A 144,179-nucleotide genomic window follows, 5' to 3' on the forward strand; every position below is an offset into this window, starting at 1 on the left:
GTTAAGAAGTTGAAGAAGGGAAAGTTTGGCAAGGCCAAGAAGAAAGACATATCCAAAGCGCAATTTTTTGGATGTAACAAATTTGGACACTCTAGGAGGGACTTTCAAAACTAGCATAACAATAAGATAAAGGAAAGGAATGAAGCTCATGTGGCCGAAGCAATGGGAGAACCTGAGAAGAAGGCAAAGAAGGAAGAAGTGAAGGATCTTTACTACTAAAGAAGGTTCACTGACTGTCCGGCTCTCTGTGAAGTTTAATATTTATTCTAGGATAATATGTTTTGCTTAACATCTTAGAAAGAAGCATATGATAGTAGCATGTATAGAATTTACATGATTAAGTTTCTTTGTAGAGATCATCTAGATAGATGGATAGATAAACCATTTTGCATATTGACCATCCAAGCATTATCTAACATTATATTAGAAGATATCATCCTGCTTAGTTGAATCATCATGATTCAGGAAAGACCATTATTTTTTGAAGGTCTTTGGAAAAATCATCATGGCAAGGTTAAGTAGACATTCCATGTAATGTGGAACCAATACTAGTAAAGGGATGAAAGAGTGCAATGGTCAGGATGTAGGCTCTTTCCGAGATATATGAATATCTAAATGATTGGATGAAAGCATAGGAATGCATGTTGGATCTAAAACTCTAGATAAGATTCTTGTGTATAGAATCTTGTGAAAGAAAGTTGGTCATAAAATATGCTTATGTATATGGATATATGATGCTTGAAAGGAATATGATTTGGCTTACTTAAGGATGTGTAAATAATTTAAGACTTTCTCTAAAATATATGTATAACGATGATTAACATCTAGTCTAGTCCCTAGAAGAAAAATTGTAACTTGGTAATAAAGTTCGATCCTTCGGCACTTTGATGCATGAAGGAAGATTCATATGGAGATGGATCATGAGGATGTTGATGGAATGAGAAGGTCATCATAACGAGGCAAGTCTAATTTTCATTATTGTTGGTTATTTGGTTAACATATTATTTTTCTACCTGGAAGAATGTCGCAGGAATATATGATGGTAGTTGAGGCAAGTGAAATTGTATGGATGAAGAATATTGAGGGAAGCTCAATATTTGGTACTCGAAAGTTGTAAGTTCAAGAAATGTTAATTTGGAAAGGGATGGTAGAAGTATGATAAGATAACCTGAAGGTTAAAGAATATCACATTTATAAGGAAGCCATGATCAAGCTTCAAGTTTGGGAAAGCTCAATGCAATGCCTTCATGTTGAATATGAAAGTGATAAGCAAGAAAGGTACCCTGAAACTTGTCACAAGATTGAAGAGAGAAGGTGGCTCCATGATATCTTGAAAGAAAGAAAGCTCGATGATGTAGAGGAAAGAGGGAACCAGAAAACTATGAAGAACTGGTAGCTAATACTCTTATGAAGGCAAATTGTAAGGTTTGTGATGATGACTTCTCAAATAAAAGGGAAGTCTAGATCTCCTCTATTTTTTAGAGGGGGTTATTCTCAAGATTAAAGGAGAATAGGGATGTTGTCTTTGGTTGAGAGGGAGTGATGTGGGACATCACTTGTACATTATCCTCTTCAAGTGATGAAGAGAGAATGGCAGAGAATTGGATAAGAATTTGCGGTTTCCTTGATGATATTACATTCAAGAAAGGAAAGGGACCAACACTATTTGAGGATGTGATAAGTATCCAAGTGAAGAGTGGTCGAAGAGGACTGATATTCTTTGAGGACTCAAGATTCGAGATCCAAGATAAGAATAGTCCTAATAGGACATATCTTATAGACATCCAGATGGGGTATGTGCCTTGTAGAGGTAGTGCGGTATCACACATAAAGCCTCCCAACATAATGCTCTTGATTAAAGAAGAGATTGTCTAGTTAGGCCTAAGAGACAATGCTGGTCATGATGATGATGCTTACAATATGGCTTATCAATCCGACTCTTTTTGTGATAACTCTTCAATTTGAGATATGATGTTGTACTAAGTGTACAATTATGAATACCTCCCTAATTAAGAGGGATTATTGAAAATGTAACTAGTTTCGGTCTTCATAATTGTTGTACTCATTTCAATATGTATCCTATGTAACAAACAAGAAAAGAAAAGAAAATATATTATTATTAAAGCATGGGTTTCATGCTCATTATTGATTGTGTTTTAGGTAAAGCATGTTCTTCATGCTTATAGGGTTTGTTAGGTCTTAGGATTTACTGTCTTGAGTCAAAGGAGTCAACATCATGTTTATAAGACCCTTATTGGAAAAAATATATTTGTAAAAATAATTATTTTTGAGTTTAGAAAATCCTGGAAGCTCCTAAAGTACAAGTCGACCCTGGGAAAATCAAGTCGGCCTAAAGGAGAGAATTCGACCCCTTGAGAAGGATATAAAAGGAAGCAATTCAACCTCATTTGGAAAAACTCACTCAACAAGTTCAATCTACAAGAAAGAGTTCGATCTATAGCTGGGAAGAGCAGGAAAAGAAGATTGAAGGCCAAGAAAGCACAAGGACATAAATATTTTGTTTTGGGCTCTATCTCTCTCACACGTTCGAAATTCTAGGGTTTCTGGGCTGCAGGAAGAAGTGAAGTTACAGGTCTGAGTTGTAGGAAGATGAAGTGCAACATCTTGTAACTAGAAGGAAGGATACTTGATCTAGAACTCATAAGGAGTTGTCTTGCTATTAGGAAGGTCCCAAGAGGAGGCTTCTCTAGGGTTTCCTTGGAAGCTTTAAGGTCGAAATTGCAGGGTCGAAGTTGCAGGTTGGGTAGCAGTATTGAAGCTGGCAGGTCAAAGTTGCAGTGTCTAACATTTTGGTGTAGAATCAAGGAAGGATTTAAGGAAGGGATGACTTGGTACTAGGAGAAGGATTGGTCTAGGGTTTGGGTCTTTGTATATCATTTGAAGCATATTTTAAGAAGAAAGCCAATATATGTGTCTATTGTTGTTATTATTGTTCTTGACATTGTTTGATGAATAGATCTAACTAAAGAACACAAAGAAGATAAATAAGATTCACAAGCAAATATCAAGTTAAAGGAAAATAAGTACAATAAGCTGCCATTATCGATTTTCTAACAATTTCATCCTGGACTTCTCGTGGGAAGGCGGGGGTAGTTGCATTGAAGAGGTAAACAACAATTAGGGCTTGCAACTAAGCACAAGGTTTGCCAAAAGGGCCTTAACCATCAGAGCCACGTCTCGACCACATCCATTGTTGAGGCACGGTGATAATGAGGCGAGTGAACCTAATTGGTGAAGTCTCGAAAGACAAAAGGATTTTAGGGGATTGAAAACCAAAGTGAGGCCAATGCACAATGTACAAAATGAAGGATTTTAGGGATAAAGGTGGAAGGTAAACCAAAGGCTAAAGGAGTTGCAAAGGAATGGTAAAACCAAGACACAACGTGAGGAAGATTGTCGTAGGCAGGAGGAGGACAAGGCTACCTCACCCCTAGATAACACATTGAACCTTCCCCAAAGAATCCTAAACCAAGCAAACCAAAGTAATATAAATGTAGCTGACCCAGTGGAAAAAATTAAGAGCAAAGACAATACTAGTATACTTGTTGGAGTTGAGCTGCCATAAACCTAGAAGAGTTTAAGTGTAGGTACTCCCACCAGTGGGTATGCGGGCCACATGCAACCTTGCCAATACTTGGAAAATGTAGATAGTCTAGCTCATGAAATGGAGTGAAGGATGGAAGGCCAAACCAACATGGAAGAACAACTTGGACCTTCCACGTTGCTTAAGGAACTACTATAGAAGCCGCAGAGGAAATATCCCATAGATAACCCGACAACACGACATTGACACCAAATATCATCAATTTGACCCCAACAATTGTAGGAAATTGAGGAAGTTTCAAAGATTTCCAAATTAAAACAATGCATTATCATTAAATGTGGGTGACACTATCCCTCTCTTTAATGTTTGGGGTGACAACGGAATAACAAATCCGCTCAGTAACCTAACACACATCTCAACACCCCATCAAATTTTTATTTATTTTTATATAATTTATTATTATATTTAAATTTTTAATCCCCTATCCTTATCACTAATGTAAGTAATTCATAAGAGAGTATCAATAATCATATTAATCCATAAGAGATAAGATATCCCTGCAAGAACTTAAGATTACCGCCTCGCTTGCCCGGATGGTCACATAAAGAGTGGCCCTGTCCCCACAAACCAAGAAACTCCTCAAAAACAACATAATTTCCCCACCCCACACTAACGTCTTTCAAGGGAAATGGCAAAAGTTGAAAAGCTACTTAAGGCGGTGCAAATATTTTGAAATAAAGAGAAGAGTATCCCCACCTTCGAATGCCTATAATACTAGATCAGTGAGTGCTGCGATCCGATGTAGTGTAGGGTTTAGTGGTTCTGCATGAGGGTTCAGGAAGATTCAAGGGGTTTATCTCGGGATTTAAGCCTCTGACCGGATCAGTAGAGAGACTGTAAAATTGAGGTGCAATGGTTGTGTCTTCTTCACCTTCGACAGATTTCTCTTTCAAAGCCCAAGAATTAAGTTCGCTGTTATTGAATGCTTCCTCATCATCGTCTGATATTTTGAATTCATGTCGGCTCGTGGAATCCTTCATCGATAGGCACAGCTGGGATCAGACCAGGCATTTTTACATAACATGCTTCCCCGTTCTGCTCCGCAAGATCTTCAGCTTCGAGGAGGTCTTACAGCCGTCCGGCATTGGCAGATGGATCGCGCAGACCTCTCAGCATTCCGCGAATGCGGTCGTAAATCTTCTCTTGCCGTCTGGAGCTTTGTTTTCGTCAATCTTTGCCGCAAATGAGGAAAATGTGGTTCGCTATGTGTTTCCATCCGAGCGCCTTCCGGCGTGGATTCGTCACATGCTTCAGTCAGAGAGGGGTTTGTATATCTTATCTGAAGTCTGCCCTGCTTTATTTAAAGACCGATTGAAGGAGGACGGCCATGGAGGAGGATTTCAGGTGCAGTTGAATGCATTTGAGTATTTTATGTTTTGGTTTGCTTATTACGCTGTATGCAAAGATAATGATATTATGCATCGTTCGGATTCGGATGAAATGAAATTGGGGTTTAAGAAGGCTTCCCGGTCTCGTTTCGAGAAATGGCCGTCTTCTCTGCATAGTTTGCACGGTAGCCATGACAATGGAAGGCCTGTGAAGTTCAATTCTAGCCCTTATTTGCATCTTCTGAATTTATAACTACACAAATTTGTTCCTATATCTGATTTTTGTGCTCCCAGTGTGTCTGTACATCATTTTTTCGAGGAGAATCCATCGATATTTTCTCGCGCCGAGTTTGTTGTTCATACCTTTGTACAGTTTTGGTTAGTGAATGACGATTTTTCGCCCTTACCTTCACGGGTTTGCCAGTCTTTTGGTATTTTGTTACCTGTTAATAATCGATATCATAGGTATGGTCTCCCTAGTGTAGAAATCACAGAGGCTGTGAAAATACTGGTCAATTATGTAAGCAGTACTTTGTGTTGTCCTCAAGAAGAGTTGAATTCTGGATGGAGAGCTGCATCACAAATGGATACCTTGAGATTGAGGTCATTTTCCTTGCCACGGAGTAGTTTGGTTGTGCCTGCTACATGGTCCCTTCTGTTACAGAGGCCTTTGTACAGGTTTATATTACGAGCTTTCAGTTATTGGCCAGTAGGTGCTTGTCTGAAGAAGGCTACACACATTATTGATCTATGGTTGGATTATTTACAGCCTTGGAATATTGGTGAAGAAGGCGAAATGATGCCCGCTCTCGAAGAGGATCATTATTTGGAGGCAGAGAATAAGATGCTTAGGGATAGGGATCAACGATTGTCTCCACTTTCAGGTAGCTTGCTTCAAAAGCAAAAGACTGGTACTGATTCTGTGTGATCATTAGTAAAAAGAAGCACGAAAGAAAGTTGTTATGGATATAATGATCATTGGCAAAACTATGTTCTGGCTAATTATCCTTTTTATAGCTCTCTTGTTGTTCAGTTTCTTGTATTTGCCCACAAGTTCGTGCACATCAATACCAAGGCGGTTCTTTAGATGACTCACAAGGTGCATTGCTCTTTCCTTTATTCCATTATGTCTTATTGATAATAGCAAGGAATAGATGAATAAACTTTGACACTTCAAGCAAGACCCCATGTTTATTTAAAGCAAGATCCAATGGTGGATTAAAGGTACTTATTTCAAGGTAGGATCAACAATTAGGATTATTATACCTAGGTTTTGTATCTAGAAAATTCAGACATGAGGAATTTACTTTTGGAAGTGTGAAAATCAATTAGTTGGAACTTCCTCTTGCATGGGAATAATCACATAGCAGGAAAGGAGAAAAAGTGTTGTCCAGATCCGAATGTAGATTGCTGCCTTTTAAATATTGAATTTGCCTTGCTGTCAGTGCTATATTAACAGAAAAATTCAACATTAACAACAAATGATCCATTCCTGATAGATTAAGTTATGAGCAGTCTTCATGCATGTAAATGTAGGCTTGAATTTGATATAATTGTTTATTAGTTTAACAGACAAAAAATGTCCTTGGTTTATTTTATAGGCGTTTAAACTATCTTTCTTATTTTTCACTCAAATGCTTTGTATGTGAAAATTACGTCGTGTTATTGAAACTTAATTTGGTTGTTAATTCAACAAACAAATAATTGTCTGTGGTTTAAATTAGAGACATTTAGATTAGCGTCTATTTTTTGGATCTCAAATGCTTTGTGTCTGAAAAATACCTATCCAACTTATTATTTTATGCTGACAAATTCATTGTAGTTTAAATAGTTGTAGACAAGATTTCCAATCAAATAGCTAAGCACACCATCTATTTATAGTCTTTTGTGGAGGGTCATTTCCATAAATTATCATGTCTATTGCTCGAGAAACAATGGGTAAATTCAGCCTGATGTCATTGCACTGAAGTTACTTCTATTTGATAATTCAGCCAGCAATTTATATGCTTCATGTTTTGGACGAGTTCTGCAAAGAAGGATTGAGTTTTGCATTTTACATCTGATAGGTACTTTGCTAACTTTGTATAATGGACATAGATATTGAATGGATATGGACAAACTTGTGATCCCAACCCAAACCTGGTTTGACTATGCAATTTTGAAGAAAATGTTTTTTGGTATATTCTTATGCACTGTCAAGGGTTCTCAACACAAATTGGGAGTGATCATGTTTGCTGTCTTTATAGTATAATTGGGCTAGGAGGCTCATTTTATAGCCCAGTGTGAACGTGATGTGTAAGTATGTCCGTGCTCAACTTGGACTCTAGAGTTGACATGTGTCCCTCTTAAAATAAAAATAAAATATTCTCTAAATAGAAAAGTAATGTTGGCTATAATAAAAAAGAAAAAAAGAATATGCTATACATGTTTAATTAGTTATCCATTTGACCTATAATATAATTTCATGTAAAGTAATTAGAAGTAAAAAAAATTATGCGAGTAAGATGTTTAAACCTTATACTTTTCAAAAAATAAGTTAACACTTTATATAAATAAATTACTTGAAGATCTATATTAATAAATTGTGTGAATATCAACTTATGTGAATCCGTGCTTAAGATGGATCCATGCTGGTAAATCATAATGCTTTTCTGACCAAAAAATGTCCTGAATGTGTGTAGTAAGACTTGAAGATCTATATCAATAACTTATGTGAATATCAACTTATGTGAATCCGTGCTTAAGATGGATCCATGCTGGTAAATCATAATGATTTTCTGACCAAAAAATGTCCTGAATGTGTGTAGTAAGTCTGTTGCTTTCAAAGAAAATTGAAGTCCTAAGTTTCTCAAATCTTTCCCTATAACTGTCTGGATATTGTTGATATGCCAATAGTCGGCATTCGTAATCCATTCTCAAGTCACATAAGAAGTGAGTGCAACTCAATGTTACTTAGGTGGATCATGGTTGGGTGGGCAGTGTTCTTGCCTGAAACCTTGCGTTTCCTGCCAAGTTTGATGATTGTTTTTTAATGTCTTATTGAATATGTTCCTGGATTTCAATATTTCACTGTTTTAGCTTGATCTTCTAACAAGTTCACTTCTTTGATAATGGTAGCAGTTGGTGGTTATTATTTCTAATTTGTTTCTTTTATCCAGATAGAAACAATACTTGAAATCCAATTTACATTCGTGCATTTTCGTTGTATATTCATGATCACTTTAATTTTCAACAGGTTTGGTATTTGGCTGAGATTTATGTCAGTTTATACTGGAGTTCATAGTACATGTATAATTTTGTTTGTTAATGTATTTTCTGACAAGTATATCAAATGGGATTCAAAAGGGTGGACTGTGGTTATTCACAGTTGAATTTCCATGCGTATTTCATTGTATCATTAGAACTGAGATATGTAATGGCAATAACATCTTTTTCTGAACGTGTCCTTTGCAGTGTTACCTCTATTCTTTTCTTTTCCAGAAAACCGGTTTTATAATTTGTTAAAGTCTGTTGTATTCTAATGTAATATTTTGTTTTCATCTGTAGGTATTAAGTGTTTTGGTATCTTCAAAAGAGCTACTGTGTCTTATTCGAAGCATAGATTCGACATACAATGATGTGAAGTCGGGAAGTGCGCCATGCTGTTTTGAAAGTTTGCATAAGGTTGTGCCTGCCATCCGAGAGCAGCTACAGGTCTTCCCTCTATGACCTATACAATGTTCTGACGTAGGCTACCTTATCCACTGCACCATTTTTAAAAAGGTTTTGTTTGGAAAATGCCTCATTATATTAAGATGTTTCTTTGTGACTACTACAGGACTGGGAGGGTGATTTATCAAATTTTGAGAAAGGCAGTGAAATTACTCACTCTCCTTCGCAAAAAGAAACACCGATGTTGCAACTTTTCAGCACCAGTGATAGTGGAGGCCATCAAATGCTAAAGGTAAGTTTTGTGAATAGTTTCTCTTTATCTCTTTCTTTTTGCAAGACTCATTTGGTTGATGGATAGGTTTATAATTTATTCTGCCTGTACATCAAAATTGGAACCTTACAAAGATAATTCCTTACAAACATTAATTCAACAAAATTTTTATTTATGCCATTATAAGGAGGTAACTGCATCAGTAATTGTTTATATTAATTTTCCCAGAGAAAGATGTTCCCTTAACTTGCCCACATATTAACTGTTCCAAGTGAGGAAGTTGGTACATTGTCAGAGTGATGGAATCCCCCTTTCTCCCTCATTTCCCTGTATTTTTTTTTCTGGGTGAGGAATGGAATTGACTTCTAGTTGAAATACCAGCTGGTAACTGGACAGAACTACTTGGGAATAGATCCTGTAACCTCCCTGGGTATTATGCCTTCTGTAGAAAGGGTGGGGCAAACTAAGCTATACTATTGTGCTAAGTGTTCATTACATATGTACAAACATCAAAATCAATCACTATCTTTATTGGGATTTTCTATAACTAAAATGGAAATGAATTCTATAAATCTTCCATACAAAAGGTTAGAATGACTTTAAAGCTCAGGTAGCTGGACATTATTTTATTCCAGAGGAGAGCTGTGTTGGAGTAGATTATTCCTCAATTTTTTGACCACACTGCAGAGCTCCTCTTCAGGGTATAATTGAAGTTTGATTAAATTTGGGCTTGATAAGAACATACTTTTAAAAAATTGATTTCTGATTAATCTTAGCTGGATAATAACCTAGTTGTGATTTAATTTTTCTAGTTGGAAAATAATCTGCCATGGTCTGGATCTTCAACTTGTCGTGACGATGAACCACACTTGTTGGTTTGGAACGCGTCGACAAATGATTTATGATGTGATTTATGCCGAAAAATCTTCTCAATAATTGAGTTTATAAACTTTATAGATGATTTTTATTTTTTATTTTTGGGAGGGGGTGGGGAGGTAATTTAAAGGCCTTTTATTAACTGTTGATGATCACATATGATCCAACCTTCTGTATGCCTCTGGTCTGCCACTAGGGAAACCGGACCATTGGCAATACAGGAGGTCTGCTGTCCAAAAATATACGTTTTAAAAAAATATACTGAGTTCTAAAAAAGCCTACAGTGCCTTGGCTTAACAGCCACAAAATATAACACATAATCCTACTATAATAGTAAAGATAGAAAACATAAATTTTCATGAGGAGACTAGGAGGTGGAAACCTCCACATCTATGGGTGCTTGATCACCTGGACTGTCTAGATGAGTTGGGCCTTTGCCATGCAGTAAGACTGCTTTTATCCTTGTCAAATGCTTGTCCATGGCTTTAAATTCCAACTGCATCATGTTCATCATCATCAGAATTTTGTTTTTAGTATCATTTTTGGAAAGGAGTACCCTTCCCTGCAGCTGTCTAGTTGTAATGGGACTGGTACATCTACTCTTGATAGATGACCTTTCAGTAATGAAGCAGTGATACCTCTCAAATTTCCATTGCCATTTTCCCACCCTCAAATGCTAGTTCCAACTCACACGGCAATTGATGAGCTTTCGGGGTTATGTATGCCCTGAGGAGGCCCTGCTGCAGATAGAATCCACCTCAGAAGTGCGTGCCCCGACCAACTGAGGAGTAAGGACTTGACGAGAGGAAGAAAATAAAGAGACCTGAGTAGGAGCTGATCCCAAGAGGAGGGTAGCCCAAGATGGTCTGGTCCCTCTCTCACACCACACCTCGACAAAGCCTCACACCACCATAAACAAAACCAGAAAAACCATAAAGCAGCAAGGAATAACACAGGATGCCCTGGATTCAGCATAATCAGATAGAAATTTCCATTCATGAATAACATTTACCATCATGAAACAACACAATGTGCCTTTGCAAAGCTTCCCAAATCTGAACTGAGACCTTGCAAAGATTGCTTTTCTCATGCGAGGAGTTTGGTGGAGAGTAAAAGCATCATCTGAGATAATGAAGGGACGTGCAACTGTGTACACATTCTCATGAAGTGGTGTGGTGGGCACATCTACCTTGCTGGGGTTAGATGAAGTTAATTTGATGTAAAGCATCAAAGAGGAAACATGACATCAATGACTAGTTAAATGTGTTGTTTAGAAATTAGACAAGGTTAGAGAAGGTTATATTGAAATTTCACATTGGGTTGGCCTATACTTCTACCCCTTTTTTGGTTTCTTCTCTTTTTTCAGCTTTTATTTGTTTACACAGAGGAGAATTTGCATGTTTGCAAAATGATGCTTTCAGAAACATCTTCATCCATCTGACAAATCTATAATTTCTCCATAAGTATACAAAAATGGTGAGGAGTGCAGAGTTCCTAAACCACTGGTCTGTCTGATCTTCTACTGTTAAAACTTAAAGTTAGCTCTAAGAGTCTAAACAAAACAATTTGTTAGTTAATTTTGTATGAATTGAAACTTCTGTGTCTACCTTAGATAAAATTTTACTTTGAAGCACATCGTTGTAGATTATACAACCTTTAGGCATACATATTTTCTTGATTATCTCTTCTATTTTTTGCCTCACACCAGATACTTCTAATTGATTTATTCCAAAGTGTGTTTCCATCAATAGTATCAATAGATTTTCGTATAGGGGACCTTGCTAAAAAGATCTTGCATTCTATCCCTCGTACCTTATTTAAGAAATGCCACCCATTTCCAATGGAGTAGAGGCCACTTGTTTTCATTTTTATCTCTCCAAAGGATGTTTCTAATGATGCTCTCTAGATATTGTATAATTGTAGCAGGGGCCATTAGAATGTTGCTTTGATAGAGGGATATCTGATAGGATTGGCCAGTGTCCAGTCTCTTGCCGTATGTTTCAAACTTGTCAGGTAAATAGGATAGGCCAATGGGATTGCTAACTTCATCAGTGTTGATGAGGTAGGGATGTAAAGATTTCCCTATCTCTTCTATTTAAGAAAAGCCCCATCTCTTGTCCGTCATGCCCATGGGGGAAGTTCAGTTTAGGTTTCAGCTTATTGTATAATACCAGTGTCCAGTCACTTGCCTTATGCTTCAAACTTGACAGATAAATAGGATGGGCCAATGGGATTGCTAACTTCGTCAGTGTTGATATAAGGTAGAGGCGTGAAGGTTGCCCCTGATAGAGGATATTACAAGTAGAGGAAGGTTCTCAACATGTCATTACTAAGTGATTGCATCCATCTAGAATTTGAAGAATTATATATTTTTGCTTGTCTCTGCATTAGATATGCCTACTAAATGCTTCCAGTTAATGGGGCATTGATTTGAGCATTCAATATATTTTTTTTCTTTATCAAAGTATTCTTTTGTTGTATTTGTATTTTTCAATTTATGCCTTACGACGTTTCCTTTGCAACATCTGGTGCAAATGCTAGTATATCTTACCTCATTTTATGGTTAACATTGTATAACAAAAACATGCGTTGTGTTATGTAATTAATACTAACATGTAATATTGATTTTTTTTGTCAGAATGCTATAGGTAATGATTGCCAAGACGATGATCCAAATTATGTTCAACATATATCAGGAGATGATGAGGATGAGGATGAGGATGATGGTGGTGAAGGAGGAGATGATGGTGATAGTTGCGGTGTTGGTGATGATGTGGATCAGAGTAATGAGGATGGTCAAGATGATCATGAGGATGATCTTGGTGGTGGTAGCTAGGCATGCACATGCATTATTTTTTATGAAGAAATTATTGTGTAGAATGACATTGTTATGTTTAGATGGGTGTTGTGAATTTACCCTATATCAATGAGACATTTTGATTTTGTAATCATACGATGAGTTTGATTTATGTATGTTGTTAATTTATCGTAGAATAACGATATTCATGAAATATTTTGATTTGTTAATCATATTTGAATTTTACTTGTTTTGATTAAAAATAATACTGATTTTATTAGTATTATGTTTCTATTTTATACATGTTTTGAAAATTGTTAATGACACATTGTTATTTTTTTGGATGGATGTTGTCAATTTCTCTTAAATTTCTTTACAAATGATTTTGAATTGTGATATCTGCTTTAATGATATTTAGAAACTATCATATATTTCACTATGAATCTATAAAGGGGGTCATATACGTAAAGAAAAATATACTCTATATAAGAAGTCAAATGCGGATGTAACCATGGATGCAAAATTGAAAGTAAAATTGGATGTTAAACTAGGAATTAATACAAAATGCAAACAATTGACATACAAAGTGTTTTAAATTAGAAGTGAAAAATTGTGCAATAGTTGACACAAAGAAGGGAACAAAACATGGCATACAAAAGGATATCAAATTGGGCAATAACAAGGACACATAAATGGGCACCAAATTAGATGCAAAAAAAGACAACAACTAGATGTAAAATAAGATGCAAAGTTGAGCGTTAAAAAGAAGAAAAAAACGTTACAAATTAATATGCCAAATGATGATGCAAATAATGGTGTAAATTTGGGATGCAAACTTGGGTGCAAAAAAGGAAAAAAAAAAAAGATGTAAGAAAGACATAAAACAAGATGCAAAATGGGGCTGAAAAAAGGTGAAACCAAGGATACCATATTGGATGTAAAAAATGATTCCTAATCACATGCAAATTTAGGCTCGAACTCAGACACAAAATTATATGCAAATGTGGACACAAAATGAGGCAAAAAAAGATGCAAATTTGGATGGTGAAAACGATGTAAAACTAGACACCAAAAAAATGCAAAATTGGATGAAAAAGTCAGTGTAAATAATGGTGCAACATTGGACACAAGTAGACACAAAAAATGGTGCAAAAAGGGGCATAAAATAGCTTAAAATTGGATGCAAAACTTGGTGCAAAAACAAATACAAAAGTAGACGTAAAAAATGGCTCTAAATTGAATGTACCATTAGACACAAAATAAGATGCAAAGGTGGACACAACACATGACTCAACATAAGATGCAAATATAAATGGAAATTTGGATGCTCAAAATGATGTAACATTAGATGCAAGAGATGGTGTTAAAAATGATGCAAAATTGGATGAAACAAATGATGCAAAATATGGTGCAAAATGAGATGGGAAAAATGGAGACAAATCAAACGTAAATGTGGATGTAAAAAATGGTCCAAAAAAAGATGCACAAATGGGCACAAAAATGGATGCAAAATTTGGTGCTAAATCAAATTCAACACATGGTGCAAAGATAGGGACCAAAGCTAGTGCAAAAATAGAAGCAAAAACTAGTGTAAGACTAGATACAAAACCTGGTGTAAGACTAGATGCAAAAACTGACACAAAATGGATGCATAAAAAGACGTTAAATTGGATTCAAAATACAGTGTAAACTTGATGCAAATGATGGTGCAAAAATGGAAGCAAAGAATGACACAAAATAGGAAGCAAAAGAGAATGAAAAATAGATGCAAAAAATGACACAAAACTAGAAGCAAAACCTGTCATAAAATAAGATGCAAATCTTGGTTCAAAACTTGACGCAAAAAATGATGCATAGTTTGGTGTAAAAAATGATGCAAAATCTAGCGTGAAAAAGGATGCAAAATCAGGTGCAAAAAAGGACGCTTTAAAAATTGTACAATAGAGCCAGATTTAGCGCCAGGTTGCTCATCACAATTACAAAAAAAATGCACTAAAATCTGGCGCTAAATCTGGCGCAAATCGCTGGTTTTGTTGTAGTGATAGAAGGGCTTTTCAAGATGCATCCCACCTACTGTGTGTATTTAGGTGGGATGCAGCGCACTTTGACCACGGAGTAGGTGAGATGGTCCAGTTTTGACCAGTTCTGAACAGTTTCTCATGGAGAACTTCTGGGAGAAGATGTCATCAGTTGACCTTGTTCTTTTAGAGATTGGAACAACACTTTTAGGGACTTAAGATCCCTTGGTTTATGAACATTGATGATTGGGGTTGCAGTGCCCAAAAATGTCTATAACACCAAGTAACTGACCAATTGGGGTAAACATGTGATGAGAGGCTACTATGATTGGATTCAACCTCCTAGGTGACCTTTAGGAAATGAAATCAATAGAAACACATCATAAAAAACTTGCACATCATCAACAAGACTTCTAAGAACCATCCCAACCTTTCTTGTAATCAACCCCTTGGTCCCATTAAGGTTTTATACCACTTTACTAATGGACGCTCCCATGATATGGGCTTGACAGTGCCTAGGATGATCTGGGTGATCTCATAACAAGGCATGCCAACATCTAGGGACCATTTTTCTCATTGTTGTGCCAGCGTCCCCGGGATTTGAGCCACGTTTCTGGCCTAGAGACCAGGTCAACACCTAGAATTGAAATATACCTTCAGAAAAGAAAGATAACAAGGAAATGATGATGCAAATGCATATGCTTGAACAAGCCCTTAACTGGACCCCTACTAGCGACAATAGGCATTTCATCAAACATGTCACAAATATGTAATCTACATGTCTAAACAACATATTTAAGAATAAGGTTCTCATACTTATCTGATGATCGCTAAGAAGTAGTGTTCCCTTATATCATTTCTTGCATTATCATCTATTAGGTCATCGATACATTTTTCGTTCGTTTACAAGTAAAATCACGATGAGATCCATAGATAGACATTGTCATAAAACATACACATAACCAACATTATAGCAATAGAAGTACTAAGGAAATCACAGCCATATGATCCACATACAAACCAATATAATACTCATAGAAACACAAGGATAAATAACCTCATATTGATGATGAAAAATCCAAACCTGGGATGGAACTATCACGTTCCACCTGACCATAGAATACCTGAACCAAATCTCTCTTCGTCCATTCACCCCTGTGCATTATTCCAATCATGAATGTGGGACTCAAACCAAAAGAACCAAGCAAGGAATCCTGAGGCCAAACCTCCTCACCCTGATTAATAAAAACCATGCTTTATCGTAATCCATCCTAGATCAATAGGCCAATACAATGAACATGTAATAATAGGCTTTACCATGATCTCCACTAGATCACTAGGCCAAAAAAACATGGATTCCACAGGGTTTTTCCACCTACACCATGAGGAATTTTCTTGTCTCCTAGCCTCTCAAGCTTTATCGCAATCCACATCAGATCATTAGGCCCTAAATCGAGACCCACTCTCCAGGATTTACTGCATATCCTAACCCAGGGTTACTACACCCAATGGAGAGAAATCCACCTCTTGGCTTTATCGTACATCCCTCCATTCACCAGCTACAACTCCTAGTCCCACCGAGGTAACACAACATTAGGCTTCACAACAACCCACATTCCAGTTCAGGGGTTACTAGGCCATGTGTTCTATCATTTGGATATCCACCTCACTTGACTTAAAATCCATCCAACAATCTAACTCAACTAAAACATGAGAACCCCATCACACCATGGCTATCTGTAAATGGCAAGGATAGGTCGAAAACATTGTCACACTAGGAAAAAACCATGCCATAACAGAAAAACGACCACATGCAATACCATGCATGCCAAATCTAATAAAGAAAACACACATGGAAATCGATATCTACAAAGAATATTGTTGTAGCTGCTTGATCCTGCTCTTCCTTGCTTGTTCCTTCCTTCCTCTTACCTTCTTTTCCTTTCTTGATCTAATGCCAAAGTGCTCCAAGAAAAGTCTAAGTCTTTAAGAGTGAGATAGAGAAAGAGAATAATGAGAGAGCTCCAAATTTGAACTGAGAAAAGGTACCAATTGATTCTCAAAATCCTTTTTATCAATTAGGCTATTGGGAACGAGTCCCATAGGGTTAATTTGGGGTTAAAGGCCAAACTTTTGGGGCGGAAAGACCAAGTTTTTTAGAAGAAGTGTAAATTCTCCGCATTTTGTGGTTGTAGAGCGCGAAGATGTAAAGAGTCCTAAAGGGTTTCTGCCCTTTGTTTAATGTAAGTCATGTCAGCTTTAGGAGTTCTACCCATGGTACACAAACCATGGGATTGTATAAAAAGAAGTCTTAGAAGAGTCTTCGAGTAGTTCAGTTTAGATATGATGTTGAAGAGTCATTGATGTAATGGGTTTGTAAGAGCTAAGAGAAAAGAGTCCTAGCGTAGGAAAGAGGCTTTGCAGCTATGTGCGCAGAGGCATACGCTAGAAGTCCGTAGCTGAGTGCGTCGACCCCTGCCACTATGTGCGTAGGGTAGTTAGAGTCTGTAAAGAAGATCTGAACATCAATAAAGAGAATTATTCTGGAATTACCTATGTATGAGCTATTTTACTTCTATTATGAATGCATGCGATTATGTTATGTTGAATACTGGGTTTATGATTTAATGTTGTATTGATGTGCAAATCTATGTGCTTTACTTTGTTATATGAACGCAAGTAAGAATATCTGTTTACGCGAAGATAATCATAATTCATGTTGAAGTTATCCACTACTTAAGCTAATCTGGGTAAATACAACAGTAAGAGTAATTACAAAGGCACGTAAGTGTCTAAATCGCCTATTTAGGGTACGCGAAAGATAGTCGTAGACCTTCACGAAGGTCTAGAGGAGGACTAGGGGAAGTATATCGATAAGCCCTAAAAGGATTATCGATCTACCCAAAGGAAGGGTTAGGGTATAGAGCCATGTCACTGCCATCTCAGGGTGTGAAAACTTGGTTCCTGCATTCCCCCATATTGTCTTAGGTGAGACTTCAGTCCACGCTCCGTGGATTGATGCTGAAAGGGACAATAGTGTAGGGATTTTCTTGTCTAATTAGTGGTGAACTTGGGTCAGGGCCTATCAGGCCAACAAATGGTTCCATTGCCGGGACCGAGATCTGCATAAAGAGATGTGTGATGTCGTATCAATGGAATCCAAATAAGAAGGAGATAAAATACTGGTTGGATAGAAAGATCCATGAATTCATGACATAAGAGAACAAGAATCCGTGATTGAAGAAAGAACAGTGGTTGGAAAGATATATGTACATAAATATACACGAGATCTTCTTATGTTCGTTCCCGGTTGAATTATACGAGTGGATTGTGAAATTGTCAGATGGAAAAGGAAGGTGGAGGCTTGATGGTCCAATAGTCTAGACCCCAGAGTTAGTGTGAGATTAGAAGCCTCTGAAGATTAGATCACATGTGTTGTCGATCATTGGCTCCATCATATCATAGGAGGGTTCGTGATAGATTTCGTTGTCGATACCTCAGTAAGTTACAGCGAAGTAGAGCACCGCTTCTTCAAGGGGTTGCGAGGTAAGTATTTAATGTCTTTAAATACTTGGATTAAGATGCTCATGTGAAAAGTGGGTTATGCAGCTACCTTGATGTTTGGGGCTACGCAACGTCGAAATACCATTAGGAACAGAGGGAAAATAGGCCCTGAATATAGCCTGCTGATTGAACCTCCTATGAGTGACGATGAGGAAGGAGCACATGCTTCTCCATAGAGAATTGTTCAGTTGATAAAGAAAGGGCTTCCGCGAATAACCCATCCACCCACATGCCTTCATATTCACCTCCACCGCATACACCTTCGCCTATACCACCGTCACCTATGCCACCATTCGGTATGGCAAGCTTAGTAAAGCTACCTATGTTCAAGGGCTTGCGAAATGAGGATCCGGACTAGTTTTGGTTCATCGTGAAGGTTATATGGGAAGCTCAGGGTATCAAAGATGATCAAATGAAGAAAGCAACGTTGGCTAGTGCTTCTCAGGAATGTGCACTAACATGGTACATTAAGTACTACAATCATAACCTCACATTTGTGTTGGCAGATATTTAGACCACGCTGAATAAGGAATTCAATAGACCTAAGTCTAAAGCACAATCAATTGTTGGATCCAAAGAGATCATGATGAATCCTAGTGAGACACCATGGGATCTAGATCAGATATTGAAGTGTACAATCCGTGAATCTAACATGAATCTGACAGATGGGCAGCACTGCAAATGGTTTGTGGCTTCGCTCCTGCCTCATCTAAGGGTTGCGCTATCACAACAAAAGATTGGGACCTAGGTGTAAGCTCTAGAAATTGCGATGAGATTGCATAAGAAACCGATGCACGATGCTAATTTAGGGGTTCAGTAGATTCATGCATAGTTGCAGAACCTTTTCCTAGAAATTCAGAGTCTAAAGAATTATAGAATAGTTCGACTAGAGGTGCATGAAGAAGTTTGGTTCCTGAAATGAAAAATCCAGTGGCATGAAAAATATCACTACACAGTCTTCACGAATTATGTTGCAGCAGAAGGACCAATGCCTTTGAGGCTAGAGGCTCAAGTAGGGCCAAGTGAAGGGCCCACGCTATGGTGTGCTATCTATCAGGTAGCTAGAAAACATGTGACAGACAATTGTCATTTGATGTAGAAATTTGTACAGACACCAGAACAACTCTTCCGCAACTTTTGTCAATCGGTGGGTCATGATGAGTGCAATTGCCATAGTTATGAGCTAATGATGGGTAGAACACCCGCATATAGGGTGCAGGAAGAAACCCATCCTCTAGACCAAGGTGTTGGGGGAGCGCGAGGAAAATATCAGTGGCGTGGATGAGGCCGAGGTGGAGGAGGACCTAGTAGAGGTCGGGGACAGGTCATTTGTTACAACTATGGAGGACCAAGACACTATGCGCGAGACTGGATAAATCTGATGCATCTGTCATGTAGATATTGTACTCAATTTGACCACACAACTAAAGATTGGACGATATTTCTAGCCAAGATACGTGAAAAGGAGGTGCAGCCTCCGTAGCCGACTCAAAACCTCCGTATGATGAAGGATGAGCCTCGCGAAGAGGATCCCAAGGTAAATATTGTGCTAGGGAGTGGGATGATGACTGGAAAAGACAAGGGGAAGCAGCCTAAAGGAATTGAATGGGTCTGAAAAGCTCTAGAAAAGGAGGTCATTTTTGATTTGAAGCATGCATGGGAAACATTTATGGAAGCAATGAAAATTTTCGCAGAGGCCTCTATCTTAGCAAGTCAGGATAAGCCAGCTGAAGAGATGGACCCATCCATGTTTACTACTTTCTTGAAGATCTGTATGAAGCTGATGCACGACATCAAGGAAGTGAAAGGACTACAGGAACTGATAAATAAGTGTGTCAGGAAAGAAAATGTCCTGATGGATTGTGTGTAGTTAGGAAGATTGGTAAGCATAAGGCATGAACGGGGCGCGAGATGAGGCTCACTATGTAGATAGAAGAATATGAGATGGATCAATTAATTCTATATCTGGGGTCAGATATGAATGTTCCACCTAAATAGACATGGGAAAGTATGTGGAGACTTGCGCTGTAGTGGTCCTTGATTCAGTTAATGATGGAAAATCAATAGAAAATTATCCCCATGGGAAAATTGCAGGTAGTGATAGTGGATATTGAGGGCATGAGTGCATTGGATAACTTCAAAGTGATAGAGATTGTGGATGGCAACAATCCCTACCCTGCACACCTTGGGATCGATTGGGCCACTGACATGAATGAGGTAATCAATTTGAAGAAGAGAACGATGATATTTGAGAAGAAATCACTTCGCGTAGTAGTGCCCATGGACCCTGCAAAAGCACCACGCTATACTGAACCCATTTTTTATTATGAAAGCGACGATGACTTGGACCAGATTTATAATATAAGGGCGCAAGATCAGGATTGGGTGAATCTGGCAGTGGATGGATGTATTGCATGGGACCACGAAAGCTCCTGCACTTTAGATTCAGATGAGCAATTGGAACACTGGTAGAATCGACTGCATGAATTATCCATGCTGCACTGTAATATGATGACCATGTTGTTATGTTGTCTACCATCAGAGGTAAGGAATATGCTTTATTATGATGTTTTAACTGACGTTAATAAATTTTTGGATACATTTGAGAGGGGAGTGCTAGAGAAGCATCACTTCCAGGCCTTGGATTGGGCAGTGTGCACTACGCCTGCGAGATGGTGGGGTATGCACAAAGATAGTTTTGATGATTGGTGTGTGTACAGAAAGATGACAAGAGTGCGTTTTCGTTACACACAAGTGCGGCTAACAAATAAATATGATGGAAGGGATGATCTGCACGATCATAGGGCCAAATAGACTAAGGTCTATGTATCGAAGCCTCAGCTTGAATGGGTGCATCTGTTTTGTCATACTTTGGATGTAACACCGATGAACTGGTACTTAGAAATGGAGCTCTATCATGGCACTGAAAAATGGGATGTTTTGAAACAAGGGTTCTTGATGAAGTTTAGTTTTGAGGAGAGATTTGAATGTATTTTTGAGGCATTGCAGGAAGTCAAGGTAGCGATCTTCAAAATACCATAGGATCCCTTGGACTTAATTCAACCAGATTGGACTACCGAGCTGCATCACATGCTGGAGTGCTATAATGTGACTACTGAGGAAGAGGATGAAGACCCGAGGAACATTAATATCCAAAAGACTGAAGGTCACTGCAAAGTTGAAGGACTACAAATTGAGAATCTAGATATCACCATGCCATTGAGAACAAGATAAGTGAACATTGGGATAGAAGCAGACCCAAAATTTGCAGAAATTAGGGACTACTAGGATGATGCAACAATAGATAAGGTTGTTGAATTTCTCCACAAATATCAGGACTTGTTCCCTATGAAGTTTTCAAATTTGAAAGGGATAATAGGGGACCTGGGATTCATGAAAATCACATAGAAACTAGACATGAAGCCGATTAAGAAAAGGCCTTATCGCCTCATTTCCAAGTATAAAGAGAAGGTCTGCTTAGAGTTGGATAAAATGCTTGCCGCAGGTATTATTGAACCGGTCGAAGAATCTAATTGGGTGATATCAATAGTGGTTCGGGAAAAGAATCAAAATGATGAAAGAAGGATATTTGTAGGCCTTAGGAAGTTGAATGATGCATGTAAACATGATCCCTTTCCCACTCTGTTTACCAATGAAGTATTGTATAATGTTTGCGATCAGGAAGCGTATTCATTCACTGATGGGTTCTTTGGGTGCCATCAGATCAAGATTGTGAGAGAGGATAGAAGTAAGATGAATTTCACGACTGGATGGGGATGCTTTTAGTATACTATGATTCGATTTGGACTAAATAATGCGCCAGCAATCTTTTCACGTGTAGTCATTGCAGCGTTCAAGGACTTCATTCACATGTTTTTGGAGGTATACTTCGATGATTAGATGGTGTTTGGATTGGGAAAGCACCACGTATCTAGTCTAAGCTTTATTTTTGATACATGTCGGAGGTACCAGATGGCACTCAATTTGAAGAAATGCTTGTTCTATGTCCCCTTTGGGATCTTGCTGGGTCACATGGTATGCAGACATGGCTTGATGGTAGACCGTGCTAAGATCATGGTTATAATTAATTTGGGGGCACCAAGAAGTGTGAAACAATTGTACGCAATGTTGGGGCATATAAGATACTTTATAATGTTAATCAAAAGCTATGCCCAGATTATCATGCAGATGGAGAAGCTTCTAAAGAAGGATTCTATGTTCTATTGGAATGAGTGTCAGTAAAGCTTAGATGTGTTAAAGGAAAAGATGGTCTCCGTGTCGATCCTAGTCTTCCAGGATTGGAAGAAGGAATTTCATGTGCATGTGGATGCATCATGTATTGCGCTCGGGGCAGTAGTGACATAGGCCGGTGAGGGAGAGCTGGATCGCCCTATAGCATTTGCGAGTAGAAAATTGTCTAAAGTTGAGAAGAACTATTCAACGACAGAGCATAAAGGATTGGCTATGGTGTACACACTTCAGAAGTTCTAACATTACTTATTAGGTAGACACTTCAAGATGTATACATACCATTATGTATTGAAGTACTTGGTTAACAAGCCTGTGTTGGGGGGGAAGATATGTAGATGGTTGTTGCTGTTTCAGGAATATGACTTCAAAGTTATTGTAAAGCTAGGACAACTGAATTCAGGACCAGATCATTTGTCGCACATTGAAACAAGAGAGTAGCCTACTAATTTGGAGGAAGGACTGCCTCACGCGCAGCTCTTTACAGTATGTGTTGCAGACAATCACTTTGTAGATATCATACACTTCTTGACTATGGGGATGGCTCCAGAAGGGTATACTAGTCAACAAAAGAAGGGTCTGGTGGTGTGCATGACAGAATTTTCTGTCATTGTAGGGAATTTATAGAAAATGGGCTCGGGTGAAATTCTGTGACGTTGTGTACCGAACTTTGAATGAAACAACATCCTTGTTGAAGCTCATGGAGGAGCCGCTAGAGAACATTACGCATGGAAAGCTACAATGCAGAAGATTTTACAGGCTAGGCTATGGTGAACGATGCTTCATAAGGATTACAAGGCTTATTGTAAGGCATGTGATGCATGTCAAAGGATGGGTAGGCCATCACGGAGGGATGAGCTGCCTCTAAATCTAGAGATGTCATTACAGTCATTCGAAAAATGGGCGACTGACTCTGTAGGACCAATTTAGCCTCCAAGAAAGAAGACGGGTGCACGATACATCATCACCGTGACTGAGTATTTGACTAGATGGGCAAAGACACAGCCTATGAAGGACTATATAGGGGAAACAATAACAAATTTCATCTTTGAGTATGTAATGACTAGATTTGGTTTCCCGAAGATTTTGACGAGTGATCATGGTATGCATTTCCTTAATGAGATGATCAGTGGGCTGATGAAGGAGTTCCAGGTTTATCATTAGAAGAGTACGTCATATCACCCGTAGGCTAATGGGACAATGGAAGTGTTTAATAAGATATTGGAGAATGCATTGACGAAGGTCAGCAATGTACAAAGGAATGACTGGGATATTTTTGTACCCGTGGTGCTATGGGCTTACAGAACAACTTGTAAAATGTTGACTGGACAAACGCCTTTCAGGCTGGTTTATGGCATAGAAGTGCTATCGGGAAAACTAATGTCCACTCAGAGCTGCTAGTCCCACTAAGACGGGTAGCTATCTTAGAAACAAACAAATTAAATTTACTTGCATTTTCCTTTATGAGAGATAGATGAGAGAGAAACAAAGAGTACCAACCTCAGTCTTTCGCTTGGCTCCTTGCTTGTTTCCTCTCTCCTTTGACAAAGTTTCACCACTTCTTCCTTACTTGTCCCGCTTCAAAGAACACTTGTAGAGTCAAAGCAACATAATACCATCAAAGCATAGAGATCTATAACCATAAACAACATAGGATCAGATGTATATTAACCATACAAATACATATATCAATAGAAGGTTGAAAAATATACAAGAAAATGGAGGAAAAATCAAATAGCTTTATTGATAGAAGTAGTAGAAGAGAGGATTACAACCCATTGGTCTGACCCAGTGCCATCCTCCTAGCATGAAAGCCCTCTTCACCTCATGAAAAGCTTAGATCACCCAACAATACAGTGTTGCACAAAGAAACCAACAACACTTCCTTAAAAAATACAAAATTCCAGCCTTTGGTTCTCTAGGATGAGGGATCCATATATAGATGTTTGCAGGTGGGTGAGTCAGCTTTTGGGATTTTGATTAGTGTCCTCTCTCTGATAGTTCTTGGTTCCACTTGGAGATTCATGATCTCTTACTCATCCCTGGGTGAATTCAGAGAGGCAAGAGTCAAATGGGCAGTTTCTAGAAGATTCTGTGGGTTTCCACCTAGCCAACTGTCTTTGCCATTTGTCTGATCTCACTCATCGCACGCTACAGAAGGGATTTTAGTATGCATCACACTTTCATGTGGCAGGTGAGATGCATTGCACCCTTAGCACTAAGCAGTCTATATGGTCCAGTTTTGACCATTTCTGAGTAGTTTTTCAGGGAGAACTTCTGGGAGATGATGTAGTTAGCTGACCTTGCTCCTTTAGGGTATGAAACAACACTTTTAGGGACTTAGAAGCCCTTGGTTTATGGACATATGTGATTGGGGTTGCAGTGCCCAAATATGTCTATAACAGTTGCCCCCTAAAGCATGAGGTCATAAATCATCAGATGTTAGGTGAAATGCTTTACCATGAGGATATGAGGTTTTTCGAACTGGAAGGTGACCTGTAATAAGATACAATACAATACATTATCTTCATAATATTTACACGATCTAGCTGAGGCAGGCATTCCCATGCTCAGCTTTATAAATTCATTCTCATGTACATAGGACAGACAATCGTCTGTGTGGCAGACTGATGATTCTGGTAGAGCCATCATCCTTTAGCTTGGATGATTATCTATGCAGTAATGATGTACATTTGATGTTTTTATTTTCCTAAATATATCGCAGCCCGGATGGATGAAACTAGATCTAGGGTCTTCAAAACTCATTCAATATTCACCTGAAGTATAAGATGATCCATGTGAAAAGATGTTGTGGCGTCGAACATGGAAAGACATCGCCTAATTACCAGCTAATGATGTAAGCTGTTAACAGGTGCAAGAGGAATCACTGATAATGATAATGAACCTCAAGGTACTGCAGTACAATTCACGTGGTGTGAATACATGAGTTGATGTCAAACACCATGAAAAATCTTTCGGTCGAAGGCCATTAATGTAAACCTGTCGCCAGAAGTGAGAAACTTTCCATTGAGGCATGCAAGATTCAAAGTATTGAAAGGGTTGTTCCTAGGTCGACTTCTTGGATAATGAGCTAATGTCGACAAGAAGTGACCCATCGTAGGAGGGCATTAATGAATCCTGCATCTACGACATGGAATGGAGCAAATGATTTTGTGGAGGTGAAAACGATCTGATGATACAAGGTTCAGGGTGGCGGTCATGAAAGAATGAAGCGTGAAGGTATTGCAGTGGATGAGACACAAGTTGGGTTGGTGAATTCTCTAAGCGACTTCTCTTGAACATATCGGTGACACTGAAATGGATTGGTAGTGTTAACCCCAAAAGATGGATGCTACGGTGGACTGATGGTAATATGATTGGTGAATGGAATAACCCAACCTGACTCAATCATAGTGATGGAGTGAAAGTGTCATGTTCAAGAGCGACCTGCTACCAATAAAGTTTCTTCAAGTTTTCTTCCCAATTTTTCCCCACTCATTCTTGACCAGTACCCCTTTATTTTTGTCAATCTTGAAGAGGATAACATATGCTTGTTCTATAATTTTCCCTTCAGGAAAACCTGTCGCTATGTTTTAATGAGCCTAGCGACAATGAAACTCGCCTTTGCTTGCATGGACAATTTTGTCGCTATTGTTTTAACGAGTTTAATGACAAAGATAACTCGGTCCTTTTCACTTTTAGAGAGTCTGAAAAAGGATGGAAAGGAAACTCCAGTATTCCTTTGTCGTAATGTAATCCCTTAAGTTCGAAAAAGTGTAAAATAATATGAAAGGGATGAATTTTCAATAGTTTTAAAGAGCCAAACAGGACAAGCACTCGATATTTTTGTGTAATGATCCCTCAGGTCCAAAATTATTAAAATTGAGAGGAGGGATCGCACTTCCGATCGATTTAACTAGCTGGAGAGGCCAATTTCTCAGCAGTCTTTTCATATTTTACGAGTTATATGAAAAGAGCTTAAAGGAGACTCGTCTTTTGAGGAACGAGTGATGTTTTCGGATAACAACTGGTTCTAGGTAAGGTTTGGAACTTTTTCAATCATGGCAGTGTAAAGAAGGTGGCTAATAGGATCACTCATCGCAGCTATTCCTCAAAAGGGGTAAACAATGAAATGGAGGCATATGATTGGCTAAAGAAGAGTGGAGGTGATGGTAAGAACATGACCAAGGCTCAAAAGCTGATAATAATGTGATCGCAATGGTTATTAATCGGAGATGGGTTCATTTTTTAATGAGGTTAAACTCTGGTGGAACATATTCTCATTGCTAGATTTATTTTTTAACGATATTGAACTTCGCGTAAAACTGCTCGTGCCAGTCATATAATAAGGATGTCTCATCGATAGGTTCATTTTTTTGGGAGCTTTCCCCATTTGAAACTTTGCTCAAGAGCCTTTTCTTATGCAAGCTATGAACAACCAATCCTACGAGTTTAATGGGTTAAGATCCTACAAACTAAGCAAATAAAGGGTCGCTTTTCACTTGCATGCAAAAAGGTTTGCATGCCCCTAGGTATAACGAAGTAGAGTTTCTAGGTTAACATTCAATTTGCAGAAAAAACACTTCCTTGGCTCTATCAGGAAATGCCTACCTTCTCACGAAGGAATCTTATTCCAGTCTAATCCTATTTTTCCTAAACGGACGGGTGTGTCAGACTAGTCATATTCTTACATGGAAACCTACCTTATAACTAGGGTTTTCCTGCTGAAGCAGACCAGGGCGCATGCCTCCTGGGTTTCAATCATAATCACTGGATGACTTCTGCTCATTAGGTGGACAGACTAGAGATTGATGAGACATTCCTTTCGCAAAAAGACCAGTTAGGGATGGCATTTGACTATTAGCTATGTGTGAGCCGGGGAATGAAAGCTGGTCTATGAGCTGGACCACTCTGGCTTCATGTGGAAAACACATCACTCGAAAGAGTGAGGAAACAATAGCTCTGAAACTATAAGTTTAGTCACACCCAAGGAGTATATTGTAATCTAAAGGTCCTTGGACTACCATTACGCTCAGGTAGACAATTTTCCTTCTCAAAGTTATAGGCAAACTTGGAAGGATCCCTAATGGTTAATTGGCTCCTTTGTCAAAGCCTGTCAGATTTCGCATCTCAGGTAGAAGCGATGGAAAACCAAGCGATTTCCAAGCATTTGAGGAAAGGATACTCACAGAAGCCCCTTCATCTATGATAGTACCAACCATGATCATTTTGTAAGCTTATACTATGATTCAGAATGGTACATTAGATGGTAGACGGGGTGTGCCTAGTAGATTCCAATCGAAGGAAACGACTAGATTTCTTGGAGGTGGTACCGAATAAATGGCCGGATAAATCTCTGATGAACTTCCTTCCTACAGTAAAGGAACGGGTCGATTGCCCCCATGTTCATCGGAGTTTGTGTTTACGAAAAGAATTTGAACGGTGTTGTTCTCATTCTCTTGGGTGACTGTATCATGTAAAGGCGGATCCTCTGAAGACAAGATTGGTTCGACTGTCGTCTCGACCTGTTGACTTTGGTCCACGGTGGACTCAGAGGGTTTACCTTGAATGATAGGTTCTTTGACTGACAACAAATGTGTGTAAGTTGGATTTTCAACTAGTGATGGACTCGGCAAGAGTTTCTTGTATCCAGGAGGAAGCTATAGCGGTGAAGCAGGACAGTTATCCAAGACTTTTTTAGCTTCATCTAGGAAGGGATAATGGTGGATGGCATGATCGCCTTCGCAAAGTCTACAAGGAATTTTAGATCTTCCTTTTTGTCTAGTGACTTCATTTTTACTAGTTGATGGTTTACTTTCAAAATGATCGTCAGAGGTCGAGGACACCGTAATGTGCAAGCCGGGAGACCAGTCCCTTAAGGTCCGCGGGATGCAAGGACAATCTTGATGATAGTGGTCCCCTTTTCAAATGGCACATGGAGATTTAGGTTTGGATGGTGCAGCGTGTGGATTTTCACTAGATGATGCTTGCTTGCGCACTTTTGCCATTGGCTTCTTCTTCTTCTTCTCCTTCTCTTTCTTCTTCTTCTCAATTACTTGGTTTTTAGTTTTACCAGCTTCACCAAGCGAAGAGGAAGAAGGAGAGGGAGAAACAAACAAAGTAGAAGGTTGGTGGGTAACTCTAGTATCATCTAGTTGCTGATTTGATTACTCAGGAATCACGGTGCTTTGAACGACAGAGGTGGACAAGAGCCATACTAGCAGGCCAATTGTCAGTCCTGGAAGGGACAATGTGGCCATATGAGGTGCACCAACATCTCCCCAAGAGGAGAAAGGACTAGGATTTCCCCCAAGGGGAAATCCTTGGTTGGTGGACTCCATTTTCTCAACCTAAGAGCAATGAGGGAACAACGGTGTTATTCTCATTAAAATAAATTTTATGACGCTTTGACACAATTTTCTTTTTCAATTTTTAAGAATCGAGAAAAAGCTAAATATGACTCTAGTTTCCTTTGGTTTTTAATGAGCCTGAAGTGACAAGTGCTCAGACGGACCTTTTCTTTTAAGGAGTCTGAGAAGGAATGAAAGAGACTACTCTGAAAATCTAGACAGAGGGATTACCAAACCAATCGCAAAACTGTAGCATACTTTTTACGGTATGGCAGTTAATCTTCCCAAATGTTGTGTTCAATGCATTGCAATCGATAGGGTGGCAAACACAGCTTCCTAAGGGTAAAGGATATAGCCTATTGTGGTCTCCCAATATATACTCGATGGTACGTGGGAGCACAAGTATGTACTGGCACTTGTCATCTCAAAGAGGAGGAATCACCCAGCCTACGATGAAAGTGATAGTTACCAAGATTTACGATGTCGGAATATGTCTCTAGCCTAGACTTATAAATGTTGTGCGTTAGGTTCCAAAGAATTTTTATGTTCATTGAATTTATTTTACAGTTGATATTTCTTAAGAAGTTTTCCTTTAAGGTTCACCACGTGATGTAGATATACAATTCCTAAATATGCAATCTAAGATGATAAACAGTCGTTTACTCTTCCTTTTGCAACGAAAATCCTAGCTACTAAGGAAGGAGAAGCAAAATTCTTTCAACATAGAGCAGAGAGCACACACTAGATGTACTATCCTAAATCAAATTCAACAAGCAGTTTAAATGCAAATTCACATGCATGTATTTTTTTTCTGGTTTCTTAATGTGTGAGTGACAAAAATAATGCTAAATACAAAGCTGAACTATCTTTTCTCTCAAAGCAGCAGTACTGAAAATTTTCTCTTCAAGAGAAGAAAGGAAGATGAAAACGACAATTTGAGATTTCAAATTCAAACAAATGAAAGGAAGACTAAGATTATACTTTGCGATGTCGAATTCAAAAAACAAAAGGAAGACTTCTTTGTGATTTCGAATTCAAAAAACGAAAGGAAGGCTAAGACGACACTTTATGATTTGGAATTTAAAAACGAAAGGAAGGCTAAGACGACACTTTATGATTTGGAATTTAAAAACGAAAGGAAGGCTAAGATGACACTTTCAAATTCAATTTGAAAACTGCTTTCAACACTTGAAATACTATTAATTCAAATCAAATACAAGCGTAACGGTGTAATCGACAATAAAAAAGGGTAGGATTCTTTTCTTTGACTAAAAACGACACTTGCGACACTTCCAAATCAAAAGACAATAGTTCGATTAAGCTACGTTTTGTAAAGGAGAACTGTAAATGGAAAAAAATGCATAAAAAAATTAACAGTTCTTTGTACAGTGGAGGTTGAATAATGCAAAGGAAGGGAGTTTCAACAGTGGTGTACTGATCACAGACAACAAAACTCCTGAATAAAGTTGAAGACAATGAAGAAAAAACCAAAATCTAGAGGCAGAAACAATCTTATCTGATCATCGCACCTGTAACATAAGGAACATGGATGCATCTCACCTACAACACACGGGAGGTGCGATGCATCTAGATTGTTAAAAGCAGACAGTGCGATGGTCTAGGGACGAGACTGGGCTTGGTTTTTTGCTCACAGTTTGCAGATTAGTTCAGGGATTTAAGTTGAGCTAATGATAGTTAGTAAATACAAAGTATAGGGGCTGATCTAATGAGGTTACTTGAGCTACCACTAGGGCACTTAGGATGTTTGCAAGTTGGTTGTTTAGTTTATAAACAAAACTTAGAGATGGGCTGAAGCAGCATTGATCTACTTTGCACTTGCATAGCAAATGCAGTTCAAAGGCTAGCTGGCTTAGCTTCAGGCTCCGTCTGTAGTTTATAAAACAAACAAATATAAACAAGCAAACAAGTTATTCACTCCCCAGCGGAGTCGCCATTTTGTTATCGGGAAAACTAGTGTCCACTAAGATCTGCTAGTCCCATTAAGAAGGGTAGCTATCTTAGAAACAAAAAAATTAAAGTTACTTGTGTTTTCCTTTATGAGAGATAGATGAGAGAGAAACAGAGAGTACCAACCTTAGTCTTTTTCTTGGCTCCTTGCTTGTTTCCTCTCTCCTTTGACAGAGTTTTGCCACTCCTTCCTTACTTGTCCCACTTCAAAGAACACCTGTAGAGTCAAAGCAGCATAATACCATCAAAGCATAGAGATCTATAACCATAAAAAATATAGGATCAGATGTATATTAACCATACAAATGCATATATCAATACAAGATTAAAAAATATACAAGAATATGGAGGAAAACTCAAATAGCTTTATTGATAGAAGTAGTAGAAAAGAGGATTACAGCCCATTGGTTTGACCCAGCGCCATCCTCCCAGCATGAAAACCTTCTTCACCACATGAAAAGCTCAGATCACCCAACAATACAATTTTGCACAGAGAAACCAACAACACTTCCTTACAAAATACAAAATTCCAGCCTTTGGATCTCTAGGATGAGGGATCCATATATAGATGTTTGCATGTGGGTGAGTTAGCTTCTGGGTTTTTGATTAGTGTCCTCTCTATGATAGTTCTTGGTTCCACTTGGAGATTCATGATCTCTTACTCATCCCTGGGCGAGTTCAGAGAGGCAAGTGTCAAATGGGCAGTTTCTACAAGATTCTATGGGTTTCCACCTAGCCAACTGCCTCTGCCATTTTTTTGCTCTCGTTCATTGCACCCTACAGAAGGGCTTTTCAGTATGCATCACACTTTTTGCATGTGGCAGGTGAGATGCATCGTACCCCTTAGCACTGAGCAGTCTATACAGTCCAGTTCTGAGTAGTTTCTCAAGGAGAACTTCTGGGACATGATGTAATCAGCTGACCTTGCTCCTTTAGGGTATGAAATAACACTTTTTGGGAGTTAGAAGCCCTTGGTTTATGGACATATGTGATTGGGGTTGCAGTGCCCAAATATGTCTATAACAAGAAGTTGTGATGCCGATGGAGTACAATGTACCTAGTCTACACATAGAGACATTCACAGGAAGGTGGATTGTGAAGCCCTAGAAGAAAGGCTCGCACAGCTAGTAGAGTTGGAAGAGGATAGATTTTCGGATGGATTCCATCAGCAAGTTCAAAAGGAATGCGAAATGACATGGCACAATCAACACATCAAATTATGCACCTTCAAGGTAAATGATTTAATATTATTATATGATAGCAAGTTTGATAAATTTATAGGAAGACTTTGGATGCATTGGCTAGGGCCCTATGTCATCAAGGAGATTACCGATGGTGGAGCAGTTCAGCTAGTGAAGTTGAATGGAGTGCCATTTCCAAGGAAGGTATATGGCTGCTGATTGAAACCATACACCGGGGATCTAACCAGATGACTATATGGTGGAGGCAGAGTCTTAGCACTCCAGGTAGCTGGAAGGAGACGCGGGACTGTAAACTACATTTCCTGGGTTGTAGAGCTACACGACTGGGGGACTACATGGAAGGGAGGAATGTCATAGTATCGACAGAAGCATGAAGGGAGTTGCACTATAGAAGGAGAGACCACGCAGGGTAGCCAGAAAGTGATTGTTGTGGTCATTGTTCATGAGTTGACAGTGGGAAAATGACTAAGTGTAGCGGGGGGGGGGGGGCAGCATTTAATTCAAAATTTAAGAGTGCGATCTTTGAAAATCTTCTAGCAATATAGCATTTATGAGAGGATTTTGGGGGAATGGTCGGATTCAAATTTGAATCCGCCTATAAAATACAAATGTCTGCTCAACAAAAAAGACTTTGCATTCTGAGAATTGAGGTGTTGAGCTATTAGGTGCGCATGAACCTTGAGAATTTCGAGGCTTTGGTGGCTAGTTCAATGTTTGACAAGTTGCCTAAAGCAACCCAAGAGCTTCTTACTAAACTCATGTTGGTGCCTGTGGAAACCTTTCACTGTTCTTGGTTACTGTTATCAATTGTGTTGGTTGCATGGGAATTACCGGAGGACAACCAGTTTCCTCTAGTTGCATTAGATCTACCAGAAGAAGTGAAGTTCACTTTACTCTGGGCCACCAAGGATGTTGTGAGGCTCAAGGATGCTAAAATATTTTGGATGTTGATGGAGGCAAGCATCCGCTCCACAATAAACCACAAGCCGAGGTTATCCCCAACTGTCTTTGAGTAGTTTTTAGGATATGTGGAGTTCAAAGCGAACTGCCACTGTGTTTCCATCTGGGCGCAGAAGGAGCCTGAGCAAAAATGGTATCGTCTTCCATACCTAGAAATGAATGATGCAATCACAACAGTCCTAGAGAGTTGGCCATTAGAGTGGCACATGGCCTCAGACTTGTCTGCTAGGTCTAGTAAGTCTGTAGCGAAGCAGAAGAAGGAAGAGGCCCGACTCAAGATGCAGCAATTGGCCGTTAGAAGGGAAAAGGAGGCTGAAGACAAAGCTAAAGCAGAGCACCATGCTAAGAAGCAGGCAGAGAAGGAATAAGAAGAGGAAGAGTGTGACTCTAACAAAAGTCATAAGTCTCCTTCTCCATGGACGGAGGAAAGAAGAGCAGTAATCAGGATAGGGAGGTGCAGATACAGAGACTACTCCATTCTGGGTTAGGCACACTAGGGAGTAGGAAAATGTAGGGTCATGGAAGAAGTCCAAGACCAGCAAATCATCCCTTGACCCAATCACTTTAACTAAAGGTGATCTGAATGATATTGGGGACACAACTGCAAGATTGTTGTAGTAGTTTGCGAAGCAACAGAAGCAAGCCTTGGTCGCCATTCAGACTGGTCTGCGCAAGATGTAGATCCAGACCACTCAAGTGCAAACCAGTGTGGGACAATGTAGTGCGGTGTCAACTAGATTGGTTCTTGGGACCTTAGAAGTAGTGAAGTTGGTCAGCTCCTTTGATCCTCAGATCGTGATTCTACCGGATGGAGCATTGACTACAGAAGTGGAAGTTGACAAGGCCACCATCAACGCTCTCAAGAAGGTTGGGTTGAACTTGGCCACGCTGCCAAGTGATGCCCTTCACACCCTGCAAGACGGTGTGATTATGGAACTTCAGGCCAGAGAGAAGTGCACGCTGAATGTGATCAGCGAGCAGAAGATCAACAATGCCCAGATGTTCGTAGAAAATACTTTTGTGATTGATCTCATTAAGAAGATCATAGAGAAGAATGAGCACACCACAGCTGTGGTAGATGAGGCCTACAGAACTATTCAAGAGCTAAATATCCTAGAAGATGTGCCAATCGATGCCATAATTTGGAAGCTAGCTGTAGGCATGAAAGACACAAGGATAGAGCTGTCTAAGGATCTATTTGAGCTGAACCTTAAGATCACAGAGATCGAGTTGAGGTCCCAGCTTTTGGCTCCACCAAAAGTCAGAGAGCAGCGCGAGGCAGCTGTCAAGGATGTAGTTGCCATAGTGGATGTCGCAATGAAGGATTTCACTTTAGTCTTCGAGTAGTTGCTCAAATTAGTTACCATCCTAGGGGAAGATACCAATGTGCAGCAGGTATAAACAAAGGCAAGGGAACTTTAGCAAAAGTATGATGAGGTCAAAGCGATGATGCGCATCGTCGCCATCACATTGAGGTTGGTGAAGCTGCAGGAAGCGAAGGCACTAAGGGAACAGGTGGATGCAGTACAATGCAAGGAGGCAGTATTGAGGCTAGATCAGGGCCTTGGCTAGATGAAGCCTATGTGCTCATGGCCACCATTGAAGGAAAATTGGCTAGTCTGGAGGAAACACAACAGAAAATACAGGCAGATAGCACAGGACTAGAGACAGAGCAGCTCGTCAAGCAGGTTAAGCAAGCGGTGACGCAGTGTACAGCCAAGGTTACAATAGTACAGGTCGAACTGGGGGGTTTTTGCAATAAGATCTCCACTCCAGCAGAGTGACTCAAGGGCGAGTCACCATATTTGCGTTGGGGTCCTGTTGCGAATAGGTACCCTAGGGTAAATTTTGGGGTTAAAGGCCCAAGTTTTGGGGTAGAAAGCCCAAGTTTTGTATAAGAAGTGTAAATTTTCCACATTTTGTGGTCACAGAGTGAGAAGATGTAAAGAGTCATAAAGGGTTTCCACCCTTTGTTTAATGTAAGTCATGTTGGCTTTAGGAGATCTACCCATGATCTGTAGACCATGGGATTGTATAAAAAGAAGTCTTAGAAGATTCTTCTAGTAGTTCAGTTTAAATATGATGTTGAGGATCCATTAATGTAATGGGTTTGTAAGAGATAAGATCGAAGAGTCTTAGAATAGGAAAGAGGCTATGTAGCTATGTGCGTAGAGGCCTAGGGTAGAATTCCACAGTTGAGTGCGCAGACCCCTGTAGTTGTGTGTGTAGGATAGTTAGAGTCTGTAAAGGAGATCTGAACATCAATAAAGAGAATTATTCTGGAATTACCTACGTATGAGCTATTTTAATTCTTTTATCAATGCATGTAATTATGTTATGTTAAATATCGACTTTATTATTTAATGTTGTATTGATGTGTGAATCTATGTGTTTTACTTTGTTATATGAACGCAAGTAAGAATATCTGTTTACACGAAGATAATCATAATGCATGTTGAAGCTATCCACTACTTAAGCTAATTTGGGTAAATATAGTAGTAAGAGTAATTACAAAGGCACGTAAGTGTTTGAATCACCTATTTATGGTACGCGAAAGACAGTCATAGACCTTCACGGAGGCCTAGAGGATGACTAAGGGAAGTATATCGATAAGCCCTAAAAGGCTTATCGATCTGCGCAAAGGAAGGGTTAGGGTATGAAGCGACATCACTTCCATCTCAGGGTGCAGAAATTTGGTTCCTGCATCCCCCCATACTGCTTCGGGTGAGACTTTAGTAGGCTCTTCACGGATTGATGTTGAAAGGGCCAATAGTGTAGGGATTTGCTTGGCTAATTAACGTTGAACCTGGCTCAAGGTCCATCAAGCCAACATAGGCATATATTTTCTTTATTTTCCATTATTTTCCTTCAATTTCCTCCTCACATGCAACATGTGACCTTTCACCTTACTTTTATCCTAATTTCCATTATTTTCATAAATAAATGTGCCAAAAATTCCATTTTGTCTTTCCAAATCCTTAGCCATTGCAAATTTCCGTAGCCATAATAAACTAAATGAACACCCACACTAGGATTTTTTTCCCAACATTCACTTTGGAATAAGTGTCCCATCAACCGTGGTTATTATTTCTGCCATTATTAACTTTTATTACATGAAATTTTCACTAGGGTTGTTACATATGCTCCTATTCCTAGGGTTAGTTTTTTGGATTTTTAGGGTTTCTCATTGTTTCTAAATGATAGAAAGGCCACCAAGCCTTATTGTTACACAGTTCATAGGCATGTAGATGCCACATCTCTTCTCATTGATAAGCTACCATCACCTGAGCTAGTTTATTTACATTTTTCATTTAAGCATATTTTAGTTCTTTGATATTAATGAAATGAAGATTTATTTTTGTTACACCTCAGTGTTTATGTTTGTATCTATATTCTACTAAATTCCTGTATAAATATGGATCAAAGGAAATCAATATTAAAGGTTCGAAAAAAAAATGAGAGGTTCTAAATTTTGTGTTTAAGGGTTTTGAATTCTGTTTTCAGAGGAGGTTCCAATTTTGGTTCTATTTTCCTGTTCCAAGTACCGTATTTGTTTTGTGGATTTCACATGTTTAGGCCTGTAGCAGCTATTTCACTTTTAAAGATGAATGAAGAAATTTTCTGGTGATTCGAAGCATTGGGATATGTAGTATGTGTTCTACCTTTGTGTGTCATTTCAAATGTGTATTTTCTTCTCCATAAATTGTGTAGTTATAGTTGTTAGATTCACTATTAAGTCACATATTTACTTATATTATGTAATAGCTAGCAGTACATGTGAGATTGTAGAGTTATCTACTTTATGTAATAACAAACGGTACCTATGAGATTGCATATTTACCTGTTTTATGATATAGCAGAGAGTATCTGTGAGACATTAGTTTGAAATACTTAAAATGTGCTCCATAATCTTTGCACTTAAGTCCTTTTATCTTGTCATGATTCTATTGGGATTTGTTACAGAGGATTATGTTTTTATCCAGCCCTTTGCACCAGGTTCCTCTCTTATATTTCTCCTTTCCATCTCCATTGCAATGAAAAAGTTAAGTTTCATTCTCTATATGTCAACCACTAGACCTAAATATTTATTCTTGGAAATGATATTTTATTTATGTGCATACTAAATCTGCATCTAAGAAAGGTAATTGAACCAAAATACAAACCATTTCACATTTATGTCTTGATTTTCACTGATTTATCTTCAAGAGTTACTGATATGTCCTAGGCACTGACCTCTCCTCAACCTAGGGGTTGTCTCTAGGAGCTACAACAATCATCATCGTCACTTTTTTCTCATTACTCACAAGCTCTCCACATTGAGTTCAAACAATTTTCTTATTTGCCCATTTGCAAATAGGAAGAGAGAAAGAGCAACCACTTGGAGCATAGGGACACAAAAGGAACCTCCCATGGAGGAGGACATTAAAGACCTGAGGCTATGTCTACTCCAATAGGTGTTATCATTAATAAAAATCAAGTTATTTCCATTGGGTTTCTTTTTATGATTTTTCGTTTGAATTTTCAATAATTGTAAGCTCTTTTTGTAGGGTTTTTCTAACATTTTTCTTGTAGATCTAAAATTCTTTCTGAATATTATAGGGGTTTGCAAAATATTTCTTCTTTTTTTCTTTGTTGTTATTTGGGATTGTCACCAACCATAAAAATTTATTAGTGACACCTTTTCTCCTAAATTTACACCTAACAAATGGCGATTCCACTCATCTTCTATCATCAAAAGATGGTGACTCCACCAGTTTAATTATTCAGATCCTTGGTGAATGCATTTATACTCTTGTGTTCTTTCTCTTTCTCATTTTTCTTTCTATTTTTGTCTATTAGATGTACCTTTAGGAAAAAACTTTCATTTTATATTTTCTCCTATGTTTCGCAAGCCATAGGTTTGAGCTGCATATGAGACTGCAATATCTGACAAAACCTAGCAGGGGGATCTCGAGATCATCCAAGGCATGTTCTGGGGAAAAACATGTAGTGGCCAATGTTGTCATTTGAGATAAATATAGTTTATTTAATTCTGCCATAGCATCTAAAATATTTTGTTTGTTTTAAAAAAAAAAATTATGACCAATGTAATGAGTGGGTTAAGGCAAGTGTTCAAACCTTATTAGTACTGCATACTATGAAAGGGTTGATTCTTTACCTCCGAACAGTAATTTGATTTATAGTGTATGGAAAAGTAGAATTATAAGAAGCTATGATTTCTTAAATATCCAGACTGGATTTTTAGTTCATCAAATGGAAGTATGCAAGTATACAATGTTTATAGCCCAACAAAATATATTTAACCTTATGAAGATGCTTGATAATTTATGAATGTAGAAGAGCCTGCAAAGACAAACAATCCAATAAACTATTCCCTAAAATAGATTATAACTTCATGGGGCTTTAAGATAGATTGATATTCAATTTTCTCTTACCCAATTATCTTCACAAAACTTGAATACATGTAGAATAACAAAAATGAAGTGAAAGCATTAAGACAAACTCACAAAGAAACAAGTTGTTTGAAGAAAATCGAAAATCCTTTCATTAATTTGAAGTGAATTTAGTCTGATATAATTCTTCTTTAGAAAAACTCATGCAAGGGTTCAACCCTTAATACATCGAATTACTATTTATTTATACAATAATATAAGACTCCAGCAACATCTAAACTAATTTACAAAAATAGTACAAAAATATAGAATTTCATAAACCATTGAGATGATGACACAATCTTCGAGGAAGTTGTTGATGACTTGGCCCCCAAAATGTTGTATTGTTGTTTGTCCATTGGAGATAAAACGTTTTTACTCGATGGTATCACATAACTCATCCCATCTTTCATTAGTTGGTAAATAAATATTTATTGGCTTTCTATTTACCTCATCTACCTCAGTATACTTCTCGAAAGTGGGCATGTTGATGAAGATATGCTTGATTTCATGTTTGATGGTTAAATCAAACTCTAATTCTTCAATAAATGCTTTCTTTGTGACATGCCCCTTAATACTTGCAAATTTTGATGTATCTATGGCAATGTTGTAAAGCTTCTCACAGTAATCTTCTAAGCTGATAAGTTTTTCATTAGGTGCTACTAGCCTTGGATGTCCTCTTTGATTTAGTAAATTGAATTTAGTGTGAAATTTTTGACATAATTTTCTAGAGCTTGAGACTTGGTCTCCAATTGGGTCACTAAATTCCTTTTTCTGTAACACCTTTTTGATCTCTAGAATGGTCTCTATTCTGTTTTCAATCTGAATCTGTTCCAAATTTGACTTCAAGATTCTAATCATGGAAGTGGTCTTTTTTGGATTTTGTCCCAATGTTGTTCTGACTTGCTCAATGGTTGTTCTCCATCTATCGATTAACTATTCTTTCTCAAATATAATCTGGATAGTTGATCACACCTCAATAATGGCATGATTGATATCGACACAGATCCTTTCCTTGGCTTGGGCCAAGGTGTGACCCATTAGTGACTGATTTTCCAATTGGTCAATCTTCTTGGCCAGTTGGTGAGATTTCTACATCTCTTCCACCAAAAGAGAATCATTTTTAATCTTTTGAGCTTCTACATGTTTGAGCTTTTACTGGAGCATGTCATTTTCCTGTCTCAAAATAGATAAATCATGCACACCTTTATTTAAATATTCAGGTGTTGATGTTGAATCTCTTATTGCATCTACAACTGTGATGGGTATGGTTATCACTAGATTTGTAATTAGTTGTGTAGCCTCTTCTTTTTCTTTGAGGAGTTTCTCAATCTATTCATCCATCTCCTTCATCTGTATATTTTTCTCAAAGATTAGTTTGAGCATGTCTTCCTTATCCTTTTCACTTCCTTCAATCTCCTTTGCTAATGGATCTTATTTAGAGGGAAATTTCAGTTGTTTTCCAAGTGCTTCAATATCTTCATTATTCTTGTTGATGATCTCCTCCACTTCTTTGACATCATCAGCATCATATCCTAGCTTAATCACCAAATCTTCCAATGTTTTAATTCTGGTGTCCATTGCTAATGAAGAAATCTTCTCCAATTTCAACTGAATTCGGACATTTGAGAGAGATGTTCTTAACTTTGAAAATTCTATGACAATATTTGTCATGGTGGAGAAAATCATTTTTCTAGACTATTTATGCATATCCATTTGATCAATATGATGTATTAATTTTGTATCAAATGAGAAAATTGTTTTCTTATAATCTATAGACGTTTTTGGAGATGTCACTTGATCCTGTAAGAATGCCATTTGAATTCTTTCTTTTTCACTATCAAATGTTGTTAACAACCTGTGCTAGGAGGTAGAAGTCTACTTCCAAAAATGAGCATACATGTTGGCCTTTACGATTTCATTCTTTTGCTTAATCTGCAAAAACTTGCTGAAGATATTGGGGTCATCTAGTTTAGCCAATTTTGTTGACTGTGACTTGTGTGTAGGATTCTATGAGGCTGAAGAGGATGGAGTATTAGGGAGGTGTTCTTCTACCCCTGTAGAAAACTGCAAACCAATCATAATAATAGTCTTTTCCTCTTCCTCATTTTGAACGATCGCATATGGGAGTTGTGTCTTCTACTTCTTCTCCTGAATAATAAACTCTTGAGCACTTATTTCAGTACATGTTGGAGATAAGGGTTCTCCTCTTTTCATTTTCCCCTGTTTGTCTTGAGGTACAGGGGTGTGAAGGGTAGCTGTAGACAAAGCCTTCCCTTCTACTTCTTGAAGTGTATTCTCCTCCCATTGTTATTGATTCATAAATTTCTCAATTTCTGGCATGGGGGTATGATTATAAGGTGTATTTTTAAGATGCACCCTTAGATTAGAAATAATATTGAATGGATCATATGACCATGTGAAACTAGGCTGAAATTTGAATTACTTGAGGGTCGAATCTTATTCATCACTTGTTGTTCTAGTATTGCATATGAATGGTCCTACTTGAGTTTTGATCCTAAATTGTGATTTCCTTTTCCTTGAAACAAAATGGATTTCATCCATATTTATAATCTGTCTTATATATTCCATAGAGAAATTTATCATTGGAACATAGTTTGGCAACTTTTATGGAGCCAAATCACATCCATATACTCTTATTTCTATGTAATTCTGGTATAAATACCAGTCTCTAGCCTTCATCTTCTTAGTTAAGTGTAAAACCGTTTTGATTTATGCATTAATATTAGGTTCATCCTCATTGCTATGAAGCCCTACAACTGCATGAACAAAATTGTCAATGAATTCTACAAACTTAAACTCAATTGAGTTTCTTCTGTCTAACGAGGTCCACTGTGTCACTTCTTGATTGATGCCCTGATCATCTTGCATATGTAGGTTTATTGGAAACTTGTCTCCCTGCTGAAAGAGAAACATGTAGACTAGTATAGATGCATAATTGAATATGCCTTCAGTAGTAATTTTCATCATCTGTTCATGCATAATATCAGTGAAAAATTGGCTAAAATTATACATGAATTTTGGCTTGTGCTCAATGGAGAAAATGGGTAGCAAGCCTAAGATAGGCCATCTATCCACCGGTCTGATGGATACCCTAAAAGCATGGAAAATTTTAGGGGCTAATTTTTTCCCTTGGGCTAAATTAAGGGGTTTTATATCTTTATTGGGCGAATATTTTGTATCACAGTACATTGTTACAAATCACCTCAAATTTATTTTATAAAAAAAATAGGTATGGAGGTTAGCCCACCTTATTTTAAGGGGGAGGGTAAAAAAAGTAAATTTAGCCCTTGAAATTAGGAGTTACACTCTTCCATTCACCCTCGTTTTCAATAAAATGTATTTATGATAGTTATAAATAAAAATATAAATACAATGGAGGTATGGTAAATAAACAAAAGTTCTTTTTATACTTACTCCAAAGGTATGGTAAATAAATAAAAAGGCAAATAAACTAGAGGTATGGTAAATAAATAAAATCTCTTTTATATTTAGTCCATAACCCTCTTTCTATTTAAGAAGGCTCAAAAACGAGGTTTCATTTAAGTGAATCCTATGGGCCAAATACCATATTTATAAAAGAGGTATGGTAAATTAATAAAAATATAAATAAAGGAGAGGTATGGTAAATAAATAAAACCTCTTTCTATATTTACTCCGTAATGCTCTTTCTATTTAAGAAGGCTCAGAAAAGAGGTTTTATTTAATTGAATCCTATGGGCCAAATACCATATTTATAAAAAAAGGTATGGTAAAGTAATAAAATTATAATAAACGAGAGGTATGATAAATAAATAAAACATTTTTTATATTTACTCCATAAGACATCCTATATTTATGAACACTCAAAAATTATGTTATATTTAGGTGAAGCCTATCGGACAAATACCATGGGCCAAATTATTATTAATACCATGCAAAAAAACATTATTAACCCTAATATTAGTGTCACACGGAATGAGTCATTCTTGCGGACAAGATCGACCTCCCTAGTATCTAATGATATCTAGTGACAAGCAAGCCAATCAAAAACTATCTTTCTCTAAATATGCAATTTATAAACAAAGGAAAACAAGTGTTTTAGGCCTACCTTGGGTCCAATGCAAGTTTGTGGAAGCCTCACTCCTTTGATCCAAATCAGCTCCCTTGTAGTGATTCTGCAAACACAAACAAGCACACAAATTAAATAGCAACTGAAAAGCCAATATCATAAAGCATACTTATCATGATGATCAAGGAATTCATAAAACAAATCACATAAGACAATTTGCTGAGAAAAATGAATCTGATTGTATTAATTCAAATCAAAGAAGAACTTTACAGACTATGCTTTGATGCTGTACAAGCTCCTCCCAGGGTCCAACAAGAAGTCTCCTCTACTTTGACAAGTTTCATTCTCTTCCCAATGAAGCCAAAAGGTATTTGATCTCTCCTCTCAAGCTTAATTAGGAAGTCTCAATTCCACCAGCATTTACCCTAAAAAATGTTCAGCTTCTAACCTCTCTAGCAACCAGCCCAATGCCTTAATTTATAGTGCAATGGAGGGAAGTTACTAGGTCCACCTTCAAAGGGATAAAGCCCTCCTTCAAAGGGATAGCTCCTCTCATCAAGGGATTAGCTCCTTCTCTTTTGGGATGCATGAACCACCTAAGAGCGAACCATCCACGTCAAAATTCCTTCTAGAATCATCTAGAATTAACCAAAGGTGAGTTTTTTAGAATAAACTTGCGCCTTTTTGGCTTTCACAGGGGTCCGCACCCACTCCTTTAGAGACAGAGCGGGCAGGTCCGCAGGTAATATGAACAGGGGGTGTGGGACCATAGGCAACAATGAGAGAAAGTGCGGAACCATAACTTTATTGATTTTTAAAGGTCTTTCTCTCATGTTCAAAGCTTGACATGAAGAGCTGAGGTCTGAGACTTGCTTAGGAGGACAATATAAGTGCTAATAGACCCATACTGACTGCAAATAGTCATGGTGACAATATTTTGTGTAACAATTAGTATTAATAAAAATAAATATGGCACATGGTATTCACATGGAATGCAGCCTATTTAAAAGGGGGAATTAAACTAGCATAGATCCATCTTTACTCTGGATCAAATATCATGATATGCAAACTAACATAGACTGAAAAAATATATGATCCCTCTCGGGGGCTTGGTAGATCAAGAGTAAAAATGGATCTTGTAATTTAATGTCACTTAAACATTTTAACTTGGTTAAAATAAAAAAATAAAATAAAAATCAATTATTAATTTTCTTAAGTTTTATAAATTACTAATAGTACTTTTTAAGCTCCAGGTTTATGATAACCGATGGTATTGACCCATGGTAATACCATGGTATTCATGTGAGCATAGACTATTTAAAGCAGAAATTATATCAACTTATATCCATCTTAATTCCAGGTCTACCAAGTGCTGGGAGGGATAAATAGATTTCATCCCTCTAAGAGTGGTAGATGTGGAGAAGATGGATATAGGTTGTTTTTTATGATAATGAAGATATTAAATAGACTTAGGAAATTATATTGTAAAAGAAATCTTAAGGTGAATGGTTAAAGCCACATTTAGTCACTTCACAAAATTTAGTAAAAAATACCGATATCTCCATTAATATTGGTTTTTTCTGATTTAATAAAAAATAAATCAAAACAATGAAATCTTAACTCTTTCTGCATCACCATCGCAGAAGAGAGATAGTCGCTGCCTAGATTTCCCACCATTTTTCAAACATTCTCAATATGATATCTTCATGAAAAAGTTAAGGTACTGATCTTGGATTAGTTGTTTGAAAATATGCTAGTTTGTACAACCCTTCATCTTATCTGCTATTCTTATTTTGTCGTAATGATCTGTAGGGTTTGGTTCATTTCACCATATTGTCCTAAGAGGCAGAGATTGTGCACCAAAAAGGAAATTAATCCACATGTTACAATGCTATTTAAAATGGTATGAAGGTAGTGAATTATACTAATAAGAAATTTAGATTGGGAGAGACGTAATTAATTTTTATTATTTAATTATTTAATTGAAGATTTCCAATTAAAACAATAATAAATCTACATTTATATATTGATTGGAAGGCTTCTGATAATGGTCACTTCTTTCCATTAGATCCCCTTCAGGCCTTTGGGATACCTACTACTTGATTATATTATATAGTTGGGGCTTGCTTTTTGTTGGCGTGTTGGGCTAAACAAACTTGATGTGTTTTTTTTTAAATCTCGCAGTTGGAGTCTATGGAATAAGAAAGAAATTTGATAGCTTGGCAAAAGTGGTAGCTTGACAAAAGTGGTAGAGAAAACATTAATCTCTCCTACCATGACAAACATGGCCACCAAAACTTGCAACACTGTTTGTAGTAAGTGAAAATTATGTTTTTTTTTCCAAACATGTATGTTAGTATATTATAGTTTAATGAATATGTTTTATTATTATCATATATGGTTTCATACTTTAACAAAACATTCACCAATACTTCACAATGTTTTATTATTCAGTGAAAGATTCACCATGACCTTACAAGATAATATAATGTGGTGAGAGATTCACCAAAAAATATATATATACATATTATATTAGTGATAAAATTTCCTCCCATTTTTCCTATGTATCATGGGGATTCGCCAATTTATTAGACATATAAATTTAGGGTGGTTCTTAAAATTTTCCCTGCCTAAAAGGCAAGAAACTAGGGAAATTATAAGTTTGGCTTTTTTCAGGGAACATGGAAGCTAGGTAAGGGGGATTTTTCTTAGGAATCTGAGAGTCTTCTGGGAGAAAAATCTAAAAAATTTGAGCTCGTTTAGGAAAGGTCAACTTATAATGTATGTTCATTAGGACAACTGCAGAAAAATGGCTAAGGGAGTCATTCTGAGTAATCAACATCATTTGGTTTATGGTTTTTAGTGTAATGGAGATAAGAATGTCTCCATTTTGAGTCATAGTTGTCCTTTGTAGGAGATTATACCTGGATTGACACCACATGACTTGATGATAGAAATAATGGGTCTGAGGAAAGATAAACATAAGCAATAATGATTCCCAAAGGTTAATGTCATCCTACTGATTGAGATACTTTTTATTTAACCAACGATGTAATTTCAACAAGTTGAATTCACACTCAATGTCAACAATCTTAAAGTATTTTTCAAATAATGGCATATGGTCTAGGTCTACGGTAGCAAAAGTCTTCGGGTTTTCATCAGTTTTAGATTTACTGCTAGAAGACTATGCCTTTCCCTTTGCTGCCATGACTGAGCATTTCTAAAGAGAAATAATATCAGAGGACAAAATTTGGCTTTAACAGGTACCTAAATAAACAAATAAGTCTATGTCAAGGGTATCTAGGCTCTGAATTGTCGAAATCTAATAGGTGCTGACAGTAAGAGAGCGGAAACTCTGAACATTACCTGCAATTTAGAACAGTGATGAAAGTAGCCAGGGGAGCCACGCTAAATGTGTCAAAGTGTTTTTATAGGCCTCAATCGATTACCATTGGAATGGAACCATTACCAAATGGTATTTATGAGCATTAATGGATAATGGGATCATGGTAACGGAAAAGTGTGTAACGATAAAATAATAAATGAAATGTAGTAACAGATATGGATGAGTGGAAGAACATGATAGGTGGAGAAAAATGCATTGGAGGTGATGTCTAACTGTTGGCAGGAGTGGAGGAGCGATAGCGGATTTTGGAGCGGGGGCGGGCGATGTTAAGTGGTTAAGAATGAGTGGGTGCGAACTCACGAGAGAATTCCACGTCGCGTGGGGCCTGTGAAAATAAATACCACTTTTTGAACCCCCCTCCTTAACATTAACATGAAATAGGACGGGGGGTGCGAATTGGTTTCTCCATTGTTGATTGGGCGGGGAAAATCATGGTCGTTGATAAGAGCACCTTGGATATCCCAAAATGATAAGACATCAAATCATTTCCCAACAAAAAATAAAAGCCAAGTTTAAATCTTATTACATGGCGCTACTCATGTTTAATGACATCATTAGTTTATTTTTAACTAAAATAAATCTATCAGAGCATAATTCTAATTCTAATTCTAAAGGTGCATTTGATCAGTCGTGCCTTTTATTTCCTAAAGGAACTCCTAACCCTATTCTATTACAAATATACAATTGACCAATATTAAATGCTTAGGTCACTTTCTCCTCTAATCTATGATATCTTCTAAATCAAGATTAAAGATTTTGGTTGAATTATTTTCTAATTCTAAACATAAATTCAAACATGTTTGATATTGATTTTACTGTATGATTCAAACAAAATTTATTTCAAGTGGCATTTGAGCTTTCCCACTTGTACACTTATTTTTGTTTTGATGGGGTTTCTTTTCATTTTCTTCAACTAATTTCTTATTTTCATTCTTTTATTCTATTTTTTGTTTTTCATTTTTTTTACACCCTATTTTATAAATATCTAATTTATCAGAAGTATTTATGTTACAATATCGACTCCAATTGGGGATTGCTTCCGCCTGCAAGATGTAGAGAACTTGCAGATCCATGTGCCTTCTCCTCAGTGTAATGGGGTCTTTGTTGAAAACAATTACACGCTGCATGTAAAGATAAAAAAGAATATGGTGATATATAAATGACGAATGAATGAAGGAATCTCAATATTGAGTATAATGCTTCAAATATTTCCCATTGAAAGGTAATGAGGAATATTATCCTTCCAAGTTCTGCAAGATAAAATGATTATTGCCTTTAACCTCTGCAATTCTAAAAGGTCCAAACCAGAGATGATCAAACTTTCGCCGTTTTCCTTTATCTTTCCTTCTTGTATCCCATCTTAATACTAAATCTGCTTCTTTAAAATCTCTTTCTCTAGCCTTTTTGTCAGACAAAATTTTCATTTTGTTTTGATATTTCTGAAGCTTTTAATGAACTTCATCTTTGTTGTCATTAAGTTCTATAATTTGATTGATTCTCCTAGAAAAATCATCAGGTACTTCATTTGATTCTTGTAAAAACATCATGACAAGAAAAGCTAGATGTGTAGGAAATATGGCTTCCCTACCATAAACAAGCTAAAAATTAGATTTACCTATCGACCTCTTTGGAGAGATTATGTTTGCTAAAACTACACAATGAGATGGTTGTCCCAACTCCTTTTATGGTCTTCCAATGTTTTCTTAATGACTTTAACCAGGCTCTTATTTGAGGACTCTATGAGTCCATTTCCTTGTGGATAGTAAGGGATAGAATGATGCAACAAAATTTGGTATTTCTGACAAAATTCAATCATCTTGACACTGCTGAATGTTGTTGCATTGTTTGTAACTATCTGTGGGGGGAATCAACACCTAGATAGTATATTCTCTTCAATAAATTTAATAACTACAATGCCAGTTGCATTTCTAACTGGAATTGCCTCTACCCAATTGGTAAAATAATCTGTGGAAGTCAATATCCATCTGTGTTGGCTACTTGATGGTGGATGAATTTCCCTAATGAAATCCAATCCCCATTGTAGTAAAGGTGCTTGAACTAATACTGGAACTAGAGGAAGTGTTGCTAATATTTTCTTACCATCAAATATTTGGCATTGGGTACAACTTCTAACCTTTTCTCCTACTTGTGCAAATAATGTGGGCCAATAAAATCCTGCCCTTAAAATCATATGTCTTGTAGCTCTCCAAGCATAGTGTCCTCCACAGATATCTCCATGAAATTGATCAATCATTCCTTCTGTCTCACTTTCTGTCAAGCTAAGTAAGAGGATGTTGAGGGGATCCTTCCAATACAGATTTGAATTGATAATATAGTATTTTATGTACTTAAACTTCAGTGTTTTACATTTATTCCTTGAAAATTGAAATGGACACTGAAAATATATAAGAAAATGCACAATTTTAGTGTACCATTAAGATAACAAAAATTTCTCATCGATATGAATAGGAGTTGATTGGATTGAAGATGAAGGTTCTTGTGGATTCTTCTCTGCTGAAAATTGAGAAGGTTCTTGTGGATTCTTCTCTGCTGAAGATTGAGAAGGTTCTTGTGGATTCTTCTCTGCTGAAATTTCAAAAATAGAATTTATTCCCAAGACTTTACAATTTGACTCAGCTAAGAGTTTAGCCAAGCCTTGACCCTTTACTAACTTTGTAGTTTTGATGATGAGATCAAATTCCAATATCTTAGTAATCCATCTTCCTCTTCTTCCATCAGTATCAGGTTGAGTTAACACAGTTTTAACAACACTATTGGGAACATAGGCAATAATGGAAGAGTGAAGGACATAGACTCTAAAACCTTTTGTGCTTGAACTAAGGAATAAGCATTTTTTTCAATAATATCATATTTTAGTTCAGCATCTCTCATAACATTACTGAAAAAGGCAATTGGTTGGTCATCTCCATCCTCATGCTTTTGCAAAGGAACATCAGGTAAGGTAGTTTCAGAGGCAAAGGAAAAGATGCTAAATGGTTGGTAATAGGTTAGACTAGCCAACATTGGGCCTTTTGAAATGGATTTTTTAATCTGGTCAAAAGCATATCTTACTAGAATTGTCCATTTAAATTCATGATCTTTCCTCAACATATCAGTGATATCCTTAACTATTTCGACATAATTATAAATCTTCTTAAAAATTTGATTTTGCCAAGAAAAGGCTGAATTCCCTTCTTATTCCTTGGTAATCAAAGTGCTTGGATAGATGAAACTCTTTTAGGATCAATGACAACTCCTTCCTTGGAAATAGTATGGCCAAGCAATTTTCCTTCTTTGAATGCAAACAAAGACTTTTTGGGATTAAAAGAAATCCCAAACTTCCTACACCTGTCAAAAAATTTCCTCAAGTGCTTTAAATGTTTTTTATTGGAATTAGAGAAAGCATTCAAATAATCAAGATAAATGACAACAAATTTATTTTTATTACCCACAAATGCTAAATCCATAGCTCTTTTAAAGGTATCTCTAGCATTGGTCAATCCAAAAGACATCCTTGCATAGATAAATGTGCCCCAAGGAGTTGTGAATATTTTATTTTCTTTATCTTTTGGGCTCACCATGATCTGATTCTATCCAGAAAAACTATCTAACATAGAAATTCTATTAGCACCTGAAATTTTTTGAAGCAATTGGTCCATCTTGGGTAATGGATAATTATCATTCAAAGATGATTTATTCAAGCTCCTGAAATCTACACATAATTTGATTTCATCATTTTTCTTTCTTACTAGAACTAAATTAGCTACCTAATCAGAATATCACATTGGAACTATGATCTTGGCATCAAGTAGCTTTTTAAGATCTTTTTCAATGGTAGGAAGAAGAACATGATTAATTCTCCATAATTTTTTCTTAAAAGATTTAGTGTCTGCTTTTAAAGTTATTTTATGCTCAATGAGAGTTGTATCATATGTATTAAACTCACTATAAGAGCAAGAAAAAACATATTTATAAGATTTAAGGAGAGCTAAAAAAATTTCTCACTTCCATTAGCAAGGATGCAGAGATTTTAATTTTTTTGATTTCTTCTAAAGTTCCAATATTACATTCTTTTATATCTTCTTCAACTGAATTTGATAATGGATTTTTAGGAACATCGCTATAGTCAAACAACTTTTCAAAAGGGACCAGGTCCTTGGGAATGAAATTGTTAGATAAATGAATGATACCATGATCACCAATTCTTGAGTCAAATGCTGAAGTTTTATTTTCCTTATTCGACTCATTATTATCGAGTTGTTATTCTTCGAATTGTAAGGCTGAAAATTCATCAATTACTTACAAAAAGGACTTCAACTTCTCATCATCATCAAATGTTTTCCAATTTGTAAGATTGTCAGGAATTGATGGTCTATACTTAACTTGAATTTGATATTGAACCATAATTTGATCAGGAATTTCAAAAGAACTAGCTGAAACAACTAAAGAGTCTGCATGAATATTTTCATCCCTTGGAATGGCAGTGATGTTAAATCTTTGAAAGAAACTATCCACTGAATCCCATAGCTCATTTCTATATGATCTAAGTCTAGGATGCTTTGTTTGACAAAGATTCCTTACTTGTTTGACAATGAGTTATGAGTCAGTGAATACACTTATATTTTTCACTTTAAGGCTTTTGGCTAATTCCAATCCTAGAAGGAAGGCTTCATACTCTGCTACATTATTTGTCACATCAAATTCAAGCTTAAAGGATTGAGTTATATTCTCTTTGTCTAGAGAAACTAATACAATACCAGCTCTAGCTCCTTCCTTTGAGCAACAACCTTCAAAGTATCATCTCCAAATATCATTCTTAATGGTCTTTGGTTTCTCTACAATTTCTTCAATCCTGAAATGAGTGTTTTGTAAGTTATTTGATGACAATTAAAAACATCCAAAGCCTTGATCTACTCCATAAATGGGAATATTTCTTGCTTGATATGATTTTCAAACAATATTCATGAATCTTACTTCTCTGTATAATCTCAGATGGTTACCCCCATATACAAGAATGGTAGCATAGGACATGTCCATTTGAAGAATTCCTCCTAATTTGGCACAACAAGATCTTGATAATAACATGCCAAATTTAGGAGGGACATCAATGACTACAATGTCTAATACCACACTCTTAATAGGGATTTGATCTAAGGTGACTACTAGATCCTTTATAAGTTGAAAACAAGGTACTTTCTTGGATTCAAAAGTATATAGATAATGATAAGTTTGGGTAACCTCTAATTGAAGTTGGTTCATGATTACCTTTGGAATCAGATTATGGGAGGCTCCAGAATCTAACATGAAGTTGTATAATAAGAAATCATGAACTTTTAGACTTACATAGAAAGTTGGTACATTTTCATCGATCATAACTGAGCTGCAACCAAAAACTACTGAAGGTTTTTCATCTTGTAAGCTTATAATATCTCCTTCAACATCAACACTAGATGATTGGATCCATTTAGAAACTTGGTTTTTATATCCTGGATTCTTTGAAATTTCATATAAAGTGTTATAGACAATTTTGTGCCTTACAGCAACAGACATGAATTGTCAATAATCCAAGGGATCCAAAGTTCCCTAAACATGATGTTCCTACCCCTAGAGGAACAAGGTCAGCAAACCAACAGCTCTCAGATCAGTTCTCCACCTGAAAATACTCAAAAACAAGTAATCCTGAAATCAAAGCAGGTGCTCCACTAGGTTTCTGCGCTGAAACTCAGTTGCTCCATGGTGTACCTGCGTTGCAAACCAAGTGGGACAAAGGCCACCTGCGCTGAGCGAGATGGGACAAGTGGCACACTGAGTCATTGCTCTGGAATCTTCCAAAAATGACACTTGGATCAGGTATTTCGCCTTGTGATGAGTCAGAGGCTCTGTTTCTCCAAGTGGAAGCAAGGTTCTCCAAGTGGACTCAAGAACTGAAGATCAACTAAAGATTAACTGAAGAGAGAGAGGACACAAGGCAGCTACACATCAGTTGCAAGCTGACTCATCCTTTCTCAATTCATCTATATATTGAGCTCTCTCCTATGAGCTCAGGAGGCTGGAATTTGGTGCAAAGTAATGATATGCTGTTGGTTTCACTATAGAGCTATTGGGTGATTGTTTGAGAGAGGTGAAGAGGAGAAATTCTTTCTGCTGGGAGGTGTTGCTAGATTGGAGCCTTCAATGGTTGTAATACTCTCAGAACCTTTACTTCTTCATTAATAAAAGTTATTGAGGTTCTTCTATGTGCTCTTGTTTCAATAATATATTGTGATAATTGCATGTTTGGTTTACACTAATCCTTGAACCAGTTATGATTGCATGCTTCTTGTAGTTTCCTTCTTTGTTATTTTGCAGGATCTCATTGTAGCTGGGCCAGCAAAAGAGCAAGGAGCTGGGAGCAAGCAGCCAAAGAGAAGAGTTTGGATTCGACATTAAGCGCAAGGCAACGGTTAGTGCATTTCTCCATTCTCTTTTGCTTTCATAAAGAAGTAAACCTTAAGTAGTTTGTTTTACAGTTGTTGCTGAGGTACTATCACCCTTAGAGTGGGATAGGGTCATCCGAGTCGGATACTTTTCCCTACAACAAACTGGCGACTCCGCTGGGGACCGTATCCGTTTGATTGTGTTTGTAGTATTTTGCTATTCATTTCCTGAACAAACGAGTACCAAATCGAAAAGCTTTTGACTATATCAAAAGCGAAGTAGAGGGCAGCTACTCTAGCTCATTTCTGAGCAAGTTCATGATTTGAAGAGCTGATCTACAAGGATCATTGTAAGCTCTTAGTGATAGCTTTTCACCTTCCTAATCATCCCTTTGAGTGTGCTTGACTGATTGTTTCTGATTTGAGAAAAAACTGTGCATTTTTGAGAAAATTATGACCCGAAAACTGTGAAAACGCAATTCTCGTTTTCCAAAGCAGGTAGTACACAGGCTACCTGCTTTGCAACGCAGGTCCCGAAGGGGCTACCTGCGCTGAGAGCCAGACTGGCTGTGCAGCACCTGCATTGGCCCAATTTTGCCTAGTGCTGTTGGGGTTTCCTCCTTTTCTCTTGCCTGTTTTCACCATTGATTTGGCTGCCAGTTACCAGTCTTGCACCTGTTCTGAAACCAATATTGCTTGCCATCATTCTGCCTCTGTTATATAACGAAATTGTACTTGTTCTTTGTATTTCTTACTCATTTACAATTTCCCATAACGAAGAGTAAACTAGTCTTGCTTTTGGCCTCTTAGATCTGAACCTGTGTTAGGTATTTTGTTGGTCTAAAGAGTTAGCTTGTTTGCTGTCCATAGCTGATTAGTCATTTTACTTTCGTCATTATGGTTTGATTTCATGCATTTCCAGTGATTAAGCAAGTAAATCTTAAGGTGTCTTTTGATTTTGGACAAGCTTGTTTACTTTCGCTTTAAATCGAAATCAAAGTTATATAACGACTTTCTTTTTGTAACCCATCCACATTAAGAAAGGGAAAAGAAAATACATGCATTGTGCATTTTGCATTTGACTGTTTGCTTGACGATTTAGAAAAAAATTTCATTTAGTGTCTGCTCTATGATCTGTGAGAAAAGATTTGCCTTTCTCTTCCCTCAGTAGTTAAGGTTTTCAAAGTTGAAAGATTGAAAAGTTTGCTTCTCATCTTAGACTGCATTCAGGAATTTGTTATATACATCTCGTGGTGATCCTTAAAGGCAAACTGCTAAGCAAGATCAACATTAAAATAAATCCAGTTTACATAACAACGCTTTGTAACATAACACAAACACATAGAGGTCTAGGTAGAGACGTGTTCTGGCGTCGTTAAGCATAGTGACTGTCGATCTCTACAAAGGTGGGTGATTCCTCCTGAGAGTCGGTGGCACTAATACGGACTTGTGCTCCCACGTACCGTCGAGTATATATTGGGAGACCCCTATAGGCAATTATCCTTTATCCATAGGAAGCCGTGTCGGCCACCCTACTGATCGCGATGCAGTGAACACAGCATTCACGAAGATCGACCACCCGTACCGTAAAACATATTCTGTGGTTTCGCGAAAAGTTTGGCACACCCTCTGCCTAGAACTCCAGAGAAGTTTCTTTTGGCCTTTTTCAAACTCTATAACTGAAAAAGTCCATCCGAGCATTTGTCACTTCGGGCTCGTTAAAACATCGAAGGCGACTAGAGTCATCTTTAGCTTTTTCTCGACTCTTAAAACATGAAAAAGCAAGTTTGTGTCTAAAAGTGTCGTTAATAAAATTTATTTTAAACGGAACATAATCACCTGTTATTCCCACGTTGATCTTTCAATTGAAAAGTATGGAGCCCACCAACCAAGGAGGTAACCTTGGCGGAAGTCCAAATCCCTTCTCCTCTTGGGGAGATGTTGGTGCGCCTCATATGGCCACATTGTCACTTCCAGGATTGACAATCGGCCTACCTGTATGGCTCTTTTCAACTAATGTAGTCCAGATGGCCACTAATCCTGAGTAGTCGAATCAACAGTCAGAACAGTCTAGAGTTACCCACCAGCCTTCCACTTCTTATAATTCTTCCTCTGATCCTTCATCTTCACAAGGTAGAGCCGGCAAAAGTCAGCCTCCCATGGAGAAGAAGGAAAAGAAGAAAAGAGAAAAGAAGCAGAAGGGGCCTATGGCGAAGGCGACTGGGGGAAAGCAAAAGACAACTGACAAAAACCCACACACTGCACCGACCGGGCCTAAATCGCCATGTGTCATTTGCAAAGGGACCCACTTCCATCGTGATTGTCCTTGTATTCCCCGGATACTAAGGGACTGGTCCCCAAGGTTGCACAATCCGGTAGCATCAACCTCTGGTAGTCATGTTGATTGCAGTCCGTCAACTAGCGAGAGTGGAGGACAAAGAGGGAGACCAAGATCACCCTGTATGTTGTGTGAAGGCGATCATGCCATCCACCGATGTCCATTCTTAGATGAGACAAAGAGAGTTTTGGAAGATCGTCCGGTTTCACCGTTACGACTTCCTCCTGGATACCAAAAACTCGCGCCTAATCCCTCGATAGTTGAAAATCCAGCTGACCCGCTCAAGTGGTCAGCTGAAGTGTCGGTCATTGAGAATGAACCTACTGAATCCAGACCAGACGAAAGTCTAAAGGTCGAAACGGCAGTTGACCCGGTTCTTCCTTCAGAGGTTTCATCCTCCAATGACTCCGTCATTGAAGACCCATCTTCAAATGACACCCTAACTGAAGAGGATAAGGATGACACCGTCCATATTCTTTTCATCAACATAGACTCTGATGAGCATCAAGGAAATGCGCCCATTCCTTTATCGCAGGAAGGAACATCGTCAAGGTCGTATCCGGCCGTATATTCGGTCCCACCACCAAGCAAACTAGTCGTATCCTTTGATTGGAATCAGCTAGGCAGACCCCGGTTACTAGCCAGTATCCCATTCAGAATCATAGTCCAAATCTACAGAATGGTGATGGTTGGAACTATCATTGATGAAGGGGCATCTGTGAGTATCCTTTCCTCTATTGCTTGGAAAGCACTGGGTTGCCCGGCGCTTTTACCTGAGATGAGAAATCTATCAGGTTTTGATAAAGGAACCAGTCACCCGTTAGGGATTCTCCCCAATGTTCCAGTTACATTGAAAGGGAAGACAGTTCATATGAACATCATGGTCGTCCAGGGACCCTTGGTTTATAACTTACTCCTTGGACGAGACTATATATATTGCATGGAGGCAATAGTGTCCTCGCTCTTTAGAGTCATGTGTTTTCCACACGAAGGAAGAATGGTCAAGCTCGTAGACCAACTTTCATTTCTAGGATCACGCATCGCAAATAGTCAAATACCATCCCTTAACGGTTTATTCACTCAAGGAATGCCACCACCCCCGGTTCTACTTCCCGATGAATGCGAGTAATTCGGAAAGAAAGAACTAGGACCCAGGGGGCATGCACCCTGGCCTGCCTTGGGCAGAGAAAACCTTGGGTATAAAGTTAATTTCCGCAGAAGAATGGACTAGTCCGTACCCCGTCCGAGAAAGGAAGAGAGGGTTGTTCTAGGATAAAATTCTTTTGTCAAAGTTATGTGAAGCGGAAGGATCGCTCCCTTTGTCTAAAAAAGTAGGCTCTCCTAAGGAGGAGATCCACTTGTAGCAGCAAGTAGGCACCATCTTTGAATGTCAAGCCTCACCCATTAAAACAATATGTTTTGAAAGAGAGTAGGGGCAGTCTTCAAAGAAAGAGAGGAAATTGCTACAACAAGTAGTCACCATCCTTAGCAACCTAATGATAGACATCGCCGAAAAGAGAGTTTAGTTTGCGGCAGCAAACAAAACCATTTTTCGGATAATAAGTAAGAGGACAGAATCTCGAAATTATACTTTATACCTGGGGGCATGCAAACCTTTTGGAGTGCAAGCGCGGGACGACTATTTATTTTTTAAATTTTTAGGTCCTCCCTTTAAACCCGTAGGTCTAACCCGTTAAACTCGTAGGATTAGTCGTTTCCAGCTTGCATAAAGAAAGGATGAAAGGCAAAAGTTAAAACCTGCCAAATTGGAGTAATTAGTGAGGTATCGCTCCTTAAATAAGATTACCTCACCTAAAGCATTCCTTGTATTAAGACTGGTATAAATTGAGCAGTTTTAGCAATGTTCATGCTCGTTAAAAAATAAACGCAAGAATTGAGCAGTTTTAGCAGAGTTCATGCTCGTTAAAAAATAAACATAAATTGTGAGCAATCTTTCCCTAGCAGTTCAAGCTCACTCAGAAAAAATGAACCGGTAAATAACCATTGAGAAAAGTAACCTTTGAAAGCCATATTAAAAGCCCTTGGTCGTGTTTATATGCCATCACCTCCATCCGTTCATTTTGGCCAATCGTTCATCTCCATATGTGTGTTTACCCATTTTGAGGAACAGTTGCGAAGAGTGATTTCACTTAGCCATCCTTGTGACACTGCCATGATTGGAAAATTCCAACCTGTACCTGGAATCTGCTGCTATCCCTGTTTATCACTCGTTCCTCAAAAGACGAGTCTTCTTTGAGCTCTTTTCACTGACTCGTAAAATATGAAAAGTTTGCCGAGTTTTGGCCTTCCAGCTCGTTAAAAGGACCAGAAGAGCTATCCCTCCTCTAGATTTTAATCTTTTTGGACCTGAGGGATTATTGCACAAAAAGATCGAGCGCTTGTTTTGTTCGGCTCGTTAAAGAAATCGAAAATTCATCCCTTCTGTATGGTTTTATACTTTTTCGGACTTAAGGGATTAGAAGACGAAAAAGGAATTTTGGAGTTAACTTTCCGTACCTTTTCAGACTCTCTAAAAATTAAAAGGACCGAGTTTTCCTTGTCGTTAGACTCGTTAAAATGATTAAATAGCGACAAACTTGTCTTTAGACGAGAACGAGTTTCCCTATCGCTAGGCTCGTTAAAACATAGCGATGGGCTTGCCCGAAGGGCAGGTTATAGAACAAGCATATGTTATCCTCCTCAAGCTTGACAAAAATAAAGAGGTACTGGTCAGCAATGACTGGGGAAAAATTGGGAGAACCTCACAACATTAATGGTAGCAAGTCGCTCTTGAACATGACACTTTGTCCTCCGTATCACATCGGGTTGGGTTGTTTCATTCACCGGTCTCATAACCATGGTCCTCGCCACACCATCCACAATTGGGGTAATGCTACCAATCCATCACATCAGTGTCGTTATATGTTCAAGAGATGTGGTTCTGCAAAGAGTCAACCGTGTCCCATCCACTGCCATACATTATCCTTCATCCACTTCATGACAGCCACCCTGAATCATACATCACAGTTTGTTTTCACCTCATCACAATCACTAGCTCCGTTCCGTGTCACTGATGTGGGATTCATTAAGGCCCTCCTTTGACGGATCGCTCCTTGTCGACATCAGCTCATTATCCAAGGAGTTGATCTAGGAACACCCCCTTCAGTACTTTGAAGCTTGCATGCCTCAATGGCAAGTTTCTCACTTCCGGCGACAGGTATACATCAATGACCTTCGACCAGAAGATTTTGCATGGTGGTCGACGCCAAGTCCTTTATTCCCACCATGTGGATTGTACTGCCGTACCTTGAGGGTCATCATCCTTATCGGTGATTCCTCTCGCGCTTGTTAACGGTTTACATCATTGACCGGTAATCAAGCGATGTCTTTCCATGTTCGACTTCAAGAAATTCTCACATGGATCGACTTGTACATCGAGTAAGGATCGGAAGAGATTGAAGACCCCGGATCTAGTTTCATCCATCCGGGCTGCGATATATATTCAGGACATAAAGACATTTGATATGTACATCATTACAGTAGATGATCATCCTTCTCAAAGGATGATAATTTCAGCAGAGAATTATCAGTCTACAATCAGACGATCGTCTGTTCTATGTACCAAAATGTATTTATAAAGCTGAGCATGGGAATGCCCGCCTCAGCTAGATCATGAAAATGTATGAAAAATAATGTATTGTATTGTATCTTATTACAGGACACTTCTTAGCAGATTGAATGAACTTCAGATCCTCTCAATAAAGCATTTCACCCGATAAACGACCTCATACTTTAGGGGGCATCTGTTATAGACAATTTTGTGCCTTACAGCAACAGACATGAATTGTCAATAATCCAAGGGATCCAAAGTTCCCTAAACATGATGTTCCTACCCCTAGAGGAACAAGGTCAGCAAACCAACAGCTCTCAGATCAGTTCTCCACCTGAAAATACTCAAAAACAAGTAATCCTGAAATCAAAGCAGGTGCTCCACTAGGTTTCTGCGCTGAAACTCAGTTGCTCCATGGTGTACCTGCGTTGCAAAGCAAGTGGGACAAAGGCCACCTGCGCTGAGCGAGATGGGACAAGTGGCACACTGAGTCATTGCTCTGGAATCTTCCAAAAATGACACTTGGATCAGGTATTTCGCCTTGTGATGAGTCAGAGGCTCTGTTTCTCCAAGTGGAAGCAAGGTTCTCCAAGTGGACTCAAGAACTGAAGATCAACTAAAGATTAACTAAAGAGAGAGAGGACACAAGGCAGCTACACATCAGTTGCAAGCTGACTCATCCTTTCTCAATTCATCTGTATATTGAGCTCTCTCCTATGAGCTCAGGAGGCTGGAATTTGGTGCAAAGTAATGATATGCTGTTGGTTTCACTATAGAGCTATTGGGTGATTGTTTGAGAGAGGTGAAGAGGAGAAATTCTTTCTACTGGGAGGTGTTGCTGGATTGGAGCATTCAATGGTTGTAATACTCTCAGAACCTTTACTTCTTCATTAATAAAAGCTATTGAGGTTCTTCTACGTGCTCTTGTTTCAATAATATATTGTGATAATTGCATGTTTGGTTTACACTAATCCTTGAACCAGTTATGATTGCATGCTTCTTGTAGTTTCCTTCTTTGTTATTTTGCAGGATCTCATTGTAGCTGGGCCAGCAAAAGAGCAAGGAGCTGGGAGCAAGCAGCCAAAGAGAAGAGTTTGGATTCGACATTAAGCGCAAGGCAACGGTTAGTGCATTTCTCCATTCTCTTTTGCTTTCATAAAGAAGTAAACCTTAAGTAGTTTGTTTTACAGTTGTTGCTGAGGTACTATCACCCTTAGAGTGGGATAGGGTCATCTGAGTCGGATACTTTTCCCTACAACATAAAGGAATGGGTATTTTGACTCTTTCTAATTACTTTTTGTCATTGAAAGTGGTTAAAGTAGCTTTATCGATTGAAGTTGTCTCATTTGACTGATTCAGTGGTTGGATTGTTGTTGTTTGAGATTTGGTGGATTTTATTTGTGGTTCATTTACAATGGGATTCTTGGGAGGTCTATTAGGCGCTGACCTAGGTCTTAAGTCATACTTCATATTCAGTTATGTGAGTAAAAACTCAAAAAAGGCTTGATACTTTGAAACTTGTGAGTCTTCTTGATCTTGTTGAGAATAATTATTTAAAGAGAGACATTAACATTTTGTACAGATGAAGGATAAAGATTATTAATATCCTCAATAATCAAAGGAATAGTGTCTTCAGGTTGCTGCTCATCAATCATCAATGGAGGTTGAATTTGTTGTTCAGTATTTGGTCTTTGTAAGATTTGGGTTTGGGGAGCTATCCTAAATTGCGTTTGAGGTCTAGAAACATGTTGTTGAATTGTTCTAGGTTGAGTTTCTATTTTCAAAATTCTATTTGAGAGGTTTCTAAGTAATGAAGTGATTTCATCTATCTTTTGATCTTCATTTTCAGTTTTTGAGGAAGAACCTTCTTCCTTGGATTTCATTTTCCTCTCAGCTTTTTCTGCCTTAGCTTTGAGTTTAGCTTATGCTGGCCTATTGGCTTCAACTTCTATAGCATTTGTTTGCATGTCTTATAGGGTATGAGATTTCCTCTCCCTAAGAATGACTGCAAAATAATCTTCAAATGCTTTAGAAAATCTAACTTTGGCTTTTGTTACTAGTGGTTTACAGTCAAGTGGCATCTTATGATAAAGTTTATTGAATCTTTTTATGAAATTTGACACTAAGTCACCATGATTTCTTCTGAGTTATTCAAATTTTGTGAGAAAGTAAATAGGATCCTTCTTAACCCCCCACTGATTCTTAAATATTGTAGTTAATTCATTCCAAGATTGAATAGAATCAACTCTTAATTGTCTAAACAAAATTCTAACATTCCCTTCTAGAGATTGAACAAAAATTCTCCTGTATACATCTTCATGTTCTATGTTCATGTTATCAGCAAAATCCAAGAAGGAAGCTAACTTATCTTCAACAGACAAACCAGTTTCTCCATTAAACCTTGGTAGGTGTTTTAAATACCCATCAGGAAAATTATTGAGTATATCAGGAAGTTGTAAAGCAGCATACCTAGCTTGAAGAATAGGTCGAAAAGAAGCCATATTTGAAGATGAATATGAATCATTAGAAGATGTGGTAGATGATGATGAAGTTATAGGTGAATATGGAGGTGTAAAAGTAGGTGAAGGAGGAAAAGAGGGGGGAGGATCTCTTAAATTATTAAAATGTGTTTTGGTAACTAACTTCTCGACCTCTGTTTCAACTTCTTTGTTTTCAAACAAATGATTTGAATATACAAAAAAGTTTCCTCAGGTTGGGCAGAGCTAGATGGAAAAGTATAATGAGTGGGAGACATAAAATCAGTAAGTTTTAACTCAGGTAAATGTACATCCAATTCTTCTTCTGACTTGGGTGAATATGAAAATATTTCAGGAATTTTATATGATTCCAACGAATGGACTAAAAGAGTTGATTGTAGATCAATTCCTTTGGATAGTAGTTATAAAACCCTAGGTTTTATATTAGCCAAATCTAATGGAGATGGTATAGACCTAAAGGGATCAGAGGCTAAAATATCCTCAGGTTGTAAAGGTACAGGAAAAGAGGAAGAATCCTTAAGTCTCCTTCTTAAGGACACTTCTCTTACCAGTCTCTCTAAATCAAATAATGGAAAAACAATTTCAGAGTCAGAATGAGACTTAGTATGTCTTGAAGGAGCTAGTTTGGGCTTCTGAAGTTGCTAGGTAAAATATTTTAACCTACTATTCCTTTATTCACCTTAAAGGAAATTGTTTTTTTCAATGTCCCAGGGAAAAATAATTCAATTTTCATTTCCATCTCAACAATGCCAATCTGATGTTGTCCTCTAAGATAATTGTAGGTTAATTAATTATGCCAGAGAATTTAAAATATTTTGTTTGTTTTAAATTTTTTTTGGATGACCAATGTGATTAGCAGGTTAAGGAAGGTGCTTAAACCTTATTAGTACTGCATACTATGAAAGGGATGATTCTTTACCTCTGAATAATTTGATTTATAGTGATTGGAAAAGAAGAATTATAAGAATCTATGATTTCCTAAATATCCAGATTGAATTTTTAGTTAATCATATGGAAGTATGCAAGTAAACAGTGCTTACGACCCAACAAAATATATTTAACCTTATGAAGACGGCTGACAATTTCTAAATGTAGAGGGTCATATAAAGACAAACAGTCCAATAAACTATTCCCTAAAATATATTATAACTTCATGAGGCTTTAAGATAGACTGATATTCAATTTTCTCTTACCCAATTATCTTCACAAAACTTAAATACGTGTATAATAAAAAAATTAAGTGAAAACATTAAGACAATCTCACAAAGAAACAAGTTGTTGGAAGCAAATCTAGAATCCTTTCATTATTGTGAACGAAATCCAGTCTAATACAGTTCTACTTTAGAAAAACTCATGCAAGGGCTCAACCCTTAAAACATTGAGTTACTATTTATTTATACAATAATATAAGACTCTAGAAAAATCTTAACTAATTTACAAAAATAGTACAAAAGTATAGAACTGCTTATACTGTTGAGATGCCAACACTATATTTGAGGAAGTTGTTGATGACTTGGCCCCCAAAATGTTGTCTTGTTGTTTGTCTATTGGAGATAAAACTTTTTTACTCGATTGTATCACATAACTCATCCCATCTTTCATCAGTTGGTATAAAAAGATTTATTAGCTTTCTATATATGTCATCAGCCTCAGTATACTTCTCGAAAATGGGTTTGTTGATGAAGATATTTTTTATTTCATGTTCGTTTGTTAAATAAAACTCTAATGCTTTAATAAATTCTTTCACTACGACATGCCGCTTAATACCTGCAAACTTTGATGTATCTATGGAAATTTTGTAAAGCTTCTCAAAGTAATCTTCCAAGCTAATAAGTCTATCATTTGGTGCTACTAGCCCTCATAATCCTCTTTGATTTAGCAAATTGAATTTAGTGTGAAATTTATGGACATCATTTTCCAAAGCTTAAGACTTGGTCTCCAATTGTTCATTGAATTCCTTTTCTGTAAGACCTTTTTGATCTCTATAATGGTATCTCTTCTTCCTGCAATTTGAATCTGTTCCAACTTTGACCTGGTCTTTGAATTCAATATTTTGATCATGGAAATGGCCTCTGCTTGATTTTGTCTCAATGTTGTTCTGACCTACTCAATAGTTGTTATACATCTATCGATTAACTCTTCTTGCTCAAATATAATCTGGATAGATGGCCACACCTCAGTTATGGCATGATTGATATCTACCCAAGTCCTTTCCTTGGCTTGGGCCAAGGTGTAAGCCATTAGTGGCTGATTTTCCAATTGGTCAATATTCTTGGCCAGTTGACGAGATTTCTTCATCTCTTCCACCAAAAGAGAATAATTTTTAACCTTTTGAGCTTCTACATGTTTGAGATTTCGTTGGATTCTATAATTTTCCTATCTTTGAAGAGATAAGTCCTACACAACTTTATTTAAATCTTTAGGTGTTGATGTTGAATATCCTATTGTATCTGCAACTGTGATGGGTATGGTTGTCATTGGAGTTGTAATTAACTATGCAGCCTCTTCTTTTTCTTTAAGGAGTTTCTCAATATGTTCCTCCATCTAGTCCATCTATATATTTTTCTCAATGATTAGTTTGAGCATGTCTTCCTTATGTTGTTCACTTTCTTCAATATCATTTGCCAATGGATATTCTGTAGAAGGAAATTTCAGTTGCTTTCTAAGTGATGTAATATATGCATTCTTCTTCTTGATGATCTCCTCCACTGCTTTGACATCAACGAGATCATATCCCAGCTTAATCACCAAATATTCTGATGTTTTAATTCTTGTGTCCTTTGTTAATGAAGAAACCTTCTGCAATATCAACTCAGTTTGGGAATTTGAGAGAGATGTCCTTAACTTTGAAAGCTGTATGGAAATATTTTTCATGGTGGAGAAAATCATTTCTCTAGAATATCAATGCATATCCATTTGATCAATAGGATGTATTTATTTTCTATCAAATGATAAAATGGTTTTCTTATAATCTGCAGAAGTTTTTGGAGATGGAACTCGAGCCTATAAGAATGTCATTTGAATTCTTCCTTTTTCACTATCAAATTTTATTAAAAACCTGTGCGGGAAGGTAGAATTCTACTTCCAGAACTGATCATAGGTGTTGGAATTGAAGGTTTCATTCTTCTGCTTAATCTGCAAAAACTTGTTGAAAATATTAGGGTCATCTAGGTCAGCCAATTATGTCGAATGTGATTTGTCTATAGGATTCTACGAGGGCAAAGATGATGGGGTATCAGAGAGGTGTTCTTCCAACCCTATAGGAAACAACAAACCACTCATAACAATAATCTATTGCACTTCCTCATTTTGAATGGTCACATCTAGGAGTTGTGTCTTCTGCTTCTTCTGCTGAATAATAAACTTTTGAGCACTTATTTATATATAGGATGGAGATGAGGGTTCTTCTCTTTTCCTTCTCCCCTGTTTGTCTTGAGGTATAGGAGTCTAAAGGGTAGCTATAGACAGAGTTTTCTCTTCTGCTTCTTGAAGTGTATTCTCCTCCCATTGGTCTTGATTCATAAATTTCTCAATTTCTGGCTTGGGGGTATGATTATAAGGTGTAGTTTTAAGCTCCACCCTTAGATTAGAAATAATACTGAATGGATCATATGACCAGGTGAAACTAGGCTGAAATTTGAACTGCTTGAGGATCGAATCTGCTTCATCACCTGTTGTTCTAGTATTGCATATGAATGGTCCTACTTGAGTTTTGATCCTAAATTTTGATTTCCTTTTCCCTGAAACAAAATGGATTTCATCCATATTTATCATCTATCTTATATATTCTAGAGAGAAAATTCTCATTGGAACATACTTTGGTAACTTATATGGAGCCAACTCACATCCATATACTCTTATTTCTATATAATTTCGGTATAAATACCAGTCTTGAGTCATTGTATTCTCACTTAATTGTAAAAACCTTTTGATTTCTACATTAATCCTAGGCTCATCGTCACTGCTAAGAAGCCCCATAACGGTATGAACAAAATTGTCAATGAACTATGCAAACTTAAAATCAGTTGATTTTCTTCTGACTAATGAGGTCCATTGTCTCACTACTTGAGTGATGCCTTGATCATCTTGCCTATGTAGGTTTATTGGAAACTTGTCTCCTTACTGAAATAGAAACATGTAGACTAGTCTAGATTCATAATTGAATATGCCTTCAGTAATAATTTTCATCATCTTTTCATGAATATTATCAGCCAAAATTTGGCTAAAATTATGCATGAATGTTGGCTTGTGCTCAATGGAAAAAATTAATAGAAATCCTAAGATAGGCTTATCTACCCACTGGTTTGATGGATACCTTAAAAGGAAAGAAACTAGGGCAATTATCTTTTTGGCTTTTTCAGGGAACATGAAAGCTGGGTAAGGGGGATTTTTCTTAGGAAGCTAAGAGTCTTCTAGGAGAAAATTAAAAAAAATTGAGGTCTTTGAGGAAAGGTTAACTTATGATATAGGTCCATTAGGACAACTGCATAAAAATGGCTAAGGGAGTCATTCTAAGGAATCAACATCATCTGGTGTATGGTTTGTAGTGTAATGGAGATCAAAATGTCTCCATTTTGAGCCACAATGGTCCTTTGCAGTGGATTATACCTGGCTTGACACCACATGACCAGATCAGGGAAATAATGAGTCTGAAGAAAGATAAACATAGGAAATAATGATTCACAAAGGTTAATGTCATGCTACTAATCAAGATAATTTTTATTTAACCAGTGACGTAAGTCGAACAAGTCAAGTTCACACTCGGTGCCATCAATCTTAAAGTATTGGTCAGCTAATGGCATATGATCTAGGTCTAGGGTAGCAGAAGTCTTAGGGTTGTCATGAGTTTTAGATTTACTGTTAGAATATTGGGCCTTTCCCTTTGGTGCCATGATTGAGGATGTTGAAAGAGAAAGAATATCATAGGACATAATTTGGTTTTAATAGGTACCTAAATAAACAAATAAGTCTATGTCGAGGGTATTTGGGCTCTGAATTGCCGAAATCAGATAGGTCCTAACAGTAAGAGTTCAGAAACTCTGAACAGTACCTGCAATATGCAACATTGATCAAAGTAGCTAGGGGATCCGCACTAAATGTATCAAAGTGTTTTTATAGGCCTCAATCAATTACTGTTGGGATGGAATCATTACCAAACGAGATTTAGGAGCATTAATGGATAACGAGAGCATGGTAATGAACATGTGTGTAACAAGAAAACAATAATGGGAATGCAGTAACATATATGGATAAGTGGCAAAACATTATAGGTGGAGAGAAATGCATTGGAGGTGATGTACTAACCATTGGCGGGAGAAGAGGAGCGATAGCGGATTTTGGGGGGGGGGGAGATGGTAAGTGGTTTAGGAAGAGGGGGGTGTGAACTCATGAGAGAATGCCACGTTGAGTGGGGCCCGTGAAAAGAAATATTTATTTTCAGACCCCCCTTGACATTAACGTGAAATAGGACGGGGGGGTATGAATTGGTTTCCCCACCGTTGATCTGGGTGGGGAAATCATGGTCATTGATAAGTGCTCTTTGGAGATCACAAAACAACAAGACATCAAATCATTTCCTGATGAAAAATAAAACACAAGTTTAAAGCTAATTACATGGCGCTAATCATGTTTAATGACATGATTAGTTTATTTTTAACTAAAATAGATCTATAAAAGCATAATTATAATTCTAAATGTGCATTTGATCAAAAATGTCTTTTATTTCCTAAAGGAACTCCTAACCATATTCTATTACAAATATACAATTGACCAAGATTAAATGCTTAGGTCACCTTTTCCTCTAATCTATACTATCTTCTAATTTCAACCAAGATTAAATAGTTTGGTTGAATTATTTTCTAATCCTAAACATAAATTTAAGCACATTTGATCATGATTTTACTGTATGATTCAAGCATAATTTATTTCAAGTGGCATTTGAGCTTGCTCACTTGTGCACTTATTTTTCTTTTAATGGGGTTTATTTTCTTTTTTCTTTTTTCAATTAATTTCATATTTTCATTCTTTTATGCTATTTTTTTTTTTCATTTTTTTATGCCCTCTTTTATAAATATCTAATTTATTAGAACTATTTATGTTCCAACAGTAAACGTAGGAAATAAGCCACAACCTATGTAATAACACAAGGACAAGTCAAAAACCTATGTTACCTTCCTTTTTTGCATTTTTTCTATTTTTGTTGAAAGTTCGGTTATGTTTTTCTATTAGGATGGTTTTTCCACACCCCGACATAGAACTGTAGGCATTAATCTCTCTATATTATATCCTTTCCATAGGAAATAAAAAATCCTTTTAGGGCTTCTAGTAATCCTATACGACTTTTTAAGGGATTTGGTTGAGTTGGTAGTATATTATTTCAAAGTTATATACCAATGATTTTTCATCATCTTATACCTTTTGTTCCAACCTCTTTTGAGACTTTGAAGCTACAATTGATCCCCTATTTGGCCTTTTATTCCCCTTCCCTCAAAGTCTTGTTTAGGTGTCTTTTCATTAGTCAGTGGTTAGTTTCCCTTTCAGCCTAGAATTCAGTCTTTCACTACATATTTTTTGTTGCATAAAGTAGGCCTTTTCTACCATAGATCTCAACCCCTTGGACCCTTGATCTTTTGATCTCCATTTTGTTTCCTTCTTTTTATTTTCTTGTGATGTTCTTAAGCCTCCTTAGGTAGGAAGTAGAATGTGTTGGAAATTGTTTACTTTTTTTTCATTTCAGTTAAGTTTTCATTTATGCAATCTAATTCTAGTAGTACAGATTATGTTACATGCAAAACCAGTGACACTTCACACATTTTCACACACCTTACACACAAAGAAAATTAGCACTTTTTTAGCACCTCCAAGCCAATACTTTCAAATAAAACCACCTTATCTGCACACACACATATTTAAACCCACTTGAGCACCTACGAAAAATAATATTTTAGCTAGGTTAGGGTTTGTGGGGTGAGAATCCCAGTAACGCCCACCAATCCTTTTAAACTGAGACATAGTGGTTTTCCAGTTAGGGAGATTTAAAATACTCCATAATCCAATGGCTAAAAATGGTGTTTGAGATAGAAACTTGTTAGAGCGGATAAGGCCTAGGTTGAGGATAATATTGGTTCTCCTTGGAGCTTCGCACTTCATGGTAAGGAATATAGATCCAAAGTTAACACCCAAAAGCTAATATTTTTTCACCCCCATTGGACAAAAATAACCTTAGTTTCCATTCCTAGGATCAAAAACACCCTATTGGGGTGGTTGTGGGAAGAAACCATCCCTCTTATGTTACCTTTCACTCGACAGCTTTGTTTACAGATAATAGGTCCCACAAGTAAAAATTTATTTAGAAGGCCATAAAAAACATAGTACTACGATTTATTTAAGGTGTCATTAACCTTTTGGATAGGAGTCACTTTAATCTCTATAGGAGGAGATTTGTTGAATTATAATAGCAGTACATAGTACTTAGCTTGCACTTTGCACCACTACATGTAGTGTTTTCTTCCTCTATGTTGTTCTTTTTCTTCATACTTTTTCTCTAGCCTTTAGTGTTCTCTTTGTCCTTACATTATTATGCCCCCTAGTCATTTTTCGAAGAGAATCCATGGTATTCACCCTCATTTCCTGTTTAGACATTGCTTAACACATGCTCGACAAGTCAGGGTCCTCCTCCCTAGTCCATCATCAGTGTCTAGTCCTTTTATTTTATCTAATTCATCCTTTGATTCTGAGTCCTCTCAGCCTCAAGCTGCTACCATGTGAGGTGTCAATATTGGTGGTAATTCTAGTCCCAACATAGGCACCAATAACATAGGAAATTTTTACAGTAATTCCAGTAATACTTAGGGTCTCGTTCCTGGAGGTAACATTGGAACCTGATAAGGAATGACTGTCAATAAACCATTTCTTTCCTATATGGTTAGTTTAAGTCATCCTAATTTGAACTATCTTATTAAGTATCCTCTTCACCGTGATCCAAATTCGTCACATATGCCAACCAAGCTCCCATCTGATAAACCCAAATTTCAAGGGAACTCTGGAGAGGATCCCACTAACCATGTTTTCTAATTTCACATGTTGTGGTCCTCTATCTTTATTACAAAGGACTCCATACATCTATGCCTTTTTCAACACACCCTTATTGATGTTTCCACAAAGTGGTATGTAGACCAAACTCATGCATCTCATTTGATGTTTTTGACCCCTCCCATTGCCTTCTTATCTTATTTCTAATTACCTACCTACTATGATCCTAGTATCGAACTTTTGACCTCATTCTGTCAAACTTCTACCATGCGCTTTTTTGACCATGTCTAGGAATGGAAAGAAGGCACAACTTATGCAAAGCTTTGGTATTTAAAGACCACATTTACATGCATTATTTCTTGTGATACCTCCTTGCTCCCATCAGCAAAGATGTCACATATCGTTTCCCTTAAACTGAATAAGAAGCCATATAGATGGCTTTGAAATTTTATCTGATCTTTGCCCAATTAGGTTATGTCTATACCATCCTCCCTAACCTCCCTAGGCCTAATGCTTCTTCTTCACAGGGGGCATCTCATGCAACTGACGGTCTTATTGGGCTAGTATATTACCCTAAAGCTTCCCCATATCTACAAGGATCCATGGGTTATGCCCAACCTCAAGGGGGGCCCAATTCCACCTATGTTTATCCTCCTCTTGATCCTTCGTGAGTTAACTCTTACCGAGGCTTGAAAATGTCTTTTCCATTTTCCATCCACATAAGTTGATATCGATGCTAGCTACTACTCAACCGAGTTATCTAAAAGTTGTTGTGAACCCATATTATCCTTATGTTCCACCTAGTGGTCCAACTCCAATTGCACCAACACCCCAACCTCCCAAGCCTCAACCTCCTATTCGGTAGCAACCACCACCTCCATAAGGGAAGGTATATGCTCAAAAAACTGTTTCCCCTCCACATAACTGCAAGAGAAATAATGAGGGGAAAGGTAAACAAAACTTTTATGAAACTAGGTCACAAAAGGATAGAAAAGATAGATCAACGCCTTAGAAATAATCCTCTTCGATGGGGAAACCTCCTTTACATTACACAATTGAACAATTCTTAGATGATACAAATGACAAGACCTCCTTTCTATATATAGGAGTCTAAAGGGTCATAACATAATCAGATCTGACATAACAATAATAATGTAAGGGCACAATAATAACAATAGTGGGCTTCTATGGGGCACAATAATAGCAATATGGGGACTACATGGGCACAACAATATAATAAGGGGGTCGTACTAATAACAATAAGGGATTACACTAATGGTATAGGGACCTAACATGCCCCTATCCTTCAAAACGTGTTGTGCTCAACGCTTGAGTAGTTCTTGATGCTTCTGCATACAATTCTTATCCTCCCAGGTGGAATATTCAATGGGTGAGTTCTTCCACTTGATGAGATACTCTAAAATTGATCAATTTTGTAGTTGTTGGGTTCTTGCTTCTGTGACTTCTCCAGGCACCAATATAATTTTTCCTTCCTCGTCAAGTTTTATCAATATTGTTTGAACCAGGATCTTTTGCAACTTTTGAATGAGTGGCCCCACTTCTTTGTCCTTCTTCCAATATTGTCGGATAATAGAAGTAGCACAAAACAATGCTTCCACATCCTCATCCTTTCTTGAGAGTGCATCTGCAACAACATTTTTCTTCCCTTTTTTGTATATGATTTCAAAGTCATAACCCAACATATTTGTGACCCATTTTTTCTGTTCTTCTAAAGATAATCTTTGTTATAAAAAGTATTTAAGACTATCATGATCCATTTTTCCTTGAAGTGTCTTCCCATTAAGTAAGGTTTCATTTTCTTAAGTGAATATAGTATTTCCAAAATTTCCTTCTCATAAATAGCATGCTTGAGATGTAGCCATAAAAATACCCAATTGCCTACATCAAAACTTCTTTCACTGCGATGTTGATATGCACGTTGTTTCATTCGTTTCTGCACCAAAGTGGCGTTATCCTTTAAAAGTTGAAGAACTTGTTGTTGATGCTCGATGTGATCTTTCACTACTTGAATCTTTTTCTTCTTGAGATGTCCTTCTATCTTGAGAGTTTGAGGAGTCATAATTTATTCCAATGCATTAAAAGATATGGTTGGACTCATTTCTTGCTACTCGATGTGATCTTTCACTTCTTGAAGATTTTTCTACTTGATATGTCCTTCTATATTGATAGTTTGAGGAGCGGTAATTCCATCCAATGCATTATAGGATATGGTCGGATTCATTTCTTCTTTCCCAATTTTATCTCTCACTTCTTGAACATTTTTCTTCTTGATATGTCCTTCTATCTTGCGAGTTTGAGGTGTGGTAATTCTTGCCAATTCTTTACAAGATATGGTCGGATTCATTTATTCTTTCTCTAGGGTTGGTTCTTGGTGTATATCCTCTTCTTTTGATGTTTCTTGATCCTTTTCTTCCTCCTCTTCATAATCTATGTAAAATAATTTCTTCTCAGCACACTTATGACCTTTAGTGTATTTGCTATCACAATTGTAACAAAGCCCTTTTTCTCCTTTTTCTTCTAATTGTTGTCATGTAAACCTTGTAGATTGTGGAAGTATAGGAGAAAAAACAGTTCCATAACTATAGTCATGAGTGGTGGGATTCCTTGTTTCCATAATTTCTCTTTCGATTTTTTTCGCCCACCTGAATGCCTTCTCCTATGAATCAGGTTCCCAAAGACGAACCTCATGTTGAATGTTATCGTTTGAAGTCCCTATGAAGACATCAATCCTTTGCTTCTCTAGAATATCATTTACCCTTATATTGAATTTTTAAAAGTCCAGAATGTGCTCTACCATTGAACCCTTTTGTTTGCTATTTATCAACTGGCTAAAGAAGGTGCTTCTCTTTGTATCCTCATAATGTGCTATCATTTCCTCTGTGAAAATTTTCCATGTGACAAATGGTTTACAAGAACATAGCTCTTTATACAATAAAAATTGATTTGGATCTAAATAATTAGATGCAATATGTACCTTTTGTAACAATGGTACACCATGTAGATCAAAATATTTCTCTATTTGTAGTACCCAATTTACCAGATCCTTGCCATCAAACGTCCTCATGTCACTTTTTCTTGATTTTAGGAGCTCGATCTTGAAACGAATGTAAATCTATACTTTTAGATCTTTATGTTTTGAAATTTTGGTCTGTAATAGCCCTCTAAGTACTCTTTTTAACTCCTCAAGTCTGATCAATTGGATTCCTTAAGAAAGATTTATTCCCAATCTCCCATGATGACCTAATTACAGACTAATTCCGTAGAGTGAAATTGTATGACGTTCCACGTGTCATTTTTTCAACTTTTGGTTCTAAAAAAGTATACAAACAGTATGTCCTCTTTTTGTGGCCTTTTACGAAATTTCAATCTGATGCTCAGAGAGAAAGTTATGACGACTTTACCAAGGTCACTTGTTTAGGAGGTAATTCGGGAGTCTGCGCAAACCCTAAATTCCACAGATCATATATCCAAAAATATTTGCAAGAAAAGATCTAAAATTCAGACCCAAGGTTCAAACCAATTTCTTCTCAAATGGGTTTTTCTTTTAGGTTCTGAAACTTTGTAGCGATACAATTATAGTGAAAGTTCCATGATGACCTATTTTAGATGAAATTATGGAGCTGGAAAAAATGCCAACTTCCTTAGATCATATATCCTAAAATATAGCAATACAAGATCTAAAATTTGGACCTGAGTTTCAGCGAGATGTCCTATGAAATGGGTTTTGTTTTTAGCTTCTAAAATGTCGCAGAAAAATAGTTATAGCGAAAATTCCACGATGACCTGTTTGGAGCAGAGAAACCCTAGAATCTAAAGCTTTGATACCAAATGTTATGAAACCAGCTCATGAGAAGATGGAAAAGATAGATCAATGCCTTAGAAATAAGCCTCTTCAAGGGGGTAACCTCCTTTACATTACACAAATGAACAACTCTTAGATGATACAAATGAAAAGGCCTCCTTTTTATATATAGGAGTCTAAAGGGTCATAATATAACCGGAGCCAACATAACAATAATAATGTAAGGGCACAATAATAACAATAGTGGGCTTCTATGGGGCACAATAATAACAATATGGGGACTACATGGGCACAACAATATAATAAGGGGGTTGTACTAATAACAATAAGGGGTTACACTAGTAGTATCAGGACCTAGCAAAAACCATCTATCTTAGGTAAACCAAGAAAATCAAGGTCATCATCCTAATCCCAATAAGGGTGAATAGTCTATTACTGCAACCCAACAATAGGGTAGAAAACCCCAACAGAATAAGGCCCTTCGATCAAGAAAAAAAAATCTTGTTATGGTACCTATGGAAATTATACTCATGACTCATCCCCTTCTCCCTCAGATGCGCAAAGCATGGGAAGACCAAGAAGCTAGCTCTAGAGGGAAGAAACCTATGGTTCCATCTATTCCTCCTTCTATACATTTGGCAGTGATCAAGAACCCCTTCCCTCACCAAGGATATCTAGCCACCCAAGATGACCAGAATTCTCTAATTCCCCCCTCTCATCAACCAATGAATGGGTCTTACCAGATTCATATGATGAACACTAAAGAAGTTAACCTCAAACTCGGTCATGCCAATATGATTCACGTGTTGAGAATTCATACATATATGTGCAACCAAAATTATATGTAGAGCCTCTTTCGTCACCCAAGAATACCTTACAGATATCTCCACCTAAGGTAGAGATTCCTTCAAAGATCACCAAAGTTTTGTTACATCGAAATGTTGTTAATTACTAAGACGCCCACACTTACAACATAGCAGATGACTTAGCACATTCTCTTGTAGATATGTCAATGTTGGAAGTTCTCCAAAATTTCCCATCTCAAAGAAAATATCTACTATCTACCTTAGGCATTGTGGACCCTTCATATGATCATATGATTGTCTTCGACATGGACAGATCATATCATCCTTGTCTTCCTCCCTCTGTTTCCTTACATATACTTGTCTCCACTAAGAACGTCATTGTCCAGTGGTGTATAATCGATGAAGGAACATCCTCATATGTGATGTATGATAATGTCCAGAAGAAACTTGGTTCCATCAACCTTTCATCATCAACCATCACTCTTTGTGTATACGATGGTTGCCCCTCGCAATATGTCAGTCTCTACCAAAACTTCCTGTTGTTTTTGCTGATAAGCAGGGCATAATATTTGTTGAATTAATTGATGCAAATATCTATTATAACCTCTTTCTTGGTTGTAATTTCATTTATGCTATGAAAGTGGTCCCCTCTTCCATATTTTGTACCATGAGGTTCCCTCATAACAGGAATATAGTCACCATCGATCAATTGACTTAATACGATCTTCAATCTAATACATCACCTTAGAAAGTCATTTATTCGATGGCAGATAAGAATTACATGCCTTCCTTGATTGAAATCAACTTAGGAGTCTATAAATATTCCTCCTTACTAGGGCCATATTATGGCCGACCGCATATTCCCAGTAAGCCTAGTTCTTCCAATGTTTGCATGCTTCAAACATGACAGATCGCTTAGAAATTTGATACATATTCCCAACATGTAGCTCAATAGAAACTTGCTACTTCAACTTCAGTTGGTGCCTTAAGAGGAGTTCCTCCTGGACATCATCAATTTGGCCATTTACCTTCCTTATTTCCTCTGCTAGGAATAGTCTCCACCCTTGTGATGGTTATATTGAGTATACCTAACTTTACTTTGGGGATCCCAGTTTAGTATATTAATCCTCATTAAAACACCCCACTAAATTAGCTCAAACCTTACATGGCTTTGGCACTAGTGCAACTAGTTCCCACCACCCTTACCACTGCTTGAGTTCCACCACAACCCCAACAAGAATTCACTCTTATTGCAAAAGTAACTAGTGATGCAAGAAAAGCCTGGAAAAAGGGAAGAAAGGATAATGAAACCAAAGTGGCAACCACTCCATTTGTAGCACCTAAGCCTACTCCTCCATGTGCTAATCGTCCCCATATAAAACTTGTGATTTCTAAAGACGAAATTTAGCTAGACCAAAATGTTCTAGAGGTGCAAATTACTTTACCTTAATCGTCCAAAAATAAAAATTCTTTGCACACAAATAACCCATGCACTTTGTGTGATACATATGGATATTATTCCCATTGTTTTCCTCACCTACATTATTTTTGCAGTGCCCTTACCATTCTTAGCAAGATGTGTACCACTCATAGTGACCGTGCAACCCCTCTACCTACGGCCCCTGGCACCATTTCATCTCCACGACAAGAGGTTCCTCAATCCACTATCATTATTCCTCACTCTAATGTGGAAATGACTGTTAATTCTTTACTTATTCTTTACTTGCCATCAGCCATGGGATCAACATATTCAGACTCCTTGGGAGTATCTGACTGTGCATCTTTAGATTCACCTTCTTAAGTTGCTTTGATATCAACATTTGTGGGATTTGAATCCATTTGTCATCAGTCTCCCCTCAAATACATTCCATATGTGAACAATGTCTCCCATGACTATGATTGGTTCAATAACCCATTATAACTTCGAACCCACAAATTCGAACCAAATCCACATTGTGGCTATTACATTGCCACACAATGTTTGGGTAAGGGGGCATCGACTTATGAGAGTCCCAAAGAATCAACTCTCTGCACCCTCATAATGCATTTGGTAGTGTTCAATCTACTACCACTATTATTCCCCAATTTGAAGAACTAGAGTCCCATATCACTCCAAATCATTATGGGGATGGTCCATGTAATCATTTCTACATCCTGCATAAATAACATGTTCCCTTTGACATGTTGTCAAGCCTCAGTATCATCTAGGTGAACATCAATTCATTATATCAGAATCCACTCTTTGGTATGGTGACATCATCTTTGTGAACCCAGACATTAAGTCCATTTGACTCGCATATGTAGTACTAAGTGATATTGACAATCCACCATTACCTTTCTCCAACAATATCCATCTCTTCCTCCTATATGAAGATAACTACAATATAAAATGGATATGACACAACAAAATACATAACCATATTGAGTACATCCATACAAGTCTTTGGAATTGATTATTTTAAATACATTTGGCATATCCATAGCATGTTACATAAACATACAAATGGGGGTATCATTCCCACCACTTCTTACCTAATCAGTGCTCTCCACCATCATATGTTGGGGGGTAGTATCTAATTCTTAGAGGCATGATGCCCCCTTGGCCACCTTCTCATGTGATTAACATCAGTCTCATCCTAAGCCCCAATGCTCTAAGTAAGGTCAATTATCTTTTCCTTTCTAAGATAGCTTGTCCTAGCAATCTTTCTGGCGAGGAATATACACTTCGCGTATAGAATATGATTGATACTATATATTCAAACATTATACTATGTGTGATACCACACTTGCCAGCTAGTCCCCCTTGTTTGACTTGGTGGGTGGGGATGAATTCTAGACCTCCTCTAGTAGTTCATTCCTATATTATTTTCTTCACTTTATTCTTCAATAGGAGCCAATTTTTCCACAAAGAATTAAGGCTATTTTTAGATAAATATGGAAGCCATCTTGAAAGTCACAAATAAAATATCAATCGATTGGTTTTTCTGCTACAGGCTTACCAAGTTTTAAGGCTCTCTCCTATCCAAATTTACCACTATCACAATGCACAAATGAATTTGAATTGGGAAAAATAGCCCTTTTATAAGAAAATCCTAGTTTTTCCCTTGGCCATTATGGGCTCATCATAGCTTGATTTGAAAATCTATATACACCACTGAAAGTATCTCACCCAGCTCTCTAACGAGTCTCTCTTCATTTTCGGTAATTTAAATTTCACCTAGAAGCCATTTTTTCCATGAGGTCCCACTTCGTCACCTATTTAAATTGAATCTCTTCATATGGGTCACTTGTACTCTAGAACGACTTTGTATTTTCACTTGTCGACTTATGTATCAAGTTTCGTCATGAGTAACCACTGTTTACTCATGTTTTCATGGTCCCCTTTCGGCCTCTCGCTTTTGGCAGCTTCATTGAGTCACCCTTGTTTAAAGCATCAAATATGAGTCACCTTTATATCCCATGGAGTTTATTCATAACCCCATTGAGCCCTTCTATAGTATATTATCCCCTCTATGTGTCATATTCATCATGTAGTTCCTAGATTTGACCTAAAGCTATCTTGATCTGTCTTTGAAAAGCCTCTATCTAAGTAATTGATCATCCCCCTCAGAATCATGTCAGTCACTATGAGGTCAACCTTACATATTATTCTTTGAAAAGGGAAGTCATAATTCCAACCCTAATTACTTGTCATCCTCCCTAGTGTCAGTCTTGATCAATCACATTTCTATGTTCCACATTCCCTTGTTGAAGACTCCATATTTCCTCTACTCTAGGAGGCCCTCCCCTGTTGACTTTAGCACATTTATTCCAAGAGAGTGGTCTAGAGGGCGGTGTACCTTGGATCTAGCTACTTCTTTATTCAGTGCCTTCGATCAAGAAAAAGAAACCATCATTTTTCCTTTGACTTGTTTGTTTCTCGCATGCTTGACTCCAACTAATTATTGCACAATCGAGAATCACACACTTGATGGTACAGTGATTCAATTGATTGTCGTAGTCTTTATTGAGTATGTGTGAGATTTTATAGCCCTCATGAGGGCATGTCCCTTCAAGTAACCCCCCTCGTGCCTAGCCATCAACAATTCCTAATCAAACCTTAGATGTAGTTCATTCGATTTGGCTGGCTCTATTTTCATCGATCACAGAGCCCACCACATGAGCCCCTCCTTTAGTTGGATCCATCAAATATTGAGAGCTCCTTCCTATTTAGCAAGGCTTATTTGGTTATGATATCTCCCCCTCACATCATCTTAGGGTCATTCAGTGCTATGTACTTAGTAGTTATATTCGTTGTATTATTCCTCGCTTTTTTATTGCGGGAACATATGTATATGGGACTCTTTTGTCCCATTGATGCCAACGCATCATGTATCAAGTATTATTTTTTCAGACCTACATTAGACCATTATTCTTTGTACTGAGTTATCTTGGTGGCTATGGGTATGCCTCCCTTGCCTCATTGAGGTCATGTACCCGCCATAAAGGAGACTTTTATTTGATAAATATGTCTCTCCTCCTCTAGTTTTAGTTCTTCCCTATGCTCCAGTAGCTCTCTCTCTATGTGTGTGTGTGTGTGTTACTGACCCTTTGGTGTCTTGTGAAAGTGAACCTATAGTGTATTTCGGTCATACGATTTGCTCCTAACACTCTACATTAGGGGGGGAAGTGATCACCTAGTCATTTTCCACTAGGATGATGAAAATACACCATGAAGTATTGGTTTTACACATTAAAATCAATGTCCACCTTAGGAAATAATTTAGAGAATCATTTTCCCAAAATTATTTCTGAAAATAACCCAAAAACCCATAGGAATAATTAAATAAATCACTATTTATTTATTATTCCCTTGAAAATTATTAAATCACAATTTATTAATTACCAATGAATAATTAAATAAATCATTACTTATTTATTATCCCTTAATCAGTACACATTCCTCCTATGAAATAATTATTATATCATTACTTAGTAATTATTTCTAACTCACTTTGACCATATCTCCTTAAAGTAATTAATAAATCATTTTTATTTATTAATTATTTTAACCACTTATCCTAATTAACTCAATTAATACTTTTTTTTTAGTTATTTCACTAGATAAATATTATTGAACATGTCATTAGTATTTTCCTCGTAAATATAATAAAATAATGATTAATGTGTATAGGATGAGCACAAAAGTTCACTGAGACTGGATAAGAGCTCACCAACGTGATGGGATGGTCACATGGTACAACTGGGAAATTTTAAATGTTTTGTAAGAAATTGTTAATATTTACGTTAGGAAGTGAGTTTTGATTTTTGGAACAAGTTGGAGAAGCTATTTTCTAATGTAAATATAGTTTTTCATTTTCCCTTATTTTGCAGAGAAGGGGGAACGATTCACACTTTCTGACTCTTGGTTTTCATAGTATATTGCTTTTGGGACACAATTGAAAAAAAATGTTTGAGAAGAAGAGGTGGGAAGAGAAGATCATGAGTGGGGAGAAGAGAGAGGGAGAGAAGATAGGATTGTATTGTTTCTTTCTGCAACTACAGTCCTAAGTTTGCATACCAGCCTATACTTTTCAATATGTGTGAATGGAAAGGTATTTATTTGTGTGAGTGGCATAAACGAACATAAATTTTGGACTGTAAGTTGTGTTATAGCTATTTTTGGATTGAATCAAATTACTATGATTAACCAATTCTATTTATGCTTTTGAACTCATGGCTTCTATTCTTGTGCATTTGTTCATTTCAATAATGGTCGTTTTGAAAGCTTGTAGCTTGTTGAACTAATGTACATTAAAAATTTGAACATTGTAGCTTCAATCATTGTGTGATTGTTCATTTATCTTTGTTATTCTTGTTGTAATGGTTCCTAAACCCCATGGTGGAATGTTCATTGCGTTCTAGTGTAGTCATTGTGTGGTATTAACAATGATTTGATTGTTGTTACAGAGCCAGGGTACTCTATTTGGAATTCTTGAAAAAAAAAACCCTCTTTGATTGTTTGTTCGATTGGAAAATCTAACATTGAAAATCCCACAAAGAAAGGAAAGGTAAATTGTATATTGTGTTGAGTAGAAAGCTAAGGGTTGTGGAGAGTTATTTTGAAAGAGAGAGGAATCGTTTCATCTTCCCTGAAACTGTAATACAAAATTTTAACAGGCACTACGAAATCATTTCATATAGACTGCACTGAAAAATTTTAAGACTGCGTGTTCAATTTTTAAATGCCTATTTGGCCTACTTGTTGCACCATTTTTTAAGCTAAAATGTATGTAATTGGATTTATGAAATGAGGTTAGGAAAAGAGGAGGAGGTGAGAGAAAAATATATCATGGAATTCATGAAAACAAATTCATATTATTATATTAATGTATATGTTGAATGTTTCATGAAATATTGTTGAATTTAATGTAAATATAGAGTTGTGTACAGAGTAGATTGGGGATATTTCCATCAGGGTGACCTCGATTCCATCAAGTCGTATCAAAGCATGGATTCTCTTTGGTTATGAGATTAGAACAAATCAACAAGCAAGAAAAGTTTTGGATATGAAATCTAGAGCATGGATCAGAACTAGATCTGATAAATCTAATTGAGTGACTGCATAATGGAAATCTAAAAGAAAGGAATCCAACAAAGTTGAGAGTTCACAACAAAAACATGGAGTAGAATCAGATTTGAAAATTTGATTGAGGTAACTTATTTGGCTCTTACTGAATTTAAAGATTGATGATTGCATGATGGAACTCTGAAGATGACAGTGTATGGAAGAAAATTTTCTTTGGAAGGAAGTAGATAATATTTGTTTTGAAGAAAACATAAATTTCTAAATGAAGGACAGTAGGAGATGGTAACATTGAAGGTGGCACCAATAGAGAAGATTGCAATCATAGTGATGCATGTTCAACATAGATTTGGATAATAAGGTTATGGTCTTTTGTTAATTAATTACTGATTAGAAGTAGCAATGGTGATGTTTACAGTTGATGATTGTAACCAAGAATAGAGAGAGTTATTGATGATGATGGTAAGGAACCTTGCAATAGAGAAGGATGAAAATAAAATTTATCAGAGGAATAAGGTGATTAACTTTCATGCAAAATATAGAAGAGGAGAGAGTGCTTAGATGAAGATTCTAGAGGAAGGAGTCAACAGAAATACCAGGAGAAGAATAGGTATGGAAGAGCTTGGAATGTTATTTACAAATAGGTTGATGGATTCAACTTATTGTGATGCCTTGTTTGCAGCTCATAGTGAGTAAGGAGAAGCTCACAGAGGAAGGAGATTTGTGACTATTGAGAGACATAGTAGATCAAGTTAGGACAAACTTAACAGAGAAGTAGCTGAAATCAAATTACAGCTAGAGATTTTGAGATAATTGTTACAAAATTATGAGGAAGACCAGGGTTACAAATGGAATTTCTATAAGAGACTAAAATGGAATTTGTTGTAGGTGAAGCTTAGATAGGGATCAAATTCTTAGTTGATGGAGAAACTTGAGGAGTTTGAATAGAATATAAATGCTTACTTGGAGGAAAAGCTCAAAGGATTTGAGCTACAACAAAGGACAATTATTGAAGAAGAAGTTATTTGTGAACTTAAACAAGGAGAAACCTTTAAGAGAGAGAGAATGATAATGTTTAAAGGAGACTAGCTGAAAGTCTCATTGGCCATTTGGAAACTAAATATCAGCATGAAGAAAATGTTCATGAGAAACTAGTTGAGAGTCTCACAAGTAGTGTGGAAAATCAACATATGATGGTCAAGGTGTTAATGGAGGATGTGGTCCATTATGATTTTGATTTTGAAAATCAGTGTATGAATGCAGGAGTTATTTCAGATGAAGCACAAAGCATTGATATTTTTCTCTGCAGAGAGGAGAAATAGTCACTAAGTATTGTTATAAAGGTTGGAAGGAAGACATAGGACTGCCAAGATGAAGACTATGTGCAATGGGTAAATGTAGCCATGAAAGAATAGTGTAAGAGTGATGAACACATGTGTGTGGATATTAATGAGAAAGTGATTATAGTATATAAGGCAAATGAATATTTGATGGGTAGTTTGAAAGCTTTAGTGCTACATGAGGGAGAGATGTTGGAAGAAACAAAGGGGACTTCAAAGTATCATATTTTTAAAATAGATAATTGGTTTGCGTATGCATATCTGAAATAAAGAATGAAATGGCTTGGATATAATTCATTTAATGAAGTAAAATAACCATTGGGAGAGGACCTGCAAGATTGAAAAATAGGAATAGAAAACATTGCAACTGAATTGAAGTTCTTAGAAAATTGGTTGAATAGTCTAAGGATAGTTCTTATAGTGAATTGCAACATCTCAAGAGATGATAAGGAAAATTTTCCCATACAGAGAAAGCAACAACAAAGAGACAATACTAATGATGAATTGTAGTAGAAAATTGTTGGCTTAGGGGGTCCTGACCCAGGTTCAGAGTTAGCTACGCCAACCAACAAAACCCTACACTATTGGCCCTTTTGGAAACAACTCACGTAGCATAGGCTGCAGTCTCACTCGAAGTAGTATGGGGGGATGCAAGAACCAACTTTTTGCATCCAGAGACTAGTGTGATGTATTTTAGTTCTTTAAACCTACCTTCGTATAGATTGATACACTCTTAGGGCACACTGCTGCCTCTATTAAAATAGCCTTCATAACTTTGCAAAGATCTACAACCAATTCTTGTGGACCTTTAACAGTTAATTTGTCTACTTAGGCGCATCAAAGAGAAATCCTAAATCAAGGTTTGCATAGATCTACTTAAGTTATTAATAAACATAAGAGAATGCATGAGAGTCTTCATGAAAGTACTTATACATGCATGGAGTACCTCATTAAGACTTATTCAATATAATGACGTAGCATTCAATCATTATTCCGTAAAACACCTCATTCATCAACAACATATAACATTAACAGAAATAGAGATAAACCGAAATATGCAAGACTTCTGCAGGAACTGTCTTTATTGATCTTCAATTCAAGGTTACATACTCAAAACTACCCTGCGCACATAGTTGTAGGGGTCTGTGCACTTAGTTGTGGACTCTACCTATGACTCTGTGTACTTAGCTATAGAGCCTTTCTTCTCCTATATAACCCACTTCTCTTTGCTATCACTTCATTATCCCTATCATCTCCTGCCTTAGACTCTCCATGACATACCTATTTATAGCCTTTTTCATACAATTCCATGGTTCGCAGACCATAAGTGAATCTCAAGACCGACTCAGCTTTACATAAAACAAGGGGCTAAACCGCTTTGACTTCTATTCACATACGCATTCTGCATCCAAAATTCATGGAGACTTTACATTATATACAAAAACTATACCAAAACCTGGGTTATCTTAACCCCAAAACTGGCTGATGGGACCCCATCCCAACAAGAACCATTTGTTGGCTTAGGGGGTCCTAACCCAGGTTCATAGTTAGCTGTGCCAACCAAGAAAAACCTACACTACTATCCCTTTGGGTAACAACCTGTGCAACATAGGCTGCAATCTCACTCGAAGCAGTATGGGGTGATGTAAGAACTACGTTTCTGCATCTAGAGACTAGTGTGATGTCTTTTAGCTCTTCAGATATACCTTCACATAGATCAATACACTCTTAGGGAACACTACCAAAACTCTGTTAAAATAGTCTTCAGACCTTCGCAAAGGTATACAATCAATCCTTGCGGACCTTTAACAGTCAATTTGTCTACTTATGTGCATCAGAGAGCAACCCTAAATCAGGGTTCATGCAGATATACTTAATTTATTAATAAACATCGTAGAATGCAACAGAGTCTTCGTGAAAGTACCTATACATGCATGGCGTACCTCATTAAACTTATTCTTCAAAAATTGTCTTTATTGATCTTCAATTCAAGGTTACATACTCAAAACTGCCCTGTGCACACTGCTGCAGGGGTCTGCACACTCAGCTATGGACTCTACCTAGGCCTCTACACACTCAGTTGAAGAGCCTTTCTTCTCCTATTTGACCCACTTATCTTGGCTATTTCTTCCTTATCCCTATCATCTCCTACCTTAGACTCTCTAAGACAATCCTATTTATAGCCTTTTCCATAGTGAATCTCAAGACCGACTCAACTTTACATAAAATAAGGGGCTAAACCCCTTTGACTCCTATTCATCTATGTGCTCTACATCCATAAATTGAGGAGACTTTACATTATTTACAAAAAATGTACCAAAACTTGGGTTATCTTAACCCCAAAACTGACCTAGGGGACCCCATCCCAACAAAAATGCAAAGAGTGGTGAAAGTAGTTCTAAGCAATTGTTATCTTGATGTGTCAGTGTAGAACAATAGTGAATTTCAGCCAGGAAATAATGGTTTGTTCCAGCTAGAAGATAGGTTGGATATGGAAATAGGGAAAATAAGGAAGAGGATGTTGAAGAAGCCTTAGTAGAAGAGGTATGAAAGGAAGAGGAGAATAAAGGAAAACATGTTGTAGATGGTAGAGTAATTTTTCATTAGCAAAGAATGAGGAAGACTACAACAGGAGAAAACAATAGAGAAATGGCATAACAAGGAGAAGTACTAGCTACCATATAAAGTTTGGTATCGAGGAATATTAACTTCATCAACACATGGTTAGGATACCATGAATATTTTTAACCTTGGAAGTCCAATGCAAGCTCATAAGTCGAGCACAAGATTTGAAAAAGATTGGACAAGAGCTAACCATTGTGATGGGATGGTCACATGGTAATGCTCAAATATTTTAAATGTTTTATAATAAATTGTAAATATTTACATTAGGAAGTGAGCTTTGATTTTTAGAATAATTTGGAAAAGTTATTTTCTAATGTAAATATAGTTTTTCAGTTTCCTTATTTTTTTGAGAAAGGGAAACAATTCACACTTTGTGACTCTTGGTTTTCATGGTCCATTCCTTTTGGGAAACAACAAAAAGAAGAGTGTTTGAGAAGAATAGGTGAGAAGAGAAGCTCCCAAGTGAGAAGAAGAGAGAGGGAGAGAAGAGAGGTACTCGTTGCTTCTCTATGCAACTACAGTCTAAGTTTGCATACCCGAATGTACTTTACAATTTGGGTGAACTGGAAGGTATTTCTTTGTGTGAGTGGCATAAATGAACAAAAATTTTGCACTGTATGTTGTGTTCTTGCTAAATGGTTGAGAATGAATCAAATTCGTATGATTAACCAATTAATTTTTTTCTTTTGGACTCATGGTTTCTATTCATGTGTACTTTTTTGTTTGAATATTGGTGATTTTGCAAGCTTGTAGCTTATTGAACCTATTTACATTAATAATATGAACATTGTAGCTTCAACCGTTGCGTGATTGTTCATTTATATTTAGTATTCTTGTTGTAATGGTTTCAAAATCCCATGAGGAATGTTCATTTTTCTCTGGCGTAGTGTTTGTGTGGTATTGTTGGCTTGGGGGTGTCCTAACCCAAGTTCAGAGTTAGTTGTGCCAACCAACAAAACCCTCCACTACTGGCCCTTTTGGTAGCAACCCACATAGCACAGGCTGCAGTCTCACTCGAAGCAGTATGGGGGGATGCATGAACCAAGTTTCTACATCCAGAGACTAGTGTGATGTCTTCCAACGCATTGGATCTGCCTTTGCGAAGATCAATACACTCCTAGGGAAAGTCACTGTAACTTAGCTAAGGTAGCCTTCAGACCTTCGTGAAGGCCCATGATCAGCCCTTGCAAATATTTAATAGTCGCTTTACCTACTTACGTGCATCATAAAGCAATCCTAAATTGGACTTCATGCAGATATACTTAATTCGTTAGAAAACATAAGAGAATTCACTAGAAACTTTGCGGAAGTGCCTAAGCATTCATTGCGTAGATCATTAAGATAGATTCAAGATAATCACATAGCATTCAATCAATATTTCATAAGACATGTCATTCATCAACAACATATAACATTAACATATATAAACATAAATACTCAATAATTCTTCGGAAAACTATCTTTATTTATCTCAATTCATTGATCACATACTCAAACTACCCTCTGCACATAGCTACAGGGGTCGGCGCATTGAACTATGGACTCTACCTAAGCCTCCACACACTCAGCTATGGAAACTTCCCTTCTCTACCTAAGTACAGGAAGTCGATCCTTCTTGCCTTAGTTCTTGTCCAAGACTCTTTTATGAACCCAATTCTCTATATTCTCTTACTTTTTCCTTCCTTTAGACTCACTAAGACTCATCTATTTATACAATACCATGGTCTGCGGACCATGGGAGGATCCAAAAGCCAACCAAAAGCAAGGGTATAAGGCCCCTTTGACTCTATCTAATTGAACGATCCACATCCACAAATCGTAGAGACTTTACATCTTTTACAAAATTTGTTACAAATATTTACTAATTAATTCCATTCTTCCCCTGAGGACCCCATCCCAACAGGCCCCCAACGCAAAGATAGCGACTCGTCCTCAAGTCACTTAGCTGGTTGTTATACTTTTTGGTGGAGTTTGTTGAATGCTTTAGTCAATGCTTGTAGCTCCACTATACTTTGCTTTTCTGCTCGCGACAGCTTTTGAACTAGTTTTTTTGTGGTTGGTCCATCTACTACCAGCTACATAGTCCTCTATGTCTATTGCATGGCCTTCAGATTCTCAAGAATGGTCTATGAGAACTGGCTGACTTCCTATTTCCATGATTCAAGTTGTGCACTGAGCACATACTTCTTCTTCTGAAATTCCTATTTCTGCAACAATTATGCTTTACCTTCTTGTAGGCACAAAAAATATTGGACTGGTGCGCACCCTTAAACGATGACATCTAGCTGAGCCATGGATTCTTTAATTGTTGTGTTCCTTTGTTCTCAAACTTTTGGTGGCATGGTGAGCTGAAACTTCAACTATAGCTCATCTACTTGCATCCTGAAGTCGAAATTCACCTTGTCAATCTTCTCCTTTTAAGCGCACATTGCAGCAACCAACTTCCTTACCTTAGATAAGGCCTCTGCATCATTAGGTATACCTAAATCAAGGTCATATTTTTAGGCATGATCAATTACGGTAACTAGGTTCTGACATTGATTGTGCAAATCTTCCCGCTCCTTCTGGGTCTAAGTATTTTCTACGAAAATCTTTTGGTTGTTGACTTTGAACTCACTGACAACAATGAGTGTGCATTGTTCTCTGATCTTGATCTCTTCCATGACGCCCTGATGTAGCACATCAAGGGATTCAAGCAGTAGCGTACCAAGGTTCAATCCCATGTCTTTCACTATGTGAAGCACTGCACGGTGCTCATCCAACTCCACACGGATTGACCTTTCAGGTAAAGGAAAGATTTGATGCCTTGAGGCTAGTCACTATTTGATACTGCATTGCTTCCCTGTGTCAGGCTGGCTTGCGTGTCGCTCACCTTCTTGACATCCTCCTGAATTTTGTTCACTTGGATCTACAACTTGTGCAGATCCTTTTGGATGCTCCTGAGCGTCTTCATGTATTGCTACTTGAATTGTCACAGCACTTTTGTCGTTGTGTCCCAAATTTTGTCATCGATCTCATCGAGATTGCCCTCTGTTAGGATCATGGGATCAACATGCATCTTTTTATCAGACTTCTGTTTCTTTCTCTTCCCATTTTGTTGTTGCTATGTGTGCTTCTTCAGTATGAAAGGAGTGGTTTTCTCCTCACCGCCACCTCATCCTTACTCTGATAGCTCTTGCTCATCAATATGGTTGGAAGTAGACTTTTCACTATCCTTTGAATCCTTCTCCATGCACTCTACCTGCACTTTTTCAATGCGATCCTTCTCCATACAGGCCTTCTCTACAACTACCATAGCAGCCTCCTTCCTCCTTTACTCAACCAATGTGCATGCGGCTTGCTGAGTTGTGTCCTTCCGCTTCTGCACAGTATAGGTTTCTGTGCTTGTGCTTGTCCCTACATCTAACTTTGTAGGCATGCACCATTCCCACAAACCCCCAAAGCCTCTCACCATATAAGGAAACACATGCCATTTCTTCTCAAGGTCTCTGCGCACTTTGATCAAGACCCTATGAAAATCGGCTTTGAATTATTCATAAGCTGATAGTTGCACATACAAGGTGTGAGACAACCTTGGACATTGATTAACTACCATGTGCATGTCCATCTGCATCAACACCCAAAATATCTTTGTCTCCTTAACACGCTCTAGATCTTTTGAGGCCCATAACGAGGCAAACCGCACTGCCTCGGGCAATTCTTCTTTGTGTGGAGGAAACTAGCTATCCTTTGATAACCTCCAAGCAACCAAAATAATTGACAACAATAGCCAGGCATAGTGAAATGGATTTCTCTCCTCGTGGGGCTCATGGCAGTTCACAAGGAACTCCTGACATAGATACTTGGCCAAGTTGTAATGAACCCCCTTTGTGCACTACGATGCGAGTGATATTACCACTATCAAAACTTCATCCACGCGACATTTTCTGATTACTTTGCCTACTAAAATCTAGGTAGCCAACTATACTATCAGGTCTGATATGGACATGATACAGTACCATCACGAATTTTTAATCAGCCCAAACTCCTTCTTCATCTTATCTGCCAACTCTTTTTCTCTAATTTTTCCTCCAAATTCTTTAGCAAGGTTCGTGCCTCTGTAAGGTAACTTAGTGATCCTATGGATCAACATGTCGATGATGGGGATATGATCGCCTAGACATAGGCACCCATCATTCACTACCGCAAGGAGTTATAGCACATAGAATATACTAATGGGGAAATGATGATAATGTGGCACCATAGCAGATTGAGCAATCTTGATTGCTCAACACTTCACACCCACTTCATGGGCTCCAAAATTGTAACCCCTGTGTCATCAAAGTAGGTTTTCTGCATGTAATTGTGAGTTTCCAAGTGTGTAAACTTTGTGTGGTACATGAGGTCCCAATCTTCCATTTTAAGCATTGAAATGTGCACTAGCCTAGGACCCTCAAACACAATTTTCTCAGGAAGCAAAGGTCTTGACACTAAAAATTTCCCCATATCAATATCCTTTGTGACCTTGGCTTTTCCATTCCACAGAGGGATATACTCAGGCAACCTCATCATAGGCTCTGCCCCTTCTACATCAATATCCTCAATTCCCCAGAGTTCTTCTTCCTCTAGGTCCACTACTTTTTCTAGTTGCTTATCCTTTATATGCTTCACATGTGTCTCAGTATGCTTCCTCAGTGATGCATGCACCGACACTAACTTCTTTGGTTTTTCCTTCGCGACTGGTTTTTTTTATTTCATGGTAGGTTGTTTTTCTTTTGTGGTAGGATGTTTTTCTTTAGCCACAATATGTTTCGGCCCGGGTGACCTAGGCGTCATGGGTACAGTAGGGGTAGCCTACATACTGGACACTTCCTGTCCTGGCACATTGGACACAGCTACTTCCTAACTCATGGCTTCAACAGGGTTATTGTCGGTCATTTTTTCCATAAATAACTCTCGGTCTACAGGAGAACAACTTTCTAGTGACAAAAATTCTTCCTAGAACACTCAAGTCATATGTGACAGACAACACAATTCACAAAAAAGGCTTAGAGTGAAAAGTGTTCTCTGATGGATTGGCATGCATAATTTATAGGGTGTTTTGAATTCAAATCCAATTGTTTCCCCCAAATTATGATAATAAATGTTGTTTTGGTGGTAGATCTTCAAATATTTTCGCCTTAATTTCCACCACCCCATGCCTCTGAACCATTTTTTGGCTGTCAAGTCATGAATAGTAACTCCAATGGTTATTTTCCAACTAGGTTGTGTGGTACCTTCCCCATTGATAAAGCTTCATTTGTTGCAACTTCATCATTCTCTACGCATCCTTCCCATTCTCATGTTGTCCAAGCTAGGCAGTGTAGTTTATAGTCCCACGGTCCGTTGCAACTGCCTGGAGCACTAAGACTATCATGCTGTTATACAATCATTGTGTAGGATCACCTATATACAATTTCAACCTACTCCTATTCACTTTTCCTCGGAAGGGTTACCTATTTAGCTTTGCGAGCTAAACTATGCCACCATCTATAATTTCCTTGACAATATATGGCCTTAACCAATGCATTTTGAATTTACCTAGAAATTTAGTGAACTTAATATCATATAAAAGGACAAGATTGTTTACCTCGAATGTGCAAAGCTTGGTATGGCAATCATGCCATGCTTTTTCACGTTCCTTCTGCACTTGTTGATGGAATCCTGCAAAGAATCAGTCTTCTTCGAGCTCCATTAGTTGCATGAGCCATTCTTCCAAGGCCTTGCGTTCCTCCATATCCGTCAAAGCAGCTATGCATAAACTTGGCACAATGTATTCCATCGGCATCATGTCTTCGACCCCATATACTAATCGGAATGGAATTTGTCCTGTCAACTTCTTACAAGTAGTCCTATAAGCCCATAGCATTGTAGGTACGCGTACATCCTAGTAATTTCACTACGCACTACAGATCTTTGTCAGCACGTTCTCCAAAATCTTGTTAAAATCTTCGACAGTTCCATTTTCCTGTGAGTGATATGGTGTACTCTTCTGATGGTAGACCCGGAACTCCTCAATCAACACGCTAATCATTTCATTGAGAAAGTGCATACCCATGTCACTCATCAACACTTTCGGGCATCCAAATCTTGTTAAGACATATTCAAACAAGAATTTTGTAGCCATAGCCCCTGTACAATCTTTGACAGGCTATGCTTCTACCCATCTGGTTAGATATTCCATCCCAGTGATAATGTAGCGCGCGACTATTTTCTTCCCATGGGGTTGGATTAGCCCAATAAAATCAATCGTCCACTTCTCAGATTCCTACAAAAACACCTGAGGATGTAGTGGTAGCTCATCCCTTTACGATGGTCTACCAGTTCTTTGACATGCATCACACAACTTATGGTATGCCTTGGAATCCTTATTCAATGTTGGCCACCATAGACTTGTGCACAAAATCTTCTACGCAGTTTCTTTGCCTACATAATGGCCCCCCACATCTCCCCCATGAGCTTCAGCAAGAATGCTATCACGCTCAAAGTCCAACACATATCTTCACAATATTTCATCTGCACCCATTTTATACAAATTTCCTGCAATGACTGAAAAGTCAGTTGTGTGCACTACTAATTCCTTCTTCTGTTGGCTTGTGTATCCTTCTGATGCCATCCCCATAGTTAAGAAGTGAATAATGTCTACAAAATGGTCATCCGCTACATGCACCGCAAAGAGTTGCACATCTAGTAACCCTTCTTCTGAACTACTAGGTTCTTCGCATGTTTCAATTTGTGACAGATGGTCAGGTCCCGCATTCAACCACCCCGACTTTACAACGAATTCAAATTCATACTCCTGAAATAGTAACAACCATCTACAAATTTCCCCCCAAAAACAGGCTTGTTGACCAGGTATTTTAAGGTAGAATGATCTATATACATCTTGAAATGCCATCCTAACAAATAATGCTTTAATTTTTGTAGCACGTACACCATGGCCAACCCTTTGCACTCAGTCATTTAATAATTTTTCTTGGCCTTTGATAGATTCCTACTGGCAAAGGCAATAGGATGGTCTATTTCTCCTTCACCAACCCATGTAAGCACTACACCCAGTTCAATGCAAGAAACATCGACATGTACATGAAACTCATTTTTCGAATCAGGGAATAATAAGATTAGCGCAGTAACCATCTTTTCTTTTAACACATCTAAACTGTGTTGGCATTCTTCATCCCAATAGAATGTCACATCCTTCTTTAGGAATTTCTCCATGGGCACATTAATTTGAGCATAAGATTTGATAAATTTTCTATAGTAACCAATATGTCTCAACGTCACACGTAGCTGCTTGACATTCCTAGGGGCTTCCAAATTCACAATTACTGCAATCTTTGCAGGATCCACCATCAATCCTTTCTTGCATACAACATGGCCAATCAAGACACCGAAAGGAACACAAAATATTAATTTTTCCAAATTGAGCATTATTTGGTATCTGCGACATGTATCCAACATAAGGCGCAGAATTGCTATATGGCACATCACTAATCCAAATGCCATCCAGTCATCAAAGTATACTTCTAGAAACTTATGAATGAACTCCTTGAACGCCATTATGACTACACGGGAAAATATCGCATGCACATTCTTTAATCCAAAAGGCATAACATTGTACTGAAAACAACCCCACTTTGTCACGAAGGTCATTTCTCCCCTATCCTCTGGCACGATCATGATTTGATGATAGCCTGGAAACCCATCAGTAAATGAATAGGCCTCCTGCCTCCCACATTGTCTAATACTTCATCTGTAAATGGCATTGTAAATGGATCATCAACACATGCATCGTTAAGCTTCCACAAATCTATGCAAATCCTTATGTCGCCCTTTTGTTTCTTCTCTTGGATCTCCGTCGGGATCACCCAATCAGATTCTTCGATAGGTTCTATGATGCCTTCCTCCAACATTTTATCTAGCTCTTGGAGAACCTTTTCCTTATACTTATGATTAAGTTGATAAGGCCTTTGTTTAACAAGCTTCGCGTCTAGCTTCAATGTGACCTAAATCGTCAAATATTCCCTTCAAATCTGAGAACTTAATGGGGAAGAGATCCTGGTATTCGCAAAGTAATTCAACAACTTTATCTACTGTAGTGTCATCCCAATAATCTCCAATTTTTGCAAACTTCAGTTCTTCTTTAGTGCAAATGTTTACTTGCTTCATCTTCAAAGGTGCAGAAATGTCCGGGTTTTCTATTTGTGGGCCTTCGATTTCGCAATGCCCTTCTACCTCCCGAATATTGATGTTCCTTGGGTCTTATTCCTCTTCTTCTATGGTCACATTATATCATTCTAGTGCGTGGCGCAGCTAGGTGCTCTAGTCCATTTTGGTCCATTCCATATGTTCCTTCGGTGTTCTGAAGATAACCACTTTAATCTCTTGCAGCACTTCATCGAAACATTCCTTCAATACATCCCACTCCTTAGTGCCATGGAGGAGCTCCATATCTAGATGCCAATTCATGGAAATTGTATCCAAGGTATGACAAAATATGTGTACCCATTCTGGCGGCAGATTTGTCCCCCATGCCTTAGTCCATTTCGCCAGGTGATCGTGTGGATCATCCTTCCCATTATACTTCTTAGTCATTCTGGTAGTAGCAAGCCCAAAACATAGCTTCGCCATTCTTCTATAATCTTTCCATCCAACAAAACTATCCTTATGCATACCCAACCATCATGCAGGTGTCGCATGTAGCACTAACTCCAATGCTTGAAAGTGGTGGTCCTCAGGGAGTTCATGCTCAAAATTGTCCAAAAACAGATCTACGTCAGTTAAGCAATCATAATAAGGTAATTTTCTTACCTCCGATGAAACACAACGCAGTGCCTTCATCATCATATTGCATCGCAATGTAGAGAATTCATGTAAGTGATTCTTGCAATGCTCTAATTCCTCTTCTGAATTAGAGGTGCAGGAGCTCTCCTGGTCCCATGCAATCCGCCCATCTGTCATCGGACTGATCCAGTCCTGATCTCACGTTGTTATCTTGTAAATTTGATCTAGCTCATCATCGATTTCTTCATAATCACGGATTAGTTCAGTATAGCGCGCCCCTTCTACAAGGTCCATTGGAACTATAACCCTAAGCGACTTTCTTTCAAATGACATCGTTCTTTTCTTCAAATTGATGACCCCATTCATACCAATAACCCAGTCAATTCCTAGGAGCACGGGGTAGGGATTACTATCATCAATAATTTCTATAACTTCAAAGTTTGCCACTGCACTTGCAACTTCAATATCGACTGTTACTCCATCTAATTGTCCCATGGGGATGATTTTCTGTTGATTTTCCATCCTGGGCTGGATTGGAGACCACTGCAGTGCAGGTCTCCCCATCATTTCCCATGTTTTTTTTGGTAAAAAATTTGCATCGAACCCGAGATCCAAGATGACCCGGTCCATTTCATAATCACCTATTTGTGTTGTTAGCCACATATCTCACCCTATTTATGCTTTATGCTTTCCAATATTCCTGACCCCGCAATGTCCATTAGGGGCTTTCTCTTTGATGGCACATTTATTTATTAATTCCTATAGGCCTTCCATAGCCTTTTTATCACACAACAACTTCATGCAAGTTTCCAAAAACTTAGTGAGAACAGAAGGATCAACCTCTACAAGTGCACTGATTTCTTGCATCTTGTCCTAGCTTCTAGAGTTGGAGGCCTCAGTGAAGCTCTTCTTAGATTCCATAAATGTTTCCTTGGCATAGTCTAGATCAAAGTCGTCTTCTTTCTCTAGAGCATTGCAGTCCCATCCATCTTCTTCAAGTTGTTTACCTTTAGCAGTGCCAGTCTTCATTCCACTTCTCAACACAGTAATAACACTTTGATCTTCTTTGCGGGGCTCATCCCTCATCATTTGCAAATTCTGCGTAGGCTACTGATGATGCATTTTCTTCTCTTGCATCTTAGCTATTAACACTTGTAATTCTTCTTTGGTGTAGTTGAGTTGTCTACTATATTGACATGATGGGTGTGTAGGATTCTTGAATTGTCACAGATAGTGCCATGACTGTTCGCAGTTGTAGCATATATTCTGACTGTGACCTTTACCAGTTCCTCCTCCTCCTTAGCCACGTCCTCGACCCTGATAATATCTGCGTGCTCCCCCGACACCTTGATCTAGAGGCTGAGTCTCTGCTTGCATATGGTACATTGTGGTTCTTTCCATCATTAGCTCATAGCTTCGAAAGTGGCAGTCATCGTGGCCCACCGATTTGCAGAAATTATAGAACAATTGTTAGTGTGTCTAAATGAACTTTTGAAGTAAATGGCAGTTACCCGTTGCATGTTATCTGGTAACCTGACAAATGGCACACCATATCGTAGCACCCATGTTTTTCCCAGTTGGGGCTTTTAGCTTGAGGGGAATTGGTCCCCCTCCTGTAATATAATTCACATACATGGGACAATGATATTTATTGTGCCCATGGCGCTTGCATTTCAAACAACAGGATTCTAAGCACATTTTTGGCTTAATCTCCTTGTCTTTTTCCAGACTCTTTAATTCTAGGTGTAGGCTTGCCAAATGTGAGTGGATCTATTGTACCCCTAGGTTCATATCCTGTATAGGTGATGCATGCAACCTCATTGCAATTTCCAGGGCTTTTGCCTATGTTTCTATCTTTTGTTGTGACAAAGCGATTCTTAAATGGGGAAAATTGATACAATAAACCAATCGTGATATTGGTTATCCATGATCTAACACTTCAACCTTTGATCAAAGTCCCTAGGTGTCTCCTCAACCTTAATCATGATCTCTTTAAACTCAATCACCGATGAGAGTCAGATTTAGGCTTACTAAACTATTTTCTCAAAAACGTCTTAGTCTCTGCTAGCGTTGCAAGAGGATTATCAATGCAATACTTAATGTACCAGGTTAATGCATGATCTTGTAAAGCGGTAACCAACTGCTCCTTCTTTATATTATGATCGGTGATTTGTTGCATTGTACATACATCGTTCGCAACAAACTAGAATTTCTCTGGGTCTTCACTTCCTATTCCTTTGAAAATCAACATCTTCATTATGTTCGCCATGTTGAACAGTGGTGGTCGGCATGGAGGTGGAGGTGTGGGCGAAGGTGTATGCGATGGAGGTGGAGGTGGAGGTGGAGTGGATGGGTGATTTGTTCTAGGAATCCCCTGAGTAATATAGTTGAACAACGCTTCACAACATATTTTCCCCACCCCTTCGTCATCGCTTGAAGGAGGTCCAATCAATGGACTAGACTCTGGTCCAGATCTTTTTTGGTTTCTAAAGAATATTTCACTTCATGTAGCTCTGAACATCAAGGTAATTTCATCACCTATTTTTCACACAATATAATTTTAATCCAATTATTCAATGACCTTAAATAGTTACCTTGTCATCCTTTGAAGAATCTTCACTCCACTTTGTTATAGGTGATTGAAGTATCAACTACAAATTCTATAACAAATCCTCCCAGAATTTTATCAAGCCAATGATTGACAACCCGCGCGATCTTGTTTTTAGAATCTTCTAGTTGTCGCACTAATTCTGGAGTCCACACTATAGGACTATCAAGCTTCCACTTTCCTTGACTGTTTGTTAATTTAGCTAACCACTCATATAGTTCAATTATGAAGGTGCAGAAAAAGATCTCGTGTATCCCTGTGTACAGATATCTATTTAACCAATCCTCCTTCGACAGGCACACATTTATGTTCTCTTGCACCACGAACTCGTGAATCTTTCAATCCAACCACTTTTCAATTTCTTTCTCAGATTCCAATAATGTGACATCACACATCCCTTTAAGAAAATCCCGGTCCCGACAATAGAACCATTTGTTGGCTTGGGGGGGGGGTCCTGACCTAGGTTTGGAGTTCATTGTGCCAACGAAAAAAACACTACACTACTTGCCCTTTCAGCAGCAACCTATGTAGCACAAGCTGAAGTCTCACCCAAAGCAGTATGGGGGGATGTAAGAACTAGGTTTCTGCACCGAGAGACTAGTGTGATGTCTTCTAGCACCTTGGATCTGCCTTCACACAGATCGATACACTCCTAGGGAAAGTCATTGTAACTCAGCTAAAGCAACCTTCAGACCTTCGCGAAGGTCCATGATCATCCCTTTCAGACCTTTAAAAATCGATTTACCTACTTACGCGCATCAGAAAGAAATCCTAAATTGGAGTTCGCGCAAATCTACTTAATTCATTAGAAGACATAAGAGAAATCATGAGAAACTTCACGAAAGTACTTAAGCATTCATTGCGTACATCATTAAGATAGATTCAACATAATCACGTAGCAGTCAATCAATATTTCATAAGACATGCATTCATCAACAACATATAACATTAACAGATATAAACAAAAATACTCAATAATTCTTCAAAAAAATGTCTTTATTGATCTCAATTCACTGATTATAGACTCAAACTACCCTACGCACACAGCTGCAGGGGTCCGCACACTCAACTCCAGACTATACTTAGGCCTCCACATACTTAGATGCGGAGCCTTCCCTTCTCTACCTAATTGCAGGAAGCAGAGCCTTCCTGCCTTAGCTCTTTCCCAAGACTCTTTTATGAACCCAGTTCTCTATCTTCTCTTACTTTTCCCTCCCTTTAGACTCGCTAAGACTCATCTATTTATACTATTTCTTTATACAATAACATGGTCCATGGACCATGGGAGGATCCAAAAGCTGACCAAAAACAATGGGCTAAGGCCCCTTTGACTCTATCTAACTGCACGCTCTGCATCCACAAATCGCAAAGACTTTACATCTTTTACAGCATTTGTTACAAAAATTTACTAATTAATTCCATTTTTCCCCTAGGGACCCCATCCCAGCAGGTATTTATAATGCTTCAAGTGTTGTTACAGAGATAGAGTACCCTATTTGGAATTATGAAAAAAATTAAAAGTAAAAATAAATTAATAAAAAATAAAAAACCTCTTTTATTTTTTTTTCAATTAGCAATTATAACATTGAAAATCCCAACAAAGAAAGGCACGAAAAATTGTATATTGTGTTGAGGAGTAAGCTAGGGGCCATGGAAAGTGAGTTTGGAAGAGAGACGAGTCATTTCATCGTCCTCAAAACTGTAATACAGAATTTTAATGGGCGTTAGAAATCATTTTGTGGCAACGAAACATTAAATTGGAAAACATGCACTACAAAATCATTTCATAGCAACTGCAAAAAAATAATAATTAGGACTTACTCTTTTTTTTTAAATCTTCGTTTGGTTTGCGTGTTGCACCATTTTTTAAGTTGAAATGTATCATGTAATTGGATTTATGAAATGAGGTGAGGAAAAGAGTGGGGGGTGACGGAAAAATCTCTAATGGAATTCATAGAAAAAATTAATATTATTATATTAATTGCATATGTTAAATGTTTCATGAAATATTATTGAATTGGATGTAAATACAAAGTTATGTACGGAGTAGATTGGGTATATTGGCATCGGGTGACCTGGATACCATCAAATACTCCTAATGTTAGATTTTGATTCCGTCTAATAATATTTTATTATTTGACTAGATCTAGATCTATCCTAGTATTTTATTATAAATAGAGTCGTTTTTCCTCCACTCTCTACGCATGATCATTATCATCGCCGTCACTTTTTTCTCATTACTCACAATCTCTCCACATTAAGTTCAACTAATTTTCTTATTTTCCCATTTGCTAATAAGAAGAAAGGAGTAGCCACGTGAAGCATAGGAACATAAAAGGACCCTCCCCCGGAGGAGGAAATTAGAGACTTAAGTCTATGTTCTACTGCACCAGGTGTTCTCATTAATAAAAATTGAGTTAATTCCATTGGGTTCCCTTTCATGATTTTTTATTTGAATTTTCAATATATGTCACCTCTTGTTGCAAGTTTTCCTAACATTTTTCATGCAGATCTGAAAGTCTTGTTGAAGATTATAGGGTTTTACAATATATTTATTCATGTTTTCTTTGTTGTCAGGTAGGATTTTCACCAGCTGTAAAAAGTATATTTTTGGCACCTCTACCCAGAAATTTACACCTAATAAATGTTGAATCCACCAGTCTTCTATCTTCAACAAATGGTGATTCTATTGGTTTACTTATTTAGATCCATGGTGATTGCATTTATGCTCTTTTGTTCTTTCTCTCTTTCATTTTTATTTCTTTTTTTATCTATTAGTGGTACTTTTTGGAAAAAAAATCATATTTCTTTTGTCGTTTGTGTTTTCCAAGTCACTTGTTCCAATTGCACAGGAGATAGTACGATCTGACAACCCCTAGAAGCAAGAGCTACAAATCATCCAATGCACTTTTTCAGGAAAAACCTACGGTGACCAACACAGGAAACATGCCACAACCTGTGTTATAGTGCAGGAATAGGTCAAAAACCTGTGTTACCTTATTTTCTTGCATTCTTTTTGTTTTTGTCCAAATTTTAGTTTTGTCAATCTATTAGGAGGGTTTTTCTTCATCTTGCCACAAGATTGTATGCCTTGACCTCTCTAGCTTATCCACATTCTATAAGAAATAAAAAAGATTTCTAGGGCTTCTAGTAATACTCTATCACTTTTTAAGGCATTTGGATAATTTGGTAGTCTATTGTTTCATAGTTGTATATCATTGACTTTTTAGTAGCTTAGACCTTTTGCTCCAACCTATTTTGAGGATTTTAAGTTACATTTCAGCCCTTATTTGGCCTTTGTTTCCCCATCCCTCAAATTTCTCTTTAGGTGTATTTTCATTAGTTAGTGGTTTGTTGCCCTTTTAGCTTAGAATTCAATCCTTCTCTACTGATTTTTTGCTACATAAAGTAGCCATTTTTTACCACATATCCTAGCCCCTTTGGCCCTTGACCTTGTGATCTCCATTTTTGTTTCCTTATTTTGATTTTATTGTGTTGTTTTTTATCCTCCTTGGGTGGGAAGTAGAGTGTGTTTGAATTTGTTTACTTTTCTTTACATTTCGGTTAAATTTCATTTCTGCAATCTACTTTTCAATAGCACAGTTTATGTTACATGCAAAACCAATGAAATTTCACACATTTGCACACACATTAGACACCCTAAGCAAACAATCACTTGTTTAGCACCTCCAAACCAATAGTTTTAAAAACAACCACTTAATATTCACACATATAGATTTAAGTCCACTTGGGCACCTAGGTAAAATAATATTTTAGCTAGGTTAGGGTTGTTGGGGTAGGCATCCCAATAATGCCCACCAATCACTTTACATTGAGACATAGTGGTTGTCTAACTAGGGAGCTTTAAAATCCTCCATTATCCAATGGTCAAAAATAGTTCTTGAGACAAAAAACCGACAGAGGGGCTAATGCCTAGGTTGAGGATACTGATGGTTCTCCTTAGAGCTTCCCACTTTATAGTTTGGGATTCGGGTCTAGATTTGATACCTAGTATGCTGAGATTGGCTCACCCCCATTGAATAGAGATAACCTTAGTTTCCATTCCATGGATCAAAACACCCTATAGGGGTGATTGTGGAAAGTAACCATCCCTCTTACCCTACCTTTCACTCGACAACTCTGCTTGAGGATATCATGTCCCACAGGTAAGAAGTGGTTTGGAAGGCTATCAGAAACATAGTACTAGGATTTGTTTGAGATGTAATTAACCTTTAGGCTAGGATTCATTTTTCTCTTTATAGGACAAGATTTCTTAAATTAGAATTATAGTACATAGTAGTTAGCTTGCATTTTGCACCATTGCACATAGTGTTTTCTTGCTCTCTATTGTTCTCTTACTTCATAATTTTCCTCTAGCCTTCTGAGTTCTCTTCGTCGTGAAATTATTGTTCCCCTTAGGAATTTTTCATGGAGACTCCATGATATTCACCCTCATTTCCTATTAGGACATCTATTAACACCTACTCGATGATTCAGGGTCCTCCTCCTTATTCCATCATTAGACTCTAGTATTTCTAATTCATCCAATTCATCCTTTGCTTTTGAGTCCTCTCAACCCTAAGTCACTACCATGTCAATTGTCAATGATGACAATAATTCCAGTCCCAATGTGGGTACCAATAGTGGAGAAAATTTCGGTGGTAATGTTGGTAATACTCAAGGTCCCCCTCCTAGAGCTAACATTGGAACCTCACAAGGAATAACTATCAAACAACCATTGCTTTCATATATGGCCAGTTTAATTCTTCTCATTTTGAACCAACTTATTAATGATCCTTTTCCCCATGATCCAAATTGGACGCCTATGCCAACCAAGCTCCCATCTAATATACCCAAATTTCAAGGGAACTCTGGAGAGGATCCCACAAACCATGTTCACTAATTACACATGCAGTGCACTTCTAACTGTATTACAAAGTATTCCATATGTATACACCTTTTTCAACGCACCCTCATTGATGATGTCACAAAGTGGAATGTAAACCAACCACATGCATCACATTTGATGTTTGTGAGCCTTTCCAATGCCTTTTTATCTTATTTTCAGTTACTTATCCATTATGATACAAGTATCAAAATTTTTCCATGTACCTTTTCGACCATATCCAAGAATGGCTTAGAAGGTGGAGCTTATTCAAATATTTAGTATTCAAAGACAACATTTACATGGATTGGTTCTTTTGATCCCTCCTCACTCCCATCAGTAATGATGCACATATCATTTCCTTCAAACTATGGAAAAGTCCATACATATGGGTTTGAAGTTTGATCTAATCTATACCCAATTAGGTTATGTCTATACCATCCTCCCTGGCCACCCTAGGCCTAGTGCGTCTTCCGCACCGAGGGAATCTCATATCATTGACATTTTTATTGGGTTAGTATATTTCCCTCAACCTTCTCCCCATATCCACAAGGATCCATGGATTATAGCCAATCTCAATGGGGGCCATATTCCATGTATGCTTATCCTCCTAATGATCCTTTGTGAGTTAATTCTTTCCAGGGCACAAGTATGTTTTATGCATTTTCCCATCCGCATCAGTTCATACCAAGGCTAGCTTCTACTCAGCCTAGTTATCTAAATGTTATCGTGAATCCATATTATCCTCATGCGTCACCCAGTTCTTGAGCCCAGTGGCACTAACTCCCCAACCTCCCATGCCTCAACCTCCTATGCTGCAATAACCACTGCCTCCACAAGGGAAGTTATATGCTCAGTATAATGTCCCCCCCCAACCCCAAGAGGAAGAATAAGTGTAAATGTAAACAAAACCAACCATCTCAACGAAGTTTCCAAGGAAACCAAGTTCATTATCCTAATCCCAGTAAGAGTGAACACTCTAATATTACAAACTAGTAACAAGGTGGATAGCCCAAGTAGAACAAGGCCCTTCGAAGAAACAAACCTTATGATTTTTACAATACTTATGGACATTATACTCATGAATGTTCCATTCTCCCTTAGATGTGAAAAGCATGGGAAGATCAAGAAGTTTCCTCTAGAGGGAAGTAGCCTATGGATCCATTCATTCCTCCTTCTACGGAACCATTAGTGCTCAATAACCCCTTCCCTCATTAAGGATATGTGGCCACCCAAGGTAGTTAGAATCCTCTAGTTCCCCCCTCTCATTAACCATGGAATGGGTCTTACCAAATTCTTACCATGAACTCCGAAGAATTTAACCTCAAAATTCAGTCACGCCAATATGATTCACTTACTAATAATTTATATACATACATGCATCTGAAAGTATCCACAAAGCATCTTTCATCACCCAATGGTACCTTACAGATCCCTCCACTTAAGGTATATGTTCCTTCAAATATTGCTAAAGGTCCATTACATTGAAATGTTGACAATTACCGAGCCACCCACACTTAAAACATAGTAGATGACTTATCACAACCTCTTACGGCTACGTCAATGCTAGAAGTTTTCCAGACGTTCCCATATCAAAGAAAATATATACTATTTTCCTTAGGTGATGTGGGCCCTTCATATTATTACATGATTTTATTTGGTGTTGACAAATCGGACCATCCTCATCTTCCTTCCTCCATTTCCTTTTGTATACATGTATCCATTAAGAATGTCATTGTCCAACAGTGTATCATCAATGAAGGTGCATCCACATGTGTGATGTCTACTAATGTCTAGAAGAAACTTGGTTCCCCCAACATTTCACGATCGGCTATCACTCTTCATACATATGATGGTCTCCTCTCGTAACCTGTCATTTTTTTACCAAAATTGTCCCATCATCATTCCCAGCAATAAGGTCATGATTGATGTTCAAGTCATCGATCCACCTATAGTTTATAACCTCTTGTTTGGTCATGGTATCATGTACTATGAAAGCGGTCACGTCTTCTATATTTTGTAGCATTATATTCCCTAGTATTAGGAAGATAGTCAGCATCGATCAATTGACTTACTGCAATCCTCAGTCTAAGGCATCACCTTGAAATGTCATTTCTTCATTGGAAGGTAATAGTTCCATGCTTTCCTTGAGCGAAATCGACCCAAGAGTATATAGGTATTTCTCGTTACTATGGGCATATTATGGCCCACCACCTATTCCCACTAAGCATATATCTTCCAATGTTTGCATGCTTAAAGGATCACGGATCACTTAGAAATCTAGTATGTCTTCCCAACAACAAGTTCAACAACAACCTACTGCTTCAACCTCATCTGGTGCCTCAAGAGGATTTCATCTTGGACATCAGCCATTTGCCCATATATATTTATTATTCCTTCCTCTAGGAAAAATATCCACCCTTGTTATGATTATGCTAAGTCTACCTAACTTTACTTTGGGCATGCTAGTTTGGTATATCGATCCTCCTCAAAACACCCCAGCCGATCAGTTCAAACCTTACGTGGCTTTGACATTGGTACAACTGGTTCCCATGGCCCATACCACTACTTCAGTTCCACCATAACCTCAACAGGAATCCACTCATGTTGCAAAAGCAACTGGTGAGGGGGGGGAATCCTAGAAAAGGTGGAGAAAGGATAAGGCAACCTTGGTGGCAACCACTCCATTTTCACAACCTAAGCCTACTCCTCCATGCACTAACCTTCCCTGTCTCAACAGCGTGATTTCTAAAGACAAAATTAAGCTAGAACCAAATGTACCATAGGTGCATGTTACCTTACCTGAATCATCCAAGAAGAACTAATATTTACACAAAAATCACCCATGAACTTTGTGTGATATGTATGAACATTATTCCCATCGTTTTCCTCATCTCCATTATTTTCGTGATTCCCTTATTGTTCTTCATGAGATGGATATCAGTTATAGTGACCGTGAAACCCCTCTATTGTAACAACCTTGGGTTAAAAGGTCATCTAATAAAATTTAATACATGAAAAGTAGACCAAGGTCATGGGAGACGTATTCCAAGCTGAATGTTTGGAAAAACATCCTAGTGGGTGTTCATTTGGTTATTATGCCTAAGGGAAATTGGAAAAGGAATTGAAAAGGCAAAGAGGCATTAATTCACATTTTATTTATGAAAATAAAGGAAAATATGAGAAAATGGAGATGAAAGGTCAAACATTTGCATGAGAAGGAAATTGAAGGAAAAATAGTGGAAATTGATGAAAATAGAGGCCTCAATGATAAAAAGGATTTTTAGGATAAGTTCACAACCTTTTGCTAGTTTTAGCTTGGAGCTCTCTCTATTCTCTCATACTATTTTAGACTTAGGGAATTCTTTGAGCACTTCGACATTAGGGAAATAAAGTAAAGGAAGGCAAAGGAAGGACAAAGAAAGCAAGGGAAAATCAAGAAAAACTTGTATCAAGCAGCTTCAGCGGGAACACTTATAGATAACAGGTTGCATGTGTGATTTCCTAGCTGGTTTGAGAATGCATGGTACATGCATGTGTGTATTTGGTTCTCTTGTTGTCATTGGCATGGGTTTTTCCAGGTGTGACAGTGGTTTCAACCTTGCCTTTCCATTTTCAGATAGTCATGGTGTGATGAGGTTCTATTATTTGGTTGATATTTGTATTGTCAAATGGTTTTGGAACTTGGTGAGGTGGTCTCACGAAAATTCTCAAGGTCTTAGGAATCCTTTAATTGGTTTTGGTGGGATTGCAGTAAATCTTGAGGGTGGAGGTGGGAAAATTCCTCAATGTATTGGTGAATAAATTCGGAGGCATCCAAGATTGTTTTTGGCCTAGTGATCCCTTAACAGATTTTGATGAAATTGTAGTAAATCTTGGTTTTTAATGTGTTTTTTTTGGGCCTAGTGATCCCTTGACTAGTTTTGGTGGGATTTCGTTAAAGCTTGGTTGTTTATGTGTTTTCCTTGGGCCTAAGAATCCCTTGACCGATTTTGGTGGGATTGTGGTAAATCATGAGGGTGGAGGTGGTTTAATCTCTAGGAAGCCCTGGTTGTTTTTTTCTTGAGTCCCAAATTCATGCTTGGAATATGGCATGGGATTGATTGGCTGAAAGAAATATTTTGTTCAACCCAATATATGGTCGAGTGGTACGTGGAAGTCCCTAACTTGGTTGGCTTTTGCATATGTTAATAAGATCTATTTTCCTCTTGTATTTCATGAGTATTTTTGCTTGTTATTATGTGGATTTGATGGTTGTTTTATCATGGTTATTATTATGGTTATATGTTGGTTATAAGCATGGTTTCATAATAGGTTCTAGTTATGGCTCTTGACATATTTTGATTATTTAATGAATGTTTGATGAATGCATGAGATAATTAATGTTATTACAACTATTATGAGAGAGAATTATACCTTCTTGATGATTCTCAAAAAACTATCAGACCCCCTATGTTCAGATATGCGTTCACAACTTGTAGATCACATGTTCTCAATATGTTTTAAGAAATGAATGTCATGGTTAGGCCTGGTTAGGTCATGTATCTGGCTCAAGTTTGAATGTTTATATTTTTTTTCATGTCATTTATGCATCTAAGAAACTGCATGAAGTTCTGGGAAGTGGTTTAGATTTTGACCTTGAATTTAGGCTCATAAGTCGGGACCACGTGCTCCTAACTGGAAAGTTTGGATTGCAATCGCATGGATGCAGGCTTGTGCATATGGTTGGAGGATTCCAACCACATGGAGGGATTTTTTGGGCATGGTTGATGGTCTTGGGTAGAGAAGGAGGGGCCCAACTCAAGGTTTGACCACCTGGGACGGCTTCTTAGCCCCTGAGTGGCGTATAGCACCTATAGGATGTTGTCAAAGGCTAGTATGTCATCGGAACTTTGCCCCACTTCATTAATGGGACTTAGAAGTTTGGGTCATGTCATAGTAGCCCTCACCTCATGTTTACCTTGGTAGGTTGATAAAAGTGGCTAAATGTAGGAGGGATGGTTACAGGGTAGTATCAGAGTGGGTTTTGTTCTGTTTGGGTGATATGCTAGGTGCATGTAGTTATGCCTACATTGTTATGGAAATGTTTATGCATTCATTACAGTGGTTATGATTAGAATGTATCTAGTCAATGTTATAGTTTGTGACATCATGCATGGTAATTGAATGATGATTGAGATGATGTTTGTATGTTGATATGATTATGTATATACATGTATCATTCTAATCTGGATTGATTTTGTCGAGAATATAGCCTACCATGAACTTCACTAAGGTATGTTGGTTATTTTTGTATTTGGTTTATTTGACATTGTATGTTTACAAGAAGAAGAGAATCAAATATGACTAGAAAAATGGTGGATTACAGTTCATGAGACTCTCCTCACAGATCATATGAGCATCCAAGAGATGAGTACTCTCTAGACTTAGAAGACACCTTGAGAAGTTTAAAGTCAAAAATCAGAAGTTGCAAATAAGATAATGATAGGACCATTCAGTCACAAGAGAGACTTGCCAAGGAATAGGAGAAAAAAGTAGGGGTAAATGTAGTTATTCTTTAGAGTTTGTCATATTTGTAGAGACATGGAAAGCCACAAATCGATTGTCGACAAGACAACAAGACTAATTGGGCATATGGAAGTAGGTCTCATGGTCCGCACAAGTTGGGTAGATATCACAGGTTAGAGATGGTAGGTTCTTTGATACACCAATAGGAGAGGCAGTGGACATGGGTTCTATTTTGGTGTTGGTTCAGATAGGTATCATGGTCATCATCACTATCATCCTTATAGGAGGAGTGAATGGGGATATTTTTCGGATGAGTTCAATAAATCTAAGCCACCTACATTCGATGGAGAGATAAAGAAGCCAGAAGATGTAGAGGCGTGGTTAGTTAGAATGAAGAAGTTATTTGAGTTGCATGAATATATAGAAGGTCAGAATAGCTATATTCAACCTCAAAGAGAAAGAAGACATCTAGTGAGAAGATGTGAAGTGTATCATAGACATCAGGACAAAGGATTTGAGTTGGCACGAACTCAAGAGACTCTTCAAGAAGAAGTGTTTGTTAAAAAGGTATTATTATAGTAAAGCTAAGGAGTTCTATGAGTTGAAGATGGGATCGATGACAAATGAGGAGTACATGACTAAGTTCCTTGAGTTGTTGAGGTATGTGTCGTATCTTCAAGATAATAAAATCAAATTTTAGAGATTTGTCAGTGGATTTCCATTAGCATTTAAGGATCAAATTGAGTATGATGAGCCTCGATTTCTGGAATAAGTCATTGGAAAGTTGAAACACTATTATGAGCCATCAAAGTGTAAGACCAAACCTAAGAAAGGTTGTAAAGGGAATGACAAAGCTAAAGGTAAATGGCAACTGAAGCAAACAGGACCTCAGGATGTAGGTGAGAAAGAGAATGTTGTTCCTTACAAGAAGTTTAATGCAGTTGATAAGGGACATGAGTCACAGCCTGGATAGCAACATAATAGAGGTGATGGTAGGAAACAGTTGCAGTGTTGGATATGTGGAAAGGAGAATTTCAAGAAGGATTTTTCTTCGTATCGGGGTGGTCAGCCTGAGATCTATAGTGCTCAGGAGGTGCACAAAGCTAGGGATGTTGGACAAAGAATTCCTTGAATCTATGCAGCATTGGATAAGAGGAAGGTATATCACTAGGCATCTATTATTGAGATGGAAAGTAAGCTTTGTGATCGAGTTGTTTCTATTTTTATTTACCATGGATCTAATTATAGTTATATTAACCCTGACCTAGTGGATAAGTGTGCTTTTAGAAAATAAGTGTATGCAAAGTCTTGGTTGGTCTAGTTGGCTACAAGTACTAAGAAAAGAGTTCATCATTGGGTATGAACTTGTCAATTTGATTTGAACAGTATGCCTACATCAACGCATATGAATGTGCTCCCATTGGTTTCATATAGTATGCTTCTGGATATGGATTGGTTGTACCTTCACGGGACTAAGGTGGATTGTTATGAAAATATATATTGAATGATTGGATGACAATGGAGAATAGAGAATATTCCACGGTAAGAAGAAGTCGACATCAGCTAGAATGGTTACAGCTATGCAGGCAAAGCATAGTTGTAGGAAAGGGTGTGTATTATCTGTAGTGCATGATTCTAGTGATAAAGATAAGGATGTTGAGGATGTGAAAGTATTGAAGAGTTATCTGGTCTTGCAATTATTTTACGATGTGTTTCCAGCATAGATTTCAGAGTTTCCTCCTCACAAGGAAGTAGAATTTTCTATTGAGTTGGTATCAGGGGCAGCACCAGCATCAAAGGCACCGTATAGGATGAGCACTCCAGAGTTAGTGGAAATGAAGTTGCAGTTGAAGAAAATGATTGATAAGGGATACATTAGACCAAGTGTGTCATATTGGGGTGCACCAGTATTATTTCTGAAGAGGAAGGATGGTAATCTCAAGTTATGCATTAACTATAGGCAGTTTAATAAGGTGATGACTAAGGATATGTACCCTTTGCTAAGGATTAATGACTTGTTTGACTAGTTGAAGGGAGCGAAATTGTTCTCAAAAGATTGATTTGAGATTAGGATATCATCAGGTACGCATCAAAGAAGAGTACATATACAAGACTGCTTTCTGGAACAGTTATGGGCATTATGAGTTTGTTGTAGTTCCTTTTGGTTTGACTAATGATCCAACTACTTTCATGTGTTTGATGAATAGTGTATTGTGTCCTTATTCAGACAAGTTTGTAATTATATTCATTGATGATATATTGATATATTCTAAGAATTATAAAGATCATGTCAAAGTCTTGGGAGCAGTATTGAGATTGCTAAGAGAGCATAAGTTGTATCCCAAGCTTAGTAAACGTAGTTTCTTTCAAAAAGAGGTACATTACACGGGATATGTTGTTTCCAAGGAAGGCATAGCAGTGGATTCGGAAAATATCAGAGTTATCATGGAATGGGCATCTCCTAGGAATGTCGATGAGTTTAGATCATTCATGGGGTTATCAGGCTATTACAGGATGTTCATCAAGAAATTCTCATGGATTTCCTATCATATTACATCATTGCATAGCAAAGGAAAGAAATTTGAATGGGTAGAGGAATGTGCAGCCAATTTTTAGCAATTGAAGAACTTTCTGACAAATTCTCCAATTTTAAAGATTGTAGATCCATATAAAGAGTTCATGGTGTGGAGAGATGCTTACCAGAAGTGACTTGGTGGAGTCCTGATGTATGAAGAATAGGTGTTATGTTACTAGTCAAGGAAATTGAATGAGCATGATCAGAACTATATGACGCATGATCTTGAGCTGGAATCAATCATTCACACATTGAAGATGTGGAGGCACTATATTCTTGGGAGGAGGTTTCTGTTGATGAGTGATCACAATGGGTTGAGATACTTCTTTGACAAACCTAATATGAATACTAGGAAAGCTAGATGGTTGGCCACACTCAGTGAGTTTGACCTTGAGATCAGGTACATTCAAGGAAAAGAGATTAGGGTTGCATATTCCCTTAGGATAAGAGTGCAGGTAAATCAAATAGTAGCTATGAGTACATATGAGACAAAATTACAAGATTTGATCTTATAGGCAAGACAACAGGATGATAGGTATAGGGAGCTTAAGAATAGGATAAAATAGCAGGGTACAGGTGATCAAGATGTGGATTATCATCTCACAGTAGATGGTTTGGTGAAATTTAGGGATAGGATCTATGTGTCGAACAACAGTGAACTCAAGAAGCTTATCTTGTTGGCATTTCATGCTAAGTTGTATTCAGGTCATCCGAGATAACGACTATGAATAAGTTCTACTATCGGCCAAATCTAAAGAAAGAGGTAGTTGAGTTCATCGCTAAACGTTTGGATTTTTAATATGTAAAGGTAGAGTGCAAGCATCCAGGTGGTTTACTATCACCGATTTTGATTTCGTGATGGAAATGGGAGATCATTTCCATGGATTTCATTACAGGTTTGGTGAGGACATCTAGACAACATGATTCTATTATGGTTGTCTTTGAGAGGTTGACCAAGGTAGCTCACTTTATTATAGTGAAGTCCACTTATTCAGCTAGTGAGGTATCATAGGTATTTATCAGAGAGATTGAAAGGTTACATGGTATTCCTAAGAACAATGTATCTGACAAAGATGCCAAGTTCACTTCAAGGTTTTGGAATGATTTATTTGTAGGTTTGGGTACAAAGTTGGCCATCAATACAACTTATCATCCACAAACAGGTGGAAAAATAGAGACGGTCAACATGATTTTGGAGGATATGTTGAGGATGTATGTTATGCACCAGGAGAGGAGGTGGGAGGAGTATTTTCCATTTGTTAAGTTTGCTTGTAATAATGGGTATAAGTAGTCACTGACGATGGGTCTGTTTGAGGCACTTTATGGGAACAGTTGTAACACTTCCATCAGCTAGATTCATCCAGTGATTAGGGTACTAATGGGACTGCACATGTTGGAAAAAACAGAATATGAAATGTAGGATATAAAGAAGAATTTAAAGGAAGCATACGATAGAAAGAAGATTTATGCAGATCAGAATAGATTTTTTAAGGAGTTTCAGTTTGGGGAGAATGTGTACTTGTGCATCATGACCAATAATAGATCCTTGAGGATTGGGTCATGTGGCAAGTTGGCACATCAATATTGTGAGCCTTTTGAGATCCTTGAGAGGATTATACCAATGACCTATAGACTTGCACTACCTCCGACCATGAAATTCCATGATGTTTTCCATGTTTCATTACTTAAGAAATATGTAAAGGATGTTGATCATGTGATTGACTATTTTGTATTTTAGGTGGAGCCCAAAAGGAGAATTCCAGTCATAACCTCAATGCATATTGTAGCGAAAACACCTCATGCTCCAGATCTGACCAATCGAGCAAGTTAAAGTGCAATGAAAGCAATTTGGGCCCGATGAAACTACATGGGAGATGGTTGATCAAATGTGGGCTATGTATCCTTCATTATTTATCAGTTAAGGCAAAGGATTTTTGGTATATGTATATATTTATGTATGGTTGTTATTGTAGATATAGAAATGAGTTGTGTTATAAATCTCCAATAAGCGATATGGTTGTCATGTTTTTATGTTTGTCATGTTGGTTTTTCTTTCAACAGGTTATTCATTGTAAATACTGCATCAAGCCAATTTTTAAAGTTCCATGGGTAGTATGTTTTGGTTTTCAGTGGTATTGTTGGTCATAGGCGTCATTCAACACTAAGGATGGTGTTCCCCTAAGGGGGAGGAATTTGTAACAACCCCAGGTTAAAAGTTCATGAAATAAACGTTAATAAAGGAAAAATAAGACCAAGGTCATGGGACATGAATTCCAAGATGAATGTTGGGAAAAACATTATAGTGGGTGTTCATTTGATTATTATGGCTAAGGGAAATTAGCAAAGGCTTTGGAAAAGGATTTGAAAAGGAAAGGAGGCATTAATTGGCATTTTATTTATGAAAATAAAGGAAAATAGGAGAAAAGGGAGATGAAAGGTCACAGATTTGCATGATAAAGAAATTGAAGGAAAAATAGTGGAAATTGAAGAAAATAGAGGCTTCAATGATAAAAAAGGGTTTTTAGGATCAGTTCATAACCTTTTGTCAATTTCAGCTTGGAGCTCTCCCTATTCTCTCATACTATTGCACACTTAGAGCATTCATGGAACACTCTAGCATTGAGGAAAGAAAGCAAAGGAATTCAAAGGAAGGATAAGGAAAGCAAGGGACAAGCAAGGAAAAGTTGGATAAACTAGTTTTAGTAGGAATACTTGTAGGGAATAGGTTGCATGTATGATTTTTTAGTTGCTTTGAGAATGCATGGTACATGCATGTGTGGATTTGGTTCTCTTGTTGTCATTAGCATGGATTTTTCTAAGTGTGACAATGGTTTCATCCTTGCCTTTCCATTTCTGGATAGCCATGGTTTGATGGGGTTCTATTATTTGGTTAAGATTTGGATTGTCAGATGGTTTTGGAACCAGGTGAGGTGTTCTCAGGAAAATTTCCAAGGGCCTAGGAATCCCTTCATAGGTTTTGGCGAGATTTGTGTGAAGCCTAAGAGTGGATATGAGAAAATTCCCTAAGGTATTGGTGAAGAAATCTGGAGGCATTCAAGCGATTTTTGGGCCTAGTGATCCCTACACCAGTTTTGGAAGTATTACGTAGAGACTAGTTTTGTATGTGTTTGCTTTGGGCCTAGTGATCCCTTAACCAATTTTGGTGGGATTATGGTAAAGCATGGTGTTTTATGTGCATGCTTTGGGTCTAGGAATCCCTTGGCCAGTTTTGGCAGGATTGTGGTAAAGCCCAAGGGTGGAGGTGGCTTAATCTCCAAAAACCCTTGGTTTTTTTTGTCTTGAGTCCCACATTCATTCTTGGATTATGGCATAGGGGTGATTGGCTGAATTAAATATTTGGTTCAACCCAATCTAGGGTTAGGTGGTATGTGGAAGTCCCTGACTTGGCTAACTTTGGCATAAGTTAATAAGAGCACTTTTCCTCTATTATTTCATGAGTGTTTTTACTTGTTATTATGTGGATTTTATGGTTATTCTATCGTGGTTATTATTCTGATTATATGTTGGTAGTAAGCATGGTTTCATAACAGGTTCTAATTATGTCTCTTGACATATTTTGATTAGTTAATGAATGGTTGATGAATGCATGAGCTAATGAATGTTATTGTAGCTATTATGATAGGGAATTAGACCTTCTTGATGATTCTCATATAAGTATTAGACCCCTATGTTCATATATGAATTCATGACTTGTAGATTACATTTTCTCAATATGTTTGACGAAATGACTTTCATGGTTAGGCCTGGTTAGGTCAAGTCTCTTACTCAAGTTTGAAGGTTTAGCTTTTTTCATGCCATTTATGCATATGAGAAGTTATAAGAATTTTTGGGCATTCATCTTGAGGCTAACATGCAATTTAGGGTTAGAATCAGGGACCACATTCTCCTACCTAGAAAGTTAGGGTTGAGTTGTAGTGGCTACAACCACTCTCCAAAAATTTTCCTATGCTTCCATTTTGGAGCCTTCCTTATAAACCAAAACAACTCATCTTGCACTGATCCAGGTACTTTTTCTTCAATTGAGCCTTATTATTTTCATTGTGGCTTGTGTTTGCTCACTTAGTTCATTTTCTAACCCATAAAATGACCTCTTGACTTGGTCCCTTGACAGTTCTAGGCTTGCTTTAGAGAACTGCGCAATGTTCACTACTTAATAGAATCCATCCTTTAGCTAGGAAATTACGCCGACAAGAGAGGTATCCCAGAGCCACTCAGCCCAGAAATTTCTCAAAACCCACTGAGCTCAGAAATTGCTCGGTGCATGAACCAGAGAGTTTCTTGATTCTTCCCAAAACTGCACAATATTTTCAGGGAATACATGGAACATTTTCTTGAAAAATAAAAAATAAAAAAGAGTCCCTAAAAACTAGGGATCTATTTTTAGCAACCCAAAGGACGCATTTGAGTTATTTTAGAAATTGTTGTCAAGTGTCACTTTTCCTTGATTTTAGGCATGCATGTCATAAACCCTAACTTGATCAAATCTATTTAATTGACGTTGCTAGAGCTCATTTTCACACTTGATCTTGGATCCCTAGCATTCCATAGGATATCAAGGACCATTCGATTTGATCATCGTCGCTTTTCTGGGTGAGTTTTCTTTTCTCGTCTTTTGTTTATTTTTGTGTTTCTTTTTGTTTTTTAGCTTGTGAGAGTGTTGTTTCACTTGCTCTTTTAATGAATTATAAAGTTTTAGCTTGATTTATCTTATATAAGTGTTGTATCAAGTTTTAGATTTCCTTTCCCAAGTGTCGTAGGTGTTTTCCCATTTTTTCACCAATGGTCATTGTTGCAGTGACTCTCTTCACATGCTTTGTTTTTCTTCAGTTTAATTTATTCCTACACTTGTTTCACATGCATGAATTAACACTTAGTCATATCTTCACTCAACATCACATCACCCTTCATATCTACTTGATTTTCACACTCCCCTTGGGCAGATCTGGGTCCCTTTGCCCGGATCTCACACTTCACTGCATGTACTATGCAATTTGGGACCTCAAGGCCTCTCCCTTGGCTTCTGGAATTGCATAGAGTACGTCTTCGGCTGGCTCAAACTGCACATTACGTAGTTCCAGGAGCCACCCTCCTAACATGGCCACTGATACTATGCAATCCGGAGTCTGTCCCAGCCTTGACCCAGACTGAACTACACGTTGTGTAGTTCTAGTCATCAAGCTTCCTGACTGACTGCTGGGACTGTGCAGTGCACAGTTACCACAATCAGCTAGTGACCTCTATTAGCTAGAATTGCACAATTATTCCTATCATGAGCCTGGCTTGTTGGTTGATATTTTCTTGAAGTTGCTTGGGCTTTTAAGCTGACATTTTCTTTCCATGAGTGTCCTCTATGTCCCACAAGTACAACAGTTGTTGAAAATCTCTTTAGCAGTTACAATGAACATGGAATCCAAGAGAGCTACATCAAATGAAAGCATCAAGAGTTGTACTAGGAAAGCATTTGAGCAGATATCATTTGATCTAACAATTTATGTAGATACTCATTTGTTCATTAAGAAGGGTACAACACTGACATGGAAGAAAATCAAAGATACTTTTGCAAAGAACTTCAAGAAATACTTAGAGGACTGGCAGGTGTATCTCAGTATCCATCAATCAGGGTTATACAAGGCTTCATGCAAGTACCCCACCTTCCCATTTATGTACATCATTATTTGGATCATCTCACATATAGATGAAGAGACTATGACATTGAGTAGTGCCAGCGAGATAGAGCTTTCCACCTTCAGGGCAGAGAAATTTCAACAAATGTAACATTTACCCGAGACGTCGAAGTGCATGGACTCATTTTTCTATGCCACCCATGGCTTTGTGAACACTAGAGATATTTTCAAGTGCTGCGTGAAAGAGCCGTCAAATTTTATATAGACATACACTCATGTTTACAAGACAATGTCCCTCTGGAAGGCTTACCAATTCTTGATCATATTTTCCTACAAAATATATGGTCAAGAGAACACAGAAACCTTTCCTAAAGGGTGGGTATTTGTACTAGACCAGTTGGTGGGTGATGGGAAGCCATTCAGCTAGTCAAATCTTTTGGCTCATAAGTTGAAGATCCATGTGACTAATGCTCAGAATCCACCCAAGAATGAGCAAGAAAGGTTTACATGTCTGCATACTTACTAGATACAATCTCTGCCTAGTAGCAGTTCCCTGGCATGAAATGGACATGGAAATAAAAAGAGATTGTCATCAACATCTATTACAAGTTGCTTTCTGAATGCATCTATCGAGTATTGATGGCAAGGTTAACTGACCATTTTATCATCTCATTGTACAAGCTTATCTTTAAGCAAGATCCACCTTGCGTGTCCCGAGAGGAAATGGAGGCAATATTTAACATTGCAAATTGGTATGCCTCACCAGGTGGCACCTTCATCAAAGTGTTTGGTAGAGAGAAGCCTTTGCATGTTCTACCAAGGTGTGCCACTAAAAATTTGATCATGCAAGAAGTTTCATATCACCTCTCTACAGGGTTGTCAGCAGGATTGCATAGGAATAATAAAGTGACATGGCCCGCTCTTCCTTTATGGATTGGATTATATGAGATTAAGATCTTAAAGGATGCAGATGCCGAGGCAAGGTAGATATTGAAATTCAAGTTAGGCATCAAAGAGTTTAATCCGTATGATCCCCATGGTATTTCCAAGGACCACTCTACAAGAGTGTACTTTCCATGGATCCACAAGCCATGTCATTAGCCAAAGGAGGACCCTTGGATGTACTATTACAATGCCTTCAAAATCTGTGAGCTAGTTAGTATAGTAATATCTTAGAAGGCTTCTCTATAGATAATAGTAGTTCCAGAAGAAAGAGGCAGTAATCCAGTGTGGGGCAAGGGAAAGATGAATATTTTTGAGAACTTAGAGGCAAATCAAAGATGTAAGATGAAGGCAGATCCCATCTTAGAGAAGAAAACTTTGGCAGTGGAAGAGAAAAGGGAGTAGTGGATGAAGAGAGCAGAGTGTGCATAATTTCCTATAGATTCACAAGCTCATGCAATTTACTAAAGCACAAGACAAGATTTTACTTCTAATTTCAACTAGAGGAATCCAATAGATCGATGAAAACAATATGAACAAGAAGAAGATAAATCAATGGAACATAACACAATAAGGTTTTATGGGGAAAGCCACTGCTCAAAACCCTATGTATCTGTATTGCATTAATTAGAAATATGAGTGAAGATACAAAGCTTGTTCTCACTAGAACAATTTCGCACAAGTATGCTCAGCTCTCTGCCTCACAAGCCCTTTTAAACAAAATATCATCACCATGACATTCTACAATCATGTGAGTCTATCACCACTCATACTTTCCTCCTATGCAAGTCTTAAACCTTAGCTCTTCATGTCAAGCCTTGAAAAATGAGAGAATGTCCTTGAAAATCTCTAAAACTTTGGTTCTGCACATTCTCTTAGCATTACCTGCGGTCCCACACCCCCTGGTCATGTTCCCTGCGGACCTGCCTGCTCTATTTCTGTGTAATGGGTACGAACCCCTGTAAAAGTCAAAAAGGCGCAAGTACATTCTTAAAAACTCACTTTTGGTTGTTTCTAGAAGCTTCTAGAGGGAATCTTGAGGAGGTTAATTCGCTCCTCTGAGGTTCATGCATCCCATAACTAAAGGAGCTAAACCCTTGATGTGAGGAGCTTATCCCTTTGAAGGAGGACTCTATCCCTTTGAAGGTGGACCTGGTAACTTCCTTCCTCTTCACTATAAAATGAGGCATTGGGTTGGTTAGTAGGAAGGTTGAAAGCTGAATATTTTTTAGGGTAAATGTTGTTGGAATTTAGACTTCCTAATTGAGCTTGAGAGGAGAGATTACATACCTTTTGATCTCTTTGGGAAGAGTGTGAAGCTTGTCAAAGTAGAGGAGATTCTTACTGGACCGTGGGAGGAGCTTGTACAACATCAAGGCACCAAGGTTGCAAAGTTCTTCTTTGTTTAAAGTTAATACAATCAAGTTTATTTTTCTCAATAAGCTGTCTTCTATGGTTTATTTCATGAATTCCTTGATCATCGTGATGAATATGATTTATTATATTGGTTATGCAGGTATTATTTGATGTGTGCTTGTTTGTGTTTGCAGGTTCTCAAAAGGAAACTCATTTGGATGGTCGAAGCGTGGCTGCCACAAACTAGCGTTGGACTTAAGGTAGGGTCTAAAACATCTCTTGGCTTTTATTTATAAATCGCAATTTTTAGAGAAAGGTAGAATTTTCTTGTTTTGCTTGTCGCTAGATATCTGTAGATACTATGGAGATCGGTCTTGTCCGCAACAACGATTTATCCAGCCGACAAAATGGCGACTCCACTAGGGACTTGAATTTTGTTTTTTTTTTTTTTTCCTTTACTTTTACTTTGACTTGAGAAAATTTTTCTTTGTTTCTGGTTTTTGCTTGATGTGTATGGGATTGGGTAGTTTTTTAGATCCTAAATTGTTTTTTTTTCACGCTTTTGAAAGAGGACCGCACGTTCTGTTTGTAACACAGTGCGGACATCTCCGCACTGTTGATTTACTACACAGAGCGTACTGCACCTGGTTATACTGGAGGCTTGCAGACCTTGTCAATTATTTGAAAAACCTAAAATCTATTCACCCAGCTAAAACTAGGATTTCTTTATGTTTTTTAGCCTCTGCCCAGATCTACATTTGTCTTGTCAGAAACTTCTTATAGGTGAATTCCATTGGCATTTTGGTTTTAGGTGATTTTCTAGAATTTTTGCGTGCCTGGTTTGATTTTCGTTTGGTCTTTGTAGTAACTCAGAGATTGAAGCCTAAAAAACTCAGATTACCATGGTCTTTTTGGTCTTCTTAATGAGTCTGACCGATTTTTAAAATCTGCCTTTGGTGAGAAATAGATCTCGTTTTCTCTTTGCAAATATTTGAAAGAACTTGTTTTGAAAGTTTTGAATTTCATTTTTAAAAAAGAAAACATAAGATGGGTGTTTTTTGATTAATTTGTTATTATGAATGAATTAGTCCTTAGTTTGTTGAATAACTAAGTAAAACGTCCTCGAAAAGAATCTTGTAAACTTTTTCTTCAATTAGATTTTTAGAAGTTATAGATCTCAAGATTATATTTTTCATAGTTTGAGTGTTTTCATAGTTTTTAGAAATTTTAGAATCTCTTTTGAAAAAGTTTGTTTTTTGTAGTTTTTGAGTGTTGAAAAGAAAGGGATATTTTTCATGAGCATAATTAGTAGTCTCATTTTTTAGTTTATTGAAAAAGACAAAAAAGTTTTTCTTTTCATTTGTTTGTTAAGGAAAGATTTGTTTTTCAAGCAATTGCATTCTCATCTCTTTCTTTAGCTAGAAATTCATTGAAGAAAAAGGATTGTTTATCATCTTAGGTGCATTTTTAGTGGTTTGGAGTCGAGTCTTCACACCATAAAGTTTCATCTCCACACCTTTTGACTTAAGAAACAACCAATAAAAATAACGCTTAAAGTAAAATTTATCTAGCAATATTTTTATTTCTAGGGCTCTTTATCACCAACATATCTTAGGCTAGTATCTTGGGGTAGGGAGTAATTAACTCTCCAAGATAGTTAAAACAAACAAGTAGCTATATCTTGCGGTAGGGGATAAATTCCAATTGTTACATCTATGCTCTGGGAAGCTTCTCTTATAGTAGTCAAGCACGAGATCATATCTGAACCAATGGGGTAATCAATCCTTCCTCATTGGGAACGATAGAAGATATACACGTATTAAAAATGGTAAACCTTGAATTAACCATTGTCGAGGAGCCTGGGGTCACTTTTTCGTAAACCTTGGATTATGTCAAGGAGCCTTCAAGGGGATTGAGCTTTGCTACTCTGCCCTTGCATGTGTATCAGATCACAGACTGTTCCCCCAGGTATATTTGTTTCTGTTGGTAACCATAGTGACCATAATCTATAGGATTTTTTCCTAAGGTGACAGTTGTAGGAAGATCCCACTGTACCTGGAGCAGATGTCGACTAGACTCACTTGAACTCTCTGGGGGGTTCTCTTCACTCAAGATCGTTTAGTGAAGAAACTTGTGCCAGGCTGTTTCATTAAGCAGGTTGTCAGGGTAACTGTTCCAACCGCCATTTCTATATTGAATTCTGCGACATTGGATTTCATCACCAACTAGTGTTTTCGGTACGAAAAGTTACTATTTGTGTGTGGTTTGAACTCCTAGATTCTTTAGGCGTGTGATTCAAATTGTTTGGTTCTTTAGAGAATTTAGGTGGTTTTATTGAGATTTTTCTTTGTTTGCGTGTGAAGTAATTAAAATATTTAATCGTGGCTGAATTACCAAGATAGTCCCGTAGACTTCGGGGGCAACCTCCCGAGCATTCACCAAGCCAACTTGAAGGGATACGAGCTCTTGTAGCTCCTAGTGATAGTAGAGTTGGGTCACTAGAAGAAAGAGAATATTCTTTTGTTGTTCACTCTGATTATCAAGTTCAAGCAACAGAATATATTTCCAAACCAATTTCATTTTCCAAAGTTACTGGTAGTGTTTCCTCTACTAGTGAATTAGCTGAAGAACCTGAAATTTCTGAGCCTGAAACTGAACCTGCTTCTACTCCATCATTAGGATTTGCTTCTCCAACTTCTAGTGGTCCTGGTTCACCCAGGGTAGGAAGGATCATTACCCAAAATCTTCCTTCTGGACTTATTGCTATTAAAGAACTTGTTACTCCAGAAGAAGGTATATCTATCCCTGAAAATCAACCAACTATTGAACTTAGGGAGCATGAATTGATCTTTTACAGTCCACCTAGGAGGGATGCTTGGTATCTTTCATTGAACAACTTTCTAGAAAATATGTGACTAAGTTTTTCGCCACCTCGCATTCCCTTTCATCCAACACCTAGAGGTTATTATCCTCCTTTGAATATGTCGAGAAAGTCATCCATGTTTTCTCAATCTCCAGAAACATTTCTATGTGGCGATCCTTCTATTCCTTCTAGGTATCAGTCACTCGCTGGTACTTTTTTAGGAGCATCTCCTCAACCCATTGAACATGATTTATCAACTGGTAATAAAGGAACTAGACCACTGAGTGTAGAAGATATTATTATGATGTCAGGTACCATTCCAAATCCGCAACCTCAAGGTAGTCAGTTACCGCCTAGGGGGCAACCTCAAGGTACTCAATTATCACCTCGGGGACAACCTCAAGGTTCCCAATTACCGCCTGGGAAGCAACCTCAAGGACAGTACATACCTTTGAGACAGTACATTCCTCAAGGTCAACCCCAGACTCAGTACGTACCTCAAGGTCAACCCCAGTATCAATATGTACCTCAAGGTCAACCCCAATTTCAATACGTGCCTCAAGGTTATCAACCTCAAGGTCAACACCCAACCCAAGGTTTCCAACCACCTTCAGGTCAATCATTTGTCCAAGGAGCTGGAAATGTACCTTTGAATTATCAACCCTACCCTCAACCCGGTTATGGTCCTCAATATGCTCAACCTTCTATGGGTCCATACCCCAGAATGAACGTAGTGTGGGATCCATCTCAATCTCAATAGATCTTACAATCGAATGTGTAGTTGTCATCTCAATCTGGAAAACCTTTGGTTTCTGGTTGAACCCAGCAACCTGTCCAACCTACTATTGAAAATTCTGCACCTGGTGTAGTTTCTCAGCCTGGGCCTAGCTTGCCTCGAACTCTGCCTGAAACGACTGCTGCAACTACTACAGCATTTGTTCAATCTACCCCGCCTACTTCAGGAATATCGACAACACTAGTTTCTAGTATTCCTGCATCAACTCCTCAAGCATCTTTACCTCAGTCTGGACCTACAATTCAAACTTTGGTTCAGATGCCTGCAAGACAACCTGGTCCAAGTACAGTTGTCACAAGTCAACCTCAGTTTACTTATCAACTGTACCAGGGACAGTACCAATTCGGTCCTGATGTGCAGAACCCAGTCTATCAGTATCAACCGTACCTTGTATATACTTATCAGCAACCTCAACAACCCCAGTATGGTCTGATTAATCCTGGTTTTCCGGGAGGATATAATATCCCAAATGTAATTCCAATTCCAAGTTATCCTGGATATCCTCCTCCTAGGGCTGATCTTATGACCTAGGGTTTTCGAGACCCTAATCATCAGTTACCGTTTATTGCAACTTTGGACTTACCTGATTTGTCGTGCCTTACGAATGATCCGATTAATTATCTTCCGTTTTGGCCGCCAATGCCGAATAAGTTGCCCAGTGATATCCAAAAGTTTGAAGGTAAATCAGGAGAGGATTCGTCAAACCATGTGATGACTTATCACCTCTGGTGTGTGTCTAACTCCATTATAGATGATTTAATTCATTTACGTCTTTTTCAACACACTCTGATTGGTCTTACGGCCAAGTGGTACATCGAGTTACCGCGAGCCTCTTTTTATAACTTCAGTCAACTAGCTACTTCATTCTTAACTCATTTTCAGTTGCTTGTCAGATATGACAATGGCACAGAATTATTAACTTCATTAAAACAGTCAACGTCCACTTATATTTCAGATCACATTCATGAATGGAGACGTCGACGGCGTTTAGTGAAAGTTTTTATTCCGCATCAAATATTGGTAGAATGGTTTGTTAAATCATTATTACCTAAAATCACTGAGGATGTAGCTAAGTTAAGAGTTTTTACTGAAGAGCAAGTAATTGCTCAAGCTCAGTACCTTGACCTCGTTTATATGTAGTCGGGTACTTTACACGAGAAAATCCTCGACCTTCCGAAACAAAATCAAATAACTGTAGCTCCTTCAGGGTGTCATGCCACTGACGGTATGATTGGTTCAGTTAACACCAAACGTAAGAAGAAATCTTCAAAGAATTCTTCTCCTATCATAACACTACTAGATTCCCCGACAGGAGACTCTTCCGCTGAAATTCCTGCCGATATTCATGTCGTAGAATCATCTACGGCCAAATCAAAATCCAACGGTAAAAAGAAGGGGAAGAAGAAAAATAAGCAAAATTCTAAAGAGAAATCAGATAAAACGGAATCTACTGATGAGAAACGTAAACCTCGTTATCCTTTTCTCATTTTTGAGGAAGAGCATTTTACAAGAGACTGCCCTCATCGTGCTGAGGTTGGGAAAATTTTCAAAGGTTCTGAAACACCTACTGTCTTGAAGGATCCTTTTCCTAGTCAAGACAGTAAGATGATTGGTTCTTCCTCAAATGCCTCAGAAGAACCCATAATGATGATGTCCCATGTTAGGATTGTGACACGATCGCAAGATTATGGAAGTAAAAGTCCTGTTGGTGGTAAGGAAGCAGAATCTTCTAATTCGAACCCATCAACTTCAACTCCTAGTTCTGATCTGCTACAGATTGAGAAAACTAACCCAGACTTAGTAATCAAACTGCCTGCTAAAGGTATACTTCGAAATTCAGCTTTCAATCCGCATGCGAGAGCTGCTTAGAACTATAACATTGTTGAAGATTTAGACATTTCCCCTTTAGCAATGTCGGCTTTGGAGGTGCTGCAATCATGTCTAGCACAATGTAAATTGTTGTTGTCGGCTATAGGAGTTGTTGATATTCAGGACTCAAAACTTATAATCTTTGATTTAGAAAATATTACACCTTGTTTACCTCATCAAGTGGCTTTCCAGATTCCAGCGTTAGTAAAAAACAGACCTTGCTTTAGGACTGTGATTGATGAGGGAGCTTTAACGTGTATTATGCCAATCCAGTGTTGGATATCGCTTGGTTCTCCTACACTTAATCAATCCCTGATGATTCTAAAGGCTTTTGATGGCCGTGGGTTCCATCCTTTTCGCATTCTATAGGATTTAACTATACGGGTTGAAGGCAAAATTGTTAATCTAGATGTGGAAGTGGTTGATGCCCCTCTAGATTACAACCTTCTCTTGGGTCGTAGTTGGTCTTATGCTATGACTGTTGTTGTTTCATCGGTCTTTCGGCTTATAAAGTTTCCTCAAAACGGAAAGATCGTAACTATAGACCAACAAACCTACTTTTCATCCGACCCAGCCTCTTCTGAAAGTATCCAACATGTCGGCAAAACAACTATCCCTTATAAGGATGTTGGTTGGCCTTCACTGTGGAGAAAGTTAGCACGTGGCCTAACCACCCTTCCAACATATAACACACAAGTTCCTTGTGTGTTGTATGTGTTAAAGCACTAACGTTGGCCTTCACTGTGGAGAAAGTTAGTACGTGGCCTCACCACGTTTCCTGTAAGGTCCTTGAGTTTTAACCGAGCGCGGGCACGAGGGCGCGTGGGCGCACAAGAGGGCAGGGCACGTGGTTGGAGTAAACATGGGCGCGGGCACGATGAACGAGCGTGGGCGCGCGGTGAACAAGCGCGGGTGCATGGTGAATGAGCATGGGCGCGTGGTGCACAACCCTGGCGGGCAATGTGACGGAGGACGCGCACGACCGAACGCGGGTGGAGCGCGGGCAGAGATGCGACGATAAGGCAAGCTGCGTGTGACAATAATAAAAATGACTAAGGCAAGTACGATGGCAAATTATACCCGATGAGTGTGGAGAAGTATGGGCGGAGGGCGACTTGGAAGTGTGGGCAGGCCAACATACATATGGCGTTCACAAGGGGTGTGCAAACACAATTTTGGGGGTCGGCTGGAGAGCCACCACCAACGTTGATACGCATATATATTACATGCGTTGGAGCCTCATTTGGACATCGAGAAACTTGGACAACTTCGCATAAGAGCTCGAGGGTAAAAACAAGTGCGCAATTTTGAAAGGACATGTGCATAGCTCATGCGCATTACCTGAAGGCGCTCTCTTGGTTATACTTAGAGTTGGTCGAAGGTTGGGCAAGGTGTGCCCAGGGTTGTCTAAAGTACAGTTTTGTGGTGGGATTGACAAGGGTGTCTTGGTGGCTCAGGTGAGCACCCACCGATCGTCCAAGGCATGCACAAGGTTATTGTAAAAGGTTGATTTGCCTGTATTGTAAAAAGAAGCTAAGTATTGGCTTGGAATTTGCCAGGAATTACTTTTGATGATTGTATTATCAAAGAAGATTGATTATTATATATTGTTGGGCAGACTCATTGTTCAGGGAGTTGCCCCTCCCTTTATACTGTGAAATTGTTGTTATCTTTTAAATTCTGTGGATAATGAATGAGTATGGGTGTTCATTAGTATAAAGGATAAACATAATTTTACTTGGTTGCGAAACACAAACTAAGTAAGGACAAGTGAATTAGGTGTAGTCCATGAATGTTAGTATTGGTGAAAAGAAAGCATTCGGTGGTGCCGCACCTTGCCATAAGCGGTTGGAAGACTACCGCAGGTGTAGGGGCGTGATGGGTGGTATTAGAGCTAGTGCCGGGGAGCTGGTGTTGGTGTTGAAGTGTTGAAGCTGATACACACTTGCACTTCGTGACAGGTGGTATCAGAGCAGCTGATTCAGGGTATTGAAGGTGGAAGCTACTACACACCTTCACCAAAGTGAAGGTGGTATCAGAGCAGGGTTGCTCATGACAGGTGAAGCTAATTCAGGATATTAAAGGTTAAAGCTACTCGTGAACAGGTTCAGGTGTTGAAGCATTGAAGCTGATACATACCCTGACAAGTGGTTTGAAGCCGGTGAGCAGGGTTGCTCGTGATAGTGAAGCAAGTACTTGCAGGTGAAAGAGGTTGGTGAAACACTTCCTGATAAGTGTTGCATCAAGGACTTGGGTTGCGGGAATCTTGGTGAAGCTGTTGGATGGTCGAAACTAGATTGCAAAAAAGAAAGAAGTTGTTAGAGATGGCAGCTGAATCTTAGGCTGGGTCTAGTCATCATGGTGTGCAGGATGCTACCATCACACTTATGGAGAAAGTGTTGGTGAGAATGGAGGTTATGGAGACTTCCTGTGATAAGAAGATGGATTTGCTCGCTAAAGAACAAGAGGCCAATTCGAGGGTGAAGGAAGAGCTCGATGAACTCCGAACACAACACTATGAACTCCGGAAACAATATGAGTACACTAATCTTATGTGTACACAACTTGAAATAAGGGTCAAGGAGGTTGAAGAAGTAAGGGATCAGGGTCTTGCAGAGATCGTGAACTTGAAGAAAACTCTTGACGAAGCCAAGGATGAGATCGCAGTGTTGAAGAAGGCAGTGAGGCATAACTCAGGTGGAGGAGTGCCTCATGTGAAGATCAAGGAACTAGAATTTTATGATGGCACAAGGAATGCAAATACTCTTGGCAACTTTCTATGGGACATGGAGAAATACTTGGAACGGTTGGGTCTATCTGATGATGAGACAAAGGTCAAGGTAGCTGCTCAGTTCTTAACAAAGGATGCTAAGATGTGGTGGTGAAGGAGGCTAGATCAGATTGCCAATGTGAGTGCTGACAACATTACTTCGTTCGATGACATGAAGAAGGCTTTGCAGACCCATTTCAGTCCTCAGGATGAAACATGGGAAGCAAGGACAAAGATTAAGTACATAAAGCAGACCGGGAGCCTACAAGCATATCAACGGGAGTTTGCAAGTGCAGCTCTGGAACTTCCTGACATGGCGGAGAGGGACAAGGTGTTCAACTTCATTATTGGGTTGAAACCTTGTGCACGGAATGAAGTGAAGAGGAAGAAGATTAGGACACTTGAGGAATCTTTTGCTGCTGCTGACAGGTTGGTGGAGCATTATGATGAGACTTCTAATGATAAGAAGAAGAAGTCCGATAAGCCAAAAGACAAGAAGAAGGATGATGCTTCGAAATCGGATGATAGTTCGAAGACGAAGAAAGCCTTGAAGTGTTGGATATGTGCTGGACCACACACGGTGAAGAATTGTCCTTCTAAACCAAAGGTGGCCGCTATTGCACAATCTGATGCGAAGAATGAAGGTGCTTCTGTGGGGATGATGTAGATACTTGGTGCTTCTGCTACTATGGAGGTGGTCTCTAGGAGGGATATTGAGAGGAACAGATTGGAGTATGTTCGAATGAAGGTTGGAGGTGTTGATTTACTCACTATGGTGGATAGTGGGGCTTCTCACAACTTCATGGGCGAGGATACTACGAGAAGGATTGGGTTGAAATTTGTACCAGCAAAGGCACAAATGAAGACAGTGAATTCTCCTCCTATTGAGATTCTTGGTATAGCTGAGAGGGTGGACACTACTCTTGGTGAATGGACAGGGAAGGTTGATTTCACTATAGTGCGAATTGATGACTATGAGGTTGTATTGGGGATGGAATTCATGAAACAATTTGATGCTATGATTGTTCCACATTTCAAGAAACTCTACATTTACGATGGAAGGGAAGATGTACCCATTGGTGTGCCAACCATTGGTGTGACAAGGCCTGATTGTAAATTGGGAGTGATGCAAATGGAGGATGAGAAGAGAATGGGAGACATGAGTAGGCGGTTGTCTACTGTTGAGGCAAAGCTTACTGAGTAGTCATTGGTCATCAGATCACTTTCAGATAGCATCTTGGATTTGTCAAGAAGGCTAGAGTTGGTTGAGGATGATGATGATGAGGAGGAGATGTATGTGAGGCCGGATGTCCAAAAGGAAGACCGGGTTGCTTATCTACAAAGGATGGAGATTGAGGATCCTGAAAGGTGGATGGAATTGATTAGTGAGGGAGAGCCTTCAGGCTCTACTCCCTCTACATCTTCTTAGATGGATGAGAAGATGGGGCTCATTGTTAGCTTCTCATGGTAGCGAGTCTCTAAACACGTGGAGTAGGTATGACTGATGATGCAGGGATGGCTTGGCATCAGGCATCATGACATGTTGCAGATGGGATGGATGGAGTTTCCATGGACCTGAGCATGGATTGCACTTATGGAGATAAGATTCTTGATGAGTCAAGAATGTGGCAGGATGTTTTAAGGAACAACTGACGATGACATGAGGATGTTCACTCTCATGGTTTGAGCGTGATAGTTGGATTAGCTACCCAACTAGTTCAGACATGGGGTCACGAAGTGTGCAGAGATATGTTAGCATTGTGTTGGAGTATCATGGCAGAGGTTCACATGGTGACACATGATGAGGTCGACACGAGATGTTGCAGTGGAGATTGTGGCAGAAGGGTCGATGATCATGGATCGAAATGATATCTAATGGAGGACATACCGTTGAGGTGTATACCTTGGTATGGAGTACTTGGTGGCAGTTGGTCACTAAGGTGAGACATGATGGAGATGGAGTTCTACATATGTTGCAGAGATGTTTGCCTTATGTGGAGGAGTTGACATCATGAATAATGATGATCTTGGTGGATGGCTACCGATATGATATGTTGTCGAGGACGACAACGATTTCAGGTGGAGGAGGATGTAAGGTCCTCGAGTTTTAACCGAGCACAAGCATGAGGGCGCGCGGGCGCACAAGCGGGCAGGGCGTGTGGTTGGAGTAAACATCGGCGCGGGCGCAATGAACGAGCGCGGGCGTGTGGTGAACGAGCCACCACCCACGTTGATACGCATATATATTACATGCGTTGGAGCCTCATTTGGACATCAAAAAACTTGGACAACTTCGCATAAGAGCTCAAGGGTAAAAACAAGTGCGCAATTTTGAAAGGACATGCGCATAGCTCGTGCGCATTACTTGAAGGCGCTCTCTTGGTGATACTTAGAGTTTGTCGAAGGTTGGGCAAGGTGTGCCCAGGGTTGTCTAAAGTGCAGTTTTTTGTCGGGATTGAAGAGGGTGTCTTGGTGGCTCGGGTGAGCACCCACCCATCGTGCAAGGCGTGCACAAGGTTATTGTAAAAGGTTGATTTTCCTGTATTGTAAAAAGAAGCTAAGTATTGGCTTGGAATTTGCCAGGCATTACTTGCGATGATTGTATTATCAAAGAAGATTGATTATTATATATTGTTGGGCAGACTCATTGTTCAGGGAGTTTCCCCTCCCTTTATACTATGCAATTGTTGTTATCTTTTATAATTGTTGTGGATAATGAATGAGTATGGGTGTTTATTAGTATAAAGGATAAACATAATTTTACTTGGTTGCAAAACACAAACTAGGTAAGGACAAGTGAATTAGGCGTAGTTCATGAATGTTAGTATTGGTGAAAAGAAAGCATTCGGTGGTGCCGCACCTCGCTATAAGCAGTTGGAAGACTACCGCAGGTGTAGGGGCATGACACTTCCAGCCGTGTTAGCAAAATCAAAGAGCACAAGTCAAGAAATTTTCGAAAAGTCAAAAATCAAGTAGTATTTTTACTACAAATTGTCCCAAAAGGTACAAAGAGAGGCCGATAGGATTATTAAAAGGAAGAAACCTCTACAAATAGTCAAGAATATACAGAGCTCGCTAGTGACCAAGGAAATAACCACGATGGCCATCCCGTACCAGCACATTTGATACTAAAACAACAAAACCTAAACCAAACCATTCATATCAATATATTAAGTTTAAAACACGTTCATACTAAAAACTCAATAGATTATTGGCAACACACTTTATTTTTTTAAATAAAAAATAAATTACACTGTTTTACATGGTAAATGAAAAGTGGAGAAATTTTTTATTTGCAAATATTAAAACAAACCACTTACATTGCTGGTTGACACTACAACTAAAACATTAACTAATTGTAAACCTTAATTAATAATCATAACCCCTCAAGTGAAGGTCAGATCAACATTATTTACTTAAACCATGAGTGTTGAAAAAGCATTATTTAAATAGATTATATAAACATTAACCATTCCACAATATCAACATTATTTACTTGGATTATGTCAACATTTACCATTGCGTGCATCTCGGTAAATATAACCAGATGGAAATAAGGTAGGCCCCATAATATTATTTACTTGGTTTATGTCAACATTCACCATTGCGTGTATCTTGGTAACCATAACCAGATGGAAGTAAGGTAGGCCCCATAATTGTATAGTGCGATTAGAAAGTCAAATTATAATATTCTTATGTGATGTTTAATAAAATACAATTAATTTTGTGATCTATAAATAATTGTGTAACTATTTTTATTTAAACATTAATAATAATAATAATAATAATAAATGGTTTCCCATTGATTGAAAACCTTGATTTCCCATCATTTATCATAAACCCCCTGGCAGTATTAATTATTTCTTTTATTTATTCTATATCTGGAAACCTATTTTTTTTACATGGATGGTAAACCTAGAAAGGATATCTACCCACGCTCATACATTTGAGTGAAGAACTAGTACCTTGTGAGCACGATACCATAATCTGCCGGTAGGTTAAAGATATTCCTTTATTTAATCGTAAACGGGAATATATTATCATTACTTGGATGGTAAACCTTGTAAGAAGCTCTACGCACCCTCACACATTTGAGAGAAGAATTGGTAACTTGCCAAGACCATACCATAATCCACATACCTCAATAATATTCAATATAGTCAAGAGTGACACCTGGAAAATCTCATTCAAGGGAGGAGCATGCCTGTTAGGATTAGAAACTGTGTCATTGTAACAAAAACTTCTGAAGTTTCCACTAGACCACAGCCTGATGTACAAAGCAACATAAGTTCTTGTAATTGAATTCAAAATTGTCTGCAGGATTCTCTATTATTGTAAGCAATGGGGCTGTTAAATACAATTTGTGTCTACAGAAGGGAGGCCAAACACACATACATGTGTGCCCAGATAGTGCACACATGTATATATTAAACACGCCTCCAAGTTTTATCGATAAAAAAATATATCAGTACAATGAACATATTACGCAAAAAGGGTGGATAGCAGAAAGGCTTTTCCCATAGAAACATATAAAGGGAAGGTAACGTTGGGCCTAAGTACTAAAATTGGCTACCTATGAGCTAGTGAATCCTATGATTTACAAAACACAAATGTACAGAGTCCAGACACAATCAAATTGCACCCCTTAATGAAGACACATGCCTTCATGCAAGAGTGCAGCATGAGCCTAGTAGTGAAACAGAAATCAAACTATTCCTTTGCAACTTTTCAGGCATCATGCAAAGGAGTGACATATGTCTGGTCAGGAAGCACAACTAACCTATTAACTATTACCTATAAAATGTTGAAAGGGTGTGAGGGGAACACCACACCCCTACAGGATATGCAGATTTGAGACTACCCAAGTCCATCAGACCCCAGCTAGCAAGAGCACCCTTGATGGGCCACAACAAGTCAGCAATGGCACGGGAGTGGTAGAAAAGGTTTATTTTCCTATGCATTTCAAATAGCATCACATGCACCAATAGGCAAATTGAAACTGATAGGGCAGTCACCCCTTCCCCAACACTCTCAACAACTCTGTGTCAAGCAACAGATCTATAGTTAGTGACCAATGAATCATAAGAAAATTACTGTCCCTTTTCCCTTTTGAAATTCTACATGATGGCGGGGAATTAGCTATTTATCTTTTCAGGGTTATTATGATAAGCAATGAAACCAGAGACTTGAAGCCAAATAGATGGAATTGCAAACCAACTACTCACACTAAAAACTAGTGACCGATTAAGAATACCCATCAAAAGATGGCCTTACCCTTTAACAGCTACTTCACACTCTACCTGCATAACGGTCTGACTAAGTATTAAGAAAAATGTATGCCACGCAAATGGGAAATGCATATGGCCCTGTCTTACTGCTTGGATTGTTGCTCTGCTTGCAATGCCATTGCCTGCCAGAAGAAGGCCAATTACTATTGCAGGTCAAAGAGAGTTGGATTACTAGTGGGGCACTAGCTGATTGGAAAACTGATTCAAAAGACAACCACCATTCTAATTGGACTGGTGTCACCTGTGATAGAAACACCATGTCTGTTGTGGGTCTGGACCTTCAAAACTTGAAAATCACTGCAAAGATTCCTTCTAGTATCGGTCAATTGAGTAATCTGAGGGCTTGAACTTGTGCTTAAATTATTTTGGGGGGGGATTTTCCGTCCGGACTGCTGAATTGCAGCCGTTTGGTTATCTTGAATTTGTCTCAGAACATGTTCAGTGGGCCCTTGCCGAATGAGATATATAAACAGGAGGAGCTGGTACGATTGGATCTCTCAGCCAATGATTTTTCTGGGGACATTCCTACTGGATTCGGACGGTTGCCTCTTCTTGAGGTATTGCACTAGGCCTATAATCAGTTGAATGGTACTGTTCCTTTCTTCCTTGGAAATCTCTCTTCGTTGAAAAGCTTAGCACTGGACAACAACCCTCTGTCTCAAGGGGTAATCCCACCTGGACTCGGGAACTTGACAAAGTTGCAGCAGTTGTGGATGACAAATTGCAGTTTAGTGGGTGAAATTCCAGAGACATTAGGGAATATAAGAGATATGGTACACTTGGACCTCTCACGGAATCTTTTGATTGGAAGGATCCCTAACAAATTGATGGCCTTTACAAACATGACACATTTGTTTCTATTTATGAACAATCTATCTGGACCAATTCCAGACAATATCAACAATCTTAAGAGTCTTGTGAATTTGGATCTGTCAATCAATGAGCTAAATGGAAGCATCCCCGATGGGATTGGAGATTTGACAAATTTAGAGACAGTGCAGTTATCCAACAACACACTTTCTGGGTCTATACCCTCTAGGCTTGATAAGCAGATAACCAAAATGTAGGAATTTACAGGGTAAGTTCCTCAGGAAGAACACCAAAAGGACACCGCTCACAACCAGATCACAGATCAATACACCAGTATTTTTGACGTGGTTAAAACCCTCAAAGAAGGAAACAGTCCATGGCCCGCGCCAACGTGGCTACTATAGGCAATTTATTAATCAAAGAATGAAAATTTACATAAGCTTCTTTCATGCACGGATTACCCGAACAATGACCCTCCATGCGCTTTAAATAGAACTCATGGACCAATCGGGTGTCAAGCCATGGATCAAGTGTCGGTAATATCAAGGAGAGAGTGAACCGTCGGATCACTACATATCGTGACTGTCGGATTGTAAGTTACAAAATGTACAACGGTAAAGAAACACACTTTACCTAACTCTACACTAGACCAAGTTGAACTTAACTATATCCTATGTGTCAGAATATCCTAACATCCCCCCTTAAGAACAACTTGGGATAGGATTGAAGGATTTACAAATATGACACAATAGGAGAAGGAAGGAGGCACTAGAGCCTATCCCCCCTTAGTGACAACTTCCTGAAATCCAAGCATATATCGAAGTTTAGTGAACTTCGCCTCTGTGAGAGCCTTTGTGAAGATGTCTGCAACCTGATCATCTGTTGAACAATATTGCACTTCAAGAACATGGTCATGAATGAGCTTTCTGATGAAGTGCATGTGTAGTTCAATGTGTTTGCTGCGCTGATGCTGGACTGGATCTTTGCATAGCTGAATGGAACTTTGATTATCACACCAAAGTGTGGTTGGATGCTGCTGCTCAAAGCCAAACTCTGATAGGATCTGACGAAGCCACAAGGCTTCCTTACTAGCTTCCACGGCACCACGATACTCTGCTTCTGCTGACAAAAGAGAAATGGAAGCTTGTTTCTTACAATCCCATTTAATAGGTCCTGAACCAAGAGTGAAGACATAACCGGTAGTAGACTTCCGATCATCAGGGTCACCAACCCAATTAGAATCAGTGAAACCAACTAATAGAGGAGCTGCTTTGGCACTGTAATGAATCCCAAACTGTACTATACCTCGAACATAACGAAGTATTCTTTTGGCTGCTTTCCAATGACTTTCACGGGGGTTTTGCATAAAACGAGCAACAAGGCCAACAACAAAGGAAAGGTCAGGACGAGTATGGGTTAAATACAAGAGTTTTCCTACAAGTTGACGGTATAAGGTAGCATCAACTTCAGGAGAAGTACAAGAGACTGAAAGTTTGACTCCAGACTGAAAGGGAGAAGGGGCTGGCTTACAGTCTTCCATGTGAAAATGATGAAGAATATCACAAGCATACTTGGACTGGGAAAGGGAAATACCCTCCTTGGATTGCAAGACTTGAAGACCGAGAAAATAGTGTAAGTGTCCTAAGTCTGTCATTTCAAATTTCTTTTTAAGGCTGAACTTCACATGGTTTATAAGGTTGGGATCACTACCAGTAAGAATAAGATCATCAACATATAGAACAAGGATGATAAGAGAGTTGCCCACTTTCTTGGTGTAGACAGTATTGTCAGAATAACACCTAGAGAAGCCAGATTCTAAAAGAAAGCTATCCATTTTGGCATACCAAGCCCGAGGAGCTTGCTTGAGACCATAAAGAGATTTCTTAAGTCGACATACAAGGCTGGAGTCTGTTTGGATGAAGCCAATGGGTTGTTCCATATAGAATTCTTCATGCAAGTCCCCATGCAAGAAGGCAGATTTAACATCCATCTGATGGACTTCCCATTTTAAAGAGGCAGCAAGGGAAAGAACAAGGCGGATAGAGTTCATTTTCACAACAGGGGAGAAGGTCTCAGTGTAGTCAATGCCTTCAACCTGTGAAAAGCCCTTAGCAACAAGACGAGCTTTATGTTTATCAACTTTCCCATCTGGTCCATACTTAGTTCTGTAAACCCATTTACATCTAACAAGTTTGCGTCCCTTTGGTAGAGGAACAAGATCCCATGTATCATTTGTTAACAATGAATGATATTCTTCATTCATAGCTGCTTCCCAATGTGGATGGCCTGAAGCTTCTACAAAAGTGTCAGGATCATGATTTACTGGAGCTTGAGCCAGTAAAGAAGAGGCTCTTTCAAACTGAGAACGTGTACGTCGCTGATCTGTAGGATCACCGGCAATATCACCTGCTGCATCCTGAGTAGCACGGACCCATCTTGGAAGTTGAGGATCCTGAGAAGGTGGGGGAGGATTGTCATCCAAACTTTCATCATCTGAGGAAGAAATGTTTTCAAAAGTAGAAGAGATAGGAAGAGGTGGCACATCTGCCGGACTAGGCTCGCAGGCCGATTTATTTTCATCAAATTTTACATCTCTTCTAATGATAAAATTTTTGGACTTAAATGGAATAAGTCTATAACCTTTTACATCTTCAGAATATCCAACAAAAGTGCATTTCTCACTCTTAGGTTCTAAAGCTTTATGCTTTTCATCTGTAATATGGGCCCATGCTTCACTTCCAAAAACACGAAAGTGACTTACATCTGGTTTAATGGAACTCCAAGCTTCTTCTGGAGTGATATTCTTTAGAACCTTAGTAGGAGTGTGATTGATTATATAATTTGCACAATTAATTGCTTCGGCCCAAAAACTAAGACTGAGTCCTTTAGATTGCAGCATACAATTAGCCATTTCCTTTAAGGTGAGATTTTTCCTTTCAGCTACACCATTTTGTTGTGGAGTGTATGGAACAATATGTTGCATTTGAATTCCATTTTCGGTGCAAAAGTTGATGAATGTGTTTTTAACATATTCTCCACCATTATCAGTTCTTAACTTAAGAATTTGATGTCCAGATTGTTTTTCAACAAAGGCTTTGAAGGCCAAAAATGTGTTAAATACTTCGCTCTTGAGTTTTAAGAAGTATACCCAAGTGCGTCTGGAGAAATCATCAATGAAAGTTAAGAAATACTTGCATCCAGAGAATGAAGCAACAGGAAGTGGACCACATAAATCACTGTGCACAAGTTGTAAAGGGGCTGAGGCGTGCCAAGAGGCACGTTTTTCAAAATTGTCCCAATGATGTTTTCCGAGTACACATCCGGAACAAACACCATCTCTGCAAGATACCATAGGAAGACCTGTCACCATATTTTCTTTACATAGATGCTGAAGGGAGCGATAGTTTAAGTGACCAAATCGCTCATGCCAAAGCTTGCTCACTTCATCATTATGAGCAACAAATACTGAGGGAAGATTTGATGACCCAAAGTTGTGAAACTTATACAACCTTGTGGAATCATCAGCAAGACCAGTAGCTAGAATTTGTTTAGGATCTTTTAGATCCTTGATTACAACATCATGAGGTGAAAATTCAACAATTTTACCTTCACCTGAATGAGTTATCTGATATACAGATAGAAGGTTGCAGGATAAGGTTGGAACACATAATACATCATTAAACTGACCATTGTCTAGATGAACAGTTCCAGTCCCTACAACATTAAGAGATCTATCATCACCAACATATATATTTTTGGTGTTACAATCATTTAGAGAAGAAAACATGGCTTGGTTTTTGGCCATGTGATAAGAGGCTCCAGAATCAATGAGCCACTCATGAGAATGAGAAGAAGAAGATACATTTAATGCATAACTAGACTGAGATGATTGACAATGACATGCAGAAAATGCCATTCCTGAAGATGAAGTTGAAGTTGAAGAATGCTCCACATGGATGTTATGTTTCTTCATTGCGGCTTCCAAGGCTTCCATCTTCTTAAAGCATTTAGATTCTAAGTGGCCATCTCGATTATAAAAGTTACAATGTCTATTAGTCTTCTTCCATTTGTTTTTATTGGTCCTATCATTTTGCTGAAATGATCTTTCATTTTGAGGCTGAGTTTGCTTAGGACCCTTGTTTGGTTTAGGACCATTCTTTTTAGGATATGACTTCTTAGGATTCTTTGAGTTTGGTTGCTGCTGGGCGGCTAACACTTTCTTGGAAGAGTTTCCAAGATTAAGAAGACCAAGGTGTAAAAGTTTTTCTTGTTCTCTTATTAAAGAATCACAAAAAGAGTCAAAGGAAGGGGCCTTGTAGTCTTTTCCTTGACAAATGAAAGCTTCCCTTGTAGAATGGAAGGTGGAAACAAATACAGAGTAGGCTGGTCCCAACTTAGTAAGGATGGAATAAATAAGGTTACTATCTTCTTTCTTAACCTTAACACCTTCCAAGAGATATCTAAGGGTCTTGAATTTGGACAAGAAATCTTCAATACAAGAAAAATTATTAGGATCTAATGTAAGTAGCTCATTTTCAAGTTGATGGGCTCTAATTTCATTTTTAATCCCAAAAACTTTAGTGAGTTGTTCCAATGCTTCATGAGGAGTCTCAAGTTCTGCAATATGGAATCTAAGATCAGGAGAAATAGACATCCCTATCAAACCACGTGCTTGATCTTGTCTATTTTCCCATTTTGCAGCCTTGTCTTCATCTTTTGGTTTCTTCTCTTGGTCTGTGGCTATTCTGTAGAGACCTTTACTTCTAAGTAAATCTTCGATGTAGGATATCCATTGGAGGTAGTTAGTGCTGTCAAGAATGACTTGGCATGGACTTTCCATTTAAAAAAAAAAACTGAAGCTGAAGATGCTGAAAGTAAGAGTTCCAATAGATAGATCTCGAAAAATTAGGCGGTTTTAAAAAAAACGGCTCTGAAAAAGGCTTCCGGATGAAGAAGTTATGGCTTTTTGAAAAAAAATTGTTGAAGTTGCCGGAAAAGTGCGCGAATGTGCGGAAATGAAAAAATCCGCCCCCCACAAAATGAAGACTTGAACCCAAGACCTCTACTCTCTTAAAATAGCTTTGAACCAATTGATCTATACAAAAAATTAGAGAGAGAGAGAGAGAGAGAGAGAGAGAGAGAGAGAGGGGGGGGGGGGCCTTGGTTTGCGTGCTTGCCTTGAGAAAGCTCTTTTTCCCTACAAAACACAAAACACAAAACCCAACACGGACATGAAAAGAAAATGAACCTTATGGCTCGAAGTTAGCTTTAGCCAAAAAACTAGATATTTTAAAAAATGAATCTTGTGGCTCAAAGTTAGCTTTAGCCGAAAAACTAAATATTTTTCTCAATGTTTCTGATTTTCCGAGATCACACTAAGGTGCAGGGAAAAGAGCATACGCATGAGAAAAATCCTTCCTTTCTATTTCTAATTTGCCCAGATCGCACAGAGTTGCAGGGCAAAGAGCATACGCAGAAATGAAAGGTATAGATCCGGTTAAAAAAAAGCTAAATAAACCGAAACCGAAATAAGCAGAGAGAAAATAACAGTAAACTGCAAATAAACACTGTATACCTCCAGATCTTAAAAAAGACGCAGATAGGGCTACCGGAAACCTTTTCGCGTGAAACAAAAGGGGTTCCTCACTGGAACAGATGCTCCGAACACAACAGAGCAGTCCTCTCGGCCTGAAAGCAGTCAGAAACAGCAGATCTAGGAAACAGCAGTCGGATGCAGTTCTACCGGCTTCAGATTTGGATCACCAACGGACGCGGCCCTCAAATAGCTCCGATACCATGTAGGAATTTACAGGGTAAGTTCCTCAGAAAGAACACCAAAAGGACACCGCTCACAACCAGATCACAGATCAATACACCAGTATTTTTGACGTGGTTAAAACCCTCAAAGAGGGAAACAGTCCACGGCCTGCGCCAACGTGGCTACTACAGGCAATTTATTAATCAAAGAATGAAAATTTACATAAGCTTCTCTCATGCACGGATTACCCAAACAATGACCCTCCATGCGCTTTAAATAGAACTCATGGACCAATCGGGTGTCAAGCCACAGATCAAGTGTCGGTAATACCGAGGAGAGAGTGAACCGTCGGATCACTACATATCGTGACCGTCAGATTGTAAGTTACAAAATGTACAACGGTAAAGAAACACACTTTACCTAACTCTATACCTAACTCTACGCTAGACCAAGTTGAACTTAACTATATCCTATGTGTCAGAATATCCTAACACAAAAGTCCCTTCTCTTCCAGTGGCTACCAAGAAGGAAAACTATAGAGAAGTCTGAAATTTCTTACCAAATGCACCCTTTTGTAGAAGAGGGAACATATGCAATTGTGCATGTTTGATGGAGGCTTCAAAAAAGGCCTGTATTAATCTAGTATTGCGGAGAGTTTGAATAAGATAACAGTCCATAACCACAGAGAAGATAGGTGGTTAAGGCATCATAGCTTCAATCAGACACAACAGAGATCTCCTTCATTAAGAGAAATTAATTATTGTGGAACAAAATCCCTTACAGACAACCGAGAACATAGGAAGTTAAGGCATCATGGCTTCAACCAGACACAACAGAGATCCCCTTCATCAAGGGTAATTATTATTATTGTATAAAATATCCCATACAGACAATACTGGTAATGCCTAATAAACCACCTTTGTCTAGCAATTGTTATGCATATGGGTTTATTCACAACACACACCCAACATAGATATAGTGATTATTAATGTAAAAAGAATCCTGATCAGTTTGTAAAACCTTGCATAGATAACAATCAAAAGCTAGAGAAGGGGCACAAGGCATGACAACTATATAGCCAATAATGTTAGTATACTATTACTACTAGAGTGAGGGGAGGATGATATCAAATCAACCCAATGTCTTGCATCCCAAAACTAGCTTTCAGATTCATAAAGCATGAAATAGGCTAAAGGGATCGGAACATTAACCTGTTGGCTGAGGGTTTTGTTTATATCTCTTTGTGATAATGGAACTGGTTGCATTGTCTAACCTATCCAATGAAATTTGTACTGCACCAGACCAGACAATCCTTGGAAACAAATATATAAAGAAGACTAAGCTGATATCTCACGACACAAAAACTTCATAAAAAAGAAGAAAACTGGAAACCCATAATAACAAGAGCCCCCGAGATGACTGGGACATGAAAACACCAATGATTCAAATACATTAGCTTAATTTTTCAGCTTGATCAGAGTTCGTTAGTGTGTAAAATTCTTAAAAATGGAACTTAAATCGGAACCGGCCTAAACTGGGTGTGGGCTTGATGAATTGTGGGAGAATTGAAATGGGAAGGTGGATGAAATTCATTACCATGCAATGAAGAAGATCTTGCTTTTTTGACAGGTCTCGTAGGTGACAAAATCGAAGTCATAGACAGTGTACTGACAATTGTTGGGAAGGCAGCAATGAAATCATCGTAACTCTCAGCAGGTCTTCCGGTCTTTTCAGCGACCACTTGTTTAGTTTTCTTGTCGATTTTGAACACAGGTAGTGATGGATCTTCTTCCTCTTCAGCTCCAGGAAAGCGTGCTTGCAGTCGTCTGCAACTCCCATTCCAGAAGAAGCGCTCGACTCGATAGAAGAATGCCATTCAATGCCCCACAAAATTCAACTCAAACAATTAATTGATTGAATATTTTTTTATCAATTTCCACTAAAAAAAAAGAAAATCAAAGAAGTTAGTTATTGTTTACCATTGGGTCACACTGTACTTTCCATTCCACATTAGTACTCTGTTCTGGATGCTGTTGCAAACAAGATAGATGTCTATACCGATGTGCATTAGAGTAAACGTGCTGCTTCATCAAAGCTACCCTACTCAACTCTATAGCCAATCACAGAGCTAGCATAATAACAAAGACAAAAATATCAATAATGACAAAACTTGTTGCACAGATTCATTGTCAAACAAAACATACAATACACAAAGTTTGGCAACTGGGAGAGCTCGAGTAAACCAGAAGAACTCCATCATTCTAGTGGCTTGGGGCACAAGCAATGGGCATCAAGGCCTAGGAACCCACTGCTGGCGGAGTTGACACTAAGCACATTCTTGTTAATGAGATCCCTAGGATTGCTCTTACTTTCTAGTCCCATGAGTGTACCCACATATAGTGAGGTGCATCAGCAGGTCCATGTCTAGTAGCAAGTCCCCAAATCTATATCGAATTAGAGGGCTAGCGCAATAACAAAGGCATAACAATACCAATAATGGAAAAACTCGCTACATAGATTGCTCCATTACCCCATCAAATGTCCAAGAGAAGAAGTTTTGCAGCTAGGGGAGATGCGACAAACCAAGAAATCTTTAGTATTCTAGCATGGCCTAGGGCATATGCATCAGACATCAAGGCCTCGGAACCTGCTACAAGCGAAGTTGACACTAAGGGTATTCTTGTTAAGTGGATCCCTCGGCTTGCTCTTAGTTTCTAGTCTTGTGAGTGCATTCTCATATAGTGAGATGCAGAGGAAGGCCCATATCGAGCCTTACTGCTAAAGTCCACTCGCAGATTACTAGCAATACACCGCTTCATCAAAACCTATTGCAATCAACTCTAGATCACTGATTGGAACACAATCATTAAGGGTTGTCACGCTCAAATGAGCAAGGCTATACTGCTGTGCAATTGGTAGTCAATATGTTGCTAAATAACAACTACACCCTACTCAAACTCTATATCCAATTAGAGAGCTAGCACAGGAACAAAAACATAAAAATGCAAGAAAAAATCACTGCATGGATGCTTCGTTGCTCCATCAAGTATCCAAGACAAGGAGAAGTTAGGCAACTGGGGGATTTTCAACAAACCTGGAGGCCCCAGGGGACTACAACCCCAGCTTGCATTTCAACCACAGAAACCTAGTGCATTGTTCCGAGAAGCTAGGTAGGATCTTCAAATGTAATGCCCCCACTTCACCCTACGGCCTACCCCATGGCCCCAACTTGTATTGGAATTACAGAGGAACAAAAGCCCAGAGCCAACTGTGATGACAGCAATATTTCTCCAAGAAGTTAGAAACTATGAGTGTCAATGAACCCACATTGTGCTCCATTCAATGGCACCCTAACGACCACTTCCAAAATGCAGGGAACAGATAATAAGTAAGTAGAACATTGTCAATGCTCTGAGAAGTTAGCAATTGTCACTATAGATGAAACAATATTGGAATCCAGTCAATAATAGAATACCCACGACTTCCAAACCACAGAGAACAAATCAAAACCAAAAACAAAATATTACTGATAAAACAAAAACCCAATGTAGCAGATCTATAATACAATACAACAGATCTGTAACAGAAGCAACTACCTGTTGGTTCACACCAAGAGGGGCAGCTTCAATGTAAGAAACATTACAGTCATAAAACACAAATGGGTCTCCACAGTAGGTCTCTCAGAAGAAAAAAACCCAAATAAACACAAGCAACAACAATCTCCTGTATTCCCCCATGGCAGTTGTTTTCTTCTTCGAACAAGATTTCTGCAGAAATGTAAGCTTCGGTATATGATAAAAACCCTTAAGAACCCCAAACTTACAATTTTCGAAATGGGTGTCAAGAAAACAACACTACATCGCTGGAAAGCTCGTCTGGGTATTCAAGCCCTCTCTGCTTGCATTTCCTGAGCTATTTATGCGGAGAACGCACATGTTAGTTCTGTAAGGAATCTAATTTGACAGCCTTACAGACCTCCTCCTAGCGATCTAATTCTAAATCCTAAGTGCACAGATGGCACTCTGAGAATATTAGGATGGCTATCGGACGCACTGCATAGAAATGCAAACCAAAACCAGATGTGAGATACTGTCCAATAAAATATTCAGTAACAATATTTGATAATGAAGATGCAAAGTATATACAATTGCAGCAATCCATGCAGCATTGAAACGGATTGTCCTGGAACTCCGACGTAAAAGACTCCGGCATAAAACTGGTGTGCACAGATATAGTGAGATGCAGAGGAAGGCCCAGATCGAGCCTTACTGCAGGAATCCCACTCGCAGATTACCAAGCAATACACTGCTTCATCAAAACCCACTGCAATCAACTCTAGATCACTGATTCGAATGCAATCATTAAGGGTTGTCACGCTCAAATGAGCGAGGTTATATTGTTGTGCAATTGTCAGTGAATATGTTGCTCAATAACAACTACACCCTACTCAAACTTTATATCCAATTAGAGAGCTAGCACAGGAACAAAAACATAAAAATGCAAGAAAAAATCACTTCATGGATGCTTTGTTGCTCCAAGTTCTCGATAGATGCTACCAAACAGACAGATGCTACCATATGCATCTTTCTCTGAAAACACAATGCGCCATTACTACTGGAGCTCATGAATGCTTAAGCTTCTGAAGAAAACATCACAATTTCTCAAACTCCAACTAAAAATTAAGTAGCCACAGAACCGCCTTCATCAATATCCATGAATACATGACGAGTATGACCGCTCGCTTTCAGAACTCTGTGGACAAAGGTGTGGGTGGTTAGAGGGTTTATGTCTGCTCTATGCCCGACAACATGTGTTAGCCGCAGATCCACCTTCATGAATATACATGAATACACGACGAGTATGACCGCTCGCTTTCAGAACTCTGCGGACAAAGGTGTGGGTGGTTAGAGGGTTTATACCCGCTCTATGCTCGGTGCCAAGTGTCAGCCTGAGAAACAAAGGGATGACGAAAGTCCCTTTCAAAGGAAGGCCTATTGGCCTAAAAATGCCCCTTAGCACGAGTCAAGAATTTTTGAAAAGTCAAAAATCAAGTAGTACTTTTGAAATGTTCATGGCATTTTTTTCATAAATATATATATATATATATATTATATTCTTTTAAAGGTATGCACGTATGTTATGCTTTCACAGGATTATTTAAAGGGGTATGTTATTTTTTTAATAAAATTTTGGGAAGTAAAAGAGATTTAAAAAATTAAAAAATTGGAAACGAAAATGATTTTTCTTTGAAATTTAAAAAGGAGATTTGAAAGAAAAGTCACACGTTTTGCATTCAAAGAATTGGCTTCCTCTAGCGCTTTGCCAGAGATCCCGACTCTGTTGGGCAAAACTTACGAGTTTTGGTTTTTGAGAATAAAGACGTTCGTGCAAGCCCAAGAGTGTTGGGATACATTTCAGACTCCCTATGTAGAGCCGGCTCAACAAGCATGGGAGAACATGACTAATAATAAGAGGAATGTAGGTACATAACTCAGAAAGAAAGAACATAGAGCCAAATGTTGGATTCAAAACTCAATCAATGACTCTATTTTCGACAAGATAACTAGCACATCCACAACACATGAAGCTTGATAAATATCGAAAGTTTCATATCAAGGTAATGATACAGTGAAGACAATGAAATTACAGACATTGAGGTCACAGTTCGAAACACTAAAGATAACTGACACAAAAAAGGTGGATCAGTTCATGACTAAAGTGGTGGGAATAGTCAATCAAATCAAGCTCATCAGTGAAACCATTTCAGATGAGAAAATTGTTTAGAAAGTCCTTCAAAGTCTACCCAAGAAATACAACATGATTGTAACAGCCATTCTGGAATCTAAAGATTTTACAACTTTCTCAGTAGTACAATTGACTGAATCACTTCTAGCACATGAAACAAGACTCAATTTGCAAAAGATTCCATGCAACAAGCTTTCAAAGCAAAAATTTCCTTTGGTAGAGGCAGAGGCATAGAATATAGAGGTAGAGACAACCGAGGGAGAGGCTAAGGAAGAGGTAGATCAGAACATCGTCATGCAGTAGAGAAGTGGAAACCCCCAAAAAACCAAACTCAAAGAAGCATACCATGGAACAAATATAATTTCCAATGTTATTACTGCAAGAAATTTGGGCATTATGAACATGAATGCAAAAAGAAATAGTCAGATCATCACAGAGGCAATGTCCATCTCTCCAAAAATGAATGAGAATCCTTTCAAACAATGTTTCTTTCATGCAATCTTTCTAAAGACACTCACAACAAGGATATTTGGTTGTTTGAGAGTGGTTGTAACAATCATATGATAGGTAACAAAAATAAGCTTTCTTATCTTGATGCTTCTATAACATGGGAAATTACTCTTGGAGATCGTTCTTGCATTAAAGTTGAAGGAAAAGATATTGTTCATATTCTTACTAAATAGAATCAACAATAATGCATTCCTGATGTTTATTATGTTTCAAATTTGAAGCATAACCTCATTAGTGTAGAACAATTGATGGAACATGGTTATGATGTAATATTTCAAGGGAACACATGTTATATCTATAACAAAACTTGCAATAGAAGATTGATAGCGAAGGTTGAGAAAACCAAGAATAGGATGTTTCCTTTGACTCTTAGAAGTTAAAATATCTCACAGTCTTTTGTACATAATGTGTCAAGAATAGATGAGTCTCAGTTATGGCATTCTAGATAAACCACATACCATTCAAGAGTCTAAGTCAACTTCATAAATAATCAATCGTCATTTGTCTCCTTACTATGAATGAGATTGTAATTGTGAAATTTGTGTTTTGTCCAAGAATAAAAGGGACAACTTTCCCACATCTTCCTCTAGAGAAAAAGAGCCTTTGGAGCTTGTCTATACAGATATATGTGGCCCAATGCAAACATAGTCTATTAGTAGTAGTATTTATTTTCTGACATTCATTAATGATTATAGCAGGAAGACATGGGTGTATTTTCTCAAAAGCAAATCAGACACATTTTCAAGGTTCGAAGAATTCAAAGAAGAAGCAAAAAGTGAGAGTGGAAAGCCTTTGAGACTACTCAGATTCGACAGGCAAGGAGAATACAACTCAAATCACTTCAAATATTTTTGTCAACAACAAGGAATCATAATGCAAAACACATCAAGATATACTCCACAACGGAATGGAGTAGAAGAAAGGAAAAATCAGTCAATCATGAACATGGCCCGATGTATGCTTCGTGAGAAGTGTGAGAAGAAGTTTTCAAACAATTACTAGGCTAAAGCAGTTTTGACAGCAGTGTATGTTCTCAACAGATCTCCAACAACCACTCTCCAAGTTATAATACCTCAAGAAGCATGGGATGGTAAAAACGTAAATGTATCTCACTTTAGAATTTTGGATCAATAGATTTTTTAGATGTTCCTGAGAAGCTAAGAAATAACCTTGATGATAGGAGTGAAAGATGTATTTTCGTAGGCTATAGTAAGAAACAACCTTGATGATAGGAGTGAAAGATGTTATAAAGAAGTTTGTTTTAAGAAGAGATGTAAAAATTTTTGAAAATAAATCTTGGTTTAATCATGTTGATGAAGCTTCAAGTCAATCTTTTTATCCACCACAACTACCAAGATTGCAGGTTGAAGAGGAACCACACCATTTTGAATATGGTACATCTTCAAGGAGTGAATCCACCAATGGTTTAACATCTTCAGAGGACAACCAAAAAACAAGAAGCGTCAAAAAAATATATGATCAAGAGCATGGGTTTGACCAACAAAATATGTGCGCATCTATTTCGTATCAACCAACTCATTTTGAAGAAGAAATTAAATAAAATCATTGGTTAGAAGCAATGAACCAAGAAATTATTTTTTTGCTCAAAACGCAAATAAATTGATTTTT

Source organism: Pinus tabuliformis, chromosome 8, assembly GCF_031772625.1.
Source record: "Pinus tabuliformis cultivar Carrire ecotype Pingquan chromosome 8, CPIR1, whole genome shotgun sequence".
NCBI lineage: Eukaryota > Viridiplantae > Streptophyta > Pinopsida > Pinales > Pinaceae > Pinus > Pinus tabuliformis.